Source organism: Colossoma macropomum, unplaced genomic scaffold (genome assembly GCF_904425465.1).
Source record: "Colossoma macropomum unplaced genomic scaffold, Colossoma_macropomum, whole genome shotgun sequence".
NCBI lineage: Eukaryota > Metazoa > Chordata > Actinopteri > Characiformes > Serrasalmidae > Colossoma > Colossoma macropomum.
This window is the reverse complement of record NW_023494793.1, coordinates 22420054-22564232: the sequence shown is the minus strand read 5'-3', so window position 1 is coordinate 22564232 and position 144179 is coordinate 22420054. Positions and strand designations below refer to the sequence as shown.

The following is a 144179-nucleotide window of genomic DNA, read 5'->3' as shown; positions in this document are numbered from 1 at the left end:
AGTAATTGAGCATGTTTACATGCACAGTAATTATTATTATTCAAGTGGCCATGAAAGCAGCATCTTATGATATTTGACAGCAGATTAAAGCCGGTGCCAGATTACAAGAAATCTGAAATAGGCACCTAGATTTTAACCAATAATCAGGTTAATCAGTGCCTGTATACCGTTCATCTGATATTTTTGTTACTGTGCATGTTATAGGCTAGATTTTTTACGGGAGGGGGCGTGTCCTTTTTAATGTTTGGAGGAAGATGAATTGCAACCCACCTCCATATCCCCCACCCCCTACCCCCAATAATTTGCTCTCAACACATTCAAACTTTGATTTTTAACAGCGTGTTGTGATTGCTTTTGGCTGTAAATTTAAAAAAAAAAATTTTTAAATCATACTGTTTTTAAACAACTACAGCTTAAACAGAGAGGACTGTTGGTTTGAATCCATATTTTTCTGCACCTTTACAACCCTGTGCACAGCCTCCGGAGAAATGTTGTCCATATACAGTCAGCATCTTTCATGTTCCTTTACTGTAGCTTTTCTAACATTAATATCAAGACTGTCAAGGACGTTTAAAAGTAAACTAATCAGGCTGCCTGTGATAAAGTAAGACACTTCCAGCTTGTTATCTACTGCAGGCTGTAGCTCTGCCCTGGATTAAACAGACTGTATCCTTGTTTGTTAGTGATAGCTAGCTATTTTAGTTGGTCTAGCACAGGGGTGCTAAATCCTGGTCCTGGAGATCTACCACCCTGGAGAGTTCAGAGCCAACAGACCTGGCTCTAATATTCAGGTGCCTTGGAAGGCCTTCATTACCTGGACCAGGTGTGCTAGATTAGGGTAGGAGCTAAACTCTACAGGGTGGTAGATCTCCAGGACCGGGATTGGGCACCCCTGGTCTACCTACCTAAGTAGGTTTACCTACTTTGTTAAACCTATACAAAAGCTTCTACATCTAAAAGTGTACTTCTGTGTCTGTATGACACCTGCATATGCCTAAGTAGGGTGGCCAGGTGTCCAGTTTTGGACCAGAGAGTCCAGTTTAGTCTGTTGGCCGGTTGGTACTGCCACACGGATGTTAAAATGTCTGGTTGAGCCTTACTTACTAATGCCATTCCATTTGTTTATGTAGATAAAGTCTTGTTCCTTGTCATGTTGCCTCTCTCTCTGTGCATTTGAAAAGAAATTATGAATACTGATCAATTCACGACCCAGAGTTTTCTCATTTTCAGATTACTGAGTACTAATGTTGAGTTAGTTGCTTAAAAATGGTGCTACTTTACAATAAAACTGCCCTTATACAGGGCTTATGAATGGTTTAAAATTAGTCTATTAATGAGGTCATAAACACTTTAAAATCATCACAGTTATAACACAAAAAAATAAGTGTAGCAGTGACCTGTTATATCTGATGATGTGAATATCTGCTGGAGCTGATGGGTTTATTGCTGACTGATGGAGAAGACAAAGTAAGATGATTAACCAGCAAGATCTGAAGTTTAACAGCATAGATGAATGTGGGCTCACTATTTGGCAAGCAACAGGTCACTGTTTCCCTGTTTTATGTATGTGTTATAACTACTTATTAGTGATTTTTAAGGTGTCTATGACACAATTAATAACCACTGAAAGACTCATTTTTACTGTTTATAAGGGTAGTCTTGTAAAGAGGAACTAAATAGTTTATTTCTTCTACTACTACTACTACTTCTTGGACTATGTAATGTAATTACCCATTACTTTACTTCAAAGTTGCTCTCTAAAACACTTACACATTTGTACCAACTGTACAAGCAAAACTCAGTAGTCATTTTCAATCATTTATTTAGAAATCAATAAACAATCACAGTAAATATAGCTTAAATGCATGTTAAAGTGCATGACTTTGAGTAAGCCAGTTATGCTTAATTGAATCTGTGAGCAACTGATACTGTTTGAAAACTGAGAAATTAGCGACTAGAAATGACAGCTGCCTTGAAGTAAAATCTTAATGAATAAAATGTAACACAGAGCTTAAAAATGGAGTCTGGTCTGTCAATCAGACATTAACATGTTGTGCAGAAAGGTGTTGCAGGAATCACTCACGCAAATGACATACAGGCATGAATAAACAATACAGTGGATATGTATGATTTAAACGAGTGTAATTAATGTTGTTCTCATAGAGACATATATCAACACAATCCATGTAAATTTTGTCAGTAACTGTGATGTGATTAAAAGAATTTTAACTGTAATATGTTACACCACATTACAGCCACCGTGTAAAATACCCCCTGGTATTCGGGGGGGTCCCATGTTGGCTGGCAGCTAACTCACTCGCTATAGTGGTGCTGATGGTCTTGAATGGCAACAAAATGTTTGCTTTTACGCTTTCTTTATTTGAAAATGTTATTTTTTTTCTAGTTTGGTAATGTGCTCTTCCGCACAGTAACTGAGATCTAAACATCTCTTGTGTGTTCAGTTTGAGAAATGAGTAACAGTTCACTCTTTCCACCAGTCTTCTGGGAAATTGTTCAAGATTTACAAATATGCTGTTAATATGCTACAGAATATTGTAAAGTTTTTCAGATGTATCCCAGGCATAGTTACAGTTGCTAGGCTATGAAGGACTGGGTGAACCAATTTGCAACAGCACCATCCTAAGGCTGACAAGCGCTGCATCTCTAGTTAGTCAAAAATACCAAAGACAGAAACTTTCTACTTAACGGATAAAGGAGGCTAAACAACAACTTTTCTCTGAATTTAGATTTTTTCTCTAATGGACAGCATAACATTAGCATAATTTCATTTTCAGGGACCCCTAGAATTTTGAATTTGAGACATTAAGGGGATCCAAGAGGTTACTTATGGGGTCCTGTATTTTGCATCTTAGTTATGCTACAAAGTAATCCCATTACTGTAACACATTATACCAAGTTATCCCAGTTAACTGTGACTTGTCAGTTTACTGGACGTACCCCATTTGAATTGAAGGAGGGAGGCTTCGGGGGTCCCGGACAGATATAATGTTTAAAGTTTACAGGCTCTTGTCTAGTAATATTTGTGGAAAAACTACAGAGGTAAACCATACAAGAACACTCAGTGTGAAAATAGCTTTCATCACTACATAGTTCACTTCATACTTAGAAGCTCCACCAGAGGAACCCTCAAGACCACCATTCTGGACACACCTATTTTACCTATTTTATTTTTGACCATTTTATCAAGTACACATAATTAAATGGACACTCCAGCCAAAATGAACTATTTAACTATTGCTACATATGTTAGTGCGGGGGATTCCCAATGGTTTTATGATATATTTGTGCAGTGCATGCTGGGTAATGTACTGAGATGGATGGAGACATAAAAACGCTACAAAATTATGGATTCTGTCAAACTGATAAGACCAATGGATGCCATGCTGTGCTCCAGAATACTGCATAAGGTCATAAATAACATTTTACATGCCAGGCCATAATGCCACTTTAAGTTATTAAAGTATATCTAAACGTGTTGAAAAATCTTTGCAGTTATCAGATTATTATGAACATTTAAAGATGTGCAGATGTGCATTTTACATACCTGAACTTATTTGGAAGTATTTTCAGCAGATGTCCGAATTCAACGTTTGTACAGTGCAGCATAAGCCGGTGTTAACATGGTACATGGTCAGAGTGGCCCATGCAGGTATGTGTATAATTCAGAGTTGTACTGCTCTGTGCTGCTGTGTTTGGCCATCCTCAGTAAAATATAGATGTGGCGGATTGTTCAGGTGATGATGGGAGAGCTTTGTGTGCTTTAGCCTGCAGTCAGCAGTACAGCCTTCTCTCTCTCTCTCTACCTCTTTCTCTCTCTCAAGAGCCATTTTACTGTGGCAGTACTGCACAATGGATCATAAAAGTACAATACAAATCCAAGAATATCCATTCACTCACGCCGCGGATGTACCAGGCTCAATGAATGAAACGTTTAAGACTCCTGTGGGTTCGCTCTACAGGGGATGGATGGAGGCGGGGAGGAGGAATGAGAGACACCGAGAGAAAGGGTAAAAAAGAGAGAACAAGAGAGATAGTCTTGACTCTCTCACTCTCTCTCTTTCTCTCTCTCTCTCTCAAGACTTCTTCCCCACATTGCCTAGCAGTGGCACCCGCGGCTCTTTTAAGTGTTCCCAGAAGGCAACTGATAACGCATTGAACTCTGGGATGCCTCTGGCTACACTTTCTCAACAGCTTAGACATCATAAAGTATTTAAGAACACTCTTAACATACGCAGGTAAAGTGAGCATTCAGTGTTGAGCATACAGTACTTTGCTGGTAATGTTAGTGCACGACGACTGCAGTCCCTTGGGGTTCTCGACCTGTCACACCTGACTCCGTCTGCAGATTCATAGCTGTCTATACACAATGAAATCATACTGAGAACGCAGTCCATGGTGAAATATTCTTGCAAAATAGAGAATGCAAACAAATAGGCCTGTGCTTGGTGACAGTTAGTCGAGTTACCATGATAACAGCCCCTAATTACAGTAAAAACTCATTCATGTTCTGCATTAATACCACATTTATTGGAACTACCATCAGAGGTGGGAAGTAACAAAGTACTTTGTTGCTTTGTTACTTTACTTGAGTATTTCTATCATTTAATACTTTTCACTTTTACTCACTACATTGTAAAAGAAAAAGCTGTTCTTTCTACATCTTTAATGGAATAGTCCATTATAACCATGAACAGGTGGGTGAGGTTGCACTACATTTGCAAATGTATGTATTTCAGAAAAGGTTTTTCAACTTCAACACATACAGTATATCTAATTAGCATTTTCATGGGGCTCTTGGCTCATGAGGGTCCTAGATAGCTGCCTACCTTTGCCTAGTGCAAAGACTGTCCCTGTTTCTGTTACTCTGTAGCAAATCGTCTCACAATATTGGCAGATAATTTTGCTTATTTCAAGCAATATTTCTTAACACAATCTAAATGATCTGATAAATTAAATTCTCTTAATAAAATAACTTAGGTGATGAGATGATATTGTATATATCCACTAGATTTAAGATAATTCATTTAACTAAATATAATTTTTTGCAGTGTAGAAGGTTGTGCCATGCAGGATCCCAGAGCTAGTTTAAAAATGTGCATGTATGGGACCCCATTCGTGTTTCTTGCCTAGAGTACCCGAATCATACATCGTACATTTTAGGACTTTCTCACACCACAGCCTCAGGTTTCAGACTGACTTTGGTGACTTTGGTATTGGGGTAAACATGAGTACGATGTTTCAGCTCTCGTTTATCAGGCACAATGAATCATTTCAAACGGTCTCTTCACAGTTACCTGAATAAGTGTACTCTGTTACCAGCACCGAATAAATTGTTTAGAGTTTCTGCAGACCAACAGAACTCACAAAATGCAAGCAAATTATCTATATCTATATTAACTTTATCAGCATGGACTGATAAGAAATCAGCCAAGCCCATTTGAAGCCTTTCACAGCTGGACACCACTAACAGGCCTCCGCTGCTCTTTGTCACTGCATCCTTTCCTGCTGCCCTTAGGCCTGGCCATTCTGTGATGGATGCATGGAGAGAGAGATACAGGCAGAGGGGGCGAGCTGGTCACCTGCTGGTCAAAGAGCCATGACCACAGTCCCCATGAGCTTAGCAGAGATAGCAGGTGTTTGTATTGATGCATTTAGTGTTTGAGAATGGTTATCTATCATTCTATCTATCTGTACTTAAAATGACCCCATGTTAATGCGGGGTCATTTTAAGTTAGTATACGTTAGTATAGTAATATGTTTGTTTAGCATATAACACTATCTAAAAGACAAAGACCCTTTTTAATATATTTAATTTCCAGACCATATGACTAAAAAGTACAAGTTATTAATTTCTCAGGAGATACTTATATGAGGACTAGATACAAGATAAAACTAAGTGGTGCTCAAGATGCAGAGAAAATGGGACTCTTAACATTATACAAGCCTGGTCATCTGTCACCAGTACTAAACAGTACTTAAAGCGTTCATCTTTGAGATAAAGTCAAACTCCGCTCTTGCCTCAGATCTGAAAAAATCCACAGGTGTTTCTGTCTATCCTTCCACTGTGAGAAGACAACTCAACGCTCTGGGTCTGAAAGGATGTCTAGCTGTCAAGAAGCTGTTACTGAGGAAAAAAAATAAGACAAAAAGAAAAAAGAAACTTTGTCAATGAAACAAAAAAGCTGATGGTGTTCTCACTCAACAATAGATTGGCCACCCCAGAGTCCAGACCTCAACATCACTGAATGTGTTTGGGATTATGAGGATCATGAGAAGCAGAAAATGCAACCAACTTCTAAGACTGAACTTTGGAGGTGTGGAAAAGTGTTCTTTTAAATATGTTTTCAGCTTTTTCCCAAATGCTGAAAAAATGGACACTAGCATTATGTAAGACTCTTGTTAAAACTTAAAGAAGTAGCATTGCTGAGTCAGGAGAAACAACACACTGTGGGTGTTGCTGTGAGTCACCTTGTAAAGCCTCAAATAATAATTCAGACGTGTGAGGTCAGATATTGCATGAGTTTTTGGATGTTATACGTCTTTACGCGTTAACGTCACATGCACAGAAAGAAGATCCAGTTCGATGTTTAGGTCTCAAATGCAAAATCAATATTGTATTAATAAAGATATGATGACAATAGTAGATCGTTCCATCACCAAGTCATGAGTTCTCTTTGAACACTCTTTCAGTCATCAGGTTCATCCACTCAGTGAAGCATAACCAAAGTTAGAAAATGTTTTTGGGCATGGTGCATGCAATTACATATTTCCACTAGAAGGTGCAAAACATGCATAGTGTAGCTTTAATGGTTTTGACTCAAAAGTAAATAAATGAGTGCTGTCTGACTTTTGCCCAGTACTGTTTAGTAATATATAAAAGTCCTTGGCAGCCATGAACATTGTTTTAATCTTTCAATAGTAAGTCTGTTTTTACTGGTAAAAAACAATATATAACATTAGAATAAACACAAATAAATGTAAATACAGTAAAATCTAACAAGAACTATTTGTCTTTGAAAAAGTCTTCATTGGAAGTATACAATAAGAACAAAAATTTACATTAGATAATACATGTATGTACATTGTACGTACACTGAACACACACATACATACTGTAACATACTGCACACATGCACACACCTATTTCTGGTGTGTGTACACAGTGCCTGTGCATCTTCGGAGCAAGACAGAGGTTATGTGTGTGTGTGTGTGTGTGTGTGTGTGTGTGGGTGTGTGTGTGTATGTGTGTGTGTGTGCATGCGGTGGTCAGAGAGCGATGACCGCTGCCGCCTGCGCTCTCACAGGGGGGTTCATTACAGCGAGTGACAGGGCCTCCTCTAAAACGCCGTCTGAGGAATACACACTCTGCGTGGGACAAAATAAACACCCGGCTTCGAGTGAGGGCGCCATAAATTATTTATATCACCGCCAGAGCAGCGGAGATACTCTTAATATCCCTACCTGCTCGTCTGGACGCGTAAAAGATGATTTATGTCTTATGGCCACATTAAATTTCACTGCAATTGGGCCCTGCGCCTTCTGGAGTCTGGGGAGACACAAAGTGGTGGTTATAAACTGCTGCAGTCGCCCCACGGCAACATGGGAAGGGCCAGATTACAGTTTGGAGGACACTTCCAGCGCTTTTGTTTATTCCCCACAAACATATGATCACTGCGGCCAAACTCTTTCAGCACCCCTCGTTGTTCGTCTACCTCACTGTGCTTATACAACCGGTACACTGTAGGCCAGCGCCATTTACATATTCACCTTTTTTGGTTCATGTATTTAATGTGTACTAAGACTGACCATTATATACCTTCAAGAATCACTTTATCTGATGGAAATGCTCGATTTCACTCATATTTTCAGTACAAAATCAATCTGATGAACAAATAAATGCCATTTTTTAGGGCCTTATTTGCTCATTTTTACCAGTGATTCTGATTGAGATTGTGTTTCTTCATATTTTCTTTTGAAGTAAAATCTGAGCTAGGGACTTCTAGAGTTTCCTAGAGATTGCAGGCTGTAAAGTGAACAGATTGTTCATTTTATAGTTGTTGAAAACTAAAAATAGCCTTTCGGTTGTTTCACAAACACATCATCACCACAGCCAGACTGCACTGCTTCTTTTTCATCGACCACTGTAGACAATGCTTATTTAAATATTCACTGGTTTATTCATGTATTTAAAGTATACCAAGATTGATCATCATATACAATACATTGGAGAATCATTTTAACTTAGTGAAATGCTAGAATTAACTCATATTTTCAATGCAAAATAAAGCGAATCCACAACAAAGGCCATTTTCAGAGCCTTCTTTTGTCATTTATATGAATAATTCTCAAAATAACTGTATATCTTTATACATATATTTTAGGCATTATGAAATCTGAGCTAAGAAGACCTACATTTAAACTGTAACCTGATTGATTACCATATACCTTCTAGAATCATTGTAGCCCAGTTTCTCACACTATTTCACAACAGAGGCAATTTTACATAGCCTTCTTTACTAGTTGTTTAAGCCCTGGGTGCCAAAAATTATGCACAGCACTCTATCTCTTGATCTCCTCTTTCGAAGTGAATTTTCAGCCCTAGCATTTCCTACAGATAGCAGACTGTAAGGCAAACAGATGAGATCATTTTGTAGCTATCAGACGATCCGTTGTAGACTAAAAATAGCCTTTGGGTTTTCAGTCTATTGCTTTTTTGTGATCCCATGACAACGAAGGAGTCGGCAACACTGCTGCTAATGTGATCGGATACAGAAAGATAAGCCGTTTCCATCAGTTCCATCTTTTCAAGCATCACTCAATAGCACAGCTTGCTATATATAATGTTGCGCAACATATCCATTTCCTCTCTCTCACTTTTACACTCCCTCTCTCAATCTATCTCTCTCTCTTTCTCTCTCATACAGAGCTGGGTTTTCCTCGGCCCTGCAAACCCCATGCCGAGACACTACAAACCACGTTAATATTTCATGCTCCCATTAAAAATGCCTGATTTTTGTGTTCAGCATCTGTTGTGTGTTGAGTATCACTTGGCCTCCAGAGACCTGTTTGATCCGGACCGGGCCAGGATATTGAATTAATCACAGCTTCATCTCCATTTCCACTGAATGATGATGTGCTGAAGTCATTCGGCTAATTACAGGCTACTACAGCACGAGTACGCTGCTAGAAGCGCTCCACATGCATACATGTAAACAGGATGTAGTTTCATGATGGAAAACAGGACACAAGATGGATTGTTTTGCACTTTTTTTTTTTTTTAATTTGAAATTAGGTTTCATTTTGAGATATACCCCCTGGTAGTCAGGGGGTCCCATGTTGGCTGGCTACTTCAGCATTGGCTTGCTGCTAACTCACTTGCCATAGTGGTGCTGATGTTAGCTTCACTGGCAGCAAAGTAATTGGTGTAACAATTCTTCTTTTGGAAATGCTCTTTTCTAGATTGGCAATGCGTTCTTCCACACATTAACTGAGCTCTTACACATCTCCTCTGTTATCTTCAGTTTGAGAAATTAGTAACAATTCAGGCATAGCTACAGCTGCTAGGCTATGAAGGACCAACTGGGTGAACTAATCTGCAACAGCGCCACACTGAGGCAGACCAGTGCTGCATCTTTACTTAGTTAAGAGTACCAGAGACAGAAGCTCACAGATTCTCGGTAAGCAACTAAATAATGACCTTTTCCTGAATTTGTATCTGAGTGTCTGTTTTTTTGTAATAAGCTTATCTTCCGGGACCCCCCAGAATTTTGATTTTGAGAAAATCAGGGCATCCAAGAGGTTAATTTTGCACTGTATTTTGTCAAATTTTGAGGCAGATAACTTGTCAGAAAATGACATTAAATAGATAATTAGACTAAATTATTATTATTGAATTTTTTCTATTCAATAATAATAATTTAGTCTAATTATCTATTTAATGTCATTTTCTGACAAGTTATCTGCCTTAAAATTTGACCACCACTTTTGACACGAGGGGCACTCTGGATATTGATTTATCAACTTCACTAACGTCATAACTTCACTGTTGATGTGATAGAGATTTATCAGTCTACGACTCTGTTCATCATTCTAGAGAAGTCTAACACTGGCTTCCTTATTTGTTTCAGATTCTCAGCAGGGACTACCACTTTTTCCTTCCGACACCAATACCTGATCATTAAGTATTGGCTGATACCAAGTACCAATACTGATACTAACTCTATCTAACCCAGGTAACTTATTATGAAAGATTCCTTTCACAAAGCTAAAGAACCTTTCAGTGGAATCATTTTTGTATATGCAATGTGTAAGCGTGAAGGACCTTCTCAAAAATCTCTTCTTCAAACATGTTTTTTAAAGGGAACCAAAACAGTTTTTAGAAGCTTTATTTTTGAGCGTGTAGCTGAGGGAAAGTGTTAAAACTGTCAGCGAGTAGATACAGATAAAGAATGTTTTAGACAGATTCCTCACCATGCTGTCTGTAGTCTAGTCTGTTCAAATTACAGTAGATAGTCGTGTTCTTTGATCAACAAATAACAATCTGTGACAATGCTTAGAAAACAGTGTTTGATTCTGATAGAGATTTTGTTTGTGTAGACTGGACTACCAAAAAATTGAAGCATGCAAGTAATTAGAGAGAGTCCAACAGGGAACAAATGAACGATGAATAAATCGACAGGATTCATATCCCTTACCACTGGCTAAGCTCTATTTAAGGGTCTTCCAGCTAATAGGTTCATTTTTAAACAGAATCGCTGCTTTTCCACTCATTTCCCTCTCCGCCCTGCTATGTGCATTCATAACTCACTTTTAATGGAATATAATGGTCGCGGTTGGTGGCTGCAGGTTGTAAACTTGCACACGGAGACTGTTTTTTTTCTCCCTGTCGCAGCGTCTGACACTGGCACAAACAAAACTGGGAGAATAAAAGAGCTTTCGGCTGAGATCAATGCTGGAGGAGGAGAGGAGAGACAGGTCTATTTCTTTCCTCTCTGGCTCTCTCTGTCTTGCTCCTCTCCGCCGTCTTTTAGGGGGCTCCCCAGCCGCCCCTGGTGACAAATGGGGGAGGTTGAGGAGTGGCCGCTCAGTGCTTGGCATCAGCGCAGCCACGCCGGAGCCTCTGGGTCTTCAGGCCGGGATGGGGGGGTGTGGGGGGTGGTACTGTAGCCAGCGGAGAGAGGGGCTTCCTCAAGGGGCCCGCGGGCGAAACGGACCCCCATAAATCAGTCTGTTTGAGGGGCCGGACCAGCGGAGCTCCACTCACCATCCATCTCAGCCTTAATGTCCCAGAGGAGAGAGAGAACAAGAGACAGAGAGAGAAAGAGAGAGAGAGAGAGAAACAGAAGCTTAGCTTGGATGAGCAGCAGGCATGTGAGCAACCTGAATTATACCAGCAGTATGTGTATGTATGTGTGCAGAAGAGAGAGACATAGTGAAAGAGATAAGACAATGAATGGAGAGATATGTGCAAGTGTAATTTTTTCTTTTTCTCTACTGTCCATCTACAATGATATATATATATATATATATATATATATATATATATATATATATATATATATTATATATATATAGATAGATATAGATATAGATATATATATAGATATAGATATAGATACTAACATTACTACTGCACTTCATGCATTATGTTCTAACAGCATTGTAGTGATTTTAAATTCATGATGCGTGGAATGTAAACTGTATTTGTGAATATGCAGGGATGTTATGTTTGAATTGATTTATGTAATTACATATTTAATTACATAGTTATTACAAAGCTATGAAATATTACATTTACATTCAGTATAGACATTGTTGATTCTTCATTATTTACTTGCAATTATAATTTTTTTTATTTAAGTAAAGCAAGACTCTTCACACAACAACATCTCGTCACAAACATAGAATTGATTAAATGCTATGAGTGGGAAATAATTAATATTGAATTTCACTATAGTTTACTATAATATTCACATTCACATTCACATATTTACACAGTGTTACACAATGATTATATGAAATTTAATTTACATTCTGTAAAGACTTTGAGTGTGTTTACATGCACTTAATAATCCGATAACTGCAGAAAATCAGATTTTGTCAGCAATCTGATCAACACGTTTACATGCACTTTAGTAATCAGATAATGTGAAAACTCTGGGTCTACATGACCCAGTAACTGGATTTCTGCTTTGCAACAATAAAGTCACAGAAGAAGACATGTCATAAACATAATGTAAAACTTTTTTAAAAACATTGCTCAACTTTACCTGAAAATATGAACATACATCATCTAGAAGATGAAGAATATTTAAATCCTTCATTTCATCGCTCCAAAAGTGTTTTGCTTCCATCGCACGGCAACGCTGCTTGCTTATTTCCGGTACAGCAGTCTGTTCCGCACGTGCACAGACTGAGAAATCTGAAAGAAATCTGAGTAAAGGTATACATGCTCTGAGAAATCTGATTACTGAGCTAAAATCCAGCTCGCTTTATAAGATTTCTTAATCTAATTTCTAGACCTTACTCCGTTCTAAGTAATCAGAGTATACTGTTTATATGACCATTTGAATAATCAGATAACTGCAGAAATCCCAATTATGATCAGATTATTGAGTGTGTGTAAATGCACTCATTGTGGAGTCTTTGTTTCTTACTAGCAATTACAACCTGGCAAAAATGTTTTTTCTTTCCATTAAATAAAACTGTACACAACATTAACTTTTTATCAAAATTCAAATCATTATCTGCTTTTCTCCAAACAAACACAAACATGGTATTGATTAAAAACTCAAATTTCAACCATGGAATTGTTATCATTGGTGATAGCTGTGCCTTCTAAGGGTCAACCCTGTTAAACCTAACAGTGAATTTCAATTTGCCACCAGACCATGCATGCATTTTAATTTGCTGCCAGAGTATGTGTGCATGTTGGCCGTAACATATATCAGCATGTGGACTTAAAGTTTTCTGTGTCAGTTTGTTGTCTATCACTGTATAAAAAGAGCATGGTGCTGCTTTTTATTGTTGGATTGATGCATTGTCCATGCACACACATTGAGAATTAGTTGAAGTGAATAAAAGAACAGAAGAGCAACATGGTGTCCCAAGGGCTCTGTTTTAGGGCCCTTACTCTTCTCCCTTTATTTACAGCCCTTAGCATACATAATCCTTAAACCCAATGCTGCTTTTAACTTTTATGTTGAGGATAATCAGTCATACGTCAGCTTAGCCAGATTTGAAGAGACATTTACACATAATGGAAAACATTGTTAAAGACAAGAAGCCTGGATGACCAGAAACGTCCCTCTCCTAAACTCTAAGTAAAACAGAAGTATTGGATCCTAAGCCTGCTTAAAGTAAGTTCTGACAAGAATAACATCAAATACTTTTAAGTACTTGTAAATATATCAAGTACTTTTAAGTACAACATCAAACATCATTATATGTACATTTGAAGTGCATATATGCAATAGAAGGATAATAGAAAACAAAATCAAAACTGTCTGAATACTTGCTTCCCCTCACTGTATAATACAAGTATAATATGCACTGTTTATTGTAAATTATATATATATATATATATATATACATATATATATATATATATATATATGTATATTGTAGTAACACACGACTGTCAGTGTTAAGGTGTATATGTGAATATGTATGAATATTTACTTTATTTATTGCTTCATAGGCCATAGGCCATTTGCTCTTATCATCACCTGACAAAGCTTTATGTCTTTATGGTCCATGATAAAATGCACCTGCTCAGCATCTTTGCGCTTCCTATGATGATGTTATGACGGCAAATATGATTGAGCTCTGATCACACCCACACTACAGAGTGTGTGTGTGTGTGTGTGTGTGTGTGTGTGTGTGTGTGTGTGTGTGCTGCACAAATGTAATTGAGGGCATTGATTATACACCATGTAGACGGATGCACAAAGACTCTTGTCAAAGACATGTTTTGTTAATTTTCTGGAAATTTGGATATTTCCTTTATTGATTTATTAAACGGGATTACAACTGGGTTTTTTTCTGAATTTCTGTATAATTAAATAATAATTACAAAATAATTATTATATAAAGTAGGAGCAGCACTGCTTTGTCTGATCCACTCATACCAGCGCAACACACACTAGCACACCACCACCACATCAGCGTGACTGCAGTACTGAGAATGATCCCCCACCCAAATAATACCTGACCTGTGGTGGTCCTGTGGGGATCCTTACCGTTGAAGAACAGGGTGAAAGTGGGATAACAAAGTATGCAGAGAAACAGATGGACTACAGCCTGTAATTGTAGAACTACAAAGTGCACCTATATGGTAAGTGGAGCTGATAAAATGGACAGTGAGTGTTGAAGGAGGTGTACTTAATAAAGTGGCCTGTCAGTGTATTAAAAACTCAGAAGACAAGTGTAGATTTACTGGTCATTTTAGATAATATTTTAGATAATAATTATATGTAGATAAAATTTTGTTAATAAAGTGGCTATATTTGTGTTCCTGTTATATATGAATCCTGGTTCATATCATCACCACTGTAAAGAAATTATTCTACAATGAAACTACAATCCACTCTCAATAACTTTGTCTGAATGATTGAATTAAGCCAGCTGTGCACTGTACGAGATCTTGGCAAAATTCTGTGACAGACTGTGCAGTTTCGGTCATGCTCTCATGTGCTGTATGTCAGAATGTGCGTAAATAAGATTTATAAGTGATAGGCCTAGCCTTGGGCTGTTAATTGATATTAAATATTGCAATTATTTAAAGAAGTGCTGATCTTTGTTTATTGCTTCATATTTATTTACTCATTCCATTAGCACAGTCTGTGTAACCTATGGTTGGTTCAAAAATGTATATAATACAAAAGACTATTGTTGCACCAATATTGTTGCACCGATAACTTATTACAGCCATACCTGTGGTAACTGCTTTCAAATCATCATTACGATGTAAAGAAGAGATTACTCAAATCACAGAAATGACTCCTGAGATGAGGAGGACAACAAGTGACACGCTAAAGTTAGCAAGGTGTCTACCTGGCTATCTAGATACTTTATCTTGGTTTAGCTTCTTTTCTCTGGCTGAAAGGCTAAAAATCTTGTGTCTGGTGTCCATTTTGTGCTGAATAAAGACATAATCACTATTTCCTTTTATGATTTTGTTCACCAGCTGAGGAAAGAGTTACAATAATGCCAGCTTGGTTGTATTTAGTAGCTTACAGCTGAGGGGCTGGGCTAGTAGTCAGGATTGGTCGACACCACAGGAATTCCCGCTGGTTGGTTACCGCTACTTAGTGCTGATTGGTTTGTGAGCTGATCAGCTTATTGGCTGAGTAAAGTTCTTTGCACTCACTGATGTCAGTGTTATGCTGTTCTGTGTCTGTATTTGACAGTGTAAAAGTGCATTTGTCCAGAAAGCATTCTGTCAAACCAATTCTGTCAAACAAGTGAGGATGATGAATACAATGCTGCACTACAGAATACTGCACAACACAGTAATTTATAGATTCTGTTAGCCTTGTATTCAAATTAAAACATTACAAAAGCACAATATTTGATGTTTTACCTTATGAACTGTTTTGTTCCAAGTTTGATGCCAGCAACATATTCCAAAAGAGTCAGGACGGGAGCATGTTTAACACTGTGTGAGTCTATTTCAGATAAGCTCAAGCCCAGAGAAGTCGGCAGCATTTCCAGATATTGTTTACATATGGCTTCCTCTGTGCATAGTACAGTCTTAATTTGCATTTGCGTATGCAGCAACAAACTGTGTTCATTGAAAACAATACGTCAAAGGGTTTCCGAGCCCATGTGGTGATATGCATCACAGAAGCTTTTACATTTTTTAATATAGTGCTGTCTGAGGGGCTGAAGATTATAGGCATTCAGTTGGGTGTTTTGGCCTTGCACTTTATGCAACAAAGATTTGTCCAATTTTTGGAAGGTTTTGATGATATTATGCACTGTAGAGGGTGAAATACCTAAAATCCTTGCAGTCGCTCATTGAGAAACATTGGGCCTCATTTACCATGATCTTTCTAAGTTTTATTTTAAATGTGTTCTTGAGAAAGGTTCTAAGAAAAAATCAACATCAGATTCATGATATGTTCTTAAACGGCAAAATTGTTCAAACCTTTGCGCTCTTGAGTGTGTGTAGATTTTGTTCTTACCTAAGAACAAATCTTAAATAAGAAACCATTTTGGGTTTTTTAAATCAAGTGGCTTTTAAGAAGAAAATTCCTTTTAAGAACGGGTTTGTTGAATGAGGCCCATTGTTTTTAAACTGTTGGATAATTCATTGATGCAAGTGGTGAGCCTCAACACATCCTTGCTTAAGCCTAGACTTTTTCTGGATGCTCCTTTTATACCAAAGCATGGGGGCATCACTTTTTATTCCTCAGTGTTCCTAGTTTTAAACTGACCAACTTTTGGAACGTTTTAGGCAACAATTTCAGAATGAGCATATATATGCACAAAATGAGGAAGCTGACACAATAAAACATTACATTATCTTGCTGCTGTTCTGTTAATGAATCGCAGCTTTCGGTACACACTTGCATTGCACATACTGTCGCACTTTTTTTGGAATTGAAGTTTGTATTAAACTGCAGTTCTAGGCCATATTGCTTTTAAAGGCTGTAACCCATTTGCTCTGATTAGCACCAGATACAATGCAATATTAATCCCTGTGATGTGTAATGGTATCAGCTTATGTGTTTCCCTTGTGATCAATAAAAAACATGTCAAACATAATATGTTGTGCTAACACACAATTCCACCAATGTGTGTGTGTGTGTGTGTGTGTGTGTGTGTGTGTGTGTGTGTGAGCATGCGCGAGAGACAGACACGGAGGGCAGTGATTATATACAGTATGTGTGTGATTCTGTGTGTGTGTGTGTGTGTGTGTTTCTCCCCGAGGCAGTGACAGTACGTGAGGCGACTGATGTTCAAACAGCAGTGTGAGGGGGCTGTAAGCAGTAAGGCTGGGGGCCTGCAGAAAGAGTGTGTGCCGTAGGGTCTCAGTTAGACTGCACAGCCACGTCTTCAAAGACACCACACACACTACCACAGGCAAACACAGCTGGACTCGACACATCTGATCTTCCTCTATCTTGCACACACACATACACACACACACACACACACACACACACACACACACATACTAGCACACATTATCTCTCTTTCCTACACACACACACAAGCCATTACACATGAGCTTGTACATCAGATGCTTTTCTCCATCACACAGATAAACTGCACACCTTTGCTGACACATTGCTGTGCACACGACACGCTAACACACCATGCTGACATGCATTCACTCAAATCCAAGCATGTCACAACATTAAGGGTGGATTTTTTCTCCCTGAGGAAATCACTCTACACTCAACAGCAGCCTTCAACTACACACCAGAGAGAGAGAGAGGGGGGAGAGAGAAGGAGAGGGAAGAGAGGGACAAGGGAGAGAGAGAAAGACAGAAAGAGAAGGAACAGGGGAGTGAGAGAATAAGACAGAAAGATGGACCAAGAGAGAAGGTTAAAAAGAGGGAGGGAGAGACCAGAAGACAGAAAGAAAAGAGAGAGAAAGATGAACAGAGACCAAGAGAGAAGGTTAGAGAGAGAGAGAGAGGGAAATAAAGACTGGAAGAGAGAAAGAGAGGAGAGAGAGAAAGATGGAAAAGCCAAGTGACAAAGAAAAAAAGAGAGAAAGATGAAGGAATGGAGTGCAAAGCTGAAAAGAGGGAGAGAAATGAGGAGGAAGAGAGTTAGAAAGAGAAAAGACAGAGATGGAGAGAGAGACCAAGAGACAGTAAGAAAGAAGAGAGAGAGAAAGAGAGAGAAAGGGATGTAATGGAGTGGGAAAAATAAAGGGGAAAGAGACAGAGATTTCAAGAGGTTGCCATTCCATCCCCCGTCACACACTTGTGAATTTTGTATGGCAAAGTCTTTCCCCAGAGCCTCAAATGTGCCAAAAGCAAGCCGATAAATAACAGTCTCCATTCTTCAAATGAATGCTAATTTCATCTCTCTCTCCCTCTCCCTCTCTAACCTCCTCTCAGTCTCCCTCGTTCTCTCTCTCTCCCTCTTTCTCTCTCCACAACTTTGTTCACATATTGATGTGCTCTGAAATCAACTTCAAATAGCGCCAAAGATATCGCTGAGAAAGGGTTCCCCGATTCTTCTTCTTCTTCTCCTTCTTCTTCTTCTTCTTTTCCCCCCATCTTCAGCCATGCCCCCGAATGGTGGTTTCATTAGCCAGCTGCTAATTAGCCTCCTTCTGCTGATTTGCAAGTCGATGACGGTGGCTGCAGGACAGGCAGCTTTGAGCCCCCTTTGCCCCTCTGATCTTGGGGGTCCTCCCGTCCTCCTCGCCCCCTCCATGGAACGCACCCAGCCTTCTTGACAATTAGTACTAAAGAAATTCATGTTCCTTCTTCACAGATACATTATTCATATTGTCTCTACACTTAAATAAATCATAATGTTCTGGAGGCTTTAGCTGAACCCAGCCCTCCCCCCATCTCCTCTCTCGCCCTGCTCCAACCTAGCAGCCATGTAAAGGAGTCCTATAGAATGACCTTGGCACACATACAGGCCCTCCGTTTCCTTCAGAAACTCCTGAACCCCTCTGCAGTTTTACAGGAAGACTGCCCCGAAAGGTCAGTGGACCAATCCATACCTCCGTTAAGCATTCACATTTAAAAACTCGGAAACAAATGCTTTCGCCCGTTGCTGTATCGATTTTCATATCCGGCAATTTGAGGCTGCATCTGATCACCCCGTCCCTCGCTAAAGAGGTCGGCCAATGCTAGCCTCCAACAAAAACAGAGCTTTTTTTCTGAGGCCGTCGGAGTTCAAGTTATTCCGCTGAGGGAGCTGAGGGGCCTCGTTGTGAGCGAGAGCAGTCAGTGGTTTCGCATCTATGGTGTTGATCAAGCGTCTCGACTCTCTGGGAGCGGGCGCTAACTGGACAGACATGCCGCAGTCATTTCAATGATTTAGCAGCCTCACTTTGTGCTATTATTCATCGGTCTCGGGGGAGGCCGGGTCCGGCCGAGGGGCCTGCATGTTTTATAACCACTGGAGGGCAAAGCCAGTGTGCTTTCCACCACAATACAGCACTTCTGTGAGAGGAGAAGAGATTCGCTCGCACATGGAGGTACACTGTAAACACAAACAGAGATGGCAGGGTTGGCCATAAATATGCCAGTGCGGTGTAGGCAGGCACTGAAAAGAGGAGTTTGGAGCTGAAAAATGTTGACAGCTCGGAGTGGGGGGTTCTTCTTTCTCTGCTCAAGACAATGGAAGATGTTCCACCAAGTACTTGTTGTCGTTTCTTTACTACCATGAGGTTCATGTACATGGTCATCCATGAGAATGTGATTGGTAGTGTTCTAATGTTCATAAGAGTGAACTAGACAGGTTTCTGTTTTGTGGGTGTTTAGCAGAAGGGGAACCCTCAGGGCCTTCAAGGCCTTCAGAGAAGGTTTAATGATTTCTGGGAAAAATACACATGTGTAGTTTTTAGTTCATTTATATTCAGTAGAATCATGTATTTAAACTCTGCAAGTATTACAATAATAATCTTGTTTCCTCGTTAAGTCTTTCATGGAAACAAAATGGTTAAATTCTTGCAATTGCCTGGGAAATTGGCCAATCAGGAATCATTTTTCTCCAAGGTATCTAGGTAGATATAGCTAAGCGAACTCTGTTGGTTAGGATTTCAAGAGCTTAAGAGAAGGCTGAACACGTTGGATTAGTTTTATTATCAGCACAATCACAAAGTGACAGAAGAATCAACCAATCATATTTTGATTTCCAACAGGTGGGACCAATTTCATGAGAAAATACTCACTCCAGGCCTTCTGCTGCTAGTATTCATGTCACTGACTGTGAAAACTAGTGGCAGCCAAATCAGTGGGTTGTTAGAAATAGAAAACAGCGGCAGCAGCTGTATACAGAGGCTCGCTACTGAAAGAGTCACTGTGAACCTGCTAGAGGGTTAAATATATGCTAATATGTCTGTCACAGGCTTCAAGTAAAACATGGAATGTCTTTTAGAACTTCAATTGTTTGTTTCATATCTAAAGCTGCTAAAAATGTTCATTGCTGTTAGCTTAGTACAAACAAACTACTAGAATCCTACAGAGAGGCTAGCAGAAGTTACCATTATCATAGAGGTGAGTTTCTCTGCATTTGTCATCATGTATGGCCTGAATTGAAGGCTTGGTTGTAATAGTCACGATTTGCCACTGGTCAAGTAGTATCATCTACCTGATATGCAGGTACATGCTGTAAACTCATGAGGAAACCAATATGATTTGTATATACTCACTTAAAAATGCACAATGATACACAAGATTTCTAAATTTTTAAGCAAAAGAAAGAAAAGTAATGAAAGCATACTGAAATAAAAGCCATGAAGCCAAAAAAATATTTCTCAACAAGCTGGCAGACAAAACTGAAAAAAAAACCTTAATGTGTTCTACAAATGCAAGTTACACAAGCATTATAAGTTAAGGATAACTGTAAGGAATGTTACTACCATATAAAAATAAATATATGAGATTGTTAGGCTGGTTGCTGTGGGGCAGAAAAGGTCAACACCCCTTTAGAACCATGATACGAAAGTTATCTAGATAAATGTTTTTTTTCCTGCTCTACACGAGGTATTGCTAGCAACAGCTAGTTTGACTGTAGGTCATAACTGATTTTCCCCCATAATGAATCTTAATAGAAACCTGGCTAAACATACTTAAAGTCAGACTAAATGAAAAATATTTCAGGACTATAATTAAAATGACATGACTCAATGAATGTAACATCAAAAGTAGACTTTTTATGTAGCATTGCTATGTGTACAAGGCTAGTCTTGCTAACAGTGATCATGTCAGCTAGTCACAGTACACCCACTACTTCAGACTACACTACACCACTGGTACCATCCACTACCATGCTAAAACTGAAGGGTGTCTAATTATTAGCAGAAAATGCAACCAACTTCTAAGACTGAAGGCTGGAGGTATGGAAAAATATCCCTGTAGGTTTCTTTGAAAAATATATATTTTCTGTTTCTTTCCTGGTGCTGATTAAAAAAATATTTTTTAGTTAATGAGCGTTTTGACTGGAAATGAAATAAATGAAGATCTCTGACTTTTGTCCAGTACTGTATAAATTTTATCTTCAATGCAATTTAGTGGCATGTATGCATGATGGAACAAACGTCCTACATTTTGTTCGGCTCCTGCAGTGTAGAAATTTAAAGCAGTAGTCTTTATCATCTTTTAAACAGGGCCCATTTTGACCCTGAATGGGTCTGAGTACCTTGAGAGACTCACTGTTGTTAGCACGTCAAACTATGAAACTTCTCATTATAAACACTAGTTTTGCACGTAGGCTAGGCTCAGCATTAAGAGTTAGCATGTGTGGTTTCAAATTACCTCATATATATATATATATATATATATATATATTACATATATATATATATTGCATTTCCAGCTGGATGTTTTTTGGAGATCTGAAGGTATTTGTGAACACTTTCCTGTCAGTGAAGATGCAGGGGCGATAACAGGTAAAGCAATTAGCCCAGTGCCAACGTGTTTATCTTCAACAATGGCCGCCAAAAACGGCCTCCCCCCTTCAAAAGTCAGCTCAATTTCAGCAAGCTGTTAGGGACTTTCAGCGGACTCATTTGGAGCCACAAATAAGCAAATATGAATATGTGCCTTCATTTTTCTATCCAATTAGGGTGCCATTTGTGCATTTGTTACATTTTTAAAGTGTTCAGTGCGCCTCTTTCGCGTTCCCTAACTGCTCTTTGGAGAGAGCGGCTGCACCATTTTGGGTGATTTGTTGCACAGATTGTCCGTGTCTTTGTGTGGGACAGGGGCACTGACTCAGTGAATCAGGGGTGAGGAGAATGGGGCACCCCACAGTTTTAGCAAGTCTGCTGAATCTCTAATGAAAGCAGAAGGAGGGGTGAAACTGATGAGGAGAGTGAGAAGAATGAAAACGAAAGTCGGTATGTGGGGGGGTGCTGGTGGGCGGGGAGGGGGCAAGGCAGACAGAACAACGCACTCCACCTCATCTGAATCATTTAAGCCAGGCCCAATTATAGATCAGATCTGTGCGTGAGAGAGAGCGAGAGAGAGAGGGAAGCGGGTCATTTTAAAAGGCAACACAAATCAATGTGCGAGCCGATGGTAATCTGTCTGACAGAAAGGCCTTGGTTTGAGGATCATTACGCCCCCTATCCCCAGCGCGTTACCACAAAAAGGCGATGAGAGAAGACCCAGAACAGCCGGAACCGACACGCCATCTGTATGATAGGCTAACACTGCTCGTTTGTTAGCACTAGCGCAAGCTAGTGTCTCAATTTTCAAGCCCGTAAAGAATTCCCCTGCTCTAAAATGCTTAGGTTAACTCTCAAGCCCACTTTGACCTGCCTCTGACCGCCAATATTACATGGCCGCAGTTGAATAACCCCCTTTGCTTATTCTCCTGCTAATATGCCGCAATTGATAATCGTTTGGCGGAGTTTTGGTTAGCTGTCAGAGTTCATACAGAAGCCCGACTGCTTTGAGGGAGCGCCTGAGCAGTGGGATATCGATTCCCGTCGAGCTGCACACGCACAACCACGAATTCATAACCCACTGCAGCTCTCCGAGCTGCCAAAAACAGCGATCGTCGGTCAACAGCATTAGAACAGAGTTAGCGTTATCGCTCCCTCTTGCTCAAATGGACACTGTGGGCCGCATATAAAAGCCCATCTGTAGTAGCCTGGACCTGGATCGTGGATCAGTTCAAGGCCCTCTCCATGCCCCACCCAGGGGAGCTCGGAGCGGGGGTGTTTTGGAGGGGTTTTTGGAAGTGTGGGGGGTGGGGGGTTACTGGCTTGGCTGGCCCTTGGCTGCTTGCGTTCAGCCCCAGTATTCCCCCTCTGCTCCTGGTTGCCATCTGTCACGGTGCTGGTGTGAGCCGGGGTGTCAGGAGCGATGCTGGCTCTGCTGGCTGCGTGCATGGCAGCTGGAGTCATCGCACGGCGTGTATTGGCAGGGGAGTACATTGATTTCCTGTCAGCACGTTTTTACATCTTATAACACAGAGGCCATGTTTCGCACCTGGGCTTGTGGGCCTTTCTGTATTGCGATAATCTATCAGAATATGCTAGCCGAGGCGGATCAGTTGTGATTATACAACCAGCTTTAAGGATGTTGTGCTGCATGGGGAGGAGGTTTCAAAGCCCCTGGGACCTAATTAAGAAGAATTAAAAAAGGCATCTACAATGCTGTTATGTATTGATTTATATTAACAACCTCTGACTGCTTTCAGTAATACATCAGGCCGTGCTCAACTGTGACCCTTTATTCATAATTATGAATGCAATGTATGTAGCCAAATAATAATAATAATAATTAGACTTAATAATAACCACATTTTAATTTAATGATACTGTTATTATTTGAAAATAGAGTTCAGCAGGTCTTTGAGACACGCTATGCTATAATTAACTGGAAACTCATATATACTATCAGAGTGCCTTCGGCTTTCTTTCCCTTGTTCAGCAAAGAGGCAGATCAGGGGTCTCATTTACACAGTAAGGACAAACTCCTGCTTATTGTAAACTATTTTAACATAATTGATGGAGTGATTGCAGACTATTGTGCTCGTATAGATCAGGTGCGGACAGGTAACACAGATGAGAGCTGAGAATAAAAATAAAATCATATAAATAGTGCATCGTAAGATTGACTGGCACATACAGTCATGTGCAAAAGTTTAGAGGGCCTGGTTCCTGGATATATTTACTCTTTTAAGTCCCTTATATTTTTGTATGATGCTCAGCTACATTGTAAAGGAGGGTCACTGCCACTGTACTCTGAGTTTAAATAAAGGTTTGTTTGTTGAATGATTATTTTCGCTTAGAAAATCAACAAAGCATACGTTTATGATTTGAAAAAGTCAGCGGAAACAAGTGAAACGTTCTTAATACTAGTAGAAGTTCAATTTGAAATGTAAATTAAATGCTAACATGTCAAAAGATATACTTCATGGAATCATTCCTGGAAAAACTAATCTCATTTCTCTTTACTTCTCTTCTAAGTTACTTTCTAAAACCCAGACATGTTTACCAACTGGAAATGTTTTCAATGTTTTACAACTGAAAATCCAGTAGCCTTTTTCAATCATTTAGTTAGAAAGAAAAAGTCAATTAGAGTAAATGTAAGGCTGACTAAAATTACAGACAGTTGATGCTGTTTGAAAACCTAGAAACTAGCCAGTAGAAACAGTTCAAAACAAGCCACCTTGAAATAAAATCTTTAAGAATAAAATCTAATAGAATATCAACATTGTAAACATTGACTTGCTTGCTTAGCTATGAAGATGAAAATCCAGTTCGATTCCAGTTGTAAATCGTACATATTTCCTTTGGAATATATTCCATCAAAATTACTGAAGAAAAAGTGCAAAAACCGAGGGACTTCCAAAACAAGTGTGAATTGCATTTTATGGCTTCTGTAAAAAACGGGGGGGTTAAACTAGAAAAAAGGAATTACATTATTGTACTTACAAAGTAATTACATGACAATACCATATCAAATTACTTATGTTATTGTTATCCCTTATATTGTTGTTTACTAGGGGTGGGAATCTTTAGACACCTCACGATTCGATTCGATTACGATTCAGAGGGCTGCAATGCGATTATAAAACAATTATCGATGCATCTCGATGCATCTTTTTTTCTATACATGATTTCTATTTTCTTACTGTCTGAGGACTTGGTAGTTTTAAAACTATGCATTTACGTCCAATATCTTTTATTAATAAAACAAATGGAAGTGATGTGGCAAGAGAACTAGAATGCTCTCATTCACTGCTCTTGTTTGGAGACGCTGCTGCCAGTCATCTGCGATAAAATGCGCTGTTACGGTTAAATAAGATAAGTGGTAATGGATGTCCACAGAGCACATTATATATTCTTTAGTGAATTTATAACTTCGGTTTTGGTTTCGTGATGGGAGGGGGGGCGCGAAAGACTACAGGTCACCTAGCAACGAGGTTTCGCCGAGCTAGTAACGAACGAAAAAGGAAAAGAGAAAGACAGATGAACATTGAGACGAATGGACTTATTCGCATTTATAAGCAGCGCAGTTGGTTTCCTGGTACGTTAAATCTGCAACGAGAGACTGTCAAACACTAAAAAGTTGCGAAGATGAAGTCGCTTCTCTTTCTAATTTTCCTCTTCCACCTTAAATGGTGCCGCAATTACATTTGGCATCTCAGTCAGAATTTAAGGTGGAACCGGAAAGTTCAGCAAGAAGCTGGCGAGTGAGAAGCGACTTCAGCCTCGTAAAACAACCGAAAGCTGAGAGACATTTTACAAGAAACTATTCAACTTTTGAGGAAAAGCTTTCTGGCGGAGATGGTAGGAAAGCGGCTATAGCTGAGCTAACCTAAAGCTTAAAAGCCTAAACTAGGACATTAACACATGCTGGACATTAAATGATGTGGCTCCTAACGTGGTTTGATTTTTTGTTTAAAGGACAAAATGGCTCTTCTTATCATTTGTGCTGTGACTCCTGATCTAACCTGGCTTTAATGCAGAGGGAGCCGGTCGGATTTCTCACTCATCCAGCTGTGTTTTTGTTATGTGCCACCACAGACTGTCCGGGCGCTGCACTTACCCACTTCCAAGTTCCGCCCTTTGCGTTCCGTCAACATTACGTTATAAATTAAAAATTTAGAAAATCGATTTTTGACATTTGTGAATCGATTCAGAATCGTCCACGTCTGCATCGCGATGCGTCTAAGAATCGATTTTTTCGCGCACCCCTATTGTTTACCATAAATAGCCATTTGTAAGCATTTCACAAATGGCTATTTATGTTTAGGATTTATCATCGGTCACTGTATACAGCTATGCATACTTATGTTTGATGAATGTCGATTTTCTAGCACATACTGACAGTTCTTAATCACGGTATGCACTTTGAGAAATGAGTCCCCAAATCTTCACAAATCCCCACACTACAAGGGAGATCAGAGTTTTGACTGTATACTCACTGTGACTTTAAGCAGGCATTCCTTAAAAGCCCAGAAAAAGTAACAGCTATAGCTGAAATAATGAAACTGTATACTGTCCATGTCCTGCTAAACCATTTGTTATCAATACAAAGCCTTTGGCACGTCTACTAAGCTACCATTTAAATAAACAGTCACTGCAGTATCCCTGCTCTCTATAAAAGCACTATTATCCTCATCTATCACTGACATCTCAAACTGACAGAGAGCTCCAGAGGGACCCAGAGAGAGAGAGAGAGTCAGAGAGACAGAGAGAGACTAAGAAAAGACGTGAGATACGGCCTGTTATTCTTTTTTAAAGACTAAAACATAGTTGGAAAGCGCAGACAGCTTTAGTGTGTGTGCGTGTATGTGTGTGCATGTGTGTGATGGACTGGAGAGAGACAGAGATCTACGGTCTGGAACGGAAAAGTATCCCAGTCCCCATTGATCTGCTTCATTTTTCACATCCTGCTGCCCAGGCCTAGGGCCTCTGCTTCTCCCCTGGCTGAGGCTGGCACAGGCCAATGAAACACTGCATTATGAATATGAAACAGAACACAAACTCAGGGGACAGGACCGAGTGAGATTCTACCAGAGGGGGGGAGAGAGAAAGAGAGAGTGACAAAGATAAATGGACGTGCTTCGCATAAGAGATCTCGTTATCACATTTGATTAATTCCGAATCATATTTCTTTAAAACCATGACTAAAAACTGACTGAGCCTGACTTCATTTCATGCAGAGCGGAGGTGTACGCAACCAGACGTCTTTATTTTTTATTTTAGTCTGACGTTCTTTTTGAGCCAAATAGTGCAATCTTGCATCGTTTGCTGCAAAAGAGGGAAAAAAAACTCCCATTTGTCCTTTGTCAGCACAAAACACTTGGATATGAAGCTTTCACTCCTGAGTAAGCAGCAAATCTCCAGTGCAGCCCCCTGAGACACAGGAAACGCACGGAGGTCCCTTCTCCTCTCCTCTTGCTCATCAACACCCCAGTTACACTAGCACCGCTCCACATTTCATCAATTATTCAAATCCAGCATGGGGAGGACACATAGAGAGAGAGAGAGAGAGAGAGAGAGAGAGAGAGAAAGCAAAGGTGTTTATGAAACTCTGACACAAAGCAACCCACTAAGAAGCAGATGGCTTGACTGTCACAAGTACACTGTAACGACATTATTGTGAACCCGCAGCTCAGAAACTGGGACTACTGATGTGAGGCCTTATAGTTCAAATAGTGAAGCTGTGTGGATCATTCTGCCAAATTGGTTTGGAGTTGAAAAAACATTTTGGACTTGTAACCCTTTAAAATCCCAGGTTTATTACATACTAAGACTTATTATTCAGTAACTATAGGGACTTCGATGTAAACGTTTAGAGCTATTCTTCGGATATAGAAGTGTGTAATAAAACTTGGCCATGTAATTAACTGACTTGTATTTTAGACTAAAGTCCTTTTAGCAAACGCAGCTTTGAACAGTTGTACACACATGAAATCATGACATTTTTCATTATATACTTTATTGCAGAAAATATGTGTTTCGGTGGTGACAATTCTTCATGTTACACACTGATTTTCATACTTTGAGACACATTTACTTCAAAACAATGGGATCTAACTGCTCACCATGTGGCCATGAGGGACAGGGATGCAGTCTCACTTCCCAATGATGGAATTCCCTTTGAACTGTTCAAATTCTTGCCTGTGTAAACAATAACAGCAGCATAGCATAGTGCTATATCTAATTAATCTCCACAGAAGACCTTGGTCAACAGAATTAGGAGTGCTGGAGTTGAGTTTGAACTGAATCTTCTGATAGATGCGTCTCCAAGAAAATTTTGATCACTGACCTGAAGCACGTGTGAACAACATTGCTTTCCTGACCTTCCCTGACGGACAGATAGAGGTCCCTCTCAGGTTCAGTTACATTTTCTGTGTATCCTTTCCTCCCTGTGCTTCTGTCATCTGGAGCTCATACACTGGTTTGGCTCAGCGTCCAGCGCTCCAGTGTCAGATGGTCTTCGTATTGCTGTAAAAGCACACATGGAGAGAAGGGAGAGATTGGATGTGACAGGCGAAAACACAGCACATAGAAAAGGCACTATTAGAAAGTGCCGCAAGAACTACGTTTTCTACAGTAGCAATGCACGCTCAACTACTTTATAGCAAGCGCACAGCAGATGTTTGTTACCGTACTGTCAGTAAGAACATTAGCTGGGAAGCTGGGACAATTAGGCTCCTATTAGCCGTAGCCGAACCGCTAGTGTCCCGCGTGTATAATGAGGAGCACAGCAACAGCATTTTAGCTGAAGTTGACATGCGGAATGGTGTAATGAGCTTGGCTTGTGTAGGCCCGCGCCAGGTGCGTGATGAGTGCCTAATAGGGTCCGTTTTCGGCCTGACGGGGAGAGAGGACCTCTGCTCTGCTCTGCTGCGCAGTTGTCGGGACAAAACTGTCCGCGTTCGCTCAGGTAATTGGCTCTGCTTTATCAGCGGGCACTTTCTAAGAACGTACATGCAGGTGACACATGTGGAGGACATTTGGAAAGGTAAGTAGAGCCAATGAATATACCACTATGAGTAGAGATGATCAAGGGCAGAATGCTTAAGCCAAAGATACTGGTTACATTGGTTACGTTTATCAGACCACTATACTAATAACACAGACAAGCAGGTGACAAGTCAGTGAATGAAAGGGGCTTTAAGGGGCCTACATCATGGAAAACTAATTTTAAAATATTTTAAAATATAAGTATCATGAAGCATGTAAACAATGTTACAAGTTTCAAAACAGACCATTCACTCAGCAGTTCATTCAGTTCATTTACCCAATACTCATCTATCCAAAAGTTTGATTTACCCTTGGTCAAATTACATTTTTTTATTTTTTGGAAAAAATAAAACATAAAAAGTAGGTTAACTTCAGCAAATAAACAGTAATTGCATAGAAGTGTGTTCTCTAGGGGATATGCTGACTTATTTTCAACAAAATATGTTATAACAATAACAAACAAAGCCTGTTTTATTGTAAAGCGTAAAGAGAGGTAACGAAAATGAAAATAAAAATAAAAAAAAGGAGTATGACTCTTTTGGGACATAAAACCACGCAAATGTCATAACTGGAAAAAATAAAATACAAGAAAAAATCAAGCAGATAGGCCTTTCAAATTTCGGCCTAATTGTATATTATGTTGGTTGTTCATACAGTGATAAGGAAATAGTTTTTTTTTACTTTATTTTCATGTCTAAAATTTTATTTTGTTGTATGTTAACAGGTCTTTATTTGGTGACACTTTATTTTGAGTGGTCCTTTTTGCATGGAACAAACACTCAACAGACTCTTAGTAACATTGGTTGGTAAGGTCAGGTTTTGCGTAATGGAAGTAACATTAACAATACATCTACTTAATGTAAGTAATGTATCAACAGTAAAATAATATCAATAAATACAGTAGGGACCAAAGTCTGAGACCACTAGTTAAAAAGCTTCTATTTTACATCCTTTTCTAATTTAAAGAAGAGTTTTTCATTACAAGTAATATTATCAGCATAAACTGAGTGAACAGTAGAATTTTAACATGAATTTCAGAATTTCTTAGTACTTTTCCCTCTTTTGCTTTAATGATACTTGAACTGGAGTGACTCTGATCAGTAACAGTGAAAAAAGCCTCTGATGAGAGGATCAAATCCACCAGAGAGTTGTCTGAACACGCACGAGCTTCAGTATAATGGATAAGACTCAACATGTTTAGTGACACAGTTTTGCTTAAATTTGAATAGTGACCCAGAAATAGTGCAGAATCTTGAACAATTCAATTCATTTCATTTGACATAACTTTCCCTTGTTTTAAGTTTTTCAAAATTATAAAAAAATTCTGTTGTTTATTTCAAGGATTAAGTGAAAAAAATCCCAGATTTCCAATGTGATCTCAGACTTTTGGACCTCACTGTAGATCTGTAGACTGTTGTGTTGTCTGTTTTTCTCAATCTGATCAACATGTCTGCGTGTCCACCATGTTAGAGCGGTCAAAATCTGCTTGTAAACAAATGCACGTGTATTGAGATATTATGAGTTCTTCCACTGAAATCGGCCTTAACTTCCGTATCACTAAACCAATGTTCACCCTTTTTTTTCTGATAATCGACAGACAGTCTTGCATGCTGCTGATTATTTAACTGCCCTATTGACATGGCACTATATTTGTAAAACACATGGGTTACCGACAGTAGGCTATAATTAACAATATTTAAATATAGCAAAGGGATCCCTCTGAACAAAGAGACAGCAGATCAAATACATCAACATGTTTATGATCTAGAAAAAAAAAAAATCTTCCTAAAGAGTTCCTAAACGTTAATGTTAAACTAATTGTCATACAAATTTGTTATGAATCCAAAAACATACCAGATACAAAGTGTATAAAAAGGAATGTTTAATGGTAGAGCTCAATCAGAGTGTGTAGGAATGACCAGGCAGATTTCTTTATTTTGACTATTTGCATAAAGGTATGTTCTGAAATGCTAAAAATAAATGTAAAGAATACATCAGTAGCTAGTAGGAGTGGGGGGAAAAATCGATTCTTAGGTGCATCGTGATGCGGACGTGGATGATTCTGAATTCATTCACAAATGTCAAAAATTGATTTTCTAAATATTTAATTTATATCGTAATGTTGACGGAATGCAAAAGGCGGAACTTGGAAGTGCGGAAGTGTAGCACCCGGACAGTCTGTGGCGGCACATAACAAAAACACAAGTGGATGAGCAAGAAACCCGACCGGCACACTCTGCATTAAAAGCTAGGTTAGGTCAGGAGTCACAACACAAATGTTAAGAAAACACAGACTTACTTTGCTCTGCTTAAGCTTTAGCTATAGCCGCTTTCCTCCCATCTCCGCCAGAAAACTTTTCTTCAAAAGTAGAACAGCTTATTGTAAAATGTCTCTCAATGTTTGACTGTTTTATGAGGCTGAAGTCGCTTCTCATTCACCAGCTTCTTGCTTGAATCTTCCTGTTCCACCTTAAATTCTGCCTGAGGCGCCAGAATGTAAATGTGGCACCATTTAAGGTGGACTGGGAAAATTAGAAAGAAAATTCATCTCTGCAATTTTTTAGTGTTTGATAGTCTCATTGCAGGTTTAACATACCAGGAAATCAACTGCGTTGCTTATAAATGCGAAAAAACTCCATTTGTCTCCAAATGTTTGTCTTAAATCTCTCTCTTTGCCTTTTCATTAGCTACTAGCCAGGCGAGACTGCATTGCTAGGTGACCTGCAGTCTGCACGGCAGGGGACAAGGGACCTGGACAAGAGCCATACTATATGCAAGTTGTGTCACAATATTTTTGAAACAACAAACATGAGAAACCATATTACATGTTTCCTCCCGTTTTCCTACCAGTTGTACTTGCTGCCAACCAGAGGACCATCGAGCAAGCAATGTCAAAGCTCTCACCCAACTCGGAAGCGAATTAAAAACTCTATCGCAACTTTTAGTGCCAAGGATTTGCGTCCGTTCGTTCTTAGTCACTGAAAACCAGGGCTTCCACGCTATGTTGGACACTTTGGAGCCGAGATACAGTGTCTCATCTCAAAGATATTTTACTGACACAGCGACCCCCCCCAACTCTCTACAACAAGAGCAACACCGAACATGTGCTGCGTGGACACCCATTTCTACAGAGTCTTATGTCACCGTAACTGCGCATTTTATCGCAGATGAATGGCAGCCTGCGTCTCATGTGCTCCAAACAAGAGCAGTGAATGAAAGCCTTCCAGTTCCCTTGCCACATCACTTCCATTTGTTTTATTAATAGAAGATATTGAAAGTAAATGCATTATAGATCATTACAAATACTTTGCTTTAAAATTACCAAGTCCTCACACAGTGAGAAAATAGAAATTCTGTAAAAAAGAAAATCGTTTTATAATCGCATTGCAGCCTTCTGAATCGTAATTGAATCAAATTGTGAGGTGCCTAGAGATTCCTACCCCTAGAAGCTAGGTTGCAGAGATTTCTGACATTTTTTTCTGTTGCTTTTATTTCTATTTCATAAATGAGAGTGAGTCTGGAACAGCAGCAGGACACCTGGTGTTACAGACTGATAACACTGAGTTTAGCACTGAGTCACACATCAGCAAACCCATCAACATCTGAATTATCCCCAAGCTTCATGCAGGCAAGGTGCTAATCTAACGTGAAGATTCCAGATCGGATTTTGGTATGGATAAGTTACAATAAACATTTGTCCAAAACTAACAATCAATGTAAATAAAATTGTATAACTGCAGTTCACGTTAATTAAAGATACTCTGTATAGATTATAAAATGAAATAAGCCTAATACAAAACCAGAAAAAAAAACTGTTCTGAGAGTTCCGTTTCACCAACAACATATCTGTTAATGACATATATATCTCACCAATCGACATACCATATCTATACATACACATTGCACAAACATTGATACATTCCCCTCTTTATAGCGTCTTATCCAGCCTTCTGAGGGTTATATTCTGTAAATACTATAATTTTGGATGGTACCTTTCTTTAACTTCTGCTCTGTAATTATACTGAATGAAATCCAGCAGCAATGTTGACCACCCCAAGATGGTGTTGCTGTTGGCATGCCTGCAAAAACCCAACGCCGCATCTGTGTATGTAGATCTGTGCTCTGAGCTAGCTAATCTTAGCTAACTGTTTTTATAGGGTATAGTTTTATAGGTGTTTAGTTGTTTTATTCTGCTCTTAAGTGTTTTTTTACACACCTTAAGTTCAGCTTATAATCCATTCAGCCAATGAAAAGTCACGGTGCTGCAGAAGGGTCCGCCCACCCAGTCTACATGGTAACAACTGTCATTACAGCGTGTGTTTGGAACGTGAAGGCAGTCAAGAAACCCCAAAAACTGGCAATAAACATTTTGCTTTCTGATCTTCTTCGAATTTAAGTGCCATTTGTTTGGTGTAGGCTACTCAATGTAATCAATATTATTTGATGACTTGTGTGTTTACTGCTCAGTTTAAAATGTGTAATATAATAAAGCATGTTAGTTAACGCAACTTGAATGTAACGTAGCGTAATGACTGATACTTAGCTAGCTAGCCTGCTAATGTCAGCCATTCATTGCAATGGGTATCTAAATACGAATGTATCTAATGTAAAAGTAATTGGACATGTTTTTGAGTTTAGGTCACATAATGAAAGAGGAAGTTTAGTATTTCTGTTGCAATAGTGGTTGTTTTGACAAGCATTTGACGATTTGCTTTATAGCCTCTGCTTTGTTGAGAAGCTTGTTTGAATTTCTGTGTGATATATTGCTAGTTTAATGAATGTGTCGTAAACTTTTAGGAGTTTTTTCTATGGTGTTAGTTTAATTTATTTAGAAAATGTCTGTACCTCTTAGTTACAATTATTTATTTTATGTCAGATGTTGTTCCATTTTCTAGACTGTTCTAAATAAATATTCTTGCTTTCTATAGAAGTGATGTTTTTCATTATGACAATTAAACAAAAACACACATTTTATAATGCATTTTTGCTGCAAACAACAAAACAAAACAAAAAACACATTAAACTAGTGTTCCCCAAGTAAAACGGGCCATTTCCACTCCTGGGTATGATGGTATGATTTTCTGACAATGACCAGGCATGAACTAACACAGGTCAAAAAGGTCAATTTTGACTTTAAGGTCACCTTCATTTTGTAACAAAAATAAATCTATAATTACAATAACTATCACAATGTGCAACTTCTAATCACTTTACATAAGAGTCAGTTAACGCATGTTATTTATTCTGGCCATCTCGATCAATCTGAGGCTCTGATTAGCAAGATTAATCTACTATTAATACTATTAACCTCTTAAAATCCCAGGCTTATTACATACTAAGGCTCATCATTCAGTAAATAAAGGGACTTCGGTAAAAACTGGCTGAGTTTTTCTTAGATTATAGAAGTGTATCAAACTTTGAGCCTGCCATTGGGCCCTGGCCATTTAAGGGGTTAATAGTAGTCAACTATTAACTAGCTAGCTAGGTGCATTTTTGCCCTTAAGAGCCATCATAAATACACGTTGAATACAAATCTATTTATGTGGGTTAGGCCTGCTGTATGAAGACACATTTGATTATATCTTGGCCCACGCTTGGTTTTTGTCTGCTACTAGGCATGAGTGCAGGTTTGAGGTTTTGAACCTTCTGGGTTGGCTTTGGTTTGGTCCCAAATCAGAACAGGTGGCTGTTCCTTTCGTTGGCCTTTGAAAATGACTTAATTAAGAGAGTATCTCTCAAGAACATAAATTGAAGAAAACAGCAGCAAAGTCTCCTGAGCAGCTGCATGGTAAAAGCACTGAATACAAAACAGAAACATGTCTTACACGTGTCAAAGCTTCAAGGTCCAGCCCATATCTCATACCGTCTAACTGGTGTTCAAATGAAACCCATCCACTCACATTCAGTCACTGAATGTGGTGTAGGCAGGACTACTATAGTGGCAATAGTACATGGCCTTCTGTTCTTTGAAAGAGACTAGATAATATACTTTTATACATAGAGCACATCTTATTAAAGTATGCTTGCAGGATGACTGACAGTTTGACTGTCTAGGTTCAGAAACCATATGGTGAACCTTTTCAGCAAGCAATCTCATTTACTATAACAATAACTGTGATAACCGAAATCACACGTCACTAAAAATAAACACTTTCTCAGTGACTCACATACTCCCGGTGGAAGTTCAAACAGGAACACCTGTTCATTTCCTCCCAGCTGCATAAAATTACTCAATATCCTGTTAACCTGGATTATTTGATACCAGGGAGATCAGTGGGAAATCTCTGTATAAGAGGACTTTAACTGTATTGTTGTGGGCACATGATTACACAGAAACCTCACCAACTAATTATAATATAGTTTTTTGTATTTAGTCTTATTTTTCCACACCTTCAAAGTTCAGTCTTAGACATTAGTAGTATTTCCTGCTTTTCATGATCCAAGTAATCTCAAACACATTCAGTGATGATGAGGACTGGACTTTGAGCCGGTCAGGGATTTTTCTGAGAACACCAGCAGCTTCTTTGATTCGCAAATTTTCTTATATCCTTTTTTCAGTAATGACTTTTTAACAGCTACGCATCCTTTCAGACTCATAGTGTTGAGTTGTTTTCTCACAGCGGCAAGATGAATAGAAACATCTGTGGATTTTCAAGTCCCAATTTTGGAAGCTCCTCCTTTCCCTTAAGCAAGTACATTATCTCTAATATCCTTAGAAATATCTCCTGAAAAATGAGTAACTTGTAAATAATGGCTGTTTGGACTGGGAATTAAATAAATTAAGGGTGGCCGCTGTCCCGTGCAGCACTGTAGGGCTCTAAATGTATATAAATGGTTGCAATTTGTTACTTTCACTGAAACGTGGCTTCTTTTCATCTCTGCTGCAGGAGAAAGTAAGACTTTTTTTTCAGTAACTTGGCTTTTTAAGACTAGCTCAGTTAGCATGAATGCAATACTGCTAAAAGTGCTAAGAAGTCGCAACAGGAGGGGAAGCTTCCTTTCAAGCTCTTGTCAGCAGTGCTGAAATGACTACAATACACACTTTAAAAGAAAGGTGCCAAAAGGGGTTCTCTGGGCGACTCAACAGAAAAAACATTTTTGGTTCCATACAAAACCGTTCAATGGGTGGATCTTTAAAAGGAAGGATTTTCTAAATAAAATGTGAGAGTGAAGAACCTTTAGAGTATTTGAAGGTTTTTCAACTCACAAATTTCTTTTTTTCACACATGGAGCCAAACATGGTTCTTCTACACACAAGTTGTTAAACTGCCATTTGGTTGGTACCCTTTACATCAGTATAAGGTGGTATCCTCAATGATTCGTCTTCAGTACCTTTAGTTAGGTAACATACGTTTTAAGTTGTATTGACTCTGTACACCATCTGTCTTGACTTTTTACATTATTTTCACTTTTAAAACTTTAGGTTATGTATAGGTACAGATATGTACCTATCCCCTAAGAAAAACTTATTTAACGAACACAATTAGACCTTAAGATTAATGTTTTACCTTTGAGGGTACATTTACTTTGTATCTTAATGTAGAAAGATGTACTGTACCTTTTTTCTGACACTGTGGCATCACTGTAGCACCTTTTTTAAAGAGTGTACCGTCAGTTGTTATTAATCAGCATTTTTAAGAAAGCTCATAGCCAGTGGTGGCAAAATTCACAGTTCAAACTTGAAAATGAGACATCCTTTCAAGCACCTGTTCACTTTGGTGAGATACATTCACATAGCGTTTGCAAGTGGAATGATGCTTCCTCTACAAGCGTGCTGAGAACTGCACTGAGAGTGTAATGATGGATGATTTCCTTTGGCTATTATTATTAATAATGATGAAATGGCATTTAGCACTACAGTTTAAACCAGTACATGACAGAAACTGCTGAGCTTACTTGCATGTTAGATCTACTGTACACATCTGATTAATGCTAAGACTTATGGAAGACATCATACTAACCCATTATATCTCACGAATACTGGAGACACCAAAAGCTCCAGAGGTATGCAGCCCTTTCTGAAAAACACTCCATTTTAGAGGTGTGAAAATGTGCTGCTGCATCTTGATGCGTCACTCTGAAGGTGGTGATTCAACTGCAGCAATTTTGGAATGTAAGAATCTGTTATAATTGAATACAGTGATATTCAATAAAGTATGCACTAGTTCCTTCGGTCACATCTATATGGTCTGTGAATGTTTAATTACAGTTCTGTGTCATACAATCGCATGCAGAAGTTTGAACACCACTGGTCAACTTACGTGTTTTAACACTCTACAGGGAACAAACTTAAATTGTGCAAAATGCTGAGTTTTACATATTGAAAAAAAAAAACATAAAATAAATGTTTACATGTTTCATAACTTTTGCACATTACACATTTTTCTCCAATATGTTACATTCAGCAAATCTGCAGTAACAGTGCATTAAGATGTGCAGATGTTTGTTCTCTGTAGAGGATGTTTTAACTTATTTTCACTTAGAAGACCAAGAAAACGTACTAATTTGGCCAAAACTTTTGTGCGCGAATGTATAACCAAACAAGTCAAATTTGGTGAAATTTGAGATTTAATGCAATCATAAACTAAAGGAATCGAGGTCAGAGATTATAACCATTGCTTTTCCATCTTTTCTAGCCATCTGATGGGGCAGGAAGCTTAGTGCAGCCTCCCTGTGCTCTATGACCCACTGCTTGAGAAGCAAGTTTAGATGAATGTAGTGAATTAACCATCCCATCTGTACTCTACTCTACTGACAGTATTAATGTGTTTTACAGTTATTATAAAACGGTTTAGAATTTCAGGACAGTGTGTTTTCCTGTCAGACTTTAATCAAACTACCATAAGTCCCCATTTATTTGTGCAGTTTTTAATGTCGTGACACATGTTCCTTCAGGCCCGAGTGCTTGAGTCAGTAAATCATGAGTCAACAGTGACCTCCACTGGACACGCTGAGCATGAGCACTCAGATGTTACAGATGTTTCTTTGAGTAAATAAACAGGACTCTCTCTTATGGCCTTAACGATTTACATTTCTTAAACATCCGGGTAGTCATAACTTGATTAATGGTTAACTAATAGCACGGATGCCGCTCAGCAAAAGATAAGTACATTTGCTTAAGAGCCGCACCTCTTTTTCCGAGCTGCACCGCTGTAGCCTAACGTTTATCCGTCTGAGTAGAATTAACAAGGAAGTGCAAGTTCGTCTTTTGTTGACGCCTTCCTTCCTGTGACTTTCGTAACGCCTTCACACACCGAACAGGAGAACAGCGTGGACGGTAAGGGCTGATGTTTGAACTGAAAGAGGCCAGTAGGGACTTGTTTAATGTGACGATATACGCAGCAGAATTACAGCAGAATTGCCGGCCTTCTGGAAATCGTTTACATCCAGGAAACGACACAACAATTTGCTGTAAACATTAACTGGAATAACTGGCACGTCCACAAGTTGTACTACAGCTGGTAAGATGAAAGATGACCCTATTTTGTTTATGTAGTTTCATTTCATTACACAGTTAACCCAGTTATATGGCTCTCTGATCTTTGTTCAGGTTTGACATATTAAATGTTGGGAAAATGCAGCAGTCTTGAGAGCTTTTTGAGGTTTAAAGTTACTTGAAGTTGGACTTAGAACGCATTTCCTAGCTACCAAATCTATGTACTCTCTTAAAAAGGTCTAAAAGGTGCCACGAAGGTACGTGTGGTACGCCTGCCCCTCAGGGTAAGGGGTAGGAGAATGTCTTTCAGGGTATGTCAAAGTGAATTTAAAAGTTGATGAATCAGCCGGAGTTACACAGGTACTTCTCCAATTCGGACGACACAAACAGCTTCCAGCACACAGCGAACTCGAGCTGGGTATTTTCACTCTTTTATTGTAAAAGGCTGTATTTGGAGAGGAAAGTGTTTCACTCCGGACCTTTCTGAGCGCCGCACGTTCAGGAGAAACCAAACCAGAGAATTTGTAGCGAGGAGAAATAACAGCTGGTTAATGAGAAGCCTGGCCGCTTCCTCTTCTCCCGTTATATCAAAACCAGGACTGATAAACGCCAGAGGGCGCCCGCGAGCGAGTCCTCAATGAAATGGGGGTGAATCGAGCTAAAAAGGCTAGAACGAAAAGTTGAAATAGTTTCTGATCACTTGCCCAGAACTTTCATTTCCTTTTAGAAAGTAGAAGCATGTATTTCACTAAACCGTACCTGCATGTTTCCTTTTTGTTACAGAAAGCGCCCTCTAGCGTTTGAGAAACCCGGAAGACATTAGAGTGATAATTCCAGTTTTTTTTTTTCAATAAATGTACAAACAATCACGGCAGTGGAGTGTACACTTGTTTACTTAACACGAACCCAGAGCAGTCGGCAATTCAAAAAAAAAGAAAAGTAGGTTAGAGACAATTACATCTCTCTGGGGTCTTTCCAACAATATTTATATTAATCTTAGTAACTTTTTTGCATTTTTGTTTTTCATGCACTCTTAAGGTTCTGAAGAAGTACATTAGATCGTTGTGGAATATGTAGAAAGATGGTGTTGTTTTCATGTGCCTTATGTATGAAACATTTTATTAACAATAAAATAACATTTATGACCATTTCAGAATCTGTGTCTTGGAGAGGCATTCCATATATAATATCTGTCTTTGTAAACTCACTTAGACCCAAAATATTTAGACATAAAATACAGAAAGCACAAACATGTTCATCCAAATTAAACCTTTGTCTCAGATATTCTTTAGACGGATATTTTCCATTCATTATCTTGAAATGAACTTTAGAAATGACCTTGAAATTAACTTTACCTTGAAATGAGCTTTTGGAAGGTACGTAGTTCTGAGTTTACATATATAAACCTTTGGGGAACAAAGAAGGATTACATTTCTGAAACAAACATTTGGGTACAAATTCCAGAGAAGAGACAACTTGTAGAGAGGAAAATTACCACTCTGTAATGTTTTTCGGGTTTCTCAAAGGCTAGAGGGCGCTCTAATGAATGGACTCGCTCGGGATGGAGCATTTGAGCAAAATCATAGTTTATAAATGCTTAAACATTTTAAATGTAAAAGAATACAGTCATTTCCAGAACACTGAATAGCATAAAACATTTTAACACCGATGTTATATTCTTAAGCACCTTTGAACTCGAGTTATGAAAACAGCACCTCATGTACGTTCATGATGTCAGACCGTGAACAGCCGACGAGCTGCTCCGCTCACCACCCAATCAACACTCAGTAGCAGTAGTGCCAACGTCCTGCTGGCAAAAAAAACGTTTGCTGTAGAAAAAAGGAAACATATAAGGAAACGGTACACTGTTTGTCGAGTACTGAATGTGGATGAATCCCAAATGATTATATTTTTAGCAATATTATGCACTGTTGTGGTGCTGGAATAAGTATTTCAATTCCTATGTAGTGCGCTATGTAGGGAGCAGAGAGCCGTTGATTCAGCCCCACGTGGGTAGAGGGGCGCTGTTAGACTGGCAGAAGACAACTTGCGCTGGTAATTTGGTGACAACAGTGCTATGTTATGATATTTTCGCTGTTATATGATAAAAAGTTCTTGAAATGTCTGCAGTATACAGTGATTGGCCACCGAACGTTCTTTTCCTCATTCAGCAGCCCATGGTTGCATGGCAACGATGCCGTACTCTAAAGGAACTACATTTCTTGGCAAAATACTTGTATATGTCGTTTATTATTAATAATTACTTAAATAAGTTTCTAAAACATTGTGTATTTTAACATATCTTATGTTGGCCGCAGTTTTATAAAAGCGATAAGCCACTCGAGGCCCTGCGTTACTGTGATTTTATCACAGGGAAGGGGTCTGTAGGCACTCTGCTTGGCGGTAAAATTGCAGTAACACATGGCCTCGAGTGGCTTATTGCTTTAATAAACTTTCTCTCTTTGTCCCTCAACCTGCGTGTGTTTTAGCTTCGTTTTGATGCTGGTTGACCAGCATACCAGTAATTACTGCTGACTAGCATACCAGCATCCAAAACACAACATATGCTGGCTTTGCTGGTGACCAGCCATGCTGGTCTTTTCTGGTTTTCCTAGCAGGGCGTAGTGAGGTATTAGTTTGTAGCGCTGTTAAAGTCTGAGTGGATGATGTTGCTGTCATTTACATGATCTTTGGCCTGGGTTTGTGAGTGTAAAGAACTTTTTAAAGGACCTTCATTAAAAGGGGCACTACAAAGGATTCCAAGGATTGGTTCCCTAAAGAATGAGTTCAATAGATGGTTCTTAATGGCATAAAAAATAACATTTTTGTACATGACATATGTACTTTAAACTTTAAAAGGGGCTTCACACTCACACATCTCATTTACAAAAAATGTTCTCTAAATAACCATCCACTGAACCGTTTTTGGGGAAACAAAAGTGGTTCTTCTATAGCACCACTTTAGCACCAATTTTTAAGGGTGTATCATAATTTTCATTTTCAATATATGATGTACTGATATTCACTAGGTATTAAATACATGTACACTCTTAGAAAAAGATGTCACAAAGGGTTCTTTGAGCAATGGCATAGAAGAACCACTTTTGGCTCACTAAATAAATATGTTTGAAAAGAGATTTATGAGGGTGAATTTAAAGAACCTTCACACAATGAAGAGAGTCTTTACCAATTTAAGGGTTCTTCCTAGAGCTGTTACGTTATGTGGAGGTTCTTGAAAATTTAAAAGGGTTCTTCACACATACACCTCATTTACAAAAATGGTACTCTAAAGAACCATCCACTGAAAGGTTCCTTAGGGAACCAAAAGTTCTTCTATGGCATCATGTAAATAACACTTTCAATTTTAAGAGTGTACTTGTTTGTAAATAACTTGTTGTAAATAACTACCAACTGTTTTTATCATTTGCCTTTTGCAGAGAATATGAAGCAATCCCATTCTGTGAATGGAACCTTACGGTACGTTTTGATCTCTGCACTTGCCATTGGAGGGGTCATCCTCCTGTACCTTGCTTCTCTTCCGAGCACCCGTACCTTCTGCCCACCACACTATGCCCAGCCTTCTCAGTATTCAGAGCAGTACAACAAAACGTCTCCTCAGCCACCTCCCAAGCCTGTGCTTTTATTGTGGTTTTGGCCTGAGAACTATTGGTTTGACCTGAGCAACTGCAAGACCTTGACGGACATTGATGGCTGTTTCCTGACAGACGACAGGTCTTTGTACAGTACAGCAGACGCAGTGCTCATTTTTCACAAGGCGATCAAATGGGACCTGTCCAACCTTCCTCCTCCTCGTCCTTCCAAACAAAGATGGATTTGGTTCCATGTCGAATCACCGACAAACACACATAGAATCCCGGGCCTGGAGAACCTCTTCAATCTCACGCTGGGTTATAGGCAGGACGCTGACATCATTGTGCGTCACCACCTGACCGTCAGACAAAGTCCAGAGGAAGAGTTTGTGATGCCCAAAAAGGACAAGTTGGTTTGTTGGATTGTGAGCAACAACAACCCCTCCACTGGTACGGGAGTCAGGAGCAAATATTATATGGAGTTGAAAAAACACATCGATGTGCATGTGTTTGGAAAGGCCTTTGGACGTTTCTTGGCATATGAGGACTACTATCCCACCATAGCTAGCTGCAAATTCTACCTGTCTTTTGAGAACTCCATCCACAGGGACTACATCACTGAGAAGCTAAACGGACCACTTGTAGTAGGAACAGTTCCAATAGTCTTGGGGCCCCCGAGACAAAACTACGAAAACTTCGTTCCTAGTAGCTCATTCATTCATGTGAATGATTTTCCTAGTGCAAAGGACTTGGCACAATATCTGCTTCAGCTGGACAAAGATGAAAATCTTTATCGCAGCTATTTTCAGTGGAGGAAACATTTTGCTGCAAAACCTCACCTCATATTACAGAAACAAGAGTTTATAAAGCCCATTTGTACTGCTTGCGATTATATAGGAAAGCACAGTGAGTATAAGGTCAAAAAGGACATCTATAAATGGTACTTTTCAGAATAAAAAACCCATAAAAACACACTTCACATCAGCCCTGACTAGATATTATTTGTTGTTAGTTTGCTTTTAAAACGTACTCTAAAAAATGGGAACTTTTTGTTATTTATGTTACGTGCTACATATTCTTAATAAATGGATAAAGAGAATTCATCCATTATTTAGTTTCCTAATATGTTTATTGAACATATAACAAAAGCTTCTGACTGAGGCCTCTTTTCCACTGCAGGGCCGAACGGTTCTGAGCATGGAGGGTAATGGTTCTTTGTGGCTTTTCCACGCTGACACAGTTTGACATGGAACAATCTCAAACCAAATTCTAATTGTTAAACTGGGTTGATGACCAGGAGAGAGTACCTAGATAGCATTAGTTTAGCTAGAATGCTGCCAGCTCTGATCACCACAGAACAGGTTTGATTCTGACTAACAAGAGCTTTGCTGACACAAGGTTAGATGGTAACTTAAATTTGAGGAAACAAAGTCGAGTGGCTGGTGTTGGAGGGACAGAAAGCCGAAACTAAACGTGTTCCGAGGTGCTGTTTGTGTTCTTTGGAGCTGTGCTATCCTAGCTAAGCTAATGCTAGCCGTCTCTTCTCTCGTAGCTAACTTAGCTTAGCTAAAAAGATCCAAACACCCCAGTACAGTTTTGATTCAGCTAACCGGTGCTCTACTATCACAATTATAGACGATAAAAACTTCAGCAAGAGCAAAGTCGACTGATCTGTGTCGGAGTGACAGAAAGCTGAAATTGAGTGTACTTTGCCTCACACCGCAGTACACACTTGCTTCCAGCAAACCGATGCTTAAATAACAACCGTTCAGAGGATAAAGACTTATAAATGAGAGCACAAATTCGAATGACTGGTGTGGAAGTGACAGAAATAGGTGGTAACAAATAGGTGGTGTCTGAGCTGCCCTGCTGGGTAACGCTAATTCTAGAGTAGTTTGCCAGCCACAGGTGAAACTCACCACAAACCAGGCTCAGTTTCAGTGACTGATGTTCAAATAACACCTGTTTAGAAGGTAAAGAATCTGAGAGCATGCTGAGAGACTGATTTTGGAGTGACAGGTGGAGTCAAACGTATTTTGTGGTGGGTGGTGTTTGTAGCTATTAGCCTGTTAGCAGTTAGCCACTTGTTTGTGTAGTTTTCTTCAGTATGTCTTGCTTCTGATTTAGCAGCACAACAGATGGAAGAAGAAACCATAACCGGTCTTATGAGTCCAGACCAGCACAGATGGTACAGTATGGCCCTGAGAACCATTTGGCTCGACGGTGGAAAAGAGGCCTAAATGTCTCCATCAACAGTATACTAATATATCATCGCTGTCCAATGAAAACCATGTATCTCCATTTTTGTTTCTTTTTACTTTTCTACATCATTTCAACACACCAGCTGTCCTTTACCTTGTGGAATAATTTCATGATGAATGGACCAATAGAAATGCTCTAAAATCACTTGTAACAATGGTTTTGATATGGTTTTTACGATATGGTTTTTAGGTTTTTCTGCTGCTGGTAATTATCCTACAAAGTGTTATTGTTATATTTCTGTTTGTGTGATGTTATATTGTTATTTATACAACAGTTAGTCCCGACCTTATAATCTGAATGGTTGAGAAGTGTTCTAAAAAAAAGCCATGCTGTCATCACAAATATCAGGCTTTTTCACACCATATATCATTCCGCTGACGCGTTGCCAAGTAACGACAAGGTTTATGCACACAAACCTGTTTTGTATTTGTGTGTATACAAAACGAGAAACTAATCAGATTAATGACTAAGATAACACATGACCTGCAGTCTGTTTGGCCAGACTCTGAATAAGATTTTGACTGTAGACGCACATCAAATTCTGAATCTGTCATTACCATGAAAACTGTTAGGTCGACTGCAGTGACAGCAGAACAGCTGAACACGCTGGAATTGGCTAGAAATGAACAGAATACAATTCGATAAACAACTCGAGCTGCAAAGCTTTACAGACTGGCTGTAACAAAATGACATTGAGGTTAATTTGGCAACAATTGAAAAGGCTGAGCTGAACTTGATATTTTTACAGTTCTGTGGCTCTATTCTTACCCCAAAAGGAGAGCCTTACAGTATCAGCAGTTAACCTTGACTCTGCACAGGGCTCAGCAGGCTAGGCAGTTGATACCTTTGCATAGCAGCAACTCATTTGTTGTGGAACTACTTTTCGGTGGTATTGTCAGTATTCAGGCATATTCAGTATGAAATTCAGGACTGCTATGATTTATTTCATTTCTTTATTTTGTAAAAACTTGTATAAAAGCAGTAAAACACTCCAGCTTGTGGTATCATGAATAACATTAAGTTTTAAAAATTAAACAATGTTTTTGCAGCAAAGAAATTAAGTATTATTTTCACAAGTTGAAATTCAGAGGTTAGGGTTTGGGACAGTCATTAGAAAATACTCTATAAATGATGATTTTGTGTATATTTAGTTTATTACAATCTCAATTAATGCATTGGGTAAATCTTTAAGGTCTGAACAGTTTTTTTTGTTGTTGTTGTTTTTTGTTGTTCTTACTACCGCAGTTTGAACTAATTCCGTAGAATGGTCCATATACTCTATGAATATGTATAAATTGCACCAATCCTGCTGTACCAGAGCCAGTTTACGGGGACCCTGACCACGTCCTATTTCTCCCTTTATATCAGAACATGACTGCAAAATGCCATGGGACACGGGGGTAAATGGAGCTAAATGGCTAAAAATGAAATGTTAAAAATCTTCCTTTAATTTTGAAAAGCAGAAGGATGTATTTAACTAAAAAAATTAACTTACCTGTATCTTTCCTTTTCATACAGCAAGTAGGGAGTAGGATGCTAGCATTACTGATGCTGATTAGTTGGCATTACTGCCACTCAGTGCTGATTAGTTGGTATGACTACTACTGAGTGCTGATTGGTTGGCAAGCTGATCAATTTATTAGCTGAGTGAAGTAGTTTGTGCTCACTGATGTCATAAAGATACATAAGGAACCCTTAGAAACTCCTGTAACTGGAGTTCAAAAGTGCTCAAAAATGATTTTGCTCTAATGTTCTATATTAACCCAATCATTTTGGACTCGCTCAGGAGCGCCCTCTAGCACTTGACAAACCTGGAAGACATTACTGAGTAGCATTTCTTGGCTGTGCTTGAAATAGCCTACTACCAAACGCTTGCATACTGATTCTTCCTAAAAGTAGTAAGTAGTATTCAGTATGTGACCAAGTTATGCTCCATTTTCCCTCTTGTTCTTTTTTCTTTTTTTTCTGCATTGTCTTGCAATCCTTTCTTTGTCGTTCTATTGATACTTGTGTGTTTTCACTCCTTTCATGTTTTTTTAATGTATTTTCTATTGACAGATGTCTTGTTCTTTGCACTGTAATTTTTGTTGAATCCATTAAAGCAAAATAACAAGCTTCTGACCTCGCTAATTCACCCAAATAAAGAGCAATGCATTCAACTCTGTCTCCTCATTATTCACCACCATCACTGTAATGTTTTATCTAACAAGATTTCATCAACCTTAACACACGAAGGTAATAAGAGGGTACGGTGGAGGGTGTGTCTGCAGTGTCCAGTGCTTTTAAGGCGGTGTTAAAAAAAAAATTAAAAGTAAAAGCACCGTTTTCAATGTAGATAAATGTAACATCATTTTTCTAGTTATAGTGAACTATGCTGCCTGTCACTGCATAAAACTATAGAAACAGCCAGTTAAAACAGAAGTTAAAGGGGAATTCCACTGATTTTTCTAAATTTCTGTATAATCCAGTGGTTGAGATGTAAACAAAGTCATTCAGAGTTGTTGCATGTGAAATGATTCATTTGCAGAGGAGTTTACTGACTCAGATTTCTTTACAGTAGTGGCGATAAGAACCAGCAGTTCTGAAGTTTACAACTATTTTATTTACTATCCAAAACCACCAGTGAACTTACACATGTCTTCTGTGTTTTTTATGTAACGTTTATGACAGTACAATAATGGTCAATCTGAAAAAAATAAGTTTTCTTTGGGGACTATTTTGCCATGGTACATCCTTGATGTATGCTTCCACCTTGACTGGATTCAAATAATTTGATTACAAGATGTTTTATATCACAACTTTATCACCAAACTACTGTAAAACAGTGTCTCAGACATCAGGCAGTGTATTCATAAGCGTTTCATATAAAATATAAACATACACGCTGAAAAACGGCTAGCTACGATTGCTAAGCAGGCCTTGAGATGGTCTGATTGGCTCAGTCTCTGAAGTAGGCAATCCATTGGCGCCGCTGCTCTAGTACAGCACAGCTTTGTATACAGGATACTGTACAGTATGTTACTGATGAAGAGCTCTCCCCATGAATCTGTACTTTGGAGTACCAGGTTTATCACTTTAATAGAAAGTCTGTCTTTAAAGCCGACTGGTTCGAAAGAGGAATCGTCTTTGTTCAATTACTGGATATTAATGGGTGTTTCTTGCCTTTCAACTACTTATAAGCTTTATGAAAAGATCTGTAAATCAACTCCCTCAGCTTTCCTAAGTCTCATCCCAACTGTATCTTCTAAATTTCTTTATTTTAGTCCAGTTTTTCACTGCCTACTTTGAAAGTCTCTAATATAGACCTGTTTGGTTCAAACTATAGTAACAAGTGGATTAGTCATGAATTTAAACGTCTTCTTTTTGGTGATTTTTACTCTCCTACTTCCTGTGATGTTGAGGTGTCAATGCGAGACAACGCCTTTTATTTTTACCTGTTATTTCTGGTTGCTCCTAAAGTTAAAGAGAGACATTACAAAATTAGGTTTAACATCTCTCAGTGTGATTATACCAGTCAGTTTTGGAGAGATGTTCACAGTTGGTTGTCATTAAAAATTAATAACGTCTCTTTTTGAATGACATGATGTTTTTTTTTTTGTAAACAAAATGTGGAGCCACTCATATTCGATTTCATAAATTTCATTATTCTTTGGAGTAAATATCCTAGTCATATTTGTGAATGGAAAAATGTACATCCACTTTTTATTTGTTTATTTGTGACTTTACTCAGCTCCTTTAAAGTTTTACATTTAAAACTACATGTCCACAAAGAACTTTCTAATCTGACTATTTGATGCTCTTTTTTTCTCTCTTGCTCGTTTTCTTTCTTTTTTCTTTATCTATCTGTTTTTCTCCACCTTTCGTTGTAGTTGTAATGACACTTGTGTAGTTTCACTTTTTTTTCCTTTCACATTTTTCTTTTATGCATTTTCTATTGACTAATTTCCCCCTTTTACACTGTAATTTTTGTCAACTCAATAAAAGCAAAAAATACTGATGAAGAGTAGCATGCAGTGTTCAGTACATACTGGTGCAGTGTGCTGTGCACAGTACACATATGCTATTTTGAACACAGCCCTGCTCTGTATATTCTCTACTAGTATGCGGATTGACACAGCCAGCTTGCACACCTCACTCCAGGGCGGCAGGGGGCAGCTATCCCTGCTCCGAGCACGAGTCTGTCCGGTTGAAGACGAAGTGCAAAACAGGAGGTTAATCAGCATGCGGGTTACGTGATAATATTTGAGTAAACTAGAAATATTTGGTTCATTATTTAGTCAAACTAGACATGGATAAATCAACGATGTGCTTGATAGAACACTACATAAAGCTTATTTAAACGGCAGGTTGCATGTTTTAAAACGTTAACCTAAGACCAAACGTCTCTCGGCTGCCTTGTGTCAAATGTTTCTCATGTTCAGCTTCGTAGGTAAGCTTGCTCCGCTCTCACTCAGTCACTAGAAGAAGCTTTTACCTTTACTTTGCTTGTTACACGTTTTTGTGGGCCGTGAGTGAGTTGGTTGGTAAAAGGTTTCAAGTTGCTGTTGCTCAGTCACACAAACCCAGTTATCTCCTTTGACCGCTGCGTCCAGTCCTGTTAGTCGTGGTCATCCAGTCCTGCAGCTTTTAAGCTCCGGCGCTTTACTCGTCATGCCCGTCCAGTGCAGCAGCTGTGCGCTGAACCGCGCCGTGCTCAAACGGCCCAAGACCGGTCACTCCTTGTGCAAAGCCTGCTTCTTCTGGGCGTTTGAGGAGGAGATTCATCACACTATCGTGTCCGGCCGCCTGTTCAGTCGCGGAGAGACAGTCGGCATCGGTGCATCAGGTGGGAAGGACTCCACCGTGCTGGCTCATGTTATGAAGGTGCTGAATGAGCGCTACGACTACGGCCTGAAGCTGCTGCTCCTCTCCGTGGACGAGGGCATCACAGGCTACCGCGACGACTCACTGGAAACGGTAAAAAGGAACCAGCAGCAGTACGACCTGCCTCTCAAGATCGTGTCCTACGAAGAGCTGTATGGCTGGACTATGGACGCCATCGTAAAGCAAGTGGGGCTAAAGAACAACTGCACTTTTTGCGGTGTGTTCCGAAGACAGGCACTAGACAGAGGTGCCATGATGCTGAATGTGGACAAGATATGTACAGGTACCTCTGCAGTCCTCTCTTTTCACTGTCTTCTATAACTTTAAAGGCTTGCCAAACTTTCATAAAACAATGTTTCATGAATCAGGCGGTGTTTTTATACCCATTTTATTTATTAGCTTTCTGGGAAATAGCTTTTAAAGGCATTGAACTCTTGAGATGTCTGGTTCCAGTCACCACCACTGTGAACAGTTCTTAACATCTTAACAATACAGAAATGTGGAAAAATCAGCATAATTGTTTTTATTGTCAGGTTTTGTAGAAGTGTTTAAGCTGAGAAATCGCCAAACTGTATTGGACACCAGCCTTTTAGGACCAGAATTGAGGAACCCTGTTCTATGGTCATTAAGACCATGCAGTGTTAAAACTATTTCAGCTTTGAGTACTCAAATCAGCTATCCTTTTATTTCTAGGTCACAATGCAGATGATGTGGCAGAGACAGTGCTGATGAACGTCCTTCGCGGCGACATTGCCCGTCTGCGCCGCTGCACAGCCATCAGTACAGCCAGTGACGGTGAAGGGGCGATACCGCGCTGTAAACCTTTGAAGTATGCCTATGAGAAAGAGATTGTCCTCTATGCATACTTCAAAAAACTTGACTACTTCTCCACTGAGTGCATCTATTCACCCAACGCCTACCGCGGTCACGCGCGCACCTTCCTGAAAGACCTAGAAGCGGTCAGGCCTAGTGCTATTATGGACGTCATCCACTCTGGGGAGAACCTCTCAGTGAAGGAAGGCGTGAAGATGCCAGTCCAGGGGACATGCACGCGATGTGGGTACATCTCCAGCCAGGCCCTATGCAAGTCCTGCGTGCTCCTGGAGGGTCTGAACCGAGGTCTGCCCAAGCTTGGAATAGGCAAGCACCACCGGCTCCATGGCAAGATCCTGGCCCAGCAGCCTCTAACCCAAGAGGAGGAGAAGAAGCTGAAGGCAGTAGACTTTTAATGGGACACTAGGCTTTAATGACTTTCTGGGATGGGTAGGGGATGGGGCCAAACTTATATTTATTATTTTTTTTGTAGGGAGACTTTTTGGCTTTTGCTTTCTTGCAACTTTTGTGATAAAAGCATATCCTAGAACTCGTACAATAAAGAAAACTTCCTCAACTGTTTTGTTTTTGCTTGTGTGTTTATGCAAGTGACACAGATATTACGAACCATCTGGGTGTGAGATGTTCTTGTCCACCCCGTCCACAGCCATGTAGATATTACAGATGTAATAAACACTGCGCACCTTGGTTGGATGTCCTTTAGAATACTCGTAATAAATAGCTGCAGATAATATGTAAGCAAGAGAAGCTGGCAAATACAGAAATATCACAGCTCACTCAAGTCATGCAGCTATACACTTGGGTTTAGAGTAGGAGTGGGAAATGTGACAATGTTTTTCTGAGCATATTGTGAATAGCGGCAGTTCTTAATGAGCACTGACCAACTGCATTTTTCATTACACAAAGCGCATTATTAGTCCTGTTTTAACTGGGTTTAGTGCATGCAATAGTGCATACAAGTGATTGCACTCGTTTTTGAGTGGTTCTTTTTTTTTTGTCCGTACTAATATATAAAACTAGAAAAACTAAATATTGATGTGTTGTGTATCATGATGTATTTTTGCCATATTGCCCAGTCCTAGTTTCGAAATGTAAAACACAGACTTGTGTACAGTTTGAATTCAGTTGCTGACTAGATTTTTTTTTTCTGTAGTTTTATATTTTAAAGGATAAAAATATTTGACTAAGATGATGATTTTCCCTCTGTTTAGGCCAAAGTTAGTAAAGAGAAATTCCTCCGATTTTTCTGTAGTTCTGCTATATTCAATTGTTGAGATGAGAAACAAACCCATTCAGAGTAGTTTGAGGTGGTTCATTGTAAAGAGACTTACTGACTCAGACTTCTTTACAGTGGTAGTGATGGGAACCAGGGGTTGTGATGTCTGTGATGGAAATATAGCCATTTTATTTCCTATCCAAAATGACCAGTGAATCTACACTTTTTATATGTAATGCGGACGATGGTAAAACAATGGAAAATCTGACAAAATAAGTTTTATTTTGCCTTGCATGCACCTTTCTGCCATTGGTAGATTTTAAAAAACGTTTTAGGCAAAAACCTCATCTCAAAACTACTGTAAAATAATGTATCTTTCTGTGAGGGAACTTTCAGAGGCGTCTGGTTCCTATCACCACCACTGTAAGCAATTCCAGCTTGGTAAGTTTGAAAAGTCTGGAAAGGAACATCTCGCATCAAAACACTGAATGATCTTTACTATTTAATTATCCAGATTTTTTTGAACAATCAATTCCCCTTTAGGATATATTTAATAAGCAGTTTATATTTAGTTTCAGATAAATGTGTGTGTCTCTCAACGCTACAGAGTGATGTGTTACATAACAACACAATTGTGTTACCTGTTTTAACACTTGTGTGTTATTGTTTTCTAATTTAACGTGTATTAAAAGCAAGACAGAACGTGTTGTGTAACTGGACACAGGATTTTACAACACATTTTGTGTTAAAAGTAACAAACTGTTGTCTCCAACTAACACACTGATGTGTCTAGTTAGAGACAGAATGTGTTGTTTTTTAACACATCTATTTTTAGGGTGTAGCAGCCTTCAGTATGTGTTAAGACTTTATATCTTCCTGATCACCAGTCAGCAGCAGTAACTAATCTAGTTGTTCTACAATAATCACTGTTTCAACAATTAAAGCATGACATGATTACATTTTTTACTTTGTAAACGTCCAATCTGGGACATTCTAAAACGCTTAACGTGGCGTAATGTACTAAAACACCAAACCTCTCTCACTGCTGGTCATAAGCACTCTCTACTGCTGGAAAGATGGATCCAAAAAGAAAGTAATCATTTTTATGTTAAGCTTTTTCCATATAGTGGCTTTAAATGGGAAAAAAAAAGCTTAACGTAAAAATGATTCTTTCTTTTTGGATAACAGGTCCACCCCTTCAGTAGTAGAGAGTACTCGTGAGGGAGGTTTGGTCTTCATACGTTACTGTTTAAGCACATTAAGATATTCAGAATGTCTCTGCTCTCTTTCACTAAAGTGAACTCTCGCTGAGCCGGTTGCGTTCATTTAAAATGAACTGTATGTGTGTGTTTCAGGTCGGTGTGCGGAAGGATTGGACACTAGAGGTCACTCAAGTGGAGCGAGTTTGTCTCTTTTGAAGTGCGCGACGGGCTCCATTCAGCCAGACCTGCGCGTTTGAGGAACATCACAGAAACTTTAGTGGAAACTCGTTTCGGAGAAACCGGGCTCGCAGCGTTTGTCCTCGGAACGAGGGACTTAAACGTGCAAAGAATTCCGAGAAGCATGGATGATTTAGGTAAAGCTTTTCTCCTCCTCCCTCTCCGTACCTTTTATCTTTTCTGTAAGTTAGCCAGCCAAAAGCAACATAGCGGAAAAGTATGGGTGGGAATGGGAACAGCTAATTGGCTACGTTGTGGCTAGCAAAGCTAGCTGACGATGACCAAACTGTGGAAACGAAGTAGTTTTGGCTTGTAGCCTGTAAACTTTGTTTGCGTATAGAAAGTTTTTCTGTCGTCTGGGCGACTTAAGTGTTGAGGTTGTCTGTTGTGTGCTGTCCTCATAGCAGAAGATATGCAGTGGACGTGCGGGCTCTCACTCGGCTAGCTAGCTAGCTGATCTGACTAACTTAGTTTTGGGGGAAAACGGTGCCTTGTGACCAAATGCCTTGTGTCTAACACCACTCTGAAATATAACGCACTGCTGCTTTTTCAAGACAGAGAGCTTTTGATTTGGAAAGGTATAGAAAAATGATTTACCAAGCTGGCATTATACTCTCCGTTGCTCACAAAGTTTAAAGTAATTTTCAGCCTTTTTAACTTAAATTGTTTGAGTAAGTTAACCGCTACGAATCACTAAGCTGGAGACTTTTAGCGTCTTTAACGAACTCGTATACTTTAACGCTTAGCGTGTTCCTTCACACGAACAGTTATTTTTGGTGTTTTTAAGGAAGTGTTTGAAACAGTGTTGATTCAAATAATGGAACTTCAGTTAAGACCTTTTTAAGAAGTACTTTATTTAGTCGATTAACGCTTTAAATAAAAAGAAGTTAACTAGTGAGAGCATTGTCTGTCTTACATAATCTTGCGTCTGTTCTAGACCTCCCTCCCTTTCACTGTCACTGTTAGTCTCTGCTGTTTATTTCTGACTCACTGAACCTCTGTGATCTCTGTCTGTGGTCAGTGTGTGCTACACATGTTTGAGCTTGGGTGTGATTTTTTGAGTCGAAGCCAACCAACTCTTCATTCCACCCCCATTTCTTTTCTGCCCAACTTATGATGTCAGCGTGAAGATGGCCACTGAGGAGTGGGAAGCCAGTGCTGGTCAAGGACTTTATTGTCCACTGTGAAAAACTTGACCATCCGTAGAGACTTCGCTGTGGCCTGTCCAACCAGCAGCCGGTCATCTGTCTGCGTACTTACTTAGACTCTCTGGCCAGTAAGGGCACTTTGACCTTGCAGGTCATGGCCCTTATGCTGCACAGAATTCTTAAGGTTCTTCCTTATTTATTATAGCACAAAAAAAGTAGAGATAATGTTACGCTGATCTGCCTTTCAAGAGCGTTCTTTTGAAAGCGGTTTTCATGGAGGTTCAGACAGCAGCACTGCAGTGTTTTGACCAAATGATCTGAGCTATGCAGGAGAAAGGGCTGATTGTGTGCAGACCCTGAGCTTGCCTGCTGTCGCCATGTCTTAGTTTGGCCAGAGGAACTGAGGTGTCAGTGGAATGTATGCCGTCACTGTTTTTTGGCGTCTGGGGGCCAAGTCCTCCGCCCCTTTTCCTCCTTACCTCCAGTGAGAGCTCCAGCAGAGCACTCATGTAATGATGACTAGGAGAGTCCCTGTCTGATCAGCACACATTACAGTTTGGTGTGATTAGAGATCCATTTCTCCTCCAGGAGTGTGGGAAGGGTCTGACATGCCAGAAAGTTCAAAAGGTCAGCCTGAACGGGAGGTTTCTCAAGTGTCTGATTACAATACAGAGTGTAGTGGCCTTCGATATGGAGACTGTTTTGTTCTAAGACGGAGGTGCCCAAACCTTTACTCTTGGGGAGCCAAATTGCAATGTTTGTGGTGGGCTGAGGGCCAAAAAGACAAACAGTATACAAATAAGGAAGATGGGTAGATCAGGTTTTTTAAATGTTATATGGTAACCTGACATGATATGTTAATAAAAGGACTTCAAACATATAACTGTTTAAAAAGAAAAGGACAAAAAAATAAATCAGAATTTATTTTAGAACGTCTCACTGGGTGAAGGAGGTGGGTGGTGTTAAGGCAGCTTTCTGGCAGGCCAAATCAGAGGTCTTTATACAGCCCTGCAATAAGATGCTAGGATTGCTACTATATACATATTTAGCCTTTAGAAGTTGCCGTTGTCATTGGCGATAATAAAAGCATGGTGTAGTTCGATACTGATTATTATTTTTCAGAATTATAATTTCTGTCAGAAATGTGGACTCTAACCTTTTATTAATATACACCAGTTTTTTTGTTAGTTCAAAAGAAGATATTTTATTATGATGTGAATTTCCTGGCCAGTTATTGTTGTGCATACAGTGTTATTTTGCGGAAAGCAAAACATTTTTGCCATGTTTTATGGTTTCTTGATGTCCAAACTAACTGAAAACGTGCAAACACAAACCTGTCTACAGAAAGTAAATTGAATTGAAGTATAGTTTGTTCCAAAACTTACTATGTAATTATGAAATCACATTTGAATACTTTAGCGAAACAAAAGCAGTAAGCTTTCATCTTTAAGGGTTAAAGCAGTGCTCAGGCTGGAGCAACTCTAGAGCCTCAGGGAACATAATTATGAACATGAAGAGCCACAATACTGCCACATTATCCCAGCACAGGCTAGATTAGCGTAACGTAGTCAACAACCTACATACCAGCACTGCTAAGTTAAGTCATTTATCACCTTGCCATTCGTGTACAGTTTCAGGCATTTCATAATCTGACTGTGATTGCATTACACCTTGCAGGCCATTCTTAAAGATGTACGAAGCAGAATTTCCCAAGGCACAAGGGTTGTCCATGCTTTTACCAAAAATAATTGACAAAAAAATACTATTTTCTGCTATTGTAACAATTACTTTCCATTTCTGAGTCACTGAGCCAAATGACAAGTAAAATCCAGTATAAGGAAAAAAGATACTACTGTGTCTTTACTATAGAAGGGTTTCATTTCAGGTTAATCTTGGATGTTGTGTTGTTTTTGACAGTAGGTTTGTTTTGTTTGCAGCAAAAGGATTGCTCGGCCATACTGAGGATTTGTCCTCAACCTCCTATGTTATGTTCTGCTATGGGCTTAATATGTTAGGCCTAGGTTATAGGCTAGTTGACAAATTGCAGAATCAACTCATCTGTGCTTCTTTGAGCACCTTTTAACTTAACCACATACTTTCATTTTACTAAACATGGTAGAAATTGCTGGTGATTCAGTACATGGCCATGTGTCTATCACAGTACCATTACAAGACTGTCAAATACCAAGAGAAAGCACTACATCTAGGTAGATTATGAATGAAGAATCTCCCATCAGCATTTAGTTTTGTGTTGATGCTGAAAAAAAGATGCTTTTCTTGTCTTTTCATAACTTCCAAAAAGTTAAACTCACGAGCCATTCTTTGGAAGTTTAACTTGGATAATGCAGAGAAACTGATTTGAAGATTCAGAGTAGCTGTGGGTTGCTTTCAAAAGACATGATGTGACTTGAAGACCCACGATTCTAATCTGGCCTGTGGTATACTGAAGCAACAATTCTCAAACAGATGCCAGTTGTCTGTGGTGTTACTATAAAGGAGGGCATAGTTCAGTTGTTAACCTTAATATTTGTATTCATTTAAAATCACAGAAGTATTTTCATCACTACTTTGCACTACTAGCAAAAATCTGTGTTGAAATGTAGTAATGTAGCTATTTCTGTATAACTTTGACATCTTGCATGAAAACACAAATGGTGTAAGCTGTAGTTTCGACTGAACAGAATATACAAGATACGGTAACAAGCTCATAATTATCAGCTTTTATTACTCTAATTTGGTAAGGCAAGTATGAAGTGACAACAATGGACTGAACAAAAGGAGAAGAATCCCTACCATTAAATGTGTCATATGTGCGAGTTGGAGCCGAAGCTCAAGTTTGGAAGCATAATGAGTAATCAGATGACTGATGACTAAACAGCGTTCACTCATCTTTTCCTTTTAACTTATGTGCATCACCAGTCAAAACTGTAAACACATTTTCTTTTAGGCTAAAGCAAGAAAGTAAGAATCTGTGTAATCCTATAGAAAGCTTATCCAGCATTGCCTTGGCTCAGTATTTGGTTGAAATGGGCAATTATTGTCTGTCAGGGAAACTGAAACTGCCTGGCATTATCCTTGTGTAGCTCATTTCCTCAGGATAGCTGAATAAAAGATTGCCTAAAGCCATGTTATAGTTTGTGCGTTTGCTTAAGTCTCTGCCAGCATGTTTGCACGTAGGGCAATATGGCAAAAATATATCCTGTTACTTAAGATGTGTTCATGATACGTATCATATTTCAACACACAGACTCAATGTACTAGTAGTGCCATGTTTAAAAACAAGCAACAAAAACTCTGGACACAGTGTTTTCTGTTCAGTGTTTCACATAGTGTACTGCAGTAAAACCAATTAAACAGGACTAATGATGTTATCGTTTTAATGAGACATGCAGTTGGTGAGTGTTTAAGTACTGACGATAATAATATGCTCAGAAAAGCATTTTGTTTATCACTATAATGAAATTGATCGATATTTAGCTAAAATATTGAATTGCCCACCTGTACTGTCATACACGTGTGCACTAAGAGCCAGAATGTACAGAACATGAAAAGTCTTGGTTTTTCCCACTCTCTCTTCAAGAATAACTTTAAGTTTATTTAGTAATAACTTTTTTTTGTAATATTTTGAAGATGAGTGATATAATTGTTTATAATATCGCATCTCTCCTGTCAGCCAATCCTCAGACTGCTCTGTTTTGCGCTAGTTCAAGTTTAGGCTGACTGTTTTTCAGGTGTTGTCCCACTTCAGCGCTGCTGGATAACTAGTCTTCATTTGCTGGACGCACAGTAGTCATGGCCTCTGCAAGCTACTTTTAACCATTAACGTCTGTGTTTTGATGCAGACTCGGTTATGTGAGTCTTCACAGTGCGGGACTATAAATCAGCCTTTTTAGATACATTAGTATTTTCAAAAAAATTTTTGGTGGGAGTTTTAAATGTCAGGCTTGGTTCACAGAAGCTTAATTGTGACATTGTATAAACAGTTTTAAAGTATTTCTTAACAAATTACATATTAAGAGCTTAGTAAATGTGGCGTCTTAAGTTAGTCTCAGCCCTGCGGTTTGAACCAGCGTTCTCTAATTTTATCTCAAAATCTGATCATACTTTTAACCAGCAGTCTCATCATCAAGACTCTCAAACAGCAGTGGGTAGATGAGTTCATGTGTACAGCAGATTGAAGGGAAGGAAGAATGTAGTAATCTTGCCTTTTTGTGTCCCCCTGTGCTCGTCCCCTGAGCCTTGGTGGAATTCCTGTAAATCCTGGAATTCTCTCCTAAGGCAATGTTGTGAGCATTACTAAGCAATGCAGGAACTGCCACGCATGCACGCTGCCACGCACCCACAGGTTGGCTGTTTTTGAGAATGGTCATTACAGTCATTTCAAGCAGGTGCACAATGGCAATGTTGTTTAAACTAAGGCTGCTTTTTTTAAGACGAGGGAACCCTCTTAACGTTCTCAGGGTAGCAACAAACAGAGGATAAGCAGAACAATAGGAGTCCATCTGTTGCCAAATTGCTTTCATTCGTGTTTATCCGACTCAACCACAGCAATCTGAAATGCAGACCTCCATGTCTTAGTTCCGAGGCCTTTTTCACATGCTGACGAGGTGTTGCTTGCTAACTTACTCCCACACCCTTCTGTGGCTTTGCCGAGAGGCTGAACCCAATGAGGCGGCTGGAGGGAATAAAATGTGGAGCGAGAGGAAAGCAGAGAGAATAGAGTGGCTGCAAGCTAAACGACTTCCTGTCCGTTGCCCCCCACACCCTGTCCTGTGGGCTGACTGAGCCCCTTTGGCCGACAGCTCAAACAGCACTTCCTGAGGAAACTGCAGAAAAAGGAAGTGACCCTCTCTCGCTATAGCATACCACAAAGTCCTCTTTCACACAGACATTGACACTAATAGTCTCTGGCTTGTGAGAAGGCATTTTAATAAACCACAAAATTTTATGTGTTGCTTCTTCAGAGTTTTTCAACTCTGTTTTCCTAGAGAACTCTTGCATGATCTGTTGCCTGACATTTCGCAAATGAATGCCATCTTCTTTGACGCTGGTCCACAAATAAAGCCCACATTTTCGTCAAGCACTTTAATGCAAGCTATGAAAAAACGATGCTGGATGCTTGAAGATTATGTTAATGAGGTTATTGGGTTTATCACTCTGGAATCCCATGACTCTAGCCATGTTCCTCATTTCCAGGATATTGCTCTATCTGTTCTCAATTACAAATGTTGGTATGGTTCATGAGCGATGATCAAAGCAGAGAATGCCGTGTTCCCTCTCATAATGGGGAGACATTGATGACCCAACATTGATAGTTTAACAGTGCCCCATCCAGGGCTTGGCATCGTTAAAATGTTTTCAATACCCCTACCGATACCATGACCTCAATACTGATCCCTGAACGATGATTTTTCAAAATGTTGATTTAAATTACGTAACAAAAGTTAGTGTGGAAAAATTGAATTTGTATATTTACTGACCACACCTGATTGCAGGCTAAACAAGAAGCTATGAACTTAATAACATGCATTTAGAATGTAATTTAGACAGCCAGTCAGCAGACTGGATTTTGGAACATGCCTGTTTACTCACGGATAGTTAAGAATTCAAATTTGGTTTTTAATTAGGGCTGAAAGATTCATTTTATATCTAAATTGCAATTTTAAAATCGCAAAAGCTGCAAGAGAAAGAGCGCTGTTGGTTTTTTCTGATGAGAGAATTTTATAATTATTTTTCAGCCATTTTCTTCTGTTTGATTTAAGTTGGTTGGGACTAAATTTGGCACAGGTCATGTCAGACCTGCCAAAGTACCAATCAGAGTTAGCAGTATGTATACGCCAGCTACTTACATTTTTGTCCCTCAAATAAAGTGACTGCTTCACCACTGCTCCCAGTCCCAGACAAAACTCCCAGCGAGTAGGTGATTTAAGCCTTTTTAAATTTGTTAGCAGTACTTATTATGAATGTTTATTACTGTTGTTCGTGGCTTATCTAGGTGCTGCTACCTGCTTGCAATACCCACCTATTGCAGGATCCTAGTATAAGCTATCAGCCTAATTTACAAGAGCTAGCAGTCCACCTAAACTGTAGGACTAAAATGTTGAGTTAGCTACCCCCATAACATCAAGGCTTACAGTGTTCACCCACAATTGTCCTTTACAGGCATGATGCACAATAAGGCATGTGAGAAATTGCTCCACACTGGCTGCAAGAATGAACATGCTTTGTATTGTGTCTGTGGCATTTTTTTTGCATTTATTCAGAAGAGCATTTGTGAGGTCAGACACTGATGTTGGATGAGACGGCCTGGCTCACACTCTTCATGCTGGTTCGTCCCAAAGGTGTTCAGTGGGGTTGAGGTCTGGGCTCTGTGCGGGCTAGTTAAGTTCTTCCAAACTCACCCATCCATGGCTTTATGGATCTTGCTTTGGGCACTATGGCACAATCATGCTGGAACGGAAAAAGGGCCTTTCCCAAACTGCTGCCACGAAGTTGAAAGAATTAGAATTGTCCAAAATGTCTGAAGCATTATGACTTCTCTTCACTAAGGGGTCTAGGCCAACCCCTGAAAAACAACCCTATAGTATTATTCCTCATCTGCCAAATTTTATACTTGGCACAGTGCAGTCAGGCAGGTAATTTTCTTCAGTCCAGTGGCAGCGTGCTTTACCCCCCCACCCCCACCCCCTGGCATTGTGCGTTTTGATCTTAGGCTTGTGTGTAGCCGCTTAGCCATGGAAACCAATTTCATGAAGCTATGGATGCACATTTCTTTTGCTTTTGTTGCTTCCAGAGGCAATTTTCAGCACTCACAGGCCCCAATCAGCAGAGTTTACAAGGTCTGCAGCTTCGTGGCTAAGCTGTTATTGCTCCTAGGTGCTTCAATTTCACAATAATAGCACTTACAGTCGACAGGCGCAGATCTAGCAGGACAGAAATTTCACGAACTGACTTGTGGTGGTATCCTTTGACAGTGCCGTGGTTAAAGTCACTGAGCTCATCAGTACGACCCATTCTACTGCCATTGTTTGTCTATCGAGACCGCAAGGCTGTGTGCTTAATTTTATCCACCTGTTAGCAATGGGTGTGGCTGAAACACCTGAACACTTAGGAGGCGTGTCCCAATACTTTTGTGTATATAGTGTATATTTATTGAACATAACGCTGGTAAACACTTTTTCCACACCATATCTTTACTGTTAAAACAAAAATTTTAACTTTTGAGGCATTTATAATATTTACAAAAGGTGCTTAAATTTATAGAAAATATTCATTATTCAAATTGCAGTTACAATATTGATCTAAAAAATGGCAATTAGATATTTTCCCCAGTATATTTTCGATACTCTGTAATAATGAAGTAATTTAATCAGTATCATACATAGGCCTGCCACAATTATTACATGATCACCTTATCACGATTATTTGAGCTGATCAGTTATTGAAACTGAACACCATTATTTTCCACAGTTGTTAGCTTTCACAATGTGTATGTTTCTATGGCAGCAAGCAATGTTTGAATTGGATCTATTTTGATCCAATGAAAGAAATCCAATAACTAAAAGCAGAGAAAACAGCAAAAGTTCCAAAAGTAACTGATGCTACAGCACCTTTAGAGGGCAGCAGTGAGTATGTTTGTTAATGTTTGTTTATCAGTCAGTTTTATGCTCATACTGGAATAGTTACATACAATAAGCAAAAAAGACATTCAGATTCCTCACAATTATTTACATGGCAGTTAATTGTCAGCTAAAGTTTCTTGTGACAGGCCTGCATAAAAGTATTAAATTTCGATACCTAGCCTTAGCCACAACATGCTGTATTCTCCGGAAGACTTCCTTCTCTCCTGCTTTCTTCTCCTCAGTCCTTTCAAAAGACTCTCTCCCTCTCTTCTTGGCCATGTCTTTTGGCTAGGACAACAGTGGCGATTGTTCTCTTGATGGCTTTGGATGTTCCAGGGCTAGACTCAGTGTTCGAACAGAATTCTTCCCTCATGACTGAAATAGGGAGACCCCCCCACCCCCAGTGAGTCGTCTGTGTAAAATGTTCCAGTGGGTGCATGTAGTCATGCTAAGAGTTGCGTGTTAAACAAAAAAGACCAGATGTAGAGGTGTTTTGTGGAGAGTTTGTGTAGTCAGCGTGGACCCTTTCCAAATTTAATACACCGAACTCAAACAGTGTGTCAGCCAGTACTTACTTAGTCGTCTGCGTTGTGTGTGTGTGTGTGTTTGCATGTGTCCAGAATAGCTTTGTGTTGCCCCCCCCACCCGCTGTCTGTTTGGCCTGAAGGTTCATGGGGAAGAGCTTTTATTTTGGGCATTGGGTTCTCTTCAGGGAAGTGTCGACTTTCTGCTTGCAGAGGGAGTGAGAAAAGGAGGAAAGAGTGAGAAGACCACCCTCTCCGTCTCAAAATCTCACATGTCTCTCTCCACCACAAATCTTTTGTCATCTCTGTCTGGGTTCTGACTGTTTCCTGCCTTTCTTCTCCAGCTAAACTTTTCTTGACCCCACCCTTTGATTCTCTTCTTTACGTTTGCACCAACTCTCGTCCCTCCATCTATTACATGTTTTCCCTTTTTCTGTCTTTCTCTTACCTGACTCTCGCAGCCCTGGAGTTACTTCCTTCATTCCTTGCTCACCCCCCCCACCCCCCCTTCCAACAGCAACTCCACATCGTATCTACCCCTTCCACCGCAGCTGCATATCATATCTTCACTTCTCTTACTCCATTGTGAGGTATCGTTTTTGATCTCTCTCTCTCTCTCTCTCTCTCTCTCTCTCTCTCTCTCTCTCTCTCTCTCTCTCTCTCTCACACTCTCACACACACACTCTCACACACACACACACACACACACACACACACACTCTCTCTCTCTCTCTCTCTCTCTCTCTCTCTCTCTCTCTCTCTCTCTCTCTCTCTCACTCACACTTTCTCTCTTTCTCTCTCTGGTGTAAATATAGGCAGTATAGTGTTTCTCATGCGGGGTGGCTGTTCTGTCTTCAGTGGTAAACAAGCCAGGCCTGGCTGGATCTCGGCTTGTAGCTGCATGCTTACTGCACACAATGGGAGGAGCTCGATATCGGCCCTAAGCGCTGACAGAAAAAAATTTGCTCTGTGCTGTACAGAGTAACAAAGCAATATGGTTTTCTTTAGCTGTATAATGTGTATTGTCAGTACATCTACAATACTGAACAACTGCATGCATTACAAAAAAGAGATTTGGATTAATTGTAGTGAGTCTGTAAAACTTGCATATAGTAACTTAATGAATTACATAGAAAGAAGTCACTGCTGGGATGTCTGATTCTTTACAGCCAGATTGCCCAATTTTTATTAGCCCTTTTTCAATCCAAAGCTCTCATTGTGTGGACTAAATAAACGCTTGAAACACACAAGCACATTTTCAGCACTTTCTGTGATTCAAACTTGCAATATAAACAAAATGAAGTACAACTGAAAATAACAGTCAAGTGACTGTATAGCACTATGAGTCATATATAATAATGCTACAGTATTTGGTGCAGGTGTAGCAGCAGCATTCAAATACAATGCAATAAATATGCAGATTGCCTATTTCATGTTAAGTGAAAGTCTGTCGATTCCTATCTTGGCCGATTGCTATTGTGCATCTATATCTGCCATTATTTTTATGAAGGGCTGGCCCAGAATATTCAAGCATGTGCCCAGTCCACATGGCCTCCAACTCGTTTCATCACATAACCTTTTCATGTGGGAATATTATCTTTTCCTTTCTCCTTATTTTTTCTAATTAAACAGTTTTGCTGCAGGTTTAAAACTTCACAGCACTTTTAGTTTCTGCCGTGTCAGAGAAGAGTTTCCTCCACATGCTGTTAGTAAAGTGCAGGAGCCACTCAGCAACGACCACAGCAAGATCATCACATTTTAGTAAATTACTGTACGGAGTAAAGTATTAGAGGATAGTTCTGAGCACTATAGAAAGTAAGAGTATTGTTTGACTGAGTCTCTATGAAGTTGACATTTGAGTCACACGTGCAGGTGGACAAAAAAAATGATCGGAAGGCCTGAGTTTTGACAGACATGAGATGCACGTCTTGTGCAGCCAGTGTGAGTTGAAACGCTGATTTAATATGTAAGAGTATTTGTTCCATCAGATGGATGACTAAAAATTGGAATTACATTTTGAGAATTAATATCTGAGTACTCATCTGGAAATATCATTGAGTATTCGAAACGTGTACAGCGTTTTTTGGGCCATTATGGACTTAATCTTACCATTTGTTTGTCCTCATGTTCTCATGTACATAGTTTACAAATAGTCTGCAGATGAATTAAATGAATTACAGTTGAACTAAAGAATTGTTTTATGCTTTTCATAGCCTTTGTAAAATGTGGCTTTACTATTATATATGATGAATATTGTAATGTTTGTTGCATATCATGTAAATGGTTTCAAATTTTATTTTGGCATATCACCCACTAGGACAGAAACAATATTTACATATTATTGACACTTATCAACAATTTTTTTTCTTTCTTTTGGTGATTTTTTTTTCTACATTTCCAAAGTGACGTCCAGCCAACGGTGTGGAATTAAGTCTGATTCTCCACAGAATCGCAGTATTACCTTCAACCACCACAAAACAAAGCAAACATGCATGTGTTGATTAATGTTGATGAAGCAGCAGAACTGTGAGTAAATGGGTAAGCCTGAAGTTAGCATCTTACCGGTGCCAGAATGTAACCTCTGCACTGTTTAAGCTGGATCGGAAAATCTGAATAAGAAGCTGGGGGATGGGAAGCCAACTTCAGCCTCGCAGTAAATGGTAGCTGTCATCTATGCTGGTGTTCTGACAAACTCAACTTCTCCCTGAGGACATGCAGTTTATACTGTAAGTGATTTGTCAGAATGAGTTAACGTTACTTTTACAGAAATCACTAAAGCTCTATCACCTTACATTACTCATATTAGTCACTGCAATATTCTAAGCCGTCTCAGTTTCTGTCAATTATAAGTGTTTAGCAGTGTTTTAGTTTTTACTTCAAAACACTAATGAACATTGGACAGCGCATCCTGTCAAAGCAGTACATACACGCTTAAAAAAGGAGGGTTCTTCAAGGGTTCTGGAGAATGTGCTGTAGATGGTTCTATATAGAACCTTTTTGAATGGGGTTCTGTCTTGCACCAAAAAAGGTTCTTTAGTTGTTACAAGCTTGGTATCATAACAATGGAAGAGCCCTTTTTGGTGCTTTATAGAACCTTTTCAAAAAGGTTCTACATGGAACCATGTTCAACACATTCTCCATCAATCTGGTGATGCAAAGAACCTGAACCTTTTAATCATGTAATCATGCAACGTGTTCTTTGAGTGTTCAAGGTTCTATATAGAACTGTTTTCTTTACTAAAATGAACCCTGAAGAACCATCTCTTTTAAGAGTGTACATGGCTAACTATATACATCTGGGTAATTAGCCTAAATTACAACTTTTTGTTTGTCAGAATATTTCCACACATTTTGTTGTTACAGATCTTCACATTTACAGACTACATCCAAGCTGTTTGAGTATTAGTTCATTGATTCACTTGAATAATCAGTTATCAAGATATTTGTTTATGTAGCCCTATTACCCACCCTTACACAGAATATATGTGGTTAGCACTTTTTTCGTCCCTGTTCAAATACTTTTAAAAAGTTCTCAGATGTGCCTGTTAGTTTTATCCCTGAATGCAAATGAAATGCTCCTTTATCTTCATGATTTATTCAGATGTTTTAATGCAGCATTTGAATAAGCAAGATATGGAATGCTTACGTTTTACATCTCAGAATATATTGCAGTGTGGACCGCTCCTGAAACAAACAGTCTTTGCAGCAGCAGATTGAGATCCTCTTGGAGTCAATGCTTTAACTGTTTTTCTGCAATTAGGTGGGTGGAAGCCGGAGCATAGCCTGGCCACCAGAAGTGGTGAAATTGCTCAAATGAATGCTGTCTGTTGTAAGATTGTGCACATTCCAGTACATTCCAGTTGTTTTGATGCTGCTGAGACCACGTCCCCCTACCTTTCTCTGCTGTAGCCTGCTTCTTGGGCGACTCCGTAACGGAATGTGAGGAATTCTTTGTTCACATTCAGATATTCAGATAAGGGGGGGGTGGCAGTGGAATGGACAACCGTTGGCACAGGAAGGAAGGATTAAAAAGACATGGCCACAGGCCATGTAAAGTTGATTTTGGGGTTTTCCCATGAATGTTTTGCTTAAGAGATGAGATCTCACCTTTACACCCTTAACATGATACTACATGACCTATGTTTGCAGTGCAGTCTCTCTTAGCCTTCATACAGTAGTAAACAGCAAAGTACATCAGAGATTTAACTGTACTTGTTTTGGCCTAATGTCATACAGCTTGAATGGAGCACCGAGTAAGATGAATGACTCTTTATTCCTCAGTGGAAAGTTCTTCATTTATCCTAGTTTACACCCTGTGGTAGATGCAAACAGACTGTGCATGCTTTTCCTTCCTGTCCTCTTCAGATCACTCCACATATCACTCTGGCAGTATGGGGAATGGGTTGACGCTTTGGCTCTGTGCTTCTGTTTGCATTCTTAATCACACTAACGAACCACTCTGTTACGTTCTCCATAAACAGCAGACTTGCATTTCTCACCAAGGCCCTCCTCCCACATTTATGTCAAACTCAAGACTGCCTCCTCCTGGGCTGATTATGTACAGACCAGGAATTAAGTCATCAGATTGACATTCACTGCCTTTAGTCAGTCTGGAGTTGGATACTAGCCCTTCATTAATAAGGAACACTCTCTCGGAACACAGTCAGCTGTGTGGCCATATGTTAAAAGTGAAATTCACCAGTTTTTTTTTAGGTTTCTGCCAAATTTTTTGAGATATAAACAGACATTGAAAGCGGTTTGATGTAAAATGGTAGGGAGGCATTGTGAAGAACCTCACTGACTCTTACAGACGTCTTACCGAGGTCATAACGTATTGAAGTGGGGTTCTCAACCTTTTCCACCTCGAGGCCTGCCTGTTTATCTCTAGAAGATGTGATGGTCAACGGGAAAGCGAAATGTTGGGGTGTAATTTGTTTTTAGAGGCAAGGGGCAAAAAAAAATGATGTAACTGTATTTGTGAATTGTTTTGCAGGGCTTGTATTCATATTGTTTACAGTTTGAAATCATTTTGTATTGGTCCAATAACCATTTTATTTGCTGTCCAAAATGGCCAGTGAAGCTATGTGCGTCTTCTGAATTTTTACATGTAATAATTGATCATTGATAATGGGGAAACAGTGCTAAATCTTGGGGGCTATTTTGCCTTGTAACACCCAGCATGTACCTCTCTGCAATGAATGGAGTTTTAAAGATTGTAGGCCAAAAGCATATCTCAAAACTCTTGTAAAACAGCATGCACGTCCATAACCATTTTTTGTAATAACTTTCTGTGAGGTAACTTTTAGAGGCATTAAACTCTTTAGACATCTGGTTCCTATCAACGACACTGAACGGTTCTGATTCTAAGTTTCTCTAGAATGGAGCATTTCACATCAAACCACTCTGCATGACTTTGTTTACATTCTAATGATTTGATTATACAGGAGTTTTTGATAAAGGTGGAATTCCCTTTGAATGTCATTTTCTTTTATCCATACATCAACATTTTCATCTTCAATTAAGTTATGTAAATAGTTTCCCCTCTGTAAATCTGACCACACCACTGACAGGAAGACTTAGTAGTAGACAGGATGTCCTGTATGCTACATTTATGGCGCTGTTGTTCTTTGATTGGGAGATTAGTATTCAAGAAAATATAAGCAAAGTAGTCTTAGCTCAGGCTTATCAGTCTCTGCATTCCAATCTATTGTCTACTGTTTATCACTCTCCATTCCGTCCTCTGAAATGGCCTAGCCTCAAGAAAACACTAAACTATCCACACTACTGAAAATGGCACTGCTCATTTGTGCCCTAGTCAGGGTCACATGTAATACAGACTTCCTTGTTGGCAAACGTTAATCATTACTCTCACTCTGGTTCATAGTTACCACATTTAAAGGGCCCATATCATGAAAAAACTAATTTTCTTTTATTTTTAAATAATGAAGTTTGAAGTACTTTGTAAACAATATTAAAGTTTCAAAACATACCATTTACTACCCAGTCCATGTATGTCACAATGGGTGTGTCTCAAAACCTAGTGAGCTCTCTAAGTAGCCGCTGTCTACATAGGCAGCTGTCTAAGTAGGTAGCGTTCCAACCGTCATCTATCCTTATAAGGCAGAAAAATGAGACGCTCTAGTTAGACAGCAGTGACGTCGCTGCTTGTTCCCGCCCACTGCACGAGACCGGCGTTTACTTACCTCAGCCGTCAGATTCACAGTTAGCCAACATGGATCCCGCTCTGGCTCTGGTGGTTTATATAGCGATTTTAATTGTATTTGCTCTGAATGAAACAGCAAAATAGACAATAGTTGTGGTTAAACACGGAAAGTATAGGCTATTTGTGCACCTTTATGACTAGAAAACAGATAAATACCCCAGAAAATCAGAATAACTTACATTTGAAGATGACGTCGCTGCTTGGTGAAGCACTTCTGCCCACCATCTTCAAACAAAAGTTGCGCCGCGCTGCATCGCGGGATTGCCTCAGCGGCTGAGGAAACATCCGATGCTCTCTCGATATTGGGCCAAAATGAGAGACCTCAGTAGGCAGCATATTTGAGATATCTAAGAATTGGGACAGCCTTCTTGTCGGGAGTGCGCATATTGTGACGTAAAATGCTGTCTATGTAGAGAGCTCACTAGGTTTTGAGACACACCCAATGTATATAGTTTCCATATATGGAACCTATGCTGTAAAAACAGTCCATATTGAATTCATTGTGTCTGTGATGTCACAAGAACAAAAACTCATTTACATATAATCATCTATTCACTTAGCAGTTTAGTTCTGCCTATTCATATTAAATCAATCAGAATAGAGCTCATTTACCTTATTAGTCTTAAAGGCACAGTGACAAAATACTTTTTAATTGTAAGGAATAAGAGGTCTAAAATTATTAGACTATATGGACTATTATTGGTATTTTAACCACACGAATGTTAGAAGAGGACCTCAGAGGAAAAATAAACAGCAAGAAATATGTAAGGTATGGGCCCTTTAACTTATGATGGAAACAAGATTTCACAATCTTGCCCACACTGGAGATTGTCTTAGCTAGTGCATTGCAGACCTGCCTCATCACTCATGATTGGCTATGATCTGTATCTGTGTTCAGTTGCTATGGAGACTTTGTTTAACCGTATAATCATTAATCATGCTCACAGGGCACGATCATAAAGGAATGAGAATGACACAGAGAGAAGGTATGAGTGGATGGTGCTAAAGCCAGGGCCCCTCTCGCTGGCTTTTAACGGAGAGAGAGCTTGCTAGCCGGCTAGGTTTATTTTCAGCACATTTTCAGTGACTTGCGCGTTGGTCCTTAAACTTTAAATAGCTGGGCTATACGCTCCCATGTGGTTCAGTGGCTATGGTTAAACATAGCTAGCTGTGGAGATGACATATATGTATGTTTTTGTTCTATGTGTGCTAATGACATATCTACTGGCTATATTTAAATGTACAGAGGATATTTAAATGATCTACAACAGAAGTGATCAGGTTTCCACCAAAATGGTCTTAGCAAAGTTCTATCTGAAGCCCTCTTGACTGTGTTGAACTATTCTGTGTCTATGTTCTGAAGATTACTGAAAGAAGAGAGGTTGAGCAGAAAAGCAGAAGCTACAGCTAATTTGGTAAAGAGTGGGTTAATGACCATTAGCCTTACTGTCCCTCCCACTCCATTGCCTCTCTCTGGCACACGCACTTCACTTCTTACACTCCTTTTACTGGCTTTGACACACAAGCACAGGCACACAGTCAGGTGTGGATAAGGCGATCGAAATACTTTTGAGGAATACACACCCAAAACACTGTGAGTAAACCAATTCTTTTTAAATATAGTGCAGATAGGTGTTTTGTATAAAGTAATTCAAGTATCCTCTCATTTGTGTGTAAGTCATGTCTTAAGTACTGGGCTACTACTAGACTAGACTACTAACACTTCTCAGCTGTTAATCGCTTTTAAAGAAAATAAGACGAGGCGTTTCTACTTACTGACAATTATTATCATCTTGGATTAAACTTTTGTGTAAAAGATATTATTAATGTCACTAAGTGAGATCTGCTTTTTCCATAATCTCTCTAATAAAAGCTCTGCCTTGGTTGCTTATCTGTGAATGGGCATTTTGTCTGTGTCACTTTTAACTGGTGCACACAGTAATAACACTGTCTGCCTCTTACACCCAGCATATCAGATTCAGAGAAGAGAATGTGCATATCATAAACTAGACTGGCCCACAGACTCAAAGTACAGCTTTATATCCGCCTCATTTGTGCTGTCATGTAATGACTTGCTTTTCAGATTTTTTCATCATTAATCTTTTCCACCACACCTTTTTTTGGGCTAGTTCTGACTGATTAATCTTTTATACTAGTAGAGGTAGTTTAAGTGGTATTGATAGATAACAAGCATTATTTCCATAATTACATTTTATTCAGTAAAATAGCTGGGCGCTATGGCAAAAATCTAACATCATGATACTTGAAGAGATTTTAATGACACATGATATGATCATGATATTTAGTTTTTCTGAGCTTTGATGAGCACCATCCGCTCAAAACTATGAATTTAACATTTTACATATTGTGCAACAGTAAATCCAGTTAAACATGACTAATTATTAGGGGTGGGCAATAAAAAATCTAGCATAAAATCCAGACATTTTCATGGTGTACGGCATGTATCATGATAACACAGACACAAGACAGTATGGCACATTTTAAAAACAGCCATCAAAATTTAGTACAATGATTTTTATTCAGTGTTTTATGTACTGCACTGCACTGCACTTAATTTTTATGGAACATGCGGTTGGTCAGCGTTCATTAAGTGTGTTACCCCGATATACATAAACGTATATTGTGACAGTTTAAAATGATAGTGATATATCATTATATTGTCCACCCTTAGCTGTGTTGATAGAAATACACCTGAAATACAAGATTCCTTTTGGTGTCATTTTAAGAGAAAAAACAGAGTTGTGTATGTAAGGTTTGGTATCATGAGCTTCATTTGTACAACTGAAACATCAAAATACTGTGATACCGTGATATATTTGGAAAATGTTGTGATTCTCAATACCGTCCAGCACCAGCCTGAGATGGTATTTAATTTCTGGTGCTTCGGTATGCGCACTCATAAACTATGAGTAATAGTGGCACAGGCTCGGATATCCGAGGCACAGGTTACTGTATAGCTGTCATATAAACCAGCGCCGTGGCAGTCTTTAGCTACCCATGTTGTCAGCCCCTCAGCATGTGAGAACCCCCCCCCCAGTACGGTATGTGAGGCCTGTGTGAATCCGTGCTATTATCGACAAGCCCGAGGCTGGGGCTGGGTGGATGGAGGGTGGTGAGACGAGTGCTTTATTTTCTCTTGGCACTGCTAGTGGAGCAGGCATGTTCTGAGGCCTTCAGGGTACCTTTATTCTCAGCAACAGGTTGAAACATGCCATCACTGTCGCACAGAAGAATCTTCAGTAGTACCTTGATATCTGTGACACCTTCTTTGTTATATCTGTTTGTTTGTGTCTCTGTCACTTTTTGTACCGTAACACCTGTAACATAAGTGTTTGCTTTGTTTCGCAATATCTGGCCAAACCCACAGAACACGCCCATGTTATCAGCACTGCACGTACAGTGACTCAAAATGCTAAAGAACAGTTATGGTAAACTGCTGGGAAGAAAAAAACTGGAATCTGCTCAGTGACATAATGTCTGTGGACGATTGCTGACCAGTGTGTTAGTTGACGCGCACTTAGCATTCTTTTGTTAAGAGATTAGGTCACCTGACAAGGATGTAACTGAAGCAAAAAAGATTTAGCACTGGCGCAGATGATTTCAATATTTTACTGTTTTCACTTTGTTTCACAAAGGACCTATTTTACACCTGACATAGATAATTATGTCAAGAATACTGGCTAATATGGTGTGTTGTGCTCCTGAGCTTGGCAGTCTCATTGGTTGGCTGACTGTAGCATGTGACGTGCATACTTCATCTATGAACTCTAAAAAGAAAAAAAATGAAAGTGTGATTCAAGTGTGTTAAGATTACACTGGTGATGAGCCATTTAGCCCTTCTAACTCTTAAAAATGAAACTTTATTTTCTATTATTTTTCAGCATTGAATCTAAGACATTACGTTTAACCATTCTAAATTTGTTAACCCATCTCAAAACATTTTTTTTGTTGATTTTTCCTGACAGTGGCTTAAATGAATAACTGTGTTAAAACAGGGGTGAGAGGTGTGTTTTTTTTTTTTTTTTTTTCCTTTTCATTTTAAAATATCCAGTATACATTTAATACGTTATATTTGATTCTGACATTCCAGATTTTGTACTGCCTTAGGATTTGCTGCGTCTTTATTGGCAAAAATAGATTTGGAATTGTCATGTACAGTGCTTTTTACATGAAGTGCTGTATTTAGAGGCTGACTCATACGCAGATGCTGATCTGTTTTGAGAGGCTTATGAACTCAGCTAGAGAGGAATAACTTGCTACTGTTTCCATTCGACTGTGTAAGATTCCCGGTTTAATTTTAAGCTCTGTTGTTCCATCAGGCTCTGCAGTTATTTTAAGTGCTGACCATGTGCCTAGTGACAGGTTAACGTTACTCTGGTGTTTTTAATTTATATGTTTGGTTTTTTTTTGTTTTTTTTTTCTGACTGCATACCGCTTGATGGCTTGCTTATTGAACTTATTAGAGCTGTTTTCAGTTCTTATGAATGCATAAAGTAGCTGCAGTTGGATCATGCAGTGTCAGATGACACTGGCTTTGTTTCTGTCATTGGTCACTGGCCAGTGATTGACAACAAGTCTGACAAATTCTGCATCAGACTTTTATGTGAAATATAAAGAAAACTCACATTTACACCATCCTGGACATTATTCCAGTTATAATTTGAATTAAAGTACTATTTTGAATGATTCATTTACCCTAATTGTCTACCTATGTGTCTTAATTTGTCTTTAGCATTGACATTTGTTTGGGAATTCACAGCAACAGTCAAGATCTCTGTTTAAAATCAAGCTTTAAACTTTTTTTGGTCATTTAACAAATTTTAACGCTTTGACCAAAACGTACTTGAGCCAGGCATATTTACAGGCATGGCTATAACCTGGGGTGTTCGAGTAGTACTTAAGTCATAAATTTGTGATTGCAGTAGTAATTTAAACATTGCAGTGTAAATGTCCAACTGCAGTAAAGTCCAGGTAGAGTTGGCACTAGCCATTTTGTGCTTCAGTGCAGTCAGTCGTAATGTAGAGAAGTATATTTTGACTTGCATTTTATTATTTTTGATACTTATATATCAAATTTTGATTTGATTTTTGTTATTGGCACAACAAAAGCATAATGTACCATGCCACCCCCAGTCAGTTCTACAAGGATAAAAAAATTCTCTGGTTATAGGAACATTTGTTAAATGTATAGTAATGAATAACATACAAAAAAGAGCAAGCCTCAAGGTTTTGCCAAACAGTTGACAAATAATTCACATTTGAACCCTAAAACTAGAAATCTAGCTACATTTTAAAACTTGGTGTCACATCAGGTAAACATGTTTCGACTGGGTTTAGATAAAACCAACAAGATGATGTACCATTTTGCTGTGTTAGTTTAGTTAGTTTAGTTTTGTTAATTGATCTATTCACAGTTGATGCTGGTATGAAGATCTTTGCCTTTGTGTGGGTATGTTCAGTTGTTACATTTACTTTTTGGCTAACTGCTGTTCATACCCCTAGATAAACTCTAGTTGATTTGACCGAAATCATTAAATAAGCTATCTAAAGGTAATAATAAGCTATTGTAAAGGTTGTTCGGTCTTACCTGGGTGTAGGTGCAGTTGCTCCTTAAAATTATATTTGTGGTTATGCTAACTGCAGTATTATTTAAAACTCACTCTATTTTGGCTTGTTTTTATTTAAGCCTTTTAAGTAAAATACACATGCATAGAGCAGAAGCTGATGAGAATTGTAAGAGATGAAAGTTTCACTAGCATGTCTGTTTTCCACAAGCATGAACGTACAAGATATTGGCCCCGTTACCTACCCCTAGCTTGAGCATCAAAGCGATTTTTGCCTTGATGCATGAATTGACATGCCGTATAAAATGATTCTCCATTGTTGACACATGTCCATGCTATGTGCTAAGATCCAGAAGCCTAAGCTGCAGTAACTCTTTACAGCTTTGTATCTGAGTGTATCCTTAATAATGATGGCATTGTCTTCTTAATGCAGACGCGTTATTGGCGGACCTGGAGTCCTCCACCGCTCATATCTCCAAGTGTCCAGTGTTCCTGCCAGAGGAGACGCCCTACTCTCTCCCCAGCGGCGGCAGCCTTCTCCAAGATGACTCTGCTCCTCCTCCCCTACCTCCTCCTCCCTCTTCTGAGGCTCTGAACGGATCACTCCAAAACCGACCAGATTCTCACCACTCCTCACTGCAGGTGAAGCACGCCTTTTTTTTTCCTCCCTCACTACGTGACGCGATGTGACACTGTGCGTCTGGTGTGCGGTGGCCTTAAGGTGTTTACAAAAGACAAAGTTTCTGAATACTAAATGATGAAATGGAGACCAACATAATTAACAAATACTCAAGTATTAAAATTTTTCAGGCTAGCCCTAGTTTCAAGGAATCGTGGACCAGCAGCATCAGCAATTTTATTATTTCAACCAATATTTAACCGTAGTTGCAGTGTCCACACTTTTGCAAGACACTTATTTGTTTTATATATTTTTCAGACAGTGTGACCACACCTTTAAAAACAGAAGCTACATTGCAAATGCATCAACAGCTGTTGCAAAGAACTGACCAAACCTTGACAAAGTTGTTAGTCACAGGATGAGCCATGTCTATAGAAATGGATGGAGTGCACTTATTTAGTTGGTCTATATATGCAGTATTTTTCTACTGTGAAAATATGTTTCCTGATAAAGCATAAGAATGAGGAATAGATAGACTTGGAAGCCAAAGATTCGTCTTGCTTAAGCATAGAACACTACACTGGTGAGAAGTTTTGTGTGCTTTGTTAATAGTAGCAATAATAGTAATGTGTCTATATTTATATAGCTTTTTTATTATAGTTACTAAATCCTAAAGTGCTTAACACAAGCACATTTGAAGATAAAATAACATTGTGTTAATGAAATAACAGCCCAATTACAGAGAACAGGAGAAAACGTGTCCCAATACACTAGGTATATGCTATTCTGAAAATAACACCAACAGACTTCCTGACTACTACTAGGAATATAAATAGCTTTGAATGTTATAAGAAACAACTTAACAGCAAGCCAGTGTACACTGAATATGACCAAAGTGAAATGCTCAGACTTTCTTTGCCTGGTAAGCACACAGGCTGCTGCATTGTACATCAGTTGGAAATTAGGATGTTTAGATAGATGTGGCGTAACACTTCAGTAACACTTCAGTGGTGTAATCTGGTTGGTAAAGTTATGAAAGAATTAACTAATTTCTGAACATCCTGTAGGGTTAGCATGTGTCTTATTTTGTGAATCTTACTGAAGCATCAAAATGAATTAAAATGATAAAATAATTAAGGTTTACACCAAGGTCCTTGACAGTAGCTTTTTTTGCACGTGATGCAGGTGATTTTGTTTGCTGATGTATATGTGTGTGTGTGTGTGTGTGTGTGTGTGTGTGTGTGTGTATACACACACACACACACACACACACACACACACACAGTGCTGTGAAAGTGTTTGCCCCTTCCTGATTTCTTATTCTTTTGCATGTTTGTTACACTTAAATGTTTCAGATCACCAAACAAATTTAAATATTAGACAAAGATAACACAAGTAAACACAAAATGCAGTTTATAAATGAAGGTCTTTATTATTAAGGGAAAAAGAAATCCAAACCTACAGGGCCCTGTGTGAAAAAGTGATTGCCCCCTAAACCTAATAACTGGTTGGGCCACCCTTAGCAGCAACAACTGCAATCAAGCATTTGCGATAACTGGCAGTGAGTCTTTAACAGCGCTGTGGAGGAATTTTGGCCCACTCATCTTTGCAGAATTGTTGTAATTCAGCCACCTTGGAGTGTTTCCGAGCACAAACCGCCTTTTTAAGGTCATGCCACAGCATATGAGTCGGATTCAGGTCAGGACTTTGACTAGGCCACTCCAAAGTCTTAATTTTGTTTTTCTTAAGCCATTCAGAGGTGGACTTGCTGGTGTGTTTTGGATCATTGTCCTGCTGCAGAACCCAAGTGCACTTCAGCTTGAGATCATGAACAGATGGCCGGGCATTCTCCTTCAGGATTTTTTGGTAGACAGCAGAATTCATGGTTCCATTTAGCACAGCAAGTCTTACAGGTCCTGAAGCAGCAATCACTTTTTCACACAGGGCCCTGTAGGTTTGGATTTCTTTTTCCCTTAATAATAAAGACCTTCATTTATAAACTGCATTTTGTGTTTACTTGTGTTATCTTTGTCTAATATTTAAATTTGTTTGGTGATCTGAAACATTTAAATGTGACAAAAATGCAAAAGAATAGGAAATCAGGAAGGGGGCAAACACTTTTTCACACCTGTGTGTATGTATGTGTGTGTGTGTATATATATATATATTATATTATATATAATATATAAATAATAGCATAAACTTGATGGCGAACATTGTGTTTATAAGTTGTGTTTCTTAAAAGCTGTAAATAAAAGGAGAGCAGTAAAAGGGTCCTAAAACAGAGCCTTGTGGGATGCCACATTGCACTCTTTTATCTTTGGAAAAAACTCCATTAGAATAAATGTCACATACGGAAAAAAACAACACATTTTGGGCAATAGCAGTGCTGTGACACACAATGTGTGGCAAGATAAATAAGAGCTGTTCATAAAGTCACTGTGGCGGAGATTAGCATACTGCTGTTTCTTTAATGCCACAGTATTTTCAATAGTGTCCTAGACAAAAGCCTCAAAATGAACTTGTAAATAAAGTCATACGTATTAAACACCCACACCAAGTGACTGTCCTGCTGTTTGGCAGCCAAAATGGACATAATGAAAGAAACGAAAATAAGAAAACAAAGAAAAACAAGATTCTCAGAAGGGAGGGAAGATGCGCTGGACAATAATGGTACAAGTTTGGTAAAGATGGAGCAAAACTAAACAAAAAAGATAAAGGAGAGTTGCGGAACATGCAAACACAGTAGCAAATATAAGACTTGTGAAAATTAAACTGTAAATAATAAATGTCAGTGAGTAAAAATTCACTTTTGAGTAATTAGAAATTAGTTTTTGCTAGTAAAATGTAGTTTTCACGTGTACATTTGAATTTCTTTGTAAAATTTGTTGTATATTAAACAAGATTAAAAGCTGAAGCTGCTTGCAATTAAATCAATTCGAATACGTTATTAGAATCTCAACCTAAAAAAAAATAATCTTCACTTATTTGGATTACAAGCTAAACCTACTTTCCACACACAGGAGGGGGATTCACAAAGTATTAAATGTAGGCTACAGGACGAAGCAGCTGTACAGTACCAGTTGAAAGTGTTGGAGGAATCTGTTAATAATGTCTCTCTAACACTAAATTTGCATTTCTTATGGCAAAAGTTCATGGCAGTCTGAAATCCTCCTGGTGCAACAGCAGTAAGGTTTGCCATGATGCTCAGTAGTTCAGGGGGTATTTTTGGGGGATTATTTTTTGTTATGAAGAAACTACCTTATGTAAATGAGAGAAAGCTGCAGCCATGCCTCACGTCACCATTTGTACAACTCGCCAGTATCCTCGTTTATGAATGAGCAAACGTGTTACCATCACACCCTTTGATCTTAACATCACAGTAAATCTTGTGCTGCGATTTATGAATCTGAACCACAGTGTCTTAGTGAGGTGTTGGCCTACCTTGAACAACTACAGTTCGCCTTGGCGTGGATTCTGCAAGTGTCTGGAACTGAACTAGAGGGATGGAACACCAAAGATCTAAAAGAAATTCCCTCACAGTTAGTGTTTTGATGAAGGTGGAGGAGAGCACTGTCCAGCATTTGTCCAGAAATCTCCCTTAAGTGTTAAGTAGCTGTAGATCAGGTGACTGGGAAAGGCATAGGATATTATTCACAATACTTTCATACTCATCAAACTGTTCAGTGACCCCTCATGCCCAGGGAATAGAGGTGTTGTGAACCTGGAAGAGACCACTCCCATAAGGATAGAAATGTTTAATTATAGGATAAAGGTGATCAGAAAAACTTTGAACTGACTTGCTGTGACCAGTCTTATCTACAAACCACTGTGGCTACAGGTTTCTATTCCAACCCAGCCATTGCATTCCCTTGCCTGCAAAATGCCCCCTAGAGCATAACTAACGTAACATATAACACTTTTTCCAGATCGCTGTAGGGCAGTGCCTGTGGATTTGCTTCACTGAACTCTCAAATGGGCATTTGTGTTTGTAATGAAGGGTTTATGCACCGCAGCCCTACTATAATTTCCAGTGGCAGCTCATGAGTAAGAGGGCATGGAGTCACCTGGTACCATCCATCGCACTTGAGAATTTGAGAACTTAAAGAATGTCTATATGGGCCGATACAGTGCTTACAGTAATCGACCCAAGAAAGCTTTTAGCCACTGGACAGTGCTAGATAAAGAGAATGCAGTGACAGAGGCTGCCCTTTCACAAAAGCTAATTCTGTGCAACGTTGCATGCTGAGGAGGGTTCGGCATCTTGTACACTTATCAAATTTCATTGATGGAAGTGCAAAGGATGGCACATGTATGAGTGCATTCATATTTATTGCATATAATGATTTTAATCACAAATGCTTAACTTTACAATTTAACCTAATTTATCAAGTAAACTATCAGCAGCCAAGTTAAGAAAAGCTAACTGGGTTAATTAACTAACATCATGTAACATTTATCATTAGAAATAATATTAAAATGAGTGTTAGCAAATACAGTAACCTAGATTAAGTTTAGCTTACCTTAGACCTGCTTCCAAGAAAACCATATTATCTAGACACTATAAATAAGAACAGAGACATTGTGTGTATGTGTATGTATGTGTGTGTGTGTGTGAAATATATATATATATATATATATATATATATATAATCTACTATTATGATACAAGTTTACTTGATTTTTTTTTAAAGCAGTGCTTATGATGCTTAAATGGATGCACTGCTCCTCATTATCTATTCTCTCTATGTAGTTGTCAGTACGACTGTTCTCCTTGACAGTCTGATCACGTTCTGCATTGAAATTATTGAAAGTTATAGTCACTCGAGGAACCGTTGCTCATTGTACTATACATATTGCACTAATGCTCAAGCATGCCTGTCATTTAATGTGTGCTTTCGACCACAATTTCCAGCTCTATTAACTGATGTTTTCCCATAAATCTAAATATAGATGTAACTCTAATGTTCCTATTGAAACTCGAACCAGTTGAGCACTCTTTGTGACTGAAGCTCCTGTGCCCTAATAATGAGTTTTCAAAGACTTTCAAAGTCACTTGGATCTTTTCCTCTTGCTGTTTTAATCCAAAATCATGGTCAACTGGGCATGTTAAGCATTTTTATACATGCTACAGGCTGAATGTTAATTGCTTACATGTATCATGCAATATGCCTAAAAGCATCTGCACTTATGTTTCTCGACTCATTTATTTAGATTTGTATTTTCGTTTTTTACCACTTTGTCTTGTGTATATTGTTGTATACAATTTTTTTCCCCAACTTGTCTTTGCCAGCATGCCTTTCACATACCTTGTTGAGTTCTAAATCAAACATTCCGTCACTCTTCAAGACCATACATGCTGATGCAGAGACATGCTGCATACCTTTTAGTTCTTAAAGGCCTTCCTTACAGCAGTTGCCACAGACATTTCAAAATCACCCAGTGAATCATGTCTGCTCATTCCAAACACACCACAGTGGGGCAACTTTAATGGTACATATGTTGCCCAATAGTTCTAGTCCTCAGAACTAGATACCCCAACTCTTTCTTTACAGCTCTAACAGGCTCCAGTCTTCCAGGAAGGCTTTCTGCAAGATATTGGAGTGAGTCTGTGGACCCATTCAGTCCCATTCTGTCAAAAGAGCATTTGTGAGGACAGGCACTGACGATGGACGAGAAGGGCTAGCTTGCAATCAATGTTTCGGTTCTTCCCAAAGGAGTTCAGTGGGGTTGACGTCAGGGCTCTATACAGGCGACTGGAGTTCCTCCACATCAAACTATGGACCTCGTTTTGTGCACAGCGGCCACAAAGTTGGAAGCATATTAATGTCTGAATTGTCTTTGCTGTCGCATTCTCCTGACATCCACTGAGGCCAGATTCATCTATCAGACTGCCAGGTAGTGAAGTGTGATTCAACACTCCAGGCAACTAGTTTCCACTGTTACAGAGTCCAGGGATAGCTTTACACTATTCCAGCATAATGATCTTAGGCTTGTCACTGAACTCTTCAATAAGACCCATTCTACTACCAGTGTTTATGGAGATTGCATGACTTTGCTTGATTTTATATTTGTATTAGCAATGGGTGTGGCTGAAACATCTGAACTCAGTAATTAGGATGGATATCCACATACTGTTGGCCATACGTTTTTGTAGCTGAGTCACAGTTATATTTGTATTTTTGTTTAAACTCTTTTGACTAAATAGTCTCTGTATACATGATGGGGACAAATACCATTTTGCAATTGTATTGCTACATTTTGTGATTATAATTACATTTTGTAATTATATTGGTAAGCCTGTTTGACATAAAGACTGCCCTGCATTATTTTAACCATAATTATGTGGGGTTTGGCCACTATTATTCATGAACAGTCGTCTGGAACATCCGAGATTGGTGAGGATGCTCAGGAAGGAGTGAAGGTTTTTAGTCTGAAATAATTACTGAAATAATCACTTGCTGTATTGCTTGCTGCTGTACATGTTTGTAGTAATTTGAGGTGGGCTGTACGATGGTATTGTCATTGTCCTAAAAAATGCATGCATGGTCATAATTATTGTTAGCCCAGCCCCGATGACATGCCACTTAGACTAGAGATATGTTTGAAAAATGAAATAAGAAAAGAAATCTGATTTGCAAAGAGTGTCCACACAGCACTGAAAGCATCAGATCTGTGACAAATCAAGGCAAAAAAAAGTGTCACTTCAGCCTGGTAGTGTAAACATAATATGAGTAGACAACATGGAGTTTTATATAATGTCACCCTTGGTTTTGAATACAGAATTGATCTTAGGTCAGTGTGAAAGGACTTTTGTAGAAGCCATAGAGGTCAAAATTGAGTCAGATATAGTCAGGATGCTGTTTCTGTCTGGTTTTCAGTGCAGGTTCTAAGTATGTATCAGTTGTTTAAGATAGTATGAAAAATTATTGTAGTGAGTATGCCATTAATTATCTGTTGTGGTTATTATTCTCCCTTCATTAGTCTCTTGGTTCAGCCCAAAAAAGTACATTGTCTCGGGATAGCAGTAGCCCTCCGCTATCTCACACTGAAGAGGACCACGTCTACAGGTCAGTAGCAGGACAACAGTGAAATAATTATTGACACTATGTATACATTGCTGAAACCTGACTTTCTCCATTCGCAATTCCAGTTTCCCCAACAAGCAGAAGCCATCAGACTCCTCTGCAGCATCCATGAGCTCTGCACTGGGCAGCAACCTGTCTGAGCTGGACCGCCTGCTATTGGAACTCAATGCTGTCCAGCAGAATACACCTTCCTTCCCCACCACGGGTACATAAACCTATGCATGTAGTGCGTTCCACTGCTCCAAACACATACATCAATATCACCCTAGTCTACTTCAGTTTTCCTAGCTGTTTTGTTTCTCTGTATATTTTTAAAGGACCTGCAGCTATTAGGCTGTGTATAACTCTGTAGTTTTTTGTAATTTGTTGTTCCGTAGAGGATGCTGCCCCTCCCCTTCCTCCCTGCAGTTCTGCACACTATATCCAGGAAAATGGAGCTCACCCAGGCATTACACTGACTCCTGCTGCCAAGGAAAAGCCTCAGAGAAATGGAAAGAAAGTGCCAGAAGAGGGTCGCCCTACAGTGGAAAGCTTACTGAATGAACTGGAAAGCTCCATACCTACTCCAACGTAAGATCCTCTCAACTGACACACACCCACACGCTTATGAATTTATGGATAGTGAAAAATGAATTTGCATACTGTTTTTGAACGTTTATGTAATCTTGATTTATGTAATCTTGCATATGCAGGCCTACCCCCTCTTGCCTCCAGGCAGAGGGGCGCTTGGACGCACCATCTGAGCAGCAGGGTCGAATGTCGGCCACCTCAGCCACACGAGAGCTGGATGAGCTCATGGCCTGCCTGTCTGATTTCAAGGTGCAGAGCAATGTGAGTGCATGTGTGTGTCATGAAGACAGTATGTGACATTGCAGAGCTCTACGCAGGGGACTGTATGTGTGGTTGGCAAACTAAATGTCTAAGAATGTGTTTGCGGGACACAATGCTCAAACTAGTTCCAAGATGCTCACTTCTAATACACAGATGTTGGTTGGTTTTTCCATCCCCTTGTTTCATTCAGTTTTTCATCTTTGTTTTAACACTCAGCTGGTCTATTCAGCTAATCTCAGTTGTTTTGTATTTTCTTTACTTTCTCTCTGTTTTAATCTATCCGTCTTTTCTTTCCTCCTCTTTTTCTCTCTGTGTTGTCTTCTAGCCGAGTTCTCTGGGCTCACTGAATTCTGAGCCTCTGTTTGATCAGTCTACCAACTTCTCTACTGTTGCGGAAATTCATTTTCCTCCTGCCACAGTAGCCCCTGTTGCAGTTTCCCTGACCCCCAATCTCCCTACTAAACCAGCTAGCTACTACCCACTGCCCTCCGCTCCAGCGGCCTTAGAGCTACACATAGTGGAAGATTCTAATGAAACAGGACCTACGATACCATCCAGTGACCCAAAATCTACCCCATCATCCCTTCTATCTGCCCCTTCCGTTTTTGCCCATCCCAGCCTTCGGTACACCCCTGTGGCAAAACCAGACCCTGACTCTGTTATTGATGTTTCTGCCTCCATGCTGAGCACTGAGCTGGACTCACTTGTTGTTCTGTCCCAGACCATCACCACCACTACTAATGTGTCTGTAGTCAGTCCTGGCAATCTAGAGCTTAGCCCTAATAAGCCTAAGAGTCCCTCTCTCAATGCAGGGATTAAGCCAGCTTCTCCTATTGCTTCTGTGCCTATTGCTAAATCTCCCAGTCCAACAAGTGTACCTGCCACTACGAAGAGCCCAAACAGAGAGAGTCCTCTGATTGCTCAAACTTCAAATGGTCTCTTTCATGTACCCAGTCCTGAGCTCAAACCTGCTCCTCCATCTCCCATCACTGGACCCATCATACAGTCTCCATCACCTCCTAAACCTGGCTCTCCTCAACATACTACACCTCTGAAAAGCCTCTCTCCCCTCTCAGAGCCCAAGACGTCCAGCCCCAAACCACCAGCAGAGACGCCTGAGTTGATCTCTGTTACACCACGACCCCCTGCTCCGACAGGGCTTGAGTCTCCAGCTCAGGAACCATCTCTGGATGATGCTTTGGACAATCTCCTGGCCATGAGCTTCAGCAAGCCCGGATCCGAGGTTCCTCTAGTGGCTCCCAAACTGATCCCAGCAGCACGACCAGAGGTTTTTGAGGAGCCTCTTATGGCAGCAGATCGCAGAGTGATGCAGCCAGACACGCACACGGAAAGTGAGATTGGAGACGGGCTTCTTGAGGATCAGTCAGATTGCAGGAGTGATCTGCTTGACTGGGCTGACATGGAGCTGAAGCTGCCCTATGACGGAGCAGATGGTTCCATGACCCCCATGACAGAGGCCAGCTGGATGGATGACTCTCTTACCCCCTCCTCCTGCCCTGGAACCCCTGATGCCCAGATAGATCTGCCCACGCTACAGCCTACGAGCCCTATGGACCGGATTTCAGCTTCTGGACATGTATGGATGGGATTTGGAATGATGCACTGTGACACTGTAGAATAGAGTGTCATGGATTGTTACTGTTGAATTGAAGACTGTTTCAGTGCTAAGTTTGCCAAAGTTTGGAGTGTTGGCATGTGAATGCAATGTACGTTACTATATTTTGGGCACCTAGTGGTTCCTGCTTTTGTAACTAGCATTATTAAAAATAATTCTGGTTTTGATCTTCTATATCCTTAGTTAAATTAATCTTAACTGATGCAGAGTTTTTGGCCTAATCACACAGATATTGGCTTGAAGCATTTTTTGCTTATAGTTGTGTGGTGGCTGCCTGAAGCTGCTGCTTGGTCACTGTCACAGGCAACAGTGTCTAATATCAGTTGGACTAGCTTTTCTAACCCTCTACTGCACTGTGCCTTCCACACTCGTGCTAACAGCTGACCGCTGCATGCCCTGTGCCTGGAGCATGTGGCATCTGACAGGGTCTTTGCCCCTACTACCCCAGATCAAGTCTGTGATTAGACGCACCAAGGAAACCCCCAACGTCCACCCCATGTACCGGGACGGCTTTATTCGCAGGAAGATGGGTCCAATCATCTTCCATAAGAGCAGCTCCCAGGACCGCCTCATCGAGGAGCTGCAAGGAAAGCTGGGAATCGCTCGCAAGGAGCGTCCCAAAAAACAGCCTGATGACTGGCTAACCGAGGGGGTCATTGTCATGTCAAACCCCAAACGCTCTCGAGAAGACCACAACAGGGAGGTTGACAAGGTAGAAAAGTGAAACGAAGGTCAAGTTGGGATATACATATTTTTTCACTCTTTTGCATTCTCTTGCATCTGTTGCTCTTTCACTGCTTTTTTCATCATTTTTTGACTTTCTGCAGTCTCTCATTTCTTTTCTTTCCTCCTTTCTCCTCCTTCTCTCTTTAGATTATTATTCCCCCTGAGTCTCCTCTCCCTCAGAGGAAGGTGATCCCTCCTCCTCAGTCTCCCTCAGTCCCTCGCCCCCCGCCCCCTGCTGAGGAGCCAAAGCGTGCCCCTCCGGTAAAAGCAGCTCCGCTTCCACCTCCCCCTCCTCCAGCCCCCTCTCCACCACCCAGGGAGCCCACACCTCCTCCCCAGCCCCCTGTAGAACCTCAGCTTCCTCCGGCTCCAGTCAAGCCCCCAACGCCCGAGCCTGTACAGCTTCCCCCACCAGCCCCTAAGCCTATGCCCGCTCCCACACCACCACCTGTTCAGCCTCCTCCACCTGCCCCTGTTGCCCCCCCATCTCCCCCCAGAGTGCTGGTGTCAGTGGGCTGCCAGACGGAATACGACCCCCTCTTCCCTCCGATGCAGGTGCAGGCAGAGTTCCAGCTGTTCAGTTCTAATGAAGGCAGACATCAGCTCAACTCTGGTTTTGATAAGCAGTGACTTGATAAATACTTGGTAGAATTCCATTTATATTTGCAGACTAACAGGCACAGAATTCTTGTGTGTGTGTGTGTGTGTGTATGTGTGTGTGTGTGTGTGTGTGTGTGTGTGTGTAAAAGCGTGTGTGAGCGTGCTTCTGCTCTTCTCAAAGAGAAAGCAAATCCAGCTCTCAGTGAAGTCATAAATCATATTCAGTGGTTCAGTGCAGAGAGGTGCTTCAGGGAGTGAAGTCCTTAGCTTAAGACCTTATAATACAGATTTACTGCTGGGCCAGTAATAATGACTGACATTGCTAGACGAAGACGAAGTTTTGACGTGTAAGTGTCACTGAAGTAGTGCCTTACATCCCCCTGTACATGGGTTTAGTATTGAACTTGTTTTCCCCGCTTATGTGAGATTTATCTTGTGGACTGATTTCCTTTCTATCCTCCTTTTTAGATCATGGCCCAGGGTAAGGGTCCACAGACTCAGGTTAATAAACTGGACAACATGCTGGGCAGCCTGCAGTCTGACCTGCACAAGCTGGGGGTACAGACTGTGGCCAAGGGAGTGTGTGGGGCTTGCTGCAAACCGATTGTTGGCCAGGTAAGGAGTCGTCCAGGCTGGGGCTTGTATACTTCTGATCCTGTTAGTCCTCCCATGCATGGAAAAGTAGGGCTAGACTGCTGTGTAGTGATATCTACTGATCTCTACTTATCTCACACTGTAAACATGAGAGAATTTAAGCTTAATTGAAGTGAATTTAATGATGAAAACAAACTCTGATCAACAAATATTTTTTCACAATTATTCACAGCTGACCAATGATGTCAATTATTGTAACCCCTAAAAATTCTTATGAACTTGTGAAGTACAACTGAAGCATGTTCCCATTTATATTCCACTTTTTCTAACTGGGTTCACCAGTATATAAATATTAATTAACACAGAAGCCAAATTGCCTTAGTCATTCATCATTAGATAGGGAAGATGAGAGAATTCACAAATAAATGAAATGAGACAAAGTGTGCTATTGGCTATTAAGCAATTGCTGAAATGCCAAAGATGTTTAGAACAACCGTAGCTATAGTGAAGCTGCCTGTAATTTTACCATCAGATGCCACCTCAATGCAGACAAGCTATTTGGAAGGCATGTGAGAAGAAAGCCTTTTCTTTCTTCTTACCACAAATGTAAGCACCAGGAGTTCACTAGATGCTGCTGTTAAGATCTGTAGTTAAGCTAGAACCTGGGGTCTATGGTTAGATAAGACAAAAATGCAGCTTTTTGGCAATAGACACTCAAAGTTGGTTTTGTGTTAAAGGAAGGATGGTTCAGCAGAAAAGAATCTCATGCCTACTGTTAAGTATGGTGGAGTGATGTGTTGTTGAACTGTGATGTTTTGGGGCTGTTTTTCCTTCACAGGCCCTGAGAATCTTGTTAGGATACGTGGCGTCATGAACTCTGTCAAATATCAGTAGATTTTAAATGAAAATTTGACTGACTCTGCCAAAAGGCTAAAACTGGGCCATGGTTCCAGCAGTTCCAAATCTGCACAAAATGGTTCAGTGACCACAGAATCAAGGTTTTTTATTCCCATCCCCGACTCCTGACTTTGACCCCTCTGAAAACATGAGAGGTGAGCTGAAAAGGACAGTCCAAAAGAGAGGACTTGGGACCCTGAAGGATCTGGAGAGATCCCAGCTCTGTATTCTCCAATCAGATGCGAGAGGACTCGTTGCTGTTATGTTGGCAAAAGGATAATTGATGTGATTTTGTTTTCTAGACTAAGTTTGCTTGAATTAAAGGCTAGATTTTTTCTCATTCTCACTGTTAACTAATAAAACCAAACATTTTTATGACATTCATCGTGCTGTCGTACATTACAGAAATTTTAGAACAAGAGAGTGAGTGAAATATTTGTGTTCATACAGGTGGTAACAGCCATGGGCCGCACATGGCACCCAGAGCATTTTGTATGCACACACTGCCAGGATGAGATTGGTTCTAGAAACTTCTTTGAGCGGGACGGCCAGCCTTACTGTGAGAGGGACTACCATCAGCTCTTCTCTCCTCGCTGCTTCTACTGCAATGGCCCCATTCTGGATGTGAGAACACAAACACTTTACATACACTTGTAGGGCTATCGTGTTTACTCAATTAAACTCTGTTAGTATGTGTGGTCAAACAAACTGATACAGTACACTAGCACAATATTTTGGGTTTAAAAATAGTGTTGAGACCTACGTATTGATGTTTTATGTCTTAATTTGTCATATTTATTTGTATTAAATATTAATTTAATTCAAATAATTATAATTGAATTACATTGATTATCATTGCTCAAGTGGGTGGTCTGCTCAAGATTCCCACATTTAGTTATTAGATGGCATTTTGTCAGCTGATAATGCATATTTTAAATTCCCTTATTATATTTCTTACAGTAAGAAACAGGCTGATAAAGCTGAAGGCTGATGGTTGTCAGAATACGATATGGGGGTCATGAGACGATACATGCTGTGAATCGAATACATTTATATTAAAGTGCATGATAGGAATGGTTTCTATAGTCCGATTTAACACAATCCATGATATTGCTAAAAGTGATAACTATTAATGTAAAAAAACCCACTCTGCAGGTCCTGGAACTGGAAAAAATTAGCTTGATTTGCCTACCTTGGATGGTTGATTAGCTGAGCTGTTTGAAATAGAGGTTTCTCAGTCGAGTACAGTAATAACAGGCAAAGGGTGGTAGATCGAACAGTCACAGTGTGTCAACATCGCTAAACATGAGTATCAAAAATATGTATCATATCTACATTGCTGCATAGTGTTTTCTCATATATTTATTCATTTATTTATTTATATTTGCTACTTTTTTGAACGCTGACTACTCCATTAATTGTCTAAATTATCAGAAGATTACTCAACTAGTAATATTATCAATAGTGACCACACTAAACACTTAACACTTGTTTGTATGTACACTCTATTGCTCATTTGATCTCTGTACAGTTAAGGTCTCATCATTTGTAGAGATGCATCCTTGTGTTAGACTGTAATTAAATGGGCTCCCATTTGTATAATTTTGCAGAACATGTGAAAGAAAAAAAGGCAAACTATTGAGTTGTTTTTCCTCTCTACAGAAAGTAGTGACGGCCCTGGATAGGACATGGCATCCTGAACATTTCTTCTGTGCTCAGTGTGGTGCCTTCTTTGGTCCTGAGGGTGAGTGGTTATTGCTGTTGCCTTGAGTTCTTCATCTTTAACTACGTTTAGCTCACAGCAGTCCTGTGTTCTCTCTGTGTGCCAGGTTTTCATGAGAAAGATGGGAAGGCATACTGTCGTAAAGATTACTTTGATCTGTTCGCTCCCAAGTGTGGGGGCTGTGCCCGCGCCATTCTGGAGAATTACATCTCTGCCCTGAACAGCCTCTGGCATCCTGAGTGCTTTGTCTGCAGGGTATGTGTATGTATGTCTGTATGCATGATTGTGATATCAACTTTCAAATTTTGGTGTTTTTACTCTGCTTACAAAGTGGAAATATGTATATTACACTTCGAAATCCTTTCACAATGGAAGAAAGCCACCATTTTTCTGATGCTGCAAAAACAGTTGGTCTGTAGATTGGAATGTGCATGGGTACTCAACTACTTAACCATTCAAGGTGCCATTATTCAAGAACTGAAATCACTAGTTATGTATTAGCTGCGTTTCATCACGGGAAGACAGAAAAAATATACAGACCAGAAATTCAATGATTTTATATTTAAACAGAACTCTTAACATATAAAAGTTGTGCTTGAATTTGCCAATGAATATATTATGTTATACTTTGCTTCTGCAAATGCTTTAATGTGGGTGCAAGACTGAGAGGTAGAGATAGCATGGCTTTTATTGCTACATTGGCTAGTCTGAGTTTAAATCCAGAAACAGTTCAAATATATTTCAAACTATCATGCTGGCATGTCGTCCATTGAAGAGAAGAAAACACTGTAGAAGATGACCAGTCTTCATCAGCGTCCCGTGTTCAACCCATTCGATGTAGTTTTAGCTTATTAGCTCCTCTGATGCAGTCTCTATATGCTGTTTCTCTGACACAAAAACCTCCTGATGTCCTTCTGCTATTTTTGAATAAAAAAAAAAAAAACATATTTCTCTTCACAATGCTAAATTTTTGTGCAACACCTAAAAGGGTTTGCTTCCACCTGAAAGGGTAAACTAGAGCTCTATAATAAAGTCAACCAATGCATTATTTTTATGTTTAACAGGATATCCTTCCATAAAGCATCACATTACACGTAGCCGACAGCCCGCAACTATAATACCTCATATAATGCGTCATGTTGAGAATGTTGATCATGTTCATTTTATACTGCACTGTGGTAAATTTAACAGAATAGAACTTTCATCATTTACTGAATTTAAAATATCAGATTAAATAAAACAACAAGCTAAATAAAATGAATTATAGTATTAGCAGTAGATTTTAAAAAATGAGTTTTCAGATGCTTTTTAAAATGTGTACTGAACTTGACTGTTCCACAGTTCAGAAGCATTAAAATTAGTATTGTTTACAATATGTTTGGGTTCAGGCTCATTTCTTTCGTGTTTGTGTGCTGCAGGAGTGTTTCACGCCCTTCGTGAATGGCAGTTTCTTTGAGCATGATGACCAGCCGTACTGCGAGGTGCACTACCACGAGAGGCGCGGCTCGCTCTGCTCCGGCTGCCAGAAGCCCATCACAGGCCGCTGCATCACAGCCATGGGCAAGAAGTTCCACCCTGAGCATTTTGTCTGTGCCTTCTGCCTCAAGCAGCTCAACAAGGGCACCTTCAAGGAGCAGAACGACAAGCCGTACTGCCACGGTTGCTTTGTCAAACTCTTCAGTTAGACTGATTTGAGAGAGTGTGTGTGGGTGCCAGTCTGTCTGTCTGTCTGTCTCTGTCTGTCTGAATAGTGGATAAGCAGCAAAAGTTGAGGCGTTTTGTTGGGTAGCACTCAAGTGCATCACCAAGGTTGTGTGCATGTTGTGGGTGCGCGCGTGTGCATGTTGTGCGCGCGTGTGCATGGTGTGCGTGCGTGCGTGTGTGCGTGTGTGTGTACATGTGTGACTATGGTTATCCTCTGAGGGACATAGTTGGTCAAAGAATTGCAAAAGCCTTATGTGTTAGAGGGGGAAGAGTTTAGCTAATACAGAGACTTTGGTATTAGCTTTTATGGTAATTGCATGGAGAAGAAAGATTTTCTGCTCACTGGTTGAGTTTGAAACCGTTTTAAGAATGTGGCATGTAGATCAGTATGAATCAGTTGACCTGCGAAAGTCTTTTAACTATGAAACATTGCTCTGTGGAGTGAAATAGATCGCTAAGAAAGTGCCACAGTGGCAAAATGTGATGACTGTTTGCAACGATCGGATGGTGAATTGATAGTTGCAACAGCAGAAATGGAAACGATTTATATTACAGTGCTCAGTGCCTTGTTTTCTATCAGAAATTATCATAATACAAGAAATATACCAAAAAAATAATACTTTAGCATAACAGATTATGTACATTTCTATGGAGACTGATGTTCTGTGTTTGCCAACGATTACCAGCTCATTTCAAAACACCATGTCCTCCATGCGGTGAGCAGAAGTGTGGTAATACAAGCCTTATGGCCAATAGTGACTTTCATATTGTGACCGATGTTGGATTTGACTCAAAACTCCTGTAAGCATGGAGTTATTCTACTGTTTATCAGAGAGAAATGGAGGCTGTTGATCTTCATATTCAGGGGTGCATATGCATTATTGAGCTATTGACCTTAACATGTTTGGCTATGGTGAAATCGCCGAATAACATCTCAGCAGAATGCTACATTTTACTGTATTCAGGTGACATGGCCATGTTGTTCTTAACATTTCAATAACCACTGATTCTTTTTGATGTCCTCAATCGAATTGTAGATGTACCATTTTTCTAAAACAGCTGTGACAATGTGCAATTTTTAGCCCTTCCACACAGCATATGATTGGTTTAAATATAAGAATCTAATCTTTTCCTCAGAGACAACTCTAGGCAAAATATTGTTAACTGCTGTATTGTTTTTAATGATATTGAATTGTATTTTTCTCCTTTTTCTTTTTTTGCATGAAAGTCTTAAGTTTCACTGCAACATTTTAAAGAACAAGTCATGAGGGGTGAGAAGGTGAAAAATGTTTTCGCAGTGTAACCCCACTTTAAAATCCCCCATCAGTTTAAAGGAGCTGATTGCTTGTCATACTGTATGGATTCTGTGTAGAGTAATATGTATTGCATCAGAAAGATCGCATGTAAGAAGTTACCAAGAGCTCATGATCTTTAATTGCTAATTATCCATGAGTTGTCCTTAGCAAGAACAATGATCTTTTCATCACTGGTATGAGGATGCTACTCAAAACTATGGCCTTCTTTTTTCTTATATAGCATATACAATGTCACTTTCTGTTGAGATGCTGTGATAATTCGAAAGTCTTTTCTGTCTCTCATGGTTCTTCTTGCTCTGATTGCTATGTGCCAAAAGGACTCAGCAGTCCAAATGGGGGATGTTGGCTAAGCGACTTCACATCTGCCTCAGAACCCATTTATGACACTGGTTTTTATATTTTCCCCTCTTTTTGTTTATCTTGGGTTTCTGTCATGAAGAGGGCTTAAATTTTTCTCTTCTATTCTGTTTAATTTATGCTGTTACAGTCTATTTTAGTGGGCCTCCATATACTCTTTTTATTTACCCAATGTGAACATTGCTATGTTTTTTTTCCCCATAACACTGTCACATTTTGTTCTGTGAGTCGTGGTAACTGACTGAATTCATACCATTATATATCAATAAAATGCTTTGGTGTTTTCATGCATTTTGTTTCTTAATGACCTACTGTACCTTCTGTAATAGTCTGTACAACAGGACAAAAATTGCAGTGAGATGCAGATTCATTTCATTTTAGTTGAATTTTTGAAATAGATAAGATCAGACAGTTCAGTTAAACTCCAAATTAAATTCATGGGAATGGATTTACTCCCCAAAATTACACTAAATAGGGTGAGATATTATATTACTATATTAATGAAATAAAATACAAACCTCAATTTCTAGAAAGTTGGAACAGTATGTAAAATGCTAATAAACACAAAGTAGTTAGTAAAGTCTGTGTGACCTGTATTGAAAACAGCACAAACGGTTAGGAAAGGAACATGTTTACCACTGCGTTACATTACCTTTCCTTTTAACTACGCTTAATATACATTTGGGGAAGACACCAAATGATCCAGTATTAAAAAGGGATTTTTTTTTATTCTTCCATTATACAAGTCTTGAGCTGCACAACCACACAGAGCCCTCATTGTCGTATTTTCTGCTTCATAATGCACCACACGTTTTTAGTGGGAGACACTTCTGCACTGCAGGCACACCAGTTTTAACACCCGCACTCTGATTACGCAGCCATGCTGTCGTAACATGCAGGATGTGGCTTGGTGTTGTGTTAAATATGGACTTGCCTTACAAAGAGACCATCTAGAAAGCAGCACATCTTGCTCCAAAATGTGTATGTCTTTCAGTGATAATGGTGTCTTCACATATGTGCAAGTTAAGCATGCCATGGGAAGAAATTCCACCATACCATGACAGATGATGACTTTTGAATTTCATGCTGGTAACAAGCTGAATGGTCCTTTTCTGGTTTGGCCCAAAGAACACAACATCCATGATTTCCAATAACAGTCTGAAAGGTTGACTCATTAGACAGCATTATACGTTTCCACTGTGCATCAGTCCATTTTAGAAGAGCTTGAGCCCAGAGAAGTCGGCAGCGTTTCTGGATGTTGTTGATATTTGACTTATACTGTGCATAGTACAGTCGTGACTTGCATTTGTGGATGCTATGAATTGACAAGTGTTTCTCGAAGTGTTTTTGAGCCCTTGTGGTAATATCCATCACAGAAGCATGCTGGTTTCTAATGCAGTGCCGTCTGAGGGGTCGAGGGTCAGTTGTGGTTTTTGGTCTTGCCCTTTACACACAGAGATTTCTTGAGATTCCCTGAATGTTTTAATGATTGTGCACCATAGAGGTTGGAATGCATAAAATCCTTGGAATCGTTTATTGAGGAACGTTGTTCTTAAACTGTTAAATTAAGGCTGGTGCAGTCTTGCTCATAAGGGACTTGGCCTTTCCTGAATGCTCCTGTTATAACCAAGCATGATTGCGTCACCTTTTGAAGATGTTTTAGAACATTTCACAGTGTCTTAAACATCAATCTTAAACATCAATTTCAGAATGAGTGAATATTTACCAAAAATAAATAAATACCTTGTCTTTGTACTGTTTTCATTGAAATACTGGTGGATTTACAAATCACTGCTGTTTTTTTAGCATTTCACATACTGTCCCAACTTTTTTGGAATTGAGTTTTGAATAATAAATTATTAGACGTTAATGTAACACAGCTGTAGCTTTAGAATTACAGCTTACGTGTATTTTATCCTATAGCTCCAGTGAGTGTTGCACGTAGATCTGCCTGTAAATGTTTATTATAAGCAGCCGTGGGTCTAACTTCTCTATTTATTTAGTTACATATACTTAAAATCAAAACTGAACTTTATTACTTATGCCTGGTCATACGCTATTAAATATGATTTATCATATTTAGAGACAAATGTCTTGTTTACTCTGAATCAGCAAAATGTAGGAGCTTTTGCCTGCCTCTAAAAGTCCTCTAAGCTCTTATGTCACTGTGCTTCATTCAGAAACGTTGATTTTAGTACAATTTGGATTGATTTGTAGTTTTATGACTATTTCAAAATAATTATTGTTTTATTTCATTCTGTTCTGATAATGACAGTAGTTGGCCTGCTTTGGTGTCGCTGACATTTATAGCATTATTTTATACTAAAAGGACAAAAGAGACAGAAAAACGGTGCCACAGTTATGATGATGGATGACGTTTTTTTGGTGGGACCCGCTCACTTTCTGTTCAACCCATCTTAAATACGGCTGTTAAACGCTAGAGGGCGCAACGCACGCTACAGAGTCTTAAACGAGCCAATAGAGCTGAACGAAAAAAAACGAAAATAACATTTTTGCTAGTAATTCATGCAGGAACTTCCTTCAGTTATGGCAAAGTAGACAGACATATGTATTACATTAAAGAAATCGGTAAAATCAGTATCTTTCTGTTTTTTTTACAACATTTTTTTTTCTGCAGTCAGACTCTAGTATTACTGCTTCTGAGTGCTGATTGTAGCTCATTGGCCGAGTAGGTTTCTAGTCAGAGAGAACTCAGAGTGTAAAATGAATGAGGGGTCTAATTGTTCTATATTTCTCAGCACAGAATAGTATAAAATTGATGTCACCCTTATCTCACTTCTTAGCTCCAGGTTTTTTGTTTGTTTGTTTTGATGTCAGGAAATACAGACATCTTCAAAACCAACTCTAGGCAACAAAAATCGAACACACAAAAAATAGGCACATGCAGAGACACACAATTGAGTAAAATAAATTGACTAAACAAGGTCTTGTTCCATGCTTTTTCTGACCAAGTCAATCGCCACCGACTGAGTGACCACAATAGCAGCCTTTGCTCACTTCATTCTAGCAGTGATACACTCCTGTATCAAAACATCCATAAAATAGTTTTAAAATTGCTTTCTTCACTGCTGTCAAACAAGCCGTACTTATTATCTTTTGATGGGGTTCAACTGCTTTACTTTTATTTGAACAGCGTTACAAATGATAACAGCAGTCTTGAAACATCTTATTTTATTATGCGTTGAGAAAAAAGAGGGAATTCATTCATAAAATTGATTAATTTACAAAATACAGTTTTGCACAAAAGCTCCATAGACGTCCCATTCATTTTTGACTGTCTCACGAGTGCCCCCTAATGTCGGAAGAAATGAGTGTGGCTGTGTCCGAATGGTTGAGTGCAACTTTCTTTCCTGTCTGATTCTCCGATCGTTTAGCCAAGTGGATCCTCATACGATAGTCAGTTCTGACAGTATGTTTAGTGAAGCTATGAGCTGCAGATCAAGCAAAATTAAGGACCGCAGGTAGGAAAGGAAGATTCGTTCAACTATTTGGAAGCAGCCAGAGAGATTTAGAAATCATCCGGCTCTGAAAAAAAAATACTATTTTATTCCTTACATGGCACATTTAACCACGTAGTTTAATTTTTGATTAATAGATTCCACCAATGTTGTAGTTTCTAAAGTCAGTAAAGTTGGCATACGGATTTCATTTTTTATGAAAAAAATGGCGTTTTAGGGCCACTGTTAATAAAAATAAAAAATAGTGGACTTCGAGAATAACGTCGTGATATTTCGAGAAAAAAAGTAGTAATATTTCGAGGATAAAGTGGGCTAACTGTAGGGGGGACTTTTTTCTCGAAATATTACGACTTTATTCTCTAAGTCTACTATTTTTTATTTTTATTAACAGCGGCCCTAAAACGCATTTGCAGAGATTCAGTCTGTGGAATCGATACCAAAAACGGCTGCAATCGAGCTTATTTTTATAAGGAGCCTGGCCACTTCCTGTTTCTCCAGTTCTATAAAAAAAACATGAGTGCTAAACGCCAGAGGGCGCCCGCGAGCGAGTCCTCAGTGAATGGGGTGAATGGAGCTAAACGGCTAAAAATTAAAATTTAAAGTGGTTTCCAACCACTTGTTCAGGGCCTTCCTTTAGTTTTGGAGAGTAAAGGGATATATTACACAAAAGACAAAGAGGTTTTTAGCAACATGACTCTAGCATTTCTGCTACTAAGTGCTAAGTGGTTAGCATTACAACTACTGACTGCTGATTGGTTGGTGAGCTGATCAGCTCATTGGCTAAGTGAAGTGATTCATGCTCACTGATGTCCTGAATGTACAGGAGTCGCCTTTATAAAGTCCTGTAACTCGCGTTCAAAAGCGCTTAAAAACACTTTTAACAGTGTTAAAAAGTTTTAGACTGTTCTGTGTTCAGAAATGAAAGCATTCTTCTATATAAAAATGTTTAAACACTTACAAACTATGATTTTGCTCAAAGGTTCCATCCTAATCCATTCATTTTGGACTCGGGGCGCCCTCTAGCGTTTGAGAAACCGCTCTACTCATTCTCTGACCCCACTGTAGCGGCTCTGACCACGTGAGTGAGGATGTAATGCCCCGGAAAGGACGACATAAAGTCTTTCCAGATCGAGACCGGCAAGATGGCAGCGGACGCGCAGGTTCGTGTGCAGTTCGTGGCGTGAACAGTGTGTGTTTGATGCTGTGTTTAGATTAGAGCCGCGATGTTATAATCGGGGCTCCCCGAAATGGGGACGGGTTTAAACACGGCGGCTCTCGCTGTGCAGCTGCGCGTGTGTTGGTCAAAGTGCGGAGATGCCGTTTTGTACATAATGACGAAGTTCAGCTGAGCTAACAAGGCGGCCAGAGCTCAGAAAGCACAGCCCTCAGACTAACTCTGTGTGGCGGTGTAGCCTGACTGCTAGCTCTTATCTAGTCAGTTTAGGTGACACCCAGCAAATAACCTTTGTCGTACGAAATTAAAACGTGGAAATTCCAGTTCTGTGCAACATGTTAAGTTACTGAAAACGTGCCACGTCCTGAAGTGCAATGAATCAGCTGCCAGGACCCCACATATCGGTGCTGCTGTGGCTTAAGTTAGCTGGCTACACGAGTTAAAGTTAATAAAACTAACCTGCGTGCTTAACTCTACAACAAAATGTCGGCTTTTCAGTATAGAATAGTTTCTCTTACTTTCATTGTAGTTCTGCTCTACTTGTGCTCTTTGTTGCTAAACAGCAGGTAAATAGATATCAACATGGACGGCCAGCTGGCTAACAGTAAAACACACAAGATTAATGTGCTGTACAGCCGGTTAGCCTCCTGTACTGTTAAATCACAGGCTTGTTTTTGTAGCTTCTGCGTTGGGCTGGGCGACATGACGGTGTATGTCGTTATAATGCCACAGTACAATATGCTTTACTGAAAACATTGTGCATGTCACCAACAGACCAACTGTCTGTTTCATTAAAAAGAGCAAAATTAGTCTCGGTTAACAGGATTTAGAGCAGCACAGTGTGCCAAATACTGAATAAAAGTCGCTGTGTTCATAGTAGTTTTTAAAATGTAGCACTACTGTTTTTAAAGAAGTATCACAATATTTGTGCCATATTGCCCACATCTACTTCTGCATCATATTGTAAGCATAAGCCCATTATAAATGGTATTAACGTGTCATTTATAGCTGTTTATAGTTTCCTCAAAGTTTACATATAAAGCTTTGGGATGAACCAACCGACAGTATGACCACTGAAGCAGCTCGTCTGTGTAGGCCTTGCCCATGTTTATCTGTATTACAGCATTATACAGGCCTGGTGTGAAATCTGTGTTTGCATGTCCATTGTTCCAGGTTTCGGACACACTCAAGAAGTTTGCTGTGAAAGTGACCACGTCAAGTGTTAAAGAGCGCAAAGAGATTTTAGGAGAGCTGCAGGAATGCATAAGTGGAAAGAGTGAGTTGTGATTGAGTTTATCCCAGTTCAGTAACAGTAAAGGACTAATATCTCGTCTGGACCAGTGTCGATGTCCAGTATCCTTTAAAAGACTCTAAGAATGTTTTGCCTTCTCCTGTAAAGTTCCCATTTAGTAGATATGAGGTTTTGTTCCAGTCATTTGTTTTCATAGAGAGAAAGTAATACAGTTTTAGCGCAGAATCCCAGCGTCACCTAAACGTTCTATATCAATAAAGAACAGTCAAATCTAAATACTTGTCTAATACCGATACGTTTTTTTGGTTAGTAATTACCTCCCTATGCTGATATGATTCCAATATCATCATGCATCCCCAGGAATATCAGTAGGTTTCATGTCCTGTTGGCTCTGTCTAACTGTGTGTGTGTCCTGTATTGTTTTAGGCCTGCCGGAGCCAGCCATCAAAGGTCTATGCAAACTCTTTTGTCTCACCCTCCATAGATACAGGTGAGCATACAAAGGTGTCCCCTTTCCCTGTAAAACCATGAGACTGGACGGACGGGTAGATGTGAGAAAGCGTATATGTGTAAAACAATAACATGGCAGAGATGATTGAGATTTTGGTTGTGTTTTAGGGATGCAGCCTCTCGACGTGCTGTGCTGTCTGTTATTGACCTGCTGGCCCAGTCTCAGCCCGACGCCATCGCCGCCAACCTTCCACCTGGCCTGCTCAACTGTGGAGTTGTCAGTAAGGGTGTAATGCCTGGGTACGATTATATCAGTTTTCACTGTTTTAAACGTATAGTACTGTAAATACTGCATCCAACTGACATTCACTGACTGCGTCTTCCTCTGTTCGTACAGGAAGAGCACGGCGTCGGGTGCTTGCTGTGCCCTGCCATGGACCTGCCTGATTGTGCGTGTAGTCTTTCCCACCCCAGAGAAGAGAGAGGGTCCCCAGTGGAAGAAACTGGTCGGTTCATTCTGCATTTCCACACAAACATGGGGACGGTTCAGTTCAGTTTCTGTACAGCATCAGTTTTATGTTCTGTGCTGATCTTAGACGGTTCTGTTTCCAGCTTCAAATTTGTATTATTTGTGGTGTTATAGTGTAACTCCAGCTCCTAACAGCAAACACAGCGCATGAGCATCAATGGCAAAACCAGAACTCTCCAGTTATAATTAAAGAAGTTGTCTACACCAGCGACCAGTGATCAACAGCGATGCAGCATTTTTTTTTAACAATGTCCTGTTTCTGAAGCTTCATGTCATACTGTTATTCCACCTCAGCAAAAATGGATGAAGTGAAGCTTTTTTCATAAAATGGAGCTGAATGACTGTTCTTCAAAAATTTATAAGACAAACTCTGTGATTCAGTATTACAAATAGAAATAGTACGTTTAGCTGCATTTTCTTGCCAAGCTAGTCATTTCATTAGTGTTAGCTAACTAAATTAGTAATAACCAGGCAAATAACCGTTTGCCTATGATGTCTTCTATACTGATAGAGGTATTTTATTGCCAAAACATGGATTTGAAGATGAGTAACAGCCATTCATTTTCCAGTTGAAGTCTCAAGCTATTAACTAAGATGTCCTTCGTTTGTTTGTGTTTAGCTTAACGTTTCCAGTGTAGGCATCCTGAAGGCTTTGCTATGCGATATGATATGATACTACATTTAAGTGCTTGCTTACTGTTAGTATAAAGTATAGCTATATGCAAGAGCTGAACTGGAGACTTAATGTTAATGAAATGTGTTACTTACTATTTAATTGCTGGTTTCTGTCTTCAAAAAACAGTTTTCCAAAGTTCAGCTGCACTGCTTTCCCTGCTCTCAAAGGACCTTTTAAAACCTGTTTTTACGAAAGAATATTTTAGTTGCCTAGTAAGTGGTGCTTTGGGAGCAGAAAATGTGCTCTGTAGAGTTCTCGAGTTGTGACACTAACGGCTGATTTAGAAGCATATGCATGGCTGTTAAGGACCTAAAGAAGCTACATAAGTGTAACAGTGTTTCCCCACTGTATGTCTGAACAGGTGGAGGTGCAGAGTCTGCTGCTTGCTGAGGTTGTGGGCGGAGCTTCTCGAAATGCTCTCCAGTCTGTCACCAAGAGGCTCAACAAGCTGTGGAAAGATGTGAGAAAAACAGTAACTATTACTCTGATCAGTATTTCATGGTTGCTTCTCTGCACCTTTTGACTTGGAATTTCGAATAAGAACATAACTTCAGCTTTGTCGAATTTCTTAAGTCATTTGTCCCATGTATGCGTCCCACACACTTGTGCCTCTGACCATCAGACACTGCTGGAATTTGGCCAGTATCACATTTATTTACACTATCAGTACCAGCCAGTTCACAGCTTGTTGTTTCGTCAGACAGCTTCTCAGGCGGGATGAGAAGAATTGTAGCAGTTGGTGTCCACGTTAGACTAAGGCTAATCCCAGAAGGCCATTCCTTTAAGTCTGCTGCCTTGGAAAAAAGTGGACTACCTCCGATGTAATGGACAAGTCAGCGGGAGGTGGTTGAGAAACTTCCATGTTCTACATTTTCATTCAAAATGTGACTGAACATCCCTGACTAAATAGGCTAGCATTAGCTTGTTTTGCACTTCTTGTATGTCACATTATCTGCACTTATTTGTGGCGCACCAGTATAACGATTATAACAAAGCTCAAACCTGAGGGATACCGGATGAACTCGTATACTGCCCTCTACCGAATATTAATCAGTGATATGTTCACCTCCCATTCCCACCAATCATAAAGACCCTCCTGATACCATACTTCTGCAGCTCTGTGGAAGGAGCGCGAGTTATGATTTCCAATTCACATTAACTTAAACAGGCTCAGACTCTTTTTGGCTGTGCCAGTACGTTTGTCCAGGTAAACATGTTTTGGCTCATGTGCATTTGAGACAAGGAGACACCTGTGTAAATTAGTTTTTCAGCCACGTTGGAATGAAGTTTTTTGGGATTTGCTATGTTTGTTTCAGTGGGATTTTATATTTTGCTTTGTTTTTCCTCTTTCTCTCTGTCCAGAACACGGGTCTAGTAGACAAGTACATGACCACTCTGCTGAGTCTGGACCAGAGTCCTTCATCACTGCCTCTGCTGGCCTTGTGCATGGATTACTGCACTGCCCAGAAAGACATAGCCACCATCAACAAGCACAAGGTTAGTCTCTCTCTTCACTGTTGCTAACATACCAGATGTGTTTCAGCTCATTTTCAAAGTCATCTGTTGCTCTTATTGCCTCAGGCAGCCCTTTTAGACCTGTACATGAAGACTGTCCTGATGAGCAAGACCAGGCCTCTGCAGCACATCCTGGTGAGGAAAATAGAACTTTAAAACTGTGGAGCTTGTTTGTGGTTTTCAGTGTGCAGTGAGCTCTGCAGATGTGTCTTATTATTGAGCATGTGGTTAAATCTTTGCTTTTTGTAGGATAAAAGCGGATCGGTGCTTCGCCATGTCTCTCACTCAGAGTTTAAAGAACAGCTCCTGCCCACCCTGCAGAAAGGCCCTGCTGCGCAGCCCTGAGAACTCCATGCAGAGTAAGATATACCCGCATGCATACACGTGTACATTACCTGTGAAGATTTTGCAGACGCCTTGCCTTCTTTTTAAATTCCTTACTATTAATCTTCAGTTACGTAAGAACAGATACCTGTAGAGGTTTTATTATAAAACAGCAAATTACTAATGCTTTCAGTGTGCAACACCTCATTCAGCTTCGTGTTCGTCGTAGTTATTTTCTTGATATGAAGAGCAGAGTAGTGTTTTTTTTTCCCCCAAACAATGATTTTGTTACAGAGGTTGTTCAAACATCTACAATGTTGGAGTGCTGATGATCAGGTCTTGGCCGATGTGTTGGTTGGATGAAAAATATCGGCCCATATTTATGACCAAATAATTACAACCTTTATGTTCCTGCATCTCTGAGATTCAGTCTCACAGTCTCCTGGCGATAGGGCAAAATGTCGAAGGGCCCAAGTTCGACGTTTATTTTTTTCACTGAGATAACTACCTAAGTATCCACATCAGTCGCACAAAACACCACTGTTCACCTCTGACTTTCTTGCACTTTCGCTTCGTATTGTTTACTGGAACAGGCATAGAGATTCATGAGTTTCTCCTTATCCATTTTAAGGTGGAATGAGAGAGCGTTGTGATGTGTATGTCCGTCAAAAGCAGCGCACCATATCATTCCACATTGCTCTATACAGCTCGCAGCTGGCGTAGACAGCTTCTTTGATTTATTATGTTAGGGTTTTGTTGTTGACGCTCACTCACATCGCTTGCTATTAGGACAAGGTGTTAGCTTATGGATTTGGGGAATGAATGATATGTTTTGAAACTTTTACCAGATTTTACACATTACTTCAAACTCTTCCAAATAAAAAAGCAGGAAACATTTGTCTTTGTTAGGCACCCTTTGAATTTTGCCACTGGTGGATCACCCCCTAATTAACCCTATTGCAGCAGTACAGGCTGACCTGGTGAATTTGGACACAAAACATCACAGTTAAAATAATAAAAATGTATTAAATGTATCCAAACCTAAACTGTGGCTAGAGATTAACTATTTTCTTTTGTTTTTTCTTTAAAGAGAATTAATCAAAAATAAGAAAAGTAAAAGTTTATCAATGTATATCCAAACATAATATTACAATATTATGTTGTTTTTTATGTGTCATCTGTTTCTGCTGTTCAAGACCTGTGACAGTTTAGAACTGACAGTCATATGTTGGTAAAGCGTTAAATACTCAACTGAAACTATTGGAGTGCATAATTAAAATATAGAAACATACAAATTTACATTAGTCAGTTTTAATGGTTATCAGAATTTTTGGCCCTGTAAAATTGGTATCGGCCACAGTATTTTCATATCGGTCAGGCCATAGTGTTGACTTTACAAAAAATAAAATGCATGTGATGAGGCATTGTGAAGCATGCTGGTTTGTATTAGAAACACTTTTCAAAAGCTAGATGTCTCTAAACTTTTGATGGGCCAGGAATTCCTAGGATGAGAACTGTTAAAGTTTGTGTCATGTGAGTCAAATTCTAAGATCTGAAGAAATTAAAGCCCCTTTTCTGTAATTTTTTGGTCTTTTTCCTCTTCATCCTTTCATTAGCCATCTCCTCCATGCTGGCGTCCCTCACTCTCGATCTCAGCCAGTATGCTAAGGACATCGGGAAAGGCCTTGCCAGTAAGTCCCCCTCAGTACTGATTTAGTAACTCAAGATGATTGGGTTTATATTGCTAACTGCTTGTTAATGTGTTTTTCAGGTCAGCTGAAGGCGAGTAATACAGAGCTGATGGAGCAGGCTGTGCAGGCAGTGCAGAACTTGTCTCAGCAGTGCAGTGACCCTAATGCTGTCCAGGACCTCATCACGCACCTCTTCGGCATTCTCGGAGGTTAGTGAGTTTGTCTTCTTTTGTGTGCTGTATCTTTTGCTCTTTTGTGGGCTGTATGTGTTGATTCCTTTCTCTGCTTGCAGGTTCTGAGGGAAAACTCACTGTAGTTGCCCAAAAAATGAATGTGCTTTCAGGTAAGCTTGCCTCACTTTGTCTTTTCTCTACTCATGACTTTTCATTTACCAGCTTCCCTGACCTGCGTGTTTCATATGTTTATGTCTCGATCCAGGCATCAGGAGCTGCAGTCATCATGCAGTCTCTGGCTCCTCCAGCCAGTCGCTCAGCTCCAGTGTGGCAGTGCTGTTTATTCCATTCCTGCAGCAGGAAGGTGAGGAACTTTTCATCTGTTTGGCTTCAGTAGCCAGTAATAGTTTTTAGTAGTGATGCATCAGAATGACAATTCTTAGGCAGTACCAAACATCAGAACACACTGGGCTGAAAACTGGAAAAGCTGACAATAAAAAAACTCAGTTGACTTGAAATAAATAGAAACCACAACAATAAAATAACTACAGTATGTGCCATAACCTCACAGAATGGTTGGTCATCCAACGCATCATTGGGAATTTTGGCATTCTTTTGTAAACATTTTAAAAACTATAGCTACAGATTTTTTTCCTGGTGTTGTTTTTTCTGTATTCTGTGTATCAAGCAAGATGTCATTTTCAAATAGTATCAAACCGGTAATGGAGAAGTCCTCAGGTTTTGTAAATTTTATTAATATTCGGCATGAACAGTGAGTCTCTTATCTAATGTTCTTTATAGAAACCACATAATGATTTTCACTGTTTATCGCCGCTGCTCAAACTATTTGTAAAGTTAAAATTTTGACACTTAGCATGTTAGAGGTGTCATTACAATATATGCAGCTTCAAAGCAATGTCAGTGCTTTATCAGTGGGATTTTTGTCAATACTGATAAGTACTGATAACCTCAACATTGGGCGATTTCATTGACCAACCAACAGTCAGGCCGTAGTTTCTAAGAAATCTTATTAATTTGTATTTCATGCTGAGTTCAGCTATTTTTGTTTGTGTGTGTTTTAGTCCATGAGGGAACTCTGGTGCATGCTGTGTCGGTGTTGTCTCAGTGGACGGGACGTCTGAACACAGAAGTGCCTGCAGCTCTGAGAGACTGGTTTAAAAAAGCCTTCACACTAAAGACCTCCACTTCACCTGTGCGACATGCTTACCTGCAGGCCATGTTGGGAGCCTTCAAAGGTCAGCGCATTGTGTGTTTGTTTTTACGCATTTTCAGGGCAGTTTTCTGACATTGTTTAGGAAAAGATGAGGGGAAAAAAGGTGTAAATGTATGTGATCAGGATTAGTAAAATGATCCTGACTTTGAAAAAGTTCTTTTTACAGAAGTCGTTTCATTTAAAGGGAAAGGGCAAAACTTAAAGGTTAAGGTTCGAAGGCTGAGTACCTATAGGTTTTAACATTTCAGGTTTCATGTTTTTGTGACTTGTTTCAGTTTGCTTCCTCTGGTAGTTCTAGATTGTTATGGTAGTACTTTCTTTCTTTCTTTCTTTCTTTCTTTGTGACAGTTATTTACATGTCTTCATGTCTCTTCCTCTTCAGGTGACACCCTCAGTCAGGCTCTGGATTTTGTTCCTCTCCTCATTCAGACGGTGGAGAAAGCTGCTGCTCAGAGCTCCCAGCACACCCTGCTCACTGAGGGTGTGGCAGCCTCAGTGCTGCTGTGTCGTCTCTCCATGCTGGACTCGCTGCCTGGTGAGGAATTCTAAAGATACCATGTTTATTCAGTCAAATCATTTTTTGTCCAGGTTCCCATCTCATTTTCCAGAAACTGGGTTTAGACGTAGGACGGAGGCGACGTGCCCCCTTCATGAACCAACAAATAAGACTCGCTGTCGCATCCCCAAAACCCTCGTGGCTGGCTGAAGTAGCAGCTAGGTGTACTTCAATCGTAGAGAAGGTTCTGTCCTTATCTAGTTGCTTTTGCAAGAATGACAGGATTGTGGGGATGGAGCATTAAAATGCCGATGCACCTGACACCTCACACTTCGAACATGCGCCATTTACCGTCATAAAAGGTTCTCGTAGACCGTTCTCTGGCGTTTTGAATGGTTGTGATCACGTTTTGGGGGAGCCCTGCGGAAGTCAGGTTTAATGTCTCACGGGCCAAGCCCAAAGTGCCAGGCACTCTGGATGAGGATGAAAAATCTCACCGCATAGAGTTATTTCTGCTAACCAGTGTGGCCTGTGAAGGGCTATCAGGATCAACGAAAGCCTTTTCTCTCGCACCCTGGCTAGAGTTAGAGTTATCAGATCCAACGGGGGAAAAGCATACAGGAGGGTCTGCAGCCACTCATGTGCTTGTGTGTCGACCCCTATTGGGGCATCCTGGTCATGCAGAGAGTAGTAACGAGGGCTTTTTCCTTGGATGCAAATAGATCTCTGCTCGGCTGACAAATGTCCACAGCCGAGTCGTGACGCTGTTGTGGAGTTTCCAGTCTCTATAACATGAACTGCCACTGGACAGTAAATCTGCACCCAGATTAAAAGCACCAAGTACATGAGTGGCTCTTAATGACAAAAGGCGAGAGCTGTTCCACGCATGTCTGTGTGCCAATGTGTGGAAACGATGGAAATGTAATAGCTTATATACGCCACCACAGTGGTGTTGTCCATCTCGACTAAAACGTGGTGTACCCTCAGGAAGGGGGAAAAAAATGCAAGTGACACTGCGAGGAGTTATAAGCAGTTTATGTGCAAGGACTGCATGTGTCGGTCCCAAACCCCATTGATCTTTATGCCTTTGTGAGTGGCACCCCAGCCCACTAGGGAGGCTTCCGTAGTGATTAGTTTTCTGGTTACGACTGCGCCCATTGGCACCCCTGTCCTCAGAAAAGTGGAGCATTTCTGGGGACACAGAGTAGCCTTGCAGGTCACTGAAGCCATGACATAACAGATTCATTTTGAGGGAGGTAACCCACCGTTGGAAATCTCTCACATAAACGGTCCAGCGGAACAACCGTCGGCTTTGATGTGATTAGACCCAGGAGTCTGAGGCGAACTGTGGAAAAGAGAGAGGCAGCTTTGTAGAGCTTGTATTCTTTTTGTCGATAAGCAGGCTCTGAATAAAACTGAGTCTAGGACCAGCCTTATGAAAGAGATTTTCTGGTCCAGGCTCAAAACACAAATACCCTCGGACTTAGCGAGAGGCCGAATGAGAGAACCAAACAGTCATATGCCACGCCTTGAAATGTGAATCTGAAACTTTCTGTGAGGAGGATAGATCAGGATGTGAAAATGTGTCTTTCAGGTCGATTGGTGTGAAACAATCGCTTGGATGCACAAAACATATCAGAGCTGTGTGTGTTAACATCATGAACTTGTACTGATGTGTCTGTTTGGAGTGCGCAGATCTAGTGTTGGGCGTAGCCCCCCCTCTTTTTTGGGAACTAGAAAATACCTTGAATAAAAGCCACATTGACTCTTGTTTAGAGGTACTGTTCTTATCGCTCCTTTGTTTAGCAGCGAGATTATCTCCTCCTGTGAAACATAAGCGGACTCCCCCTGAGCCTGTGACTGCACTATCCCATTTAAATGTGGCAGAACGACAGCAAACTTGAGCTGATAACCACTGGTTATGGTCTTTAAAACCCACTTTGAAGTGGTGTGTGTTTGCCAACATTGGATCCTCTCGGTAAGAGGACCTAATGGGTGACTCATCTGTGTCAGTGCGTCCTCCAGTGGCCTGAATGGGATCCCTGGATGCACTAAGTGTGCAGCACTTATGGCCGTCGTACCAGATGGAGCTTGAGCTCCTTGCTGTGTCATTATTTGGGAGTACAAGTGAGTGGGCACATAAGCTGTGTGCCTCTTTTATAAGAGCTTTTTTGTTCAATGAAGAGTTTTTTGATTGGGTTAGCTGTGCCCTTGGCACTTGGCCTGGATGCGCACCATGGGCCTTTTTTATTTAAGGGGGGCACTAATGTGTGCTTATGAGACTCAACTGTGGCTCTAACAGGCTTTTTTGGTCTCTCCTTCTTTTTGTGCGGTTGTGGGCTGTGGTCGCCGATGTGGCCTCTGCACAGCATTTGCAGGGCAGTGAACATGCCCTTTGGAACAGGCTCAGGAATGGACCCTCTAAACAGGTAGAGACTGTTGTCTGGCTGGCCCTTCCTCTCCCATCTGAGGCTAGGTAGCGCATCTCTTTTTGTTTTTTTTTCCCGTAAGTGGTGGGAGGGGTGGAGTGACCTCCCTGCGTCACAGTGGGGGTGAAGGGATTCTTGCCCCAAGCACCTCCGGGCTCTGGGGCTTTGTTCTGTCCCTGGGTCACAGTCTGCTGCAGTGGTCTGCCAGGGTGCCTTTGATGGGGGGCATTTGCTTCAGGGGCCTTACAGACGTGGTCACAGCCTTGTAACTTTTTTTGGTCATAGAGGACAAGACAGTCAGCTCTGGTGGGTGGGATGGTGCCTGCTAGGGTCGTCATTGATCTCTCGGTGGGGTGGAGGTGAGATGCCATGCAGCCCTAGACACGAGGCGCAGGCTGGGTGGATGTCCATGCTCATGATCTTAGTCCCACAGACGCATGTCTTGGCTGGGGCATCGCGCTTCTCCATGGTGAGGGAAGGGTCCACTAACATGTTTCTGTCATAGCACAGTATAGTGTGGTAGCTAGCTGGTAGAGGCTACTGTTTGGAGGCTAGCCAGTACTTCTACAAGTGGACAACTGAAGTGATGACTGAGGAGGCAGAGTTCGGTGACTGTGTGGTTAGCTCGCTCTGGAAACAGTTCATCTAGCCTGTTTGCCGCGTTCACCCTGTCAGAGAGTAGCTTGCTTCTGAGAGTGACGCACGTCACGGTTGCCAGCCAGTCATGGCTGGTGTAATGAAATGCGGCCTCTGAGGACAACACAGAGATGTGCGTCTCCTGAGATACTGAAACGAGTGCCATTCTGATTTAGAATTGGAAGTGATCTGAATGACATAATCCAGTTGAGCATGATGCAGTTACAGCACTGAATAATACAGTTAACTGTCCGAGCTTTTTGTTGCTCTGTGTTACTTGGTGATTTTGGTTCTTTGATTTGTTTTTGGTTACTAATTGGGTCTGTTCTGATTGTAGAAGCTAAACTGACCTCTTTCTGGAATCTGATACTGGATGAGAAGAAACCTCTATTTACCACAGAGAAGTTTCTCTCGCAGGCCAGTGAGGAAGGTGGGTTTCTCTCACGTTTGGACACACTGATCATTTGTGAATGAAGAGTTACCACGTTCAAACTGTCTCCTGTGTCCTGTTCACTCAGCGCTGTGTGCAGTACTGCAGCTGTGTGAGAGATTGTTCCTGGACCACCCCCACCGACTCAACAACAGCAAGTCCCAGTGAGTTCTGCACTTTTATGTACAAATACATGCAGCATTAGCCGTGTAAATCTCCAATCTGACAACAGCTCAACTAAATTATGATTTAGGAAACAAATCAGTGCATCGTGAAATCTGACATTCTTGACATTGTATTTGGTTATTTTAGTATGATCTAGAAAAGCTGACTGAATATACAGAATTACACAGAATGTTGGATTATTATCATTGAAAGTAGCCTGTGTATTTTATTTTGAGTCAAATCTGAGGAAGTGAAGTTATGCGACTGGTGTTGGAGGAACAGAAAGTCAAAATGAAACCTGTTCCATGGTGTTTGGATCTGTAGCCTACTAGCTAACCTAGTGTTAGCTTAGCGAGCAGGCTACAGAATAAATCATTGTTAGTGAGTGTAATGTAATGTTGACATGAATGTAGACAATACAAACTTATGTCTGAGAGAGCAAAGTCAAGTGACCGGTGTTGGAGTGACAAAGACAAAATCTAATCTGTTTTGTTTAGCCTGTTGTGCTACCCACTCAGTAGGAATGTGTATGGATTTAATGTGTTTATTTGAAAGAACAGTAATTTGACCCTGTCATAAATTTGCAATACTGTCATCTACTAGTGGGCAGCATGGACAAAAATATGTATCATGGTGTAATTCAGACTTCTGGTGGTGGTTTCTGTGTGTGTGTGTGTGTGTAAATCTATTTCTGTAGTTTATGAGTGGTTTATTATTATGTTCCATTATCTTTAATAAAAACAATTTAAAAGTGAATCTGAAATATTTTTATTGCGAGAAGAAGCATAAGCAGTCGGTCCATGTTAGACTAAGGCTTTCAAAGTTTGAACACCCCCAGAACACCCCCAGTCACTTTACATGTTTTGTTGATTTTCAAAGTGAACATAAGTTAACTTATCCTTTTAGGGAATAAACTTAAATAGGCATTTTTCTGCATTTTCATTTTAAACATGACTGAAACGTGCATGACACAGCCTCTAAGAACTAGGTTTGCAGTGTTCTGTACATCACACTGTATATTTGTGGCATACGGTTATGACAAAACTCACCTGAGGAAGAATTTCAACCAGTATACCAGTAACGAAACCACCCACTACTACTGTCTTCATTTTGAGCTACTTATCTTGCTACCCAACCCTTGCATATACTTTATTGAATTCTGTTATTGATTCTAACATTGCAAAATCACTGCAACTGAATCGGCTTCTTCAGAACAATGTGTCGTGATACAATGATGAGTTGATTGCACACCTTTCAACTTTATAGAACAGCCTTTAGAATCATGACTCTTCTATCTTTCTTCCTCTGCCTGTCTCTGTAGGATGTACCATCGGGCCACTGTGGCTGTGCTCCTGTGCCGGGCGTGGAGAGTGCGAAAGCGCGCTCAGCAGAGTGTAAAGAAGCTCCTGTCCTCGCTGGGCGGCTCTAGCCTGGCCCACGGCCTTCTGGGAGAACTGCGCGTCGTCATCAACAAACATAAGGTAGCTTTTTTCCACAGAGGGAAACGGGATTTGATCATAGAATTTCTCCTAATAAACTCCGCTTCATCATTATGGCTTAATCTCTCTCCTCCACTCCTTCAGGTTTTGCCCCCAGAGGCTCTTCTAACAGAGACGGGAGAGCTGACCGATCTTGGCCGGTCGTACGTGCCTCCACGGAACTTTCTGGAAGCCCTAAGCGTGATCTGCTCTGTGGCAGGCCAGTGGAACGACCCTGCAGAAGCAGAGAAACTGGCTCTAGATATCATTATCGTCACCCATCATCCTTCTATAGGTCTGATAACAATTTTTGTTGCATGTCATGTGTTTGACTTTTAGTTGCTGATGAATAGTGATCCCCCAGTAAGGCTGTTGCATTCTGTGCAGTATTAATATTTTGTTAGCATAACTACAAAATTCCTGTCATCTTAATTAAATGCTTCTCACTTTGTTCATTAGTCTGTACTATCTGCTTTGTTCTTGGGATACTCAAATGTCTTTCTTCCTTTCTTTCTTTCCTTCTCTTTGCCATAGTGGCTGCCAAGTCACAGTTGTGGCCATTCCTTTTGTCCAGCATGAAGATAGACGCTGCAGAGTTTATTGACACCCACATGGAGTCAATCCTCCCTCTGCTGCTGGAGGCAAATGCTGACAACCAGGTCTGACTCATGCAGTCTTTTTATCTCCCCAACAAACAACACAGCTGAGCCTATGAAGCCTTAAATGAAGTCTTCACTTTGCGATGAAACTGTTGCCCAGTTATGGGCCTACCCAAATGACTGGTACTGCCATGTGGTTTTGGTACCTATGAAGTCAGTCTTATCAGCATCAGTGAGTCAAATGCATGCTTGTCCCACAATGTAGGCTGCTGTAGAAGCATTAAAATGTTAAGGTGCTGTTATCAATAGAGATGCACACTAGTAAATGTTTATGCATCAACAAATTGGCGTTGGCCCACCATTCCCATACTGGAACATCCCTAGCGGTCATTCTTTGTTCTGTGTGACAAGTGGTTTCTTCTTTTATAGTGTAGCAAATAATGCCCCTAGTGCTTCCTACAGTGTGTTGCAGTCTGTCAGAATGATGACATGAATCGTAGGGCATTGAGTGTGCTTGTCTTTTAAGTAAGAAGCACTTTGACTTTGGTCTGTAATTGACAGTATGTGATGGCCTCTCTCTGTCTCTCTCTCTCTCTAGGCTGTGAGAAATGCTGTTGGCGAGCTGTCAGTTCTGTCTCCCAGGAAGCTGCTCCCACGTGTGATGGACCATGTGACCCTGTGGCTGTCCAACCCGGCGCTGAAGCAGGTGACGCGCCATGAGTATGCCATCATGCACACGCCAGAGGGAGAGTTGTTCGACAAGAGCATCATAATGAGGTGAGAGATGAGTCCTAGAGCTGACAATGGAGCCTGGTGGGCCAATTGAGAAACAAAAATTATTTACAGAACAGTCTGTGTAGATTCATTCTGCTTCTCCCCTGATCCTCCATGTCCAGCGCGCAGCAGGAGAGCACTAAGAAAGGCAACATGAAGAGAGAGAACAAAGCCTATTCCTTCAAAGAACAGATCATTGAGCTTGAGCTACAGGAGGTGAGAGGAATCTGTGTGATAGAATTGAGCTTGGATTTAGAGTATGAGCTAAGCTTCCTCGTGTTTCTATAGCAAGGAGAGTTCCAGTTTGTGCACTTGACTTCCTTTTGTCTGTGTCTGTGCTTTAGGAGATCAAGAAGAAGAAAGGAATTAAAGATGAGGTGCAGCTGACCAGCAAACAGAAGGAGATGATGCAGAACCAGCTGGAGAAGGAGTCCGCCATCCGGAAGAGACTTCAAGGGGTGAGAACTGGTTGGGCTGATCTTTGGTTCAACCACTACACCTACATAGTCAGAAGAGATGTTGTGCAATGAATTGAAAGTTGTGTTTTTCAGTGCTACAACAAAGTAAACATTTAAATACTTTCAGCTCTTCAAAGTATGTACTGTATTGTACTTGTATTGAAGTGTAATCAGATCTAATCAAACCTAATCAGATTGCACATGCTAATTTGACTTGGATGAGCAGTAGACATGCACAAAGTGGGTTCACCCTTATGATCTGATGTATGGCTCATCCTGCCAAATTGGTTCAGAGTTGAAGTCAGAGTTGAACACATTTGGGACTTTTAACTGACTTGGACTTTAGGCTGTAGTTCTTTTGCTTTAGATTTTAATTAGGTTTATTTTATTAAATCAAGTGATGAAACATTGTTTTGTCAGTATTAAAACATATCACTTCTGAAACTTTACCAAATGTTTTGGTAGTGACTGTTTTAGTAGTAGTAGTTTAGTCTTTTAGTAGCACAACTCAAAAATGCTAGCAATGACTAGCAGACACATAACATTATAAAAGTATAACACATAAAATCACAGTATTTTTACTAGAACATATAAAAGTTGTTTTAATTACAAAAAATAGATGTTTCAATAGATTCTTAATGTTACACACTGATTTTCAGACTTTGGGGCACATTTACTTAGAAACACTGGTAACTAACTGCTCACCATGTGGCCGTGAGGGAGAGGGATGCAATCTCACTTTCTGCTCTAAACTGTGGGGGTGTGGCTAAAATAAGGCTCCACCTAAGGACTAAAACTCCTTGTGTTTCAGTAACTCTTTGTGTTTTGACAATTTGGAATAAAGGTTTTTATTTAGAAATAAATAAGTAGAAAAAAAAAATTGAAAAATAAATAAATTAAAGATACAGCATTGAAAAAAATGCAGAACAAACATCAAAATATCTGTGGTCTAATACTTTTTTTTGTTTGTTGTTTTTTACTGTGGTACTGCAGTCTTGAGCACTGTGGTACTACCAGTGTTGTGTCAAGTGTTGAAAGTAGTCAGTAAATACTTTTTCAGTACTGCAACATAGTAAAAAGCTCAGTACTCTAAATTTCAGTACATCCCATATCATGAAAAGAACAGATTTCTCTCACTTTTTTGGAATGTGATGGTGTATGTAGTGCGTAACATTTGCAAAGTTCCAAGTTACAAAATGTACCGTTCCTAGTACGTTCAGTCCAGATATGGGAATTTAAGTTGCAGAAAGAGGCCGTTTGGAATTGTTTTTGTGATGTCTGAAAAAAAACACCACTTTTAAATACATTCAACTATTCAGCCTACAGTAGTATGTATATGTATATAACATGTAATATATGTATTTTATAAAGAGCATTTCACAAATTCTAAAGTTGGTATTACATTCTGAAGCTGTAACAATTCATGTGTGTTCCTGACTCTCCCCCCTTTCTGCTTCTCCCTCTCTCAGTTGGATATGGAGCTGCAGTGTGCGGTGGGCCTGTTGGAGGCCACTATCGCTCGTCATCCTCCTCAGATCTCGTGGCAGCTACCTGGAGTTCTGCAGGCTCTCCTGCCCCTGCTGCATTCCCCTCTAGCCGCTCCCCTCGTCCAGAAGGCCTTCATCCACACTGGCACCTGCCTACTGCCCAAAGAGCTGCACAACCTGGGTATGACTTCACATTACACTTTACCTCAGCATTTCTTTCTAGTTGGACACGTGGTACAAGTTTAGCGGTTAGTTTCAGAGGTTAAACTTACACTATGTTTACATTACTATGGCATTTCAAGGTCTTAGATCTACAGCCTTTGTCTGTGTCTGTCTTTCCTAGTCCAGTGCTCATAGACAGAGCAGTTTTTACCCCTGATTGCTTGGTTCACATGCGTTGTGAGCTGGAAAAGTGTAGGTTCCTCAAGAGTAAAGCTGTGTTTAATCACTGTTTATACATTTTGGAACCTCTAGGAGCACAGACTAAAATGTATTCATTCTTAACTGTGCTGGAATATAAATGGTCATTTTACATGGTTACAGTGGCTATTTTTTGGTTTCATGTAGCGATGTAGCTTTTTAATTGATTGTATAAATTTACAAGTTTAATATTTAAGTATAATATTTAGCACTCATTACTAGGCCAAGTTGAAATCAACACAAATGCCATGACTAGCTTTGACTCAGCGTTTGTCCATAGCTCTTGAAAGCTGCCACTGTCCATTACATCCTTCTCTAGAATTCTGCACTCTGCTGTGTATCACACTTTCTCTCTGGAAACACAGACAAAATGGCTCTGTCTGAGCTTGTGGATGTTTGCTTTCTTGTATCGTCTTCTCAAAAAGTGGCCCCGAACACTGCTGTTCTTAGCTGTGCACTTTTTTTTTTAGAAGGCCTATTTTAACAGAACGGCCTATTGCAGCCTAATGAATATAATTCAAAAACATTCATCAGCTTGAACGATAAACTCACCTGTTTATATATGAGCTGTTGTTTATTGGAAATGAAATAAAATTACATTCTCATGTTTAACAAATAGTTTTAAATGTTTGTTTGTCAGTTGGTTAATTGGTTAATCATGTACACTGCTCATGTAGTGGCTGCTCTTACTGTACCTGTGTCTCTCTAGCTCTGTTGGTGGGTCATGTGACTCTGCGTCTGCTGAAGCCAGAGTGTGATCTGGACCCAGCATGGGCTCAGGAGGATCTGAACACGGCCACACATCGCACTGTCCACCTGCTGCACACATACACTGTTCCACAGAAAGAGAGCAAGCCTGGTGAGTCTTCACACATATATACACACAGCGTGTTTGCTCTGCATTCTTCTGTGGGTGAGATGTAAACTGAGTCCTTCTAAGTGATTTGATATGAAATACACCATTCTAGGAAAATGTACCAACTCAGACTAGTTTACAGCCGTCTTATTTACTACGCAAAATGACCGGATAACCTTTATAAGCTTTATATGTAATGTTGGTAATTGTAAAATAATGGTAAATCCACATTGAAAGTATTCCTAAAATATACCCAAATATAACCAAAATATAATCTCAATATAATATAATCAAAATATAATCTCAAAACTGTCATAAAACAATGTCTCAGGCATCAGGCGGGATATTTTTAACCATTTCATTAAAATAACTTTCTGTGATGGAACTTTAAAGGCGTTAAAACACTTTTAGACGTCTGGTTCCGATCGACACCACTGTGAACAATGCACACTCTCCTACTTTGTCTGCAACCTACACTTTGAGACACATCTACAGCCTTTTCTTTGTTCTTGCGGCATCCATATGACTCAGCTCGCTGCTTCTTATGTCTGTCAGACAAACAGTACCGTGCAAAAGTGTTAGGCACCTAAACACATTATTTTGCACTATTTGTCTTGGCAGTAAGCATTCTTGTCTGTGTTTTGTCACATATTGTAAGTTTAAAGAAGAAAATTTGGGTCCCAGTTGCTCCTTGACACCCCCAGCCATCTCATGGATTAAGTTAAATTCCATCACAAGCCCACTTGGTTTAATATTTTGAAGTATTGCTTAGCCAAGTAAGTAAGTAAGAAAGATTTATTTATAAAGCACTTTTATAGCATCTTGCATTGACGAAAGTGTTGTACATTGGGGGGAAAAAAGACAAAAATTAAATTTGAAAATAAATAAATTCAAACCTTGACAGCAATACATAAAGAGCACAACACACTAAGATGATGACAGTAGCCTTATCTCTCAACCCTGTTCAAAAGCAAGTTTAAAAAAGTCATGAAGACAGAGATGGAAGAAGCTTGCCTAATAGATAATGGTAAACTGTTCAACAATCTTGGGGCACAAACTATAAATGCGGTTTGCGTGACATTTCAACAATGTTCTTGGGACGGACAACAAATTCTGAAGATCTCAAGGATCTTTGAGTAGTTGAAGATGCAAGCAAATGAACAACATAAGAAAAACCGATCCAGTAAGAGCTTTAAAAGCAAATAAAAGCAGTTGTACGAGGCACACAAGCCCCGAGCACAAGCCGCAAGAGGTGGCTTGAGGATAGTGCCCAAGCTGTGAGCACAAACGAGAGCCGCAAAAGGTGTTGTGAAGACAGTGCCTGAGCTGTGAGCACCTACCAGACGTGGTGTGAGGACATTGCATGAGCCACATGCACCAACAGCAGCTGCTGTTTGATCCTGGTGTCCATGCTGCAAAGTGGGGGGAGTCACAGGAGGCAGAGCAATAAGCCCTCTCTGCTCAGGTCCTCGTGCTTGAGCCAGCTGACACTGATTTGGCTTTGGCACCTTAAAAGGAGTGGAGATTGAAGTCAGCCAGCAAGAGCAGCAGCACACAAAGAGACTCAAGAGCACCACAAAGTCTGATTAGATGTCACTGAAAAGTGGTGGTCTTAGAAAATTAAAATGCTTGCTGCCACTGTTCGCCCTGCCTCCTGCGTCCCTCCTCCTCTTCACAGCCATTGAAATGAGGCAAGGGCTGGTATTGTAAGGGCTTTTTTCTTGGTGCCAGTAAGCAGCTTTAGGTGGTGCAGTAAGGACTGGTTTAATCACAATGATAATAATGAAACAATCCGACCAGTCCCAAACTCCAGAATGTGAGTTTTGTTTACCAGGTGTTTGTTTACTGTATGTTCTGCTGGCAGATGTGCGTCCGCTGTCTGCACCGGCGTTCTCCTTCTGTTTCCCGCTGCTGCAGGCCGTCCTTAGTCAGAACAGCGGAGCGTCCGAGGAGGCAGAGCTCATGCTGACCCGAGCCCTGCAGACAATCCACACGCACGCTCAGCTTCGTTCCCAAAACGACGCTTCTGACACGTTCATAGATGAGGTACACACCAGCAGAGCCAGGAAGATATTTGTAGTCTGTTGATGCTGAATATTGTCTAATTTTGACTTTTTGGCTCGTTTGTCAGAACGGTCCAGAGCTTCTCCCCCGTGTGAACATGCTGTTGTTGCTGACCAAAGTGATCGGTACCTCCACACCCCGCCTGCAGGTGATAAAAACGTTACAGGTCCACTTGCATTTCTGTTACGGAGATTAAGGAATGGAGCAGGAAATATGTTGGACATCTTGCTGTTTCTACTTTTATTTAAAGGGCCCGAATCATGGAAGACACATGATACAAAGAGTTTGGTGTAGCTAGAGATGAAACGATATTAAAATTTCATATCACGATTATCATGACCAAAATTATCACGATTATCGGTTTTATCGCGATATTGTTCAAATGTGTTGAAAAGTAAATAAATTTAAAAAATAATAAATACTGATACACAAACTGAAACTCGTTTCACCAACTTTTATATTAACACAAATAGAATTGGCAGCAATATGCACTTTTTGTTTGCATAAACATTAAAAAATAAGGTCAATACATTTTTAGTATTACTTTTGTATTACTTACAATACTTGTAATACTCTGTAAACAAAAGAATAGCAAATGTATTATTATTACTGTTATTATTATTATTATTATTATTAATTACAATAACTAGGGATTTCCCTGCATAGAGAATTAAATCGCGACCAACTCTGAGGTGCGTCTTAATGGAAAATTACTACTTCTAAGAAGTGCTGCACTCGGAGGATTTCTTTCCTAACTGCAATTGCAGCATATTGTGCCGTTGTGGCGCTGCACCCCTAATCAACACAGTGCACCAGGAAAAACAAAATCACAGAGGAATTGCGTGACCATGCTGTGAGCTGCAGACAGTGTAAAACTCACTCAGTGTGAGTTCACCTGTGGAGCTGCTTCTCTAAAAGCAATTTAAAACTAAAACATAACTTAAAATTAACATGCGAGACGAGCTGTGCAGATTGAACTTTTGCAGCGTCTCGTTCCAGAGCTCATTTTGGAGACACTGCTCCACAGAAATACGTGTTAAAAGCTTTAGTTTCGATTCACCGATTGTTTTTTTTTTTTTTTTGACGCTAAAAGCTTCATTTTATATTATTAACGAACCATAAGCATAAGTTAAACCACACAAACCATGACATTTCTTCTATTTCGAAGTCCACAGACTTTTTCGTTAAAGTTAACCTTGCATTCTTGCAAGTAGCGGGTGGTGGTCGCGAAGATGACTCATAGGGTTTGATGTGTTGCCCCCTTTCGCCGCTGTTTTCTTTAGGCTGCAGACAGGGTGGTCATCTTCAATTAACTTTCCTTCTGCATTCTTATAAAACCCAAAACATGACCAAACGTCAGACTTGGTCTGCTTAGAAGGCTGAAATATCTCTGAATCTCCGAGTTTTTCACACCGCGGTAATCGACCGCGGTTTTAACGATACTTTAAAGTTCAAACGGTACTACTAACTGTCATTAATTTTACCGCGGTTTACCGTTAAACCGGTAACCGTTTCATCTCTAGGTGCATGTAAACATTTTTAAAGTTTCAAAGCATACCATTCACGCCCCAGTCCGTACATTCTATATATGGAAACTAAGCTAAAAAACACCCTGTGCTAAATTCATTCTGATATTATTGCACAGTTTAACTCTACCAACTGATTTTGAAGTTTCTCCCTGGGTTTCTTGCTTCTTAAAAGCACAATAACAAAGGCTGTGTTCACGCAGCAGGTAAAAGTGGCCCAAATCTGATTTTCTCACCAAATCCATTTTTTTGTTTGATTGCTCACATTATCTTTTAAATGTGACGTGTCTGCGACATTAGTCTGAACAGATCAGCTCAATCTTTAAAGTTTGCTTCTAACTGTTTTTTGACGCTGCAGCCTCGTTCTCCTACGGCCAAGTTCGGCCATTTCTTTCGATGTCTCTTCAAACGTGGAGGGTTTTGAATAAGTCTCTTCTAATTTTTGTACAGAAATATCACCCCAAACGTTTATGAGGTCACAGCAGCGCGAAACTATGATGAATGTCGAGTTGGATTGACATAAAAGTCGCATGAATTCTGATCTGGCTGTTCAGACTGAGTCACATTGCCGCAGATCAGATACGTATCAGATTTCAGTACCACATATGAAGGCGTCTCAAATCAGCATTGAAAATGTCAGATTCAGTGCGTTTTTTGCTGTTCACACTGCCACACAGATGACACATCTGTGTCACATATGAAGAAATAAATCGGATTTAGGCCAATTTTACCTGCTGTGTAAACATAGCTAAAAACAGCCTGTTTTAATTTGAGCTTTTTTGGTATCCTGATTATGTTACACTGTTACATGTATTCCGTTACTACCCAGCCCTGGAATTTAGGGGCTGTAGTACTTCCAAACTCACTGATAGTCAAGCATAAAGTCTGGACAAATGTGTGGTTGATTTTTTTTTATATATTATTTGTCACATAGACTTGCAACTGTTTGTGTTGTAGGTGTTGGCGTCGAGCTGTCTGACCACCCTGTGTACAAGCGCAGGTGGGCAGGAGGGCTGTGCGCTGGCTGAGCAGCCCGAGATCGATGTTTTGCTGGATGCTCTGCTTTCTCCCTGTTTCTCCGTCAGAGATGCTGCCCTCAGGGTCAGTCAGCTACAGGAACATGTAGCTTTGTTTAACGTGAAACATAATTCTGTGTAACTGTAGAAGTTTGTGTGAGTGTGTCACTGTTGATTGGAAATTACAACGAGTGTTACCTACTAAGCAAATTAATCAGCCGTTTTGACCCCTTTAGGCTTGTAACTTAATAGACGCCACAATTATTTATATGACAATCATCAGCTAAATTTCCTGATTATGACAGCCATGTACTTAAATCTCTCCCTCTGTTATTATCTCCTGTGCTCTCTCACTCTCCAGTGCTTCTTTTCCTTAAACAATGTGAATGTCTCTTGGTTAGAAGTTTTATTTTGTCTGTGCTTCCAGCAGAGCTCAGTGTGCTGTGACTCAATATGACCCGTGTGTATGTATGTGTTTGCTGTCTGCAGGGTCTGCTGGAGCTGGAGCTGGCTTTGCCTACAGACAGCGCTGAGCCCAGTGGACTCAGTGTGCTCAGGAGGCTGTGGGTGGCTAAATTTGATGTGGAGGAGGAAGGCAGAGCTCTGGCAGAGAAGTGAGTCAAACTACCTGAGACTTGCGTCACATGGCAAATGTGTTATTGTACATCAGATATGTTCTTCACAACATTGAAATGTTTCCTTTGCTTTCTTGTTAACAGTAATAACAGATGTGGCAAACAACAGAAAAGAAAAGATTATCAGACGACTTGATTTTGCTGATTGCTGACTGAGCTGTTATGTAATTAGCATAAACTGAGCTGCTGCTGCTTACAGCCACACTGACTGTTCAGCTCATTCTGTGTTCTAAGCACTCCTGCAGTAATTAGGCGTATGATGCATTGTCTGTTCTTTGAATAGATTGATGTAGTTCTTTTTTAGACATTGATTCATATTCACACTACTACATAGAATGTATGTGCAAATGTAGTGCCGAATTCAGATAACAATATATATGTATATATGATGTCATTACAAACTAATGTTTATTATTGGGAAGATTCTAGATTTCAGGATGAGTAATGGGCCATTACTCATCCTGAGCTGCTAATAATACGGCCATGAAAATATAGCAAATGGCTGTAAAGATAATTCTACTTGAAGCAAAAACAGAGTTAAATCTCTCTATCTTGCTCATGCAGCCCCTAATCGTGGTAACCTACATCTAAAGTTTCTTCACATAACTGTAGTGAATGGAAACACAACTTAATTTGCTTTTTTTCAGCTGAAATTTCATAAATGCGCATATCATTTGCGAAATGTTTCAATGAAAACCCAACCATTTACATAATATCCTGCATACAACACTGGACATAATGAACGGTTATAAGTAAAGAGTTGTCTCAAAGGAGAATTTATCGAAATGTTGAATCGATTTTCATCTTAGCAATTGTGGTTTAATTTGAAATGCTCCATTCTAGAGAAACATTTTGACAAATTTATTTACAGTGGTGGTGATAGCAACCAGAGGTCCACAGCACAAGTATAACCGTTTTATTTACTGTCTAAATTTTGTTAGTAAAGATATGATTGTTTTCTTGGGGTTCTGTACACCACCATGCATGTATTTGAAAAACCTTTTAAACGTCTGGCTCCTGTCACCACCACTGTGAGTCAACTTTATTATCTACATTGGAAATACAGTTTGTCAGTGGTGCAAACATATATACACATATCCACCCAACAACACTAAACACAGTACCACTAGAGTAACGCCTGCGCACGAAGTATACGAAAAACATGAAACTTCCACAAAAAAAAATTACAGAAACACCTTTGACCACAAAGATGTATCCAAGCAGCTAAAGTTCTAAAATAAGTTCTATTTAACTGTTAAATATATTCATAGCAGCAGGTACAAATGACCGTTCGAACCTGATTGTTTTAATTCTACCCTGTAACATTTGTCTCTGTGTAAATTTCTGATATTAAGGAGGGGTAGAATCTTTCATAATACACTGAAGCTTATTTGAAAAAAGGGCACTGTCTAGCTGAATAAGTGTAATAAGTTTAACACAATTTTCTCCCCAATTTAGTCGTTTCCAATTCCACCTGCTAGTTAGGACTCCCCCAATCACACGATAATCTCTGAAGTTTGTTCCGCTCTTGGATATGCATGTTCTCAAACATGCATTATAGCAAAGTTGCAAAACAACAGTTGAGGTTAAAACCATTTAACTGACAAACATTCTCTGCTTAACTTTCTTTGCTTTGGTTGCTGCACATTTTGTAGGTTTAATTTTATCAGTTCTCTGTTTAAAGTCTCTCTACTGATAACCAATAAAGTGAGGCTGAATAGTGTTTAAAGCACTGCTGAAATCAATCAACAACTTTAACCAGACTATATGCCGGTTCCAGATGTTCATAAATGTCGTAAATCATAACAAGCAGTGCATCCTCATCCCCTAGCTTTCCTATACACAAACGGGAATGGGTCAGGTATGGAGTAATATTGAGAAGTAAATGCAGTTGAATTTTGGATTTTTCACAGTGTGTGCATGTGTCTGTCTCTCTCCCTCTCAGGCTGTGGCAGACTCTGTGTCTGGAGCTTGTTCCTGAGCTGTGTCCTTTGCTGATCGGAGACGTAACGCATCATGAAGAGACTGTGCGGGCGGCAGGGGCAGAGGCTCTGTCCATCGCTGTGAGTCAGTACCAGGACCAATCAGCTGCCGTCCTGTCCCGACTCACAGAGCTCTACCAGCAGAAACTCTACGTGAGTCTCTCTCTCTCTCTCCCGCTCCTCTGATCGTCATCCAGCCTGCAGATTCATTCCACTACATTAGTTTCATTCTACTACTCTGTGGTCTCATGATTGAATTTCACTGCAAAAAAGACACGACTCCTAATCAAACAATGATTCCTAATTTCTGCTGCCATTTTTCATTTTTAGTGGATTTTGTAGGTCAAACCAAATCACTATAGCTATTGAGTGTGTCCTAGTGTGTCTTTATCATGGTAGTGTAGATCATTTTCACTCACTCTAAATCAGGGGGCTCTCGTGGTACAGCTTGTTAAGAGAACTCTCAGGTTCCGTTATCTTAGCAGCCCTGTGTTACTGCGTAAGCAGGCATTTAAAAAGTGAGAAACTGTACTTAAGTGATAGTATTGGTACTTTGTCAAAATCTCACTCAATTAAAAATGGAAGTATTCAGCCAGGTCAGAAGTTAACAAATGTATGCATGTATGTATATATGTATGTATTTATTTATTTATTTATTTATTTTTATATGTTTTTAACATTAAAATAACACTCAAAGATTAAAACAGAACAAAGTAAAAGGCCTGAAACAATAAGAATATAAGGGGAAAATGAAACTTAAAAATCTATAGGAAAGCAGCTGCTCTGTTTAAATGAAGTATTACATACAAAATTTTAGATACTAATGTCAGTGCTAAGATTGTCAGTTGCTGTTAGATTCTCTGGTAGAGAATTCCAGAGATGGTCATATAGATCAGCGGTTCCCAACCCTCTTCTTGGAGGACCCCCAGCCCTGCACATTTTTGTGTTTTCCTGTTAATTAGCAGATTAGCTGGATCAGGTGTGTTGGGAGCAGGGCAGACACGAAAATGTGCAAGGCAGGTGGTCCTCCAGGACCACTGATATAGATTAAGGGCAAAGATTTAAAAAGAAAAGAAAACATATTAAATTAATAATTGGTCCTTATAAACTGCAGAGACCACCACCAGTCCTGGACGTTTTGGGGCGAGTAATCTCTGAAGCACCTCCTGACCAGTGGGAAGCCAGGTAAACCTCTGAATTGTCAAGTAATACTCCCTGTAACGTGTATTGAAATATCTAACACTGAGTGTCTGGTCTTACGCGTCTGCAGGTGTGGAATAGCGCTGGCTTTAAACAAGCTCTCTCAGTGCCTGGACGAGAGTCAGGTGACTCCTCTCTTCCTGTTCTTCGTGCCGGACGCACTGAATGACAGGCACAGCGAAGTGCGGCGATGCATGCTGGACGCAGCTTTGGCAGTCCTGAACACCCACGGCAAGGTAAGACTTTACAGTAACAGCATAACAATGGCCTTTTCCACTATAAATTAGGTATTACTGATTCATTGGAGTATTATATTGAGTTCTATTTATTAGTCAAGTCACCTTGATGTTTTGAATTTCCCTTTTATTGATTATTGGGTTATAAACATAACTGCACCCATGAAGTTAAAACCATAACAGCCAACTATCAGCCCATATCAACAACAGCTATTAAATATCTCATTAGTTATCTCTTTTTTAATGTGACTAAATGCTGTTAACTAGTGTTTCTTGCTCTATAGTTGTTCACAGTGTCTGTTATGGCCTGTATTGCAGGGTAGTTTGAGACTTAATGTAACTTGCTATGGCCCTTGTGCTACAGGACAATGTGAACTCACTGCTGCCGGTGTTCGAGGAGTTCCTGAAGAACGCTCCTCAGGATGCCAGCTATGATTCAGTGCGGCAGAGTGTGGTCATTCTAATGGGTTCGCTGGCCAAACATCTTGACAAGAGTGACCCCAAAGTGAAGCCCATTGTGGCCAAACTCATCACCGCTCTCTCCACACCCTCACAGCAGGTAGGCTATGGCCTTTACACCAGAGGGCCTCCAGTCCTGTTCACAGGAGCACCAGTCAGTCCCTGGTTTTTGTTCTGTTTCAGTTTGAAACACACTTGGGACAGTAATCTAGGGCTGCAGAATAGGGCCTGACCAATATGAAGATTTTTGTATATCAAAATCGATTTTTGTATGTCGATATAGATTTATTTAGTACTTATGCTCTAATAGTTGTAGTTAAACATCATTATATACACCATATTTTGCTATGATTGTGTCTATTTGTGTATGTGTCTGTATATTTATATAAGTGTGTGTGTAAAACTGTTCTCAAAGGTTATGCTTTGCGATTAAATTCACCAGGCAGCTTGTGAGGGGTGATTCCTACTGGGTTAAAGTAGGGCTTGGCCGTATGTCAGTATTTATCATTATTGTGATAAATCATGCTGCGTTATGTCCCAGTATGCCTTTTTTATGAGCATATTGTAGATATCATCAGTTCTTAAAAAATATCTTCCAACTGCTTGTTGGATTACAAAAAGAGTAAAATTAGTCCTGTTTAATTAGATTGAGTGCAGCACAGTATGTGAAATGTTTTAATACAAATCATTTGTTTCATAGCTTTCGAGATTACACCTCCCTCCTTTCTCCCTCAGGTTCAGGAGTCAGTAGCCAGCTGCCTGCCTCCTCTGGTTCCAGCTATAAAGGAAGATGCGGGGGACATGGTCCGAAAGCTGTTACAGCTGCTCCTGGAGAGCGACAAGTATGCAGAGAGGAAGGGGGCTGCATACGGTCTGGCTGGCCTGGTCAAGGGCCTGGGTATCCTCTCACTCAAACAGCAGGACATCATGACCACACTCACCGATGCCATCCAGGACAAGAAGAACTCCAGGCGCAGAGAAGGTGAGGGTGTCTGGGAAATGAGCTTTGAGCTCAGAGTGGTTGAAGTGTGCTCAGATTCATATTCAGAAAGCTGCAGCTTAAGGGTTTGAATTTGTTTCTGTCTCAGGTGCTCTATTTGCGTTTGAGATGCTGTGCAACATGCTGGGGAAGTTGTTTGAGCCATATGTGGTCCATGTACTGCCACACCTCCTCCTCTGCTTTGGAGATGGGAACCAGTATGTCAGAGAGGTCCGTGCCTGCTTTAGCTTTTCTCAACTATGTTGATGTGTGTATGTGTATATATATATATATCTGCCTCTCTCTCTCTCTCTCGCTCTCTCTCTCTCTCTCTCGGTTTCTATGGCTCGTTCTCTCAGGCTGCAGATGATTGTGCTAAGGCTGTAATGCGGAACCTAAGTGCTCATGGAGTGAAGTTAGTGCTGCCTTCTCTTCTCGTGGCCTTGGAGGAAGAGTCCTGGAGAACCAAAGCAGGTTGGCACTCTTTCAACACACTTAGTCTACCTTAATAACATGGTTATACATAATGTATTTGTGTTGTTCTGTTAGCTCTCTCACATATATCCCCCCAATCTGTGTGCAGGCTCTGTAGAGTTGTTGGGTGCCATGGCGTACTGTGCTCCTAAGCAGCTGTCCTCATGCCTGCCCAGCATTGTCCCCAAGCTAACAGAGGTGCTGACTGACTCGCATGTCAAAGTGCAGAAGGCCGGCCAGCAGGCCCTGAGACAGATTGGCTCAGTCATCCGCAATCCTGAGATCCTGGGTGAGAAACAGACACATTACAGCTTACCCAGTTCACAGGCCATCTACAAACTGAGTAAGATGATGAGTACAGAGGGCAGATGCTTCCAGACAGGTGTACTGCATGATACAATTAAGCATTTAATATCCTGTCATGCTCTGTGGCATGTTTCAAAGTGCAGAGCAGGCCTGGCTGACCTTCATTTTGGATGAGGATGACGAGAAAAAGATCAAAGTGGCTTTGAAAGAGGGTTCATTATTCAGGCACAGATGGATCTTCAGTCACAAAGACTGCTCAACTGAAAGTGAAGTGGCATCAGCATTTAGACCTATGGGAAAGACATTGCAAGAGTCACTGGCAAGGGCCACTGAATGATTTTATGAGTATGAAAATGATGTAAATCATATGCTATGGCCTTCGCAACAGATCTCAACCCAGTTGAACACCTATGGGAAATTTTGGACTGACATGTTAGTCCAGATCTTCATTTAGCTTGAAACATGACCCAAAATCCACTCTGTAACCTGAAACTGGTTCTCTGCTTTTAGGCTTCATAACTCAACAAATGCTTAACACAGACACATGATACACACATCACAGCAATCAGCAGACCTAGCATTCACTGGCCAGAGTGGTTTCATTCAGGTGCAGAAAAGTATTAGTGAGTCATCTGGCTCAAAAATGGCCTAGAATTCACACCATATCCTGTCATCATATCTCTGTGTATATCTTCCATTTATAGAACCAGAATGAACACAAAATAAATGAAGGATTTCTTTAAGACACAGGAAGTTGCACAGGAAGTTACAGGAAGTTACTGACCACAGCATTACAGTTTTGCTTTTGCTACCCAAGTCCCCTGACCTAAGAAGAGAGACCACAGTGTGGACCTTGGAATCTGAAGGATCTGGAGAGGTTCTATATGGAGGAATGTTTTCAGATCACTCGCGTTATGTTCTCCAGTTTCATTAAGCATTATAGGAGAAGATTCAGTGCTGTTATCTTTGCAAGGGGAGGCTGCACAAAGTATTAAATGAAAGGGTGCCAATAACTGTGACTTACATCAATTTGAGGAAAATATTATTTCCTGATAAGATTTAGGGTTTTTTCTCCATTGTATTTCAAATAAAGGTTAGAGTTGTGTTAATATTTTGAATGAAAAATCAAAAGGATAAGCAGTAGAGAATGCCTTTACAGCCTGTTTTGCTCATATTTACTAGGGGTGCCAATATCTGTGTAGGGCACTGTAAATAATATACTGTGGGTAGATAAAATAATGTAGAATGTGTCTCATGTAAGTACTATGTAATTACACCATATTATCCAAGGGTTGTTAGTGTTATGGAAAAATAGTTTAGAAGATTTATAGACTTGTGCCAAGGTGCATTGAGGCTGCTTTGGCAGGTTGTGATGGCCCAACAGCTTACTAAGACACTTTATTTCCTCTTTATTTCAATTTGTCACTTATCTGTATACAACAGAATATAGTAGTCTAGTAAATCAGTATTAGTTCAGTACACTGTGCTGCACAATGAAAATGTAAATACCTTAGTGCAGAGAACGTATTAATGCCTTTTTGTGTTGATATTCTTTCTGAACTGCTTCTCCGTCCCCTCAGCCATCACCCCCATTCTGCTGGACGCGCTGACCGACCCCTCCCATAAGACCCAGCACTGTCTGCAGACTCTGTTGGAGACAAAATTTGTCCACTTCATCGATGCGCCCTCGCTAGCTCTTATTATGCCCGTTGTCCAGAGGGCTTTCCAGGACCGCTCCACCGACACTCGGAAGATGGCTGCTCAGATCATCGGGAACATGTACTCCCTCACTGACCAAAAGGCATGCATCAGCCTCTGATTTGATTAGATTAGTGATATTCACAATGTATTGGCTATTTGCCTTGACTTTGCAACAAACTGTTCTCTCTACCCTGTTTAGCTTTTTAAAAACAAAGTTACAAACTGTATTGACTGTATTGTTTTTGTGTGCAGGACCTGTCTCCATACCTGCCTAGTGTGATTCCAGGACTCAAAACTTCTCTGCTGGACCCTGTACCAGAGGTCAGTTCCTCTGTTCCAGTCGGAGTTATTCTTGAAGCCAGTTTTCACAAAAAAAGAGAAGTAGCAGTGAAAAGTGCTCATTCATTTTAATAACAGTTAAAACGCTGGTGGTAGGAGTGAATGGAGCAGAGATAGAAGTAGTGTTTAGAGCTTGCCTGGGATTTTTCAGTGACTTGATAGTGAGTGGAGCGTGAATAGCACAAGCCACAACCGCCACAAGCTTGAAGAGATGTTGGTGCCGATCGTCACAAAGACAAGAATGTCAACAAGACTTCTTGAGTATATCGCTTTGATGCATTGAATTCTCATCATTAAAGACCAGGGTCAAACTGGGTTTGATCTCTGTGTAAACTACACAGCTCTAAAAACACTTCTACATTGTATATAGTAGGGGTGTTGAGCGTCCTACCTCAACCAACATACCTGGTTAAACTCATTAGCTAGTTAGCAAGGCATTTATCAGTGTTAAAAGAGGGAAAATGTTAATCTCTACAGAACTGTGACCTGTAAGGAACCTTCAGACAATCCTGATGTATAGAGTGTATAAGGTTTTATTTTGGAGTTGTAATATATGTACAGACTTCAGTAGTTTATATAGAAATCATGTCGTTTGAACTTTGTGTCCTACTTGCACTTCGTCATAATACTAGCAAATGTTACCGAATAACAACTAAACTCTCGCATTTCAGAATATAAAAAAAACAGTATTAAAACTATTAATGCAGGCTTAAAACTAACTGAAACTAAACTGAAATCAAAGACCAAAATACAAAACTAAATAAAAAGAAACTCTAATGAAAATTTAAAAGCTGTAATAATCATGACTCCATACATTTTCACCACTTGACTCCATGTAGATTCTTTTGATGTTCAACTTTGTTTAATAAATAAACATAAGTCTCACTTTCTGTTTACTGGTTCACAGTGTTTTTTCTGCAAGGGTTTTTTTTTAAGTGCATGTTGTCTGTTCTCACCCTGCTTGTGCACAGGTACGAACAGTTTCCGCAAAGGCTCTGGGTGCCATGGTGAAGGGCATGGGCGAGTCCTGCTTCGATGACTTGCTGCCCTGGTTGATGGAGACTCTGGCCTCTGAGCAGAGCTCTGTGGACCGCTCTGGAGCAGCACAGGGTGAGAAATACTGAGCTATATACCAGCAGAGGGCAGCAAAGGATCTGCCTTTATCAGGATCATGATACACCAGACCTTTCAGAATGATATTTTTGCTGTGTTCGTGTGATGTTGCTTGATTTTAAAGTGTAATTGTTATGTTCTCTGTGAGAGTTTACATGTCTCCCTTGCTGTCCCTCAGGTCTGGCAGAGGTGATGGCCGGTTTAGGAGTTGAGAAGCTGGATAAGTTGATGCCCGACGTGGTCCAGACGGCCAGCAAAGTGGACATCGCCTCTCACGTCCGAGACGGCTACATCATGATGTTCATTTACCTTCCTCTGACCTTCGGGGAAAGGTTCACTCCTTATGTGGGCCCAATCATTCCCTGTATCCTCAAGGTATAGAGGGTCTTATAAGACTTTTACTTATTTTGCATATTTTGTAATCAGTATTAAACTGTTAACCTCTCAAACTTCATGGAAACCACTAGTACTTCCAGACTTGCATTCCTCACTACTGTAACTTAAGAATAACTCCGCCTGTTTGCACTGTTTTCCATGTAATTATTAAAAAATAAGCCTTAAACTTATCCTTAATAAGGATGTTATGTTAAAAAGAGGTTAATGTTGCTCAGAAATGAAAGAAAATTACCATATATTCATACCAAAGTTCCAACATCATGCAGAACTTTGACAGTAATATTACTAGGGATGTACCGATCTCATTTAGACAAGTTAGCAAAGAGTTTGAGGCGATCGTGTGCTCGTCAGCGTTTTCTCACCGACAACAAACCTGTCATTAGTCCATGTATGTGGCATAAGTTAAGCATGTATGTGTGTCTCGTGCGGAGAACACCTCATATAGGCTAAAAATAAATATTACCTCTTGTAAGGGAAAGCAGTTTCAGTAGTTAACGATAACATTTTGCTAGCTTGTTGAAATTCAAAGCGGACACACCCTTGTTTGTGGCAGGCCTTACTTCATTCCAGCACTGGATGTTTAACAAGTCGGCCGTAGACATATTCTTGTTACGAGGGTGTATTATCTATCAAACAAAGGTTGGATGAGTATCGACTGATATTCAAAAGGATCGGATCCAAGGCAATAAAACTGGATGGGAACATTCCTGAATTGTTTTGTATCTGCTATGTCTAATTGTTCTCTATCTGCTCCTCTGTGTGCAGGCTCTGGCTGATGAGAATGAGTATGTAAGAGACACGGCCTTGAGAGCAGGTCAGCGCATCATCAGCATGTACGCAGAGACGGCCATTGCTCTGCTGCTGCCTGAGCTGGAACAAGGCCTGTTTGACGACCTCTGGAGGATCAGGTGGGACACACATACAGTCTCCACATACCTTTTATTCTCCGTCCTACGTTAGACTTGCAGAGAATGGTTGTCATAGCAATAGAGTAGCTCTGAATGATGGAGCTGAAAAAATATTTGTGGCCACAGGTTCAGCTCGGTGCAGTTGCTAGGAGACCTGCTGTTCCACATCTCTGGGGTTTCAGGGAAGATGACAACAGAGACAGCATCTGAGGACGACAACTTTGGGACAGCACAGTCTAACAAGGTATAAACTTTTACGCTGCTATGACTCAGAAGGTGTGTGTTTATATATTACTGAAGTATGAAGATGAACACGTGCTTTGTTCCTCAGGCCATTATTGGTGCTCTGGGAGTGGAGAGGAGGAACCGCGTGCTCTCTGGACTCTACATGGGCCGCTCTGACACCCAGCTGGTGGTCAGGCAGGCCTCGCTGCACGTCTGGAAGATTGTGGTGTCTAACACACCACGAACACTGCGAGAGATCCTGCCCACACTCTTCAGTCTGCTGCTGGGTTTCCTGGCATCCACCTGCCCCGACAAGAGAACGGTACACACGTGCATACATACTAGGGGTGTCACGATGTGCATATTAGTATTCCATTTTTTTCCCTCAGTACAGGGATTGAGATGCAATATGCATTTATTCAAAACAGTTTCGTTTTATACTGTAAAAAAAAAGTAAGATTAGATGTTTTGTCGACTTTCTAAGAGACTGCAAGTTAACACAGCCTACACAAGGAACAAACACGGCCTTCTTCTGCACATTTTAGTGCACACATTGGAAAAAGTGCAAAATATAATATAAAATGTTCCACTTTTGCACAGCCAAGGATCCGTTAACTTTTTTTTTACTTGCATCAGATTTGACCAGGGATGTCCAAACACCCACTGTTTTATTAACTCTAATCCTCATTAGACAACCACAGAAAGTAAGGGGTAAAAAATGCTGCAGCCTAATGTGTGTAGTAACATTTATTTGTGTTTATGCCTGTATGTTTTCTACTCTGGCTTTGAACCAGTTTGGTAGAATGATTCATGTATATTGTAATAATTCGCTTTACAATACCTAGTTTGATAACAGTATGCAAAGTTTTTCAGGTTGGGTCCCAGTATTTGTCATGTTTCTAAAAAATAACCCATTTGTTGATAAGCCATGGAGTACCATCAAGTGTGTCCTACTTGTCACAGTTATAACTATCATTGCCATTTTACACCATATTACATCGTGACTGGCCTACTTTAACTCTGACTCACCACTGTCCGTTCTCAGATTGCAGCTCGTACTCTAGGAGATCTGGTGAGGAAGCTGGGGGAGAAGATCCTTCCAGAAATCATCCCCATCCTGGAGGAGGGTCTGCGCTCAGAGAAGAGCGATGAGAGGCAGGGAGTGTGCATCGGCCTCAGTGAGATTATGAAGTCCACCAGCAAAGACGCCGTACGTCAATCAGCATGACTTTTCCAAGTGACTTGATTGTTTGTGTTCTCCTACAGTGCTTAGCAGAATTCAACTGTGTCTGCCCCACAGGTTTTGGTGTTTTCAGAGTCTCTAGTGCCTACAGTGCGTAAAGCTCTGTGTGACCCGTTGGAGGAGGTGCGTGAAGCAGCTGCTAAAACCTTCGAGCAGCTCCACACCACCATTGGCCATCAGGCACTGGACGACATCCTCCCAGCCCTGCTTAAGCAACTGGTTAGTCTCAGCATCAGCCTTTTATACAACCATGCCAGACTGCCTCAGTAGCCCACTGTTTTCTACTTTTTGTTACTTATTTCTTTCTTTAATTTGCTCATATTCAAGAAAACGTATATACCTTATTATTATTATTATTATTAAATGTTGTTTTGCTGGCAGGAGGATGAGGAGACCGCTGAGTTTGCTCTGGATGGACTGAAGCAGGTTATGGCTGTGAAGAGTCGATCAGTACTGCCTTACCTGGTGCCTAAGGTTAGCTCTATTTTAGTTTGTAATATTTTTCTTTAAACCTTTTCATCCACGCATTTATAATTACTTGGCTTTTCTGAATACGTAAACAGATTAGTGTCTCTAAAATTATTACAAATTACAAAAAGGAATTAAAAGCACACGTACTTCATTCTGAATTTAGTTTTTGTTCCTTCCCTGGTAGAAGAGAATGTAACTATTGTCCAGCAAAGTTGGACATAAACAGTACAACATAAACAACAGGCACAGACATTCTCAACAAACAACATGTAAACATAAAACATCAATCCTTACATGCGAAGAATAATTAAGAATGATGCAGGAGGCTAATGGCTGTGGGGAAAAATTGATTTCTTAAGATTTTTCATAGTTATGGGCATCCTAACATGTCATCCTGAAGGTAACAGCTTAAACTACTTGTAAAGAGGATGGCTTGGGTTATGCACTGCAGCAGGAGCCTTCCTACATACTGCAGCCCTGTACATTTCACTGCTTCTGCTGCCTACTCATACGTTTGCCAGCCATTCCGAAGGTTCTGGCAAGCTTGCCAGTATCTCTGCCAGTCAGGGTCCCAAACCAAGCTGTCATATTAAAAACAAGTATACTTGACACCAGACTGATGTTGGCCTTCATAAGTAAGTTTTCACTCACTCAAAAGCCTTTAAGTCTTCTAATTAAAAACAATCTCTGATTAGCTTGCTTAATATATTGTCTGCTTTTTTTTAGGTGAGTACATCACCTAAAAAATGTGTTATTGTTAAGCTGGTTGAATTTATTTAGCTGACCGCAATTTATTTTCCGCAATTGTTAGCTTTCACAATTATATGTTTCTGGTGCAACAAAAAGAATGGGAATCAGGCACATTTTCCTATCAGTTGGTGGAGGCAAATACATGTAAACAAAAGAAAGCAGGAAACATTTACTGAGACTTGTTTTTGGTGATATAAAAACAACAAACGTTCCAGCTTCTGACTGGTGCTGTAACACCTTTAGAAGGCAGCAGTGAGTGATGATTGTTTGAGCTCAAGCTGTCATCAGGTTGGAGAAACTAAGTATTGTTAGATAGGAAGCAGAAAGCTGATCAGCCAGTTTTGCCACATTAGGCTTGTAAGTTAATAGGTCCATGCAGTGAACAAAAAAGTTAATTTGTAAATTACAATTGTTTGTATGACATTTAATTGCTAGCTAAATTTCAATGATTGTAACAGGCTTTGTTACATAAATACTCACGTTTTTCTTCATTTCATTCTTGTTTTTTGTTTTTGTTTTTTTGTTTTGTTTTGTTTTCAGTTGACCGCTCCACCAGTGAACACGAGAGTCTTGGCCTTCCTGTCTTCTGTGACCGGTGATGCCCTGACACGTCACCTGGGTGTGATTCTCCCTGCTTTACTCTCGTCCCTCAAAGACAAGCTGGGCACTGATGAAGGGCCTCAGGTGAATTTAGCTGTACAGCAGTAGTTACTCATCATTCAAAATTGTTCTTTTTGCTCCAAGCCTCCTTAATGAAACAGTATAATTAGGCAACAATTTTAAGGTCTTAAGGACTTCATACCTCATACATCACTTGTGAATAAGTCAGTGTTGTTTTGTCTGTTGTGCAGGAGCTGAGCAGCTGTCAGACTGTGATTCTGTCCGTGGAGGACGAGGTTGGTCAGAGAATCATCATAGAGGATCTCCTGGAGGCCACGCGGGGGCCGGACGCTGGACTGAGAGAGGCTTCTGTTACCATCCTGAATGCTTACTTCTCCCGAACACGCCTTGACTACAGCGCTCACACCCGCACGCTGCTCTCCGGCCTCATGCGTCTGCTCAACGACTCAAATCCTGAAGTGCTCAACCAGAGCTGGGACACAATCAACTCCATCACCAAGGTAGACTAATGAGTGGCTCTCTAGCATGCATATTATCCCTGTCTGAACAAAACCTCGTATCTCCAAAATGGTAACCTTACAGGAGAAAGACAGTACATTCTCAACCTCAGCACTCTTACATTTGTTACCTGTTTAACACATTTTATGTGGTATTGTTTTCTTTTTTTAATTATTTTGTGTTACTTTTAACACAGAATGCGTTATCCATTACTGGACACTGAAATATTTAAGAATAATCTGTATTAAAAGTATCACAGAATTTGTTGTCCTTAGCAGCATGTCAGCATTGTACTGTCCACATAATCTGCCTGTTTTACCATCTGACTCTTAACAGACGCTCATACCATTCTTGCCGCACAAGCTGTTTCTAATAACTGCTGACCTGCAATAAAATAAATAAAATAATAGTGAAGCAGTGCCTTTGATTTTGGCCCATGGATCGCAGAACGTATTACATCAGCATCCTGATTTGTTATTCAAATTGACAAACCAGTCATAAAGACGCAGACATTAAATTTGGTATTATTGCTTTGAGTGTGATTCACATAGATGCTAAGTGTCTCTATTTTCATGCAAAGTAGGAGTTTTTTGGCTAAAATGGTGGCACATATGTGCCTAACGGAGCACTTGTATCCCTGCAAACTTTCTGACCAATAAACAAACACCCACATGCACATGTGGTGCAGCCAAACCAAATAAAAAAAACAAAAACCCAGACTTTGCCTCAGACTTCAGCTAACAAAGTAGGTGTGAAAACAGCCTAAAACACTTTACTGAACTCTCTGGCTGTTTCTCAACTCCCTGTTTAATCAGACATGTTTAGAAATGTATAGGAAATGTAGAATATTGACTATCAAACTGAGTGATTGAACCCATTTTGTTTGTATGCAGAAACTGGATGCTGGCAGTCAGCTGGCTCTGATAGACGACTTGCACAGAGATATCCGCTCAGCTGCGGCCGAGGTCAAGGGCGAACACCTGCCTGGCTTCTGTCTGCCCAAGAAGGTAAGTACTGGGCATTTATTAAACACACTGATGTAATTTCCCATCGTTTTTGGTGTTGTTTTTGTTGTTAGTGGTTTATGCTTTTGCTGATGCAACCTTTCAGTCTTTCCTCTCTGTTCCCACATTTTTCCTTTTTTGCAGGGAGTGACCTGCATTCTGCCCGTTCTGAGAGAGGGGGTGTTAACAGGCAGTCCGGAGCAGAAGGAAGAAGCAGCGCGTGCATTAGGTGGTGTCATCAAGCTAACCTCTGCTGAGGCTCTACGCCCCTCTGTAGTCCACATCACGGGACCCCTCATCCGTATCCTGGGCGACCGCTTTGCCTGGACTGTGAAGACCGCTCTGCTTGAGACTCTGACCCTTCTGCTTGCTAAGGTTTGGCTCCTTCAAGTTTTTATTGGGTTCGGTCCTGATGCTGCCAGAAAAATGAGCTGTCTGTTAGAGGTGGGAGGTGTACTGGTATAGAAGTAAAAACCAGTGAGAGGCTCTCTCATGGTGTGAACTGTATGGAGTTAGATTTAAGACTGTCAACAACAATGTCAAAAGTTCTCATGTGAGGAAATGAGATGTAAACTTAAGTTAACCCAGATAAATGTATCACAATGATCGTGGGTGAAGTTCACTCTGCCTTTTACGTACATGTTTACAGACTGTAATGCATTTAGAATTCACACTTTGCAAGTAAGATACAGTTTTCATAGCACACTGTATGATTGTGATTCTGGTTGCAGTGCAGCAGTATTGCCAAAAGTTTGCATGCAGCGAACTGAAACACAAACTTGTACAAGTTGAGCTGAATGAATGAAAAGTACAAAATGTAGGCAAAAGGAAAGTTTGCACATTTGAAAATGGACCTGAGTGCAGTAAGACCCCAAACTTACTCATGTGACTTACTTCTATAAATTTTCATTTAAATAAATTTACATTTGCAAATTTACATACAAAGCTGATATAGATCTTCAAATCACAGTTCACAAATACGTTTTGGCTTAAATCTACCTCCACAGAATTTTGCCAGACCATGGACACGATGATGAACCCAAAAACAGCGCCACCTTGAGACAAACTAAACATGAGCTCAACATTTATTAACTCAACAAAAGTATTTTTTAGCTTGAACTGCCCCGCTGATTGCTGGTTTACACATTTTGCTGCTCGTTTATCTGTAGGTCTCCTGCACACACTGTCTAGTGTAGTAGTCTGCTAAAGGTATTGCTTTAAAAGCCATTTAAAGTCTATCAGAGCAACGCAAGCAGCTGGGCTTCAGCCTGGACAATTATGGTTGGTTTAAATGGGCAAACTAGAAAAATGCTTGAACAGCATAAAAAAATAGTGAAATTAATAATGTATCACATTATTTGAGATTCAGTACTTGGAGTTGACGGGGTAAAAGATGGTATCAGCAGATAACTGAATGAATTTGGGCTTTGCTTCTTGCTCTGGGGTACCTCTTCCCTGCATCTTTTAATGTTTTTTCTGTTCTGTCACACTGGATGCTAATGCACAAGGCTTTGAAAGTAGGTGTGGTAGAGCACGGAAAAAACACTAAAATGAGCAGAGCAGGGGAACTCCAGAACCAGCACTCGGAACCGATGTATTGGAATGTTTCTTCTCATTCATAATTCTTATCTTAAAATTTCTGGACTCTTTCAGCATCACATACAAAGCACTTCAAACACTTCCATTCTCTAGTGTGTAACTATATCTTCCCTCTGTTCCCCTCTGTAGGTGGGCATTGCTCTGAAGCCCTTCCTGCCGCAGCTCCAGACAACATTTCTGAAGGCATTGCAGGACTCAAGCAGGGCGGTGAGGCTGAGGGCAGCCGAGGCTCTGGGTCAGCTTGTCTCCATTCACACCAAAGTAGACCCACTCTTCACTGAGCAGCTCTCGGCCATACGGAATGCAGAGGACTCGGGCATCAGGTGGGCTACAAGCTACACATAACACAACTGTGCTTCCCAAGTCGTTTCACCAGTGTAGAGTCAAATTCCAGTCTTAAAAGAACTGTGAAGCAGAAATTTTGACTTTTGATTGAAAATGCTGACAGGCACCTTCTTAATGACAGGGATATTCAACTAAAACCTGCAAAGGTCCAGTTACATCAAATGTCTTGCTAACAATGTTTAGGAAACACAAACTAACATAAGTAAATGATGACAACGGTTACCTTTAAATGCTTAACTATTACTGAGTAAACATTTAATCATTGACATAAAAATTATTTTAAAAAGGAAAATCTTTTTGAAAGGAAAATATTGGTGCACAGGACACAAAATCATGTCTTTTCATTAAAATAATAAATAAATGAAAAATAAAATGTAATTAAAATGTAAAATACTGAGGACTGTTGTTCTTTCATTTTGAGATTTAAGTTTTTCATTTGTTCTCAGAAGTGGGTTTTGTAGGAAGGTTCATTTAAAGTGATTTTTATCACAGAGGCACGGACTCATTACCAGCGCCATGAACTGAACCAGGAAGGAAAATGTTTTCTGTTCATTTATATTTAAACTCTGTTTTCATTGTATTTTTTTTAAAGCTTCAAAATAGCAAATGAAATAAAAAAATATATGAAAATATATTTGCAATTATTTGCTTTCTGACCTGATATCTAGCCCTGTAGTCTCGGTTCTGTTGCACTGCTTTCGCCTTCTTCGTTTACATAAATGCATGTGACTGGATAATGTGAAGCACGGCTGCTGCAGAAGCCGCGCTGGTTCATGTTTATGTGTGTTGCTGAAATACAGCAATTTTTTAATAGAAGTTAATTGGCTTTGCTGCTTGACTCGGTCCGCTCAAATCCTCTGCTGGAACCACATCTAGACTGCAGTGCAAAAACAGAAGCAGAACATGCATTAGAATCTAACTCCCCTGTAACATTCTGCCATGTGATGTAGGGAGACGATGCTACAAGCCCTGAGGTTCGTCATTCAAGGCGCTGGGGCAAAGGTTGACCCCACCATCAGGAAGAACATCACCACCACACTCTTGGGCATGCTGGGGCATGATGAGGTATGACAGCCCACTGCAGGCGCTGTATCACTTGTCATCATTTTAAACAGTTGATAGGAGCATATTAATTTGACTGCGTCATTCACACCAACAACACTACTAGAAATATTTAAGCAGCTGCTTTCCTCGCCCACTCTGACAGTCCTGTGGGCAACGGCCACCACCTCATGCCCTTCACTGTTATGCCCCCAAATGTTGTGGGTTTAAATGGGTTCTGCAGACAAGGTGCTATCATTATCTCATTCTCCTATATACTTCTCAGTAAAAAAATCATGTCAATCAATAGGCGAACCCATAAATCATCCATCATGTGAAATGTACTGCATTACTATTTAGGCGTTCCCTTTCTATTTGTGTTCACGTGCATCGGATGCATAAGAACATTCTGATTTATAAATAGAATACTCAAACATTGCAGCTGCAGTCATACTCATTTAAACACTTTATTTCAGAGTCTGGGTCAGCCCTTCCTCCAATTGTCTGTAAGCAGAATAACAATAACGAGTAACATAGGTTGCATATGCTGATAATATCCTGCAGAATAAAAGCCTATAAATAGTTAAATGGGTTGTGTGCATGCACAACACTCATCTTACGGCAGTTTGCTTCCTCGCTGTTGACAGTATATTCAGTCATCAACTCTATCACTAATCTTGGCTGCCTTAATCCAGGCTGCCTCAAGCCAGGCAGCAGGTGCTTTGAGTGATATTGGTATGAATGGTAATGTTGTAGTCAAGACCACTAGAGGAGACTCTGAGTCAAGACTGAGACCTGGACACGTCAAGTCTGAGTCAAGACCAAGACTTTGTGTTAGTTGAGTTCAAGTCAAGACCGGGATCAGGAGTGGCGAGACCGAGACCAGGTTAAGATCTTTAAAAGAAGAAACTATTATTATGAATTATTATTATGTCATTTTCTTAGTCCAACTTTGCATTGTAACGTTTGGAAACAAATTATGGTGAAGTTATTCTCTGTTCCTTCTTCTCAAAAAGTTATCTAAAACTCAATCACCATCTAAAGTCAGCTGAATGTAAACCAAACGGCATCCATCTATTTTTATTATTAAATGAAAACATAGTAATTATAACATACTGATCTGCCCTCAGAGGATGTCTGGAACCAGTGAACATCAACAAACAATTAACACCCAGTTAAGCCATCATGGAAAGAATATATTAGATCCTCAACCAGCAGCAGATTTTATTTAAACATGTAGAAAAAGGGCTGTTACTCTTTTTTATTATACTTGTAAGGTTAACTGCATTCTTATGTTCAGATATGGTATATAACCATAACCACTCAGGATGTGGTTGTAAGTGTGTCACCTTAGCTTTTGTGTGTGTGCATGCATATGTGTGCGTGCGTGCGTGCGTGCGTGCGTTTGTAGGACGCTACTCGGATGGCCTCTGCAGGGTGTGTTGGTGTGCTGTGTGCCTTCCTGTCTGAAGAGGAGTTGAAGACAGTGTTACAGCAGCATGTCCTTGGTAAGCACACCGCACAGTGTACCTGCATTCTCTGCTGGAGGATGAGAGTAGCTAAAGAGAAGTGGAATAAAGATAGAAAATAATAAGCACATGAAAATGATCACACAATAAGGAAAATGCTCAAATTTGATGGAAGACTTTGATTTACCCAGGAAGGTTCATCATCTCATATAACAAGTGTAATGATCCTTATCTAAATACCGAAATTCAGCCATATATCTGAATTAGTTTATTTTCTTATTAAACAGTTTTACAGCAGGTTTGAAACTTCACAGCTCAAATCACAGATTTGATAAAGTTTTTGATGAAATAAAAAACAATGTACAAATTACAAATAAGTTTTTATCACTGAATCGGAGAAGCAGCTCCTCTACACATTAGTGAGTACAGCACCGGAGCTGCACTGCAACTACCACACCAACAAGATCATCACATTTAAGCAATGTATTATTTTAAATATAGTTTAGAACACTATAGAAAGTGGGAGTGTGTGATTTTGTCTGGATCTCTGTAGAGTTTCCACTTCACTCGTGCACACGTTTTAAATATTTAAAAATGTATTTTAAAGGACTTTGATGGACACATGTTTTAAGACGTTAATTAAACAGAAGTGTCATCAAACAGACGACTAAAAACACTTTAAATATTGTTTTGATATTATAAAGTATTTAGTTATTTGTTTGGAAATAACAACTATATAAAGCCTTTTGCTTTACTGCTATTATAATTATTATCCTACTTCAAAAGTGATGCAGTTGAATCACCACCTTCAGCTTGATGCCATGTACTTTTTTAACACCTCTGTTAAACAGTCGGTACCTTTGCTAACATCAGTTTTACTCATTTCACTGTATGTAGTGCTGTCACTGCCCCGCTATACATGGGTAAGACATTTGTACTGACCCACATTAAACTTTGCCCCATAGCGGACGTGTCGGGAGTAGACTGGATGGTGCGTCATGGCCGCAGTTTGGCTCTCGCTATAGCGGTTAAGTCTGCTCCTGAAAAACTGTGTGCTCCAGAGTACAGCTCAGCCGTGCTGGAGGCCGTCTTATCCAGTGCCACTGCAGACAGAGTAATATACTGCTACTTTAGTCTTTCTCTTCTGACCTGTGTACTTTTCGAAGATATGGCAACTTCCCTTTTTCCTCTCTTTGTGACCTGTAGATTCCCATAGCTTGCAGTGGGATCAGGGCGATGGGTTACCTCATGAGACACCAGATCAGATCAGCCGGAGGAGAAGCTGTTTCACCTCGCATCATCCCTCAGTTCGTCAAGGTTAGCTTTCAAATCAAACTACCTGCATTAGGAACAAAACACCTGTGATGTCTGCCAGAAACCAACATATGTTCAAAAATAAATGTTCACAGGACATTCAGAGGTGAATAGAGTAGCACAAAGCCATATTAAGAGGAATGTCTTGTTGTTCCAGTAACAGAGTAGGAGGAAATTATGAGGCTCTTCATAGGAACTAAGGTTTGTTAGGACGCTCTCGCAACCCGAAAGTGAAACTCGCCTGTAAAACCCGAAATGCCACAATAATGTTCTGCTATGTCAGCAATTCTGCAACGTTTTTTGTGCAGTAATAGACACATGCACACAAAAGAGCAGTTTTTTCCACTTTGTAAAACTAAAAAAAAACTGGAAAACTAAGAAAGCTGATAAATTACTAGTTTAACTGGAAAAAAGGTTGTGACTCCTTTGGAATTATCTACATTTACGCATAAAGACATCTTCAAATATGCTCTGGTCTTCGTGTAGGTTACAGTAAACACAATCTGTGTGAACTAGTAACACACACAAGTAATGTATTGTTCTTGTTTATATTTAACACATCCTTCAAATATTCTTAGTACGTGTTAGGAAAGGTATGTGAGCCTGTAGGCTAATGTCTTCAATGAAAGCTAATTGGAGTCAAGAGTTAGGAAACCCAGTCCAATCAATGAAATGGAATTGAAGCTGAGTTAGAGCTACTTTGACTTCACTCAGACATTTTTGAGTTTGCTCAAGAAAAGCCATCTGAAGAATGTGGCTGAGCTGAAGCAGTTCTGTAAGAAAGAATGGTCCCTTATTCCTCTTGAATGCGCGAGTACACCAGAAGCACTTGACGTTATTGCTGCCAGAGGAGGTTCGATAAGTCATTAAATCAAAAGGTGCACTTACTTTTTCCACCAGCTCGGAGAATATTTAAATGGTGCGCACAATAAAGACAAAAAAAGTTTTGATTGTGGGTTATTAGCTTTAGCTGATTGTTGGTCTGTACTTGTGACTTAGATGAAGAACATCACATTTATTAACCAGTTAATGCAGAACACTAGATAACTCCAAAAGATTCCCATACTTTTTTTGTCACTGTGTTTACTTCTGTTCACACCCAGTATTTTTGTGGGAATGGTACTAGATTTCACACAGGCAGCAGGATTTTGACTCCACACTGTGTTTACGCTTAACCTCTTCCAGATTAATTAACTTCTGATAAATCCTTGGCCTGTTAAATTCCCTTGCAAAAAGGTATTGTAAAAGCGGCTTTAATAGAAAAATGTTGAACTAAAATAAATCGTTAATCTAATCTAAAGCCTACAACTGCTGTAAATTAGAGGTTTTTATGAAGCGATTATGACTGTATGCCTTCAGTAAACGAGGCTTTCTGCTCTGCCTTGTTCTCCAGTCTCTGCAGAACCAGTCGAGTGATATCCGCCTGGTGACGGAGCGAGTGCTGTGGTGGGTATGGAAGGAGGCGGATACTCCAGCCATGGAGCCCAATCTGGTGAAGCCTCTCATCAAAGCCCTCCTGGACAACACCAAAGACAAGAACACCAGCGTCCGCTCCCAGAGCGAACACACCATCGTCAGTCTGCTCCGGCTCCGCCAGGGAGAGGAGGGCATGCAGGTGGGTTCCACACACACGTTCACCTGCTTACACACTGACATCAGACTTGCTGGACTAAAATTTGCTAATGGTAGGATTTGCTTAAATTGAAGCTTTTAGGGGTTTAAGTCTCCTCACAACAGTGCAATTCCATTACAGTTCTTTATTAAATTATTCAGTGCATCATAAACACTCAAATTTGATCCTGATTTGATTCAGGATCATAAAAGTACCTTGAATGCACAAAGGCAGCTGGAGGAGCTGCTCACACAGTGTTGGAACATGGACAATAAAAAAAACAATGCACCAAAACAACTGAAACATACTCTGATACATTGAAACATTATGGCCTCCTGCCTAACATGTCATTGGTTGTCCACGTGCCACCAAAACACTACAAAACTCCTTAGTATCTGACACCTAGATGTGACAGGATCCTTCAAGTCCTGTAAGTTGCAAGGTGGAGATCTGGGGAATTTGGAGGCAACACTGTGAGCTCTTCATGTTCCTCAAACCTTTCCCGAACAATGTGTGCAGCGCGTTATTCTGCTGAAACCGTCAAATTGACGTCTATATGAATGCCTGGACCCAGGGTTTCCCAGCAGAATATTGCCCAGAGCATCACATTCCCTCCACTGGATTGTCTTATTCCTACAGAGCATCCTGGTGCCATCACTTCCACAGATAAACAGCACATGCATACAAGATAATCAGTGTGGTCGTCATGTTTTGCCCTATCATTGTATGATTGAAATCGCTTTAGAAAGCTGTTTAATTCACAGTAGGGCTTTTGCAGTGCCACATTTTCAACATTGGGTGCTTCCCCACTGCAATATGGCAGCTTAAAAGTATAAAAGGCTACATGATTAACACAGGAGAGCAATGCTAGCAGCAGTGTGAGGACCTTTTTTGCTTTTTGTCTATATACTTTTACTGTATAGAGAATATATACTTTTTACTTTTATAGATGTTGAGTCAAAATGACAGCATCCCACCATTGCTGTGGTGTTCTGATGACCTAAATATTTGTAAATATAAATGTATTTATAGAAGTTAAGAAAAAGCCACATGATTTGTTCAGATGTGAAACTAGGGATGTTACATTTTTCTTATTTTTTAGTTTCAAAAATTGATTTGTACTTTTTTGAGTAAAGGTGGATGCATCATGCTGATCACTGAAACTTGTTTACACTTTTAGAATATTATTAGCTATTTTACAGAAGTATGTAGTCATAATTGTTGTAACTTTAAATTTCTTTAACTTTTTTTTACTGTGTTTTTAATACATTGCAGAGGGTCAGTGCCATTCTAGACTCAGCTAGTAATGAGCTGCTATCTGAATGTTTCCGTCGGTCGCTGAAGAAAATCTCAGGCCTGCCTGACTCCAATGAAGAAATAGACGACACCATCCTCACGTGATCTGCCCGATCAGCTCTCTCTCCGGGATACAGTTATGCAGTCACTAATGTTCTCAAAGAACAGTCTGTTGTGATAAATAAATGGAATACTTGCATCTGCTACATGAAGAGTAATGCAATGACAACACACACATGCACTTGTTCCCCCACCCATGCTGGCTTTATATGACCATGTCAATTATGAGACGAGGAAGCACCATCGTAAAATCGTAGTCGACATCTAAATTTGGGTTTTTTTATTTATGAGTTTTCTTATGTTTTTCTCAAACTTGGAACGGTTGCAAGACAAAAATAAGTATTGATTTGTGCCAATTATTTTACAGTAGTCATTTCATTTTGATTTGGTTTCACATGATGAGCATCAGTGTCCACTTCCTCCTGCTTTTTCCTCAGTATTGTAATGTGATTATTTCCTTCTGTCTGTGTATGTGTGTGTTGAGAGGTGGGCAACCCAAAGGATGAGATGCTGACTTTATAATCAGTGTTGTATCCTTTGATATTGGTTGTAAAAATAAAATAAAAATCTTGCTTTAATAAGTTTTTTTGGCTTTTTTATATGTTTTTAATTTTCGTTGTCCCAACAGAGGAACACTGACACTATCATAAGGTTGATTGTGTAACAGGGAGGCCTCAGTAGTCTTGATTTGCTAGCAGTAAGTAAGCATATCTTAGTGATTTCTCTCCTCTGATGCAACAGGACTTATTAGGGATTACAGGTAGCACCCATGTCAAGTCTCAGCTCCATGCAAGAAAAGGGACAACAATGTACAACAATAAATGGTAGGGATAGGCACAGCAGTGGTATACGTCAAAGCAGAGTGGACTACAGATGCCAGTGGTCCAATACCAGGTATCAATATTGGGCTGATAGCAGCAGAAAAAGGGGTATATACATCCAGATGGGATGAACAGTCTATGAATCACAACCATTTTCATACATAGCCCTGAATTTTTAAGGGCTCAAATTGGACAAACTAATGACCATAAATTATCATGTTTAATACTTGGTACCCATAAACATCACCAGATGCT

At 40.1% G+C, this 144179-nt stretch overlaps 4 protein-coding genes across 9 annotated transcripts; all 4 read left to right on the top strand.

Moving 5' to 3' along the window:
• The first annotated feature begins 37666 nt into the window (after window positions 1-37666).
• LOC118813491 (4-galactosyl-N-acetylglucosaminide 3-alpha-L-fucosyltransferase 9-like) lies at window positions 37667-46110 on the top strand. 2 transcript variants are annotated; one of them, XM_036578858.1, is made up of 2 exons: window positions 37667-37940; window positions 41537-46110. In XM_036578858.1, exon 2 carries the CDS (start codon window positions 41542-41544, stop codon window positions 42643-42645), a length of 1104 nt encoding a protein of 367 aa, XP_036434751.1. In that variant the 5' UTR covers window positions 37667-37940; window positions 41537-41541; the 3' UTR covers window positions 42646-46110. The 2 variants fall into 2 exon arrangements, with proteins under 2 accessions (XP_036434751.1, XP_036434750.1); XM_036578857.1 differs by having other exon boundaries at window positions 37671-38124.
• A 2027-nt stretch (window positions 46111-48137) lies between these two features.
• pxnb (paxillin b) lies at window positions 48138-91787 on the top strand. Of its 5 annotated transcripts, none has more exons than XM_036578851.1 (15): window positions 48138-48380; window positions 52220-52440; window positions 73839-74047; window positions 81009-81094; window positions 81178-81317; window positions 81490-81682; window positions 81805-81931; window positions 82269-83540; window positions 84028-84291; window positions 84453-84860; window positions 85374-85520; window positions 86847-87020; window positions 88059-88140; window positions 88226-88374; window positions 89538-91787. In XM_036578851.1, the coding sequence occupies exons 2-15, from the start codon at window positions 52428-52430 to the stop codon at window positions 89802-89804; spliced, it is 3531 nt and encodes a 1176-aa protein (XP_036434744.1). In that variant the 5' UTR covers window positions 48138-48380; window positions 52220-52427; the 3' UTR covers window positions 89805-91787. The 5 variants fall into 5 exon arrangements, with proteins under 5 accessions (XP_036434744.1, XP_036434743.1, XP_036434748.1 ...); XM_036578850.1 differs by having other exon boundaries at window positions 81805-81943; XM_036578853.1 differs by lacking the exons at window positions 48138-48380; window positions 52220-52440 and adding an exon at window positions 68784-69414 and having other exon boundaries at window positions 81805-81943.
• On the top strand, window positions 48374-50196 carry ctu1 (cytosolic thiouridylase subunit 1 homolog (S. pombe)). The gene is made up of 2 exons (XM_036578856.1): window positions 48374-49097; window positions 49508-50196. The coding sequence occupies exons 1-2, from the start codon at window positions 48602-48604 to the stop codon at window positions 50041-50043; spliced, it is 1032 nt and encodes a 343-aa protein (XP_036434749.1). The 5' UTR covers window positions 48374-48601; the 3' UTR covers window positions 50044-50196.
• Window positions 91788-96039: 4252 nt separating the features above from the next.
• On the top strand, window positions 96040-143681 carry gcn1 (GCN1 activator of EIF2AK4). Its single transcript, XM_036578849.1, is given in 59 exon segments — window positions 96040-96135; window positions 97323-97425; window positions 97828-97891; window positions 98020-98151; window positions 98249-98357; window positions 99418-99516; window positions 100419-100553; window positions 100638-100706; window positions 100821-100892; window positions 100894-100930; window positions 102512-102586; window positions 102667-102795; window positions 102879-102929; window positions 103025-103123; window positions 103842-104015; window positions 104376-104528; window positions 107892-107984; window positions 108073-108148; window positions 109471-109630; window positions 109733-109922; window positions 110162-110286; window positions 110825-111003; window positions 111123-111216; window positions 111345-111458; window positions 112928-113126; window positions 114075-114224; window positions 116086-116267; window positions 116353-116433; window positions 118769-118912; window positions 119317-119441; window positions 121408-121597; window positions 122559-122629; window positions 122715-122880; window positions 123245-123439; window positions 124075-124321; window positions 124428-124549; window positions 124678-124792; window positions 124902-125081; window positions 126679-126899; window positions 127052-127120; window positions 128110-128248; window positions 128430-128626; window positions 129413-129555; window positions 129682-129799; window positions 129887-130102; window positions 130826-130990; window positions 131081-131242; window positions 131405-131497; window positions 132785-132928; window positions 133096-133365; window positions 134257-134370; window positions 134512-134742; window positions 136096-136289; window positions 137262-137376; window positions 138764-138860; window positions 139787-139935; window positions 140028-140138; window positions 141529-141750; window positions 143023-143681. Coding segments are annotated over 59 exon segments (8013 nt in total). The 5' UTR covers window positions 96040-96117; the 3' UTR covers window positions 143149-143681.
• Window positions 143682-144179: the final 498 nt, after the last annotated feature.

Excerpts from the sequence above, each read along its gene's own strand:
- LOC118813491 (XM_036578858.1), top strand. The coding sequence starts at position 41,542 with ATGAAGCAATCCCATTCTGTGAATGGAACCTTACGGTACGTTTTGATC.
- pxnb (XM_036578850.1), top strand. Across the intron at positions 84,292-84,452 it reads ACAACAGGGAGGTTGACAAG|ATTATTATTCCCCCTGAGTC; the intron begins GTAGAAAAGTGA and ends TTCTCTCTTTAG. Across the intron at positions 88,375-89,537 it reads CTGAGTGCTTTGTCTGCAGG|GAGTGTTTCACGCCCTTCGT; the intron begins GTATGTGTATGT and ends TGTGTGCTGCAG.
- ctu1 (XM_036578856.1), top strand. The coding sequence starts at position 48,602 with ATGCCCGTCCAGTGCAGCAGCTGTGCGCTGAACCGCGCCGTGCTCAAA. Across the intron at positions 49,098-49,507 it reads TGTGGACAAGATATGTACAG|GTCACAATGCAGATGATGTG; the intron begins GTACCTCTGCAG and ends TTTTATTTCTAG.